The following is a 140,310-nucleotide window of genomic DNA, read 5'->3' as shown; positions in this document are numbered from 1 at the left end:
CTAACCTTTGAGTCTGATTCCAGGGAGATGTGCCAGTCAATTCCAGCTACCTCAGCAGAGATGCCGGAGTCAGTCCCCTCGGAAACCGCCTCTACCCCAAAGTCACCCCAGTCAATCTGGAAAGGGAAAAAGAGTGTCAGCTTGCAGAAGGTGGGTTAAAAAAAAAGGGAGGCCCTGCCTTCCGGCAGGCCTCAGCTGCTCCTGCAGGAAAGCACACGTTCAAATGCAATGGCTTCCACCTCCCCACAAGAGATCCCATCTTCAGAGAGCTCATGTGACTGAGGGTTCCTAGTTCAAAACCAACCAGCTTGCTGAGCTTCTTCAGCACTCATCTATACACTGGTCTCAAGGTCAGAAAAATAAAGGAGTAGGGCCTTCTGGGCCCTTCCACCTATAGTCTTTCTCACACAAAACCCCTTCTTCCTTCTGGGATCTGAATTCAGGTCTTAGGGTTTGGGCTATGGTGGGGAGAGGAGCAGCAGCTCTCATTCAGCCCCCAATGGTTCTGTGGAGGGTGGCCCACACAAGCCACATGAGGCTTGTCTTACCGCGTCTTCTTCCACCTGCTCAGGAGGCTCCTCAAGGTGTGGCCGCTCCACCACTGACGGCTCTGTCCCCGTCCTCCATTCGTACACTGTTGAGTTTCCCCGCTTCTGCACGTATCGCAGCATCGGCAACACCTGCTCGGTGGGGCTTCAACAGGACACAAAACTGACTCCCCTGCTGAGCACTCCTGAAGCCAGCACTGGGCCTCGGCTTCGGCTACATGGTCAAGTGGGCAAGGCTCCCATTGGTTCAAGTGTGTAAAATAAAGCCCAAATGTTACATAGGAAAACACAAGTGGAGAATAGCGAAGGGTCACAGGAGAGGCACACCCTACCCCTGCTGGAGAGAAGCTGACGTCCTTTTTACCTTTCACATACAAACTCCACACAGGCCTGGTACAGGTCGATGGCTTCCCCCAGGCACTGAGCCCCTGTCCCAATCTCAACCAGCTGACTGGGCAGGTCCTTCACTAGGGCCAGCAGTTCTCTTCGGACACTGTCTCCCTAGAGAGGGTAGAAGAGGGGGGCTAAGACAGAAGTGGTGGGAACAGATTAAAGAAAACATCAAAAGACTGAAGACAGGCGAGACACTGGCCCAAGAGAGGTCCAAGCCGGCTGAGAAGGGAGTCTTGGCCAGTAGCACAGGATTGAGCCCAGGAAGGCAGACAGGGGCCCAAGCACCTCCCGCTCACCGTGATGCCGTACTGCTTGCAGGAGTGGTAAAACTGCTCCCGCATCGCAGCAGCCCCTGCCTGGCCCTCCTCCTCCTTGCGGCTGTATTCTTGCTGTAGCTGCTGGCACTTGGTGATCTGCTTCTTCAGTGAGGGGATCTCATAGTTGACGTTCCGAACCAGAAGGCTAGAGAGTTCCACTGGGAAGGGCCCGGGAAATTCACCCCAGGAGACCCACACCCTAAGGCAGGCATGCCCCAGGATTCACACCAATATACCCTTATGAGGTGGCAAAGGGCATGGGGTTCCCCTTCCTAGCTGTGGAATCTAAGACAAGTTATTTAACTTCTCTTACCCAACCCTCATCTATAAAGCAGGGACAATAGTATTTACGTGAGGATGAACAGAGAATCCATACAGAACACCAAGCACAATTCCTTGCATTGAGTAGGTGCTTGGTAAATATTCGCTATTATGATTATACTATTCAAAAATACAACCCCAACTACCATCAGCCCTTTAGTTGCTCTCTCTTTGGCACCTGATATGGCCTCAGGATGACCCCTGCCTCTTCTGCCTGGTAGAATGGGGGTGCTGGGGGGTGTGGGCAGCATACTCCACGTAAACAAGAGGTGACTAGTGGAAGACCCACACCCACCTGCTTGGTCAGGCACAGCAAACGCCCACCACCTGCCTGATCTTTCTCCTCCCTCTAGCACTCTGTGGAATTGATTTCCCACCTACAAACAGGCAGCATCTACACTCCAGCCTCTACCCACACACAGACCGTGTCTGCTATAAGCCTGATGTCTCAGATCTCTGGGCGTGGGCTTCCCTATGGATGCCAGGACTCCCTGAATGGGCCACTTTACCTAAGTAGGTGTTGTCCTTCTCGTACAGTGCTATGATCTCCTGCCAATCCTGAGCAGGAAGAAAAGGAGAAAGTAAGCCAGAAAAGCACTCACAGCCACATCCCAGCCCAGTCCCTGAGTAGGGGAGGCTCTCTCAGTCTTCACATCAAATCGAATACACACTCCATGTCCTTCAACTCCTAATGCTCACTGGACCACCCACTTCATTTCAAGAAGGTGGCGCCAATGAGTGATCCCAAAGCAGTGGGTCTGAAAATTTAAACCTGGGGGGTAGGATCTACTTTTGGCACAAACTACAGAGACAGAAATTTCAGGAAACATTCTATGTAGGCATTTCCACCAGATCCTCAGAGAGTCCAGAGAGGCTCTGACCCACAGACTGGATGTCCCCAGCTGTACCTTACCGGCCCTCAGTCCACACTTGCCTTCATCCGCTGTGAAGAGTACCGGCCAAAAATATTTTTCGTGGATGCCTCAGTGCCTTTGAGAAGGTCCACGATTCTTAGGCAGTGGAAGTAGTGAATGTCTGGAAAGCAAGGAAGAGCAAGGACTCTGAGAATTACAATACAGTTGTCCCTCACTCTCAGTGGGGGATTGGTTCTGGGACCTCCCATGGATACCAAAATCCATGGACACTCAAGTACCTGATATAAAATGGCACAGAATTTGCATATACCAACACACATCCTCCGGTATACTTTAAATCATCTCTAGACTACTTATAATACCTAATACAATGCAAATGCTATGTAAGTAGTGGCTATACTGTATTGTTTAGAGAATAATGACAAGAATAAAAAGCCAGTACATTTCAATAGAGATGCATTTTTTTGTTCAAATATTTTTGCTCTGCGGTTGGTTGAATCCATACGTGCAGAACCCACAGATACGGTATCTTCTTCACCTACTCTGGCCACTGCAGGGGTGTGACTCATGTATACTATACAGCCAGTAATTTTAGCATGGAGCTCTGCCCTTCATCAGTTTGTTTTGGAAGAAACCAGCATCTATACCCCAAATAAAAATCTTTCTTTCTCACTATGGGTCAGCCCTGGTGGCTAAACAAGAGAGCAGTTCAGTTGATACATACTGCTCCAGGAAAGAGGGGATGGAGGGACATAGCCCTAAAGCACTCACAGGATCCAGAGAGCAGCTGGGCAATTTCTTCACTCTCTGGCATGTCCTGGATGGCAGCATTGATCTTCTCTCGGATTGTCAGCACCAGACTCTGCCATTTCAGGTTGCAATGCCTTCTGTCCACTAGCCAGTCTACAAGAGAAACATCCAAATCACAGCATTCCCATTCATACCATCAACACTCCGTTACTCATTCAAGTGAAATACACTGAGATATCAGCTAAAGGTTATATCGGTTAAGGTACAGGGATCATGGGAAGATGGGAATAAAGACAGGCCCAAAGAGATGCTTGGTGCTAAACAGACTCTGATAATCTGACTTCATCTACAGTATGATTTTTATAGAGCAAGTGCCTCAACACAGAAATAAAGAAAAGCTTTAAATTGGTCCTGACTTGAAAGTGCCACTTTTTTTTCAAAGTGCCATTTTGACCATTCTAAATTCTCCATAATATTTTTTCTTCTATGGGTAATTTTATATCTTTCTTGCTGACAGAGGATGCTGTCCAACTTCCACTTCCTCAGGCTGGGATTAACCATGACAATGGAAAATACAAGATGATTATGCCAAGTACTGAATGAATGAACAACTGCAAAGCCCCTAATACCAACAGCGTCCTAAGGACTAGATAACACTGGTCTACTTTTAACAGTAAGGTACCACCCTGCACACATGAATACCAGTGGCTGGCCTCTCAGAGACTGGGCCCACATTTGTGGCTTGAGAGCTATGCACGTTTCCTCAGTAGGAGAGAGCAAAGGACTAGGCTTTGTGGTTAGGTGGTTCTGGGTTCTAATTATCAGGTTTCTGGGGCAAGTCTCTCAACCTCTCTGTGCCTCAGTTTCCCATGGAAAATGGGCATAATATGACACTGAGTACAAAGGGGAATTAGGTAAAGCACTGCGTACTGTGCCTGGCACATGGCAAAGACTCAATAAATCTTAGTGATCTTCATTTTTATAATGTCAGCTGCCTACAACAGCACCTGGTATGGAGCAAACCATTAATGCATGGTTGTTGTTTTATTTGTCCTTTTCGTGACCAAGGACAAGCTCACACACCAAGAGTACACATGCGCTGAAAAGGTGGGACAATCTGAAGGGAAATTAAAGAAGCTCCACGGGTGGCCACTGCATGGGATGGACTAAATGGCCCCATATAGTGGTGAATTCAGAACCTTGGCCCTTGTTAATAAATCTGCCAACTGGTCAAACACTGGGGTCTCACAATAATATCAGTTATACTCCCTCAGCTGTATTCCTCTCAATTTTTCAGAAAGAAAAATTCAGTCAATATCATAGAACCAGAACCAAAAGGCTGAGACAGCAAACAGCGTCTTAAGGACAAGACTGGCATCAAACCCATGAATCCAATGAGCATTTAAAAATGCTGGAAGGGTACGGCTGGCCCGTGGCTCACTTGGGAGAGGGCGGTGCTGATAACACCAAGGCCATGGGTTCAGATCCTATATAGGGATGGCCGGTTGGCTCACTTGGGAGAGCGTGGTGCTGACAACACCAAGTCAAGGGTTAAGATACCCTTACCGGTCATCTTTAAAAAAAATTAAAATGCTGGAAGGGGCTGGTGGGTCAGCTCAGTTAGTTAAGAGTGCAGCCTTATAATCTCAAGGTCATTGGTTCAGATTCTGGTACCCATTAGCCACACACACACAAAAAAAGTAATAATAATAATTGTATCAACTATGTCATAATGAAAAATAATAAAATAAAAAAATAAATTAAATGCCGGGAGCTGTGCATATGCCCTGGCACGGTCAGAATGAAGAGGCCCTTCTTTGGCTCTGAACTGGGGAGGAGGTCTGAAGACCAGATGCAGACAACCTGGAGAGGTCCTGGCCACTAAAAGAGCTTTTTTTCCAACTGGGTCTAATGTCCCTCTTCCTCCTAAAATCAAGGGGGAGATGGAATCTTTTAAAAAGAAAGGAGGGATAGTTTTTATTGGCATAATGCAAAAAGCATGGCCATGGAGCCGAACAGACTTAAAGTTCCACTTTCAGATCTGCCACTTAGTAGTTGACCATCTTTAAAGCAAGGCATCTATCCTTTGTGCCTGGATGATACCATGTTATCAATGTTAAAGAAGAAAACGTAGGTTTTTCAAGTACAGACTCTGTACGAGTACATGGCTCCTTCCCGCTGCTCTCAGAAGCAGGTCTGCCCATAGATGGGTCACAGAACAAGGCGAGTGGTCGGCGCCTCAACCCAGGCCTCCAGGTGTCCGAGCTCCCGGCTGTTGGTGACAGGGGCCGAAGAACAGGCCTCCCCCCGACAGCCGGCTGCGTGAGTGCCTCCCCTCCTACCGAGCAGCTTGCTGGTCTGGATGTCGATGGGCACGTGCTGATGGTCCTGGCAGGAGACACGGTGGGGAGGGGGGCGTGAGCGCGGGGAGGGGACGCGCCACTCGCGCGCTCATTTCACGGTCCCAACCACCACCCTGCGGGGCCAGAACGACGGGTCTGGAGGGCCGCGCCCCGGAGTGAGGCCGGAGACGAGGGTCCGAGCCGACCCTAGTTCCCCCAGCTCCTGTCCCCACACCTGCATCTTCCTCCACTTCCGCTTCCGGCTGGAGACCCGGGCCTGTCCCGCCCCGCCACCAATCCAGAGCCGGCGTGACTGAGCCTCAGTTTAGACACAAACAGGCTTCCCTCCGCCACGTCGCCGCCTTCCGCAGAGCCAACAGGGGCGCAAGCTCCACCCCCTAGCCTCAAGCCCCGCCCACCAGAGACTCCGTGTGGCTGAGGCTGAGCCAGGGGGGCGGGGAAACAGAGGACAGCCAATGGGTGACGCGAGGCGGGCTCAGGGCCGGGAAGGGGCGGGGCACTCGGAAAGGGCTGCAGCGCCGGCGCGATCGCGGTAGGCGGTGCTCGAGAGCCGGTCGGGGCCGCTTCCTCCCCGGGCAGTCGCGGAACTCTCCGCACGGATTAACGCCCCCGCAGGCAGGGTCCTAGCGCCGAGCTGGACGGCGTATTCCAAGGCTGCCGAAAATGCCTTCTAATCACTTTGCCTCACTTTACCTTCTGTGACAGTTTGTAGGTCTCTTGTGGCACTTGTCACACTTTGCCTTCCCATTCAGTTATCTAATGAACATGGGTTGTTGAGCACCTGCTTCGTGTTGGGCGATTAGGTAGGGGCGGGAGGAGGGTCGGGGAGGCATCCCAAAGGTAACACCTACCTTGAGTCTTAAAGGAAGAACTGCAGAAAGAGGGGTGACGTGGGAAAGGGTGTTCTGGGAGGGGACTGCACACAGACAAAGCTTTAGCGACCACAAACAGTAAGACGGGTACAGGGGACAACAGACAGGCAGGACTTGCCAAATTATGTGGCCAGTCCAGTGCAAAATGGAAATGCAGGCTCCCTTGTTAAAAAATTAAGAAGAATTTCCAGATGGCACTGCGTGATCTCACTCCGATGAAGTCGGCCCTGCAGGCAGGCCAACCTCTGTGCAGAAAATGGTTTGAGGCAGGGAGTGACCAGAGAGGAGCTGTAAAGGTGAAAGGGTCATATCAAAGGGAGCCTCATTAATGAATTTGAACTTCACCCTGCAGACAGAGAGGAACCACTGAAGGGTTTTAAGGACTTGAGGCTGGGAGGGACCTGCACAGATTGCTTGCAGGGAGGATGGATTCGAAGGAGATAAGACTAGAGACAGTGAGATTGGAAGGAGGTTATGGCCTGACCTTGGACAGAAGATGTGGGGAGGAGAAAAGGGGCTGGGTTTGAGAGATGTTCAGGAGGAAAATTAACAGGACTTGGCAATTGATTGGCTGTGTGGGTGAGGGAGAGAGACACCAAGGATGACATCTAAGTGGTTGGGTGGGAGTGCCACCACCTGAGACAGGGATATAGGATGCTGAGCAGGTCTTGGGGAGGAGTGGATCTCAGCTTTGAACTTGTGGGGTTGGCAATGCTAGGAGACCCCAGGGTAGAAAGTGTGCAGAAGGCACTTGGGCCTATAATTTTGGGGTTCTGGGGAGTCATCGAGGCTGGAGATACAGTTTGGAGAGTCACAAGCTGGCTGATTTGTGGTCTAGGTGGTGGCTGAAGCCAAGGAAGTCTTGAGATCGGCCAAGAAGTGGGTAGAGTGAGGAAAGAGTGTGGGATAAGGACATTCCCAGGGATCTCACAGAGCTGGTATGCTATTTCTAAAGACTGCCCCCACACACCTATCCCCTACCCCTGTGCAGCACAGCACTTGGGGCTCAGTAAGCTTTTGATTGAACTACATGGTGTATTAGAGCAGCGGGAAGACCTAGATTCCTGCCTAGTGAGATCTTGGACCATTTCCATAACCTCTCTGATAGCCACAGCTTTCTCAGTATGGAGATAACACCTATCCTATCTCAGGGTATTTCTGTTTAGAGCCTTAAATAAATAAACATACTAGATGTACATAACTCTTTTACAGTTTACAATATACTTCAGGTATATTTTCTCATGCTGTGTAAACTATATATACATGAACATTATATATAATAATTATTATTATAGCTGAAAGACTTCCCCAAAAATGGCTCATAGGGCAGAACTAAGAGCCTCTTCAGGGCTCTCTCATGGGAATTTGGCTCCCATCTCAGAGTCCTGACTCAGGCTGTAGGAATTGCTTGGGCTCCCCCATGATTAAACAAACACTTACTGGCTCCAACTGTGTGCTCCAGGCTCTCTGGGACATCCCAAGAAGCATGGCACTGTCATACCCTCAAGGTGTATCTCTTCCTTAAACCAACAGGCTGGGTAGAATAGGGCAGGGCAGGTCTGGAAGATCCAGCCCTAGTGAGTTGGTGGAAGCAGAGACCACCAGCACATCACCACCACCCGCAGCTCCCCAGGTGACTCACCTGGTAGAGCAGAAGAATAACAGTTCTGCCCAGCTGCTCACCCCAGGGAGGCTGCCCCAGAGCTAAAGAGCATGGGTCTTGGGCAGCATTCTGCACTTTCCCAAGGCCACAGGGAACTTCAGGGCAGGTGGGCAGATAAGCACATGAATGGTCTGGCATCCAGGGCATTGACTCTGCCTGCAAAGGGGACAATTTGGTCATCGGGGCTCCCAGCATCTGAAAGGAGGCAGGGAGAGTATCCGGGAGGCTTCTTATCATGAGAGTCTCTTAACTCTCTACTGATTTAGCAGGTGGGATGCTGGGGGAGGGGCAGCACAGGTAAGAAAAGACACAGCCAGGGCTGTGTCAGCGCTGGACCAGGAAGCACAGGGCCCGAGGTGCTCTGTGTGCAGGCTGCCTCGCCATCTTTGTTGTTGTTGATGTTGTAAGCTCGCTTATTAAGTGATAACCTTGTGCCACGTGCCAGTGTAGATCTCAATGTTTTACAAGCCGTATCTAATTTGATCCTTCTAATAGTCTCATAATGTGAGTACTATTATTAGCTAGACTTTAAAGGCAAGGGAGCCAAGATCATACAGTCGGTGGTTGGTGGGGCAGGGATTCAACCCCAGGCTTGTCTGGCTCCCTAGCCTGCATTCCTGTCCTCTGCGTGATGTGCCTTCGTTGTTCCTACACCCCCGCCTGCCCCATCCACTTGGCCACAACAGCCCCAAGTCTCTTCCTCCCTCAGTATTCGGCCTGATTCCCACTTTCTCCTCAGTTGCTGTGCCAGGCAGTTGGACTCCCACCCCCGCAGTCCCTGACCCTTTCAAAAGTTCTTTCTTACCACACCCCAGTCTGGGCGAGAGTGCCCAGTATTTATCCTCCTGCAATATCCATTAAAAAAAAGGCTCACCCTTGACATTCAAATAATCCATTTCTTTTATTCATCATATGTTTATTACTTTATGGTCCGTGTGTCTGCTCACAGCCACACTGATTGGGATGAGAGGGTGTGCACACACATGTGTGGTGTATCTGCCTGCTGGGCTGGAAGCCCTGGAAACTTAGCAACCTTGCCTGGGCCTCTTGCTGTTTGGAGTCTAATCTCTGTGTTGTTTTTTTCAATCTGTTTCCCCAACTAGTCTGTGAGCATCTTGTGGGTAGGGAGTACAGACTTGTTGATCGCTGTAACCCCAGCACCTGGCATTGTGTGTCAGGTGCTTAATGGGTGCTTGGAAAGGAAGGAAAGAAAGATGGTGTGGCCTGTGCAGGAAGGTATTTATGATGGTGGTGGTCAGGATGAGTGGGGACCGTGATCGGGTGGTCTGGGGGAGGGACGTGAGGTTCCAAGCTCCTTTCCTCGGCCCTCCCTTTACAGCTCAGGACTTGGAGTCAACCCCCCTGAGCCTCTTGGGAGTTGGGGGAGGAAATCAGGGAGAAGAGATTAGGACTAGGTCCGCTTCTTGAGTTAAGCACAAGCCAATGAAGACCTATGCAGGATTAGTCGGCTGGGTCACGATAGATTTCTTTAAAAATATAAATGCATTTATATTTTTTTCAGTCTGTAGGCACTAGAAAGTCAACTCTCATATGAGATGGTGAATGGTGAAGATGTTTTTCTACATTGAAAAAGGATCATTTCGGGCCGGCCCTGTGGCTCACTTTGGAGAGTGTGGCACTGGGAGTGCCGAGGCCACGGGTTTGGATCCTATATAGGGATGGCCGGTGCACTCACTGGCTGAGCGTGGTGCGGACCGCCCCGTGCCGAGGGTTGCATCCCCTTACCGGTCAAAAAAAAAAAAAAAGAAAAGAAAAAGGATCATTTCAGAGAATATGAAACCCAAATCGCAAATAAATGTATGAAAAGATGTTCAACCTTACAAGAAAGTGGGTGTATAGTTTCCTAGGACTGCTGTAACAAGTTGCCACAAACTAGGTGGCGTAAAACAACAGAGGTTTATTCTCTCACAGTTCTGGGGGCTAGACGTCTGAAATCAAGGCATCAGCATGGTCGGTTCCTTCCAGAGGCTCTGAAGGAGAATCTGTTCTATGCCTCTCGCCTGGCCTTGGGTGTTGCTGGTGATCTTTGGTGTTCCTTGGCTTACGGCTGCAGCACTCCAGTCTCTGCCCCCATCGTCACATGGCGTGCTCTCTGTGTGTCTCTGTATCTGTCCTCCCATAAGGACACTAGTCCTTGGATTTAGAGCCCACCCTAATCCAGTATGACCACATATCAACTAAATACATCTACAGAGCCCCTATTTCTAAATAAGGTCACATTCTGGGGTCCAGGGTGGATGTGAGTTTTGGGTGGCACAATTCAATCCAGGACATCAGGGTCATGCAGATATAAAACTACTGCTTCATTTCTATCAAACTGGCAAAATTGAAATGTCTGTGTTACAGGTTGTGTTCTCCAGAATTAGGTGGCGTTTTGGGGGGCAAGATTTTTATTAGGGATTATTTCCTGTGAGAAGAACCAGATGGAAGTAGGATTGGTCAGACGGCGAATCCATTGTCCTGACAATATTCTGGAGTGAATATTGTCCCTCAGAGTGTCCTTCAAGGGGCTGGAATGGCTGGACTTTTATATCCCTAGAAGTGAGCTGCTGTCCCAGAAGGGCACACCCTTGGGTGAGGTGAGGCAGACCCTGAAGGAGATGACAGCCAGTGGCCAACTGCTGACCACACTCCCATGGCTGGCCTTGAAGGAGGATCTGGGAAGACACACTCGTCGTCTGCCACTGTCTGACAATACAGTTAGAAAGGAGAGTATGGTAAATGGAAACATGACCTACCAAAAGATGTCCATGTCAAATCACCAGAACCTGGGAGTGTGACCTCGTTTGGAAAAGGGGTCTTCGAAAAAGTGACCAAGTTAAGGATCTTGAGATAAGATAATCCTGGATCATCTGAGTGGGCCCTAAATGCCATCCAAGTGTCCTACAAGAGAGACGCAGAGGAACATTAACCAGACATACAGAAGAGGAAAGGCTGACATGAAGACAGAGGAGACGGAGACTGGAGAAACGGGGTCGCAAGCCCGGGGATGGCTACAGTCACCAGAAGCTGGAGGAGGCGAGGAACAGATTCTCTCTGGAGCCTCCAGAGGGATCCAGGCCCTGCCAACTCCTTGGTCTTGGCCCAGTAAACCTGATTTCAGACTTGTGACCTGCAAAACTAAGAGGGAATAAATTTCTGTTGTTTTAAGCCACCAAGTTTGCGGTAGTTTGCTAATGGAGCCACAGGAAGCTAACATAAAGTAACAGGAAAATTGCTAGTGGGGTTGCAAAGGGGTACACCCAGTTAGAGGACTCACTGCAGGGGCTGGCTGTGAGCATCAAAAGTGCACAGATACAGGGCCGGCCCGTGGCTCACTCGGGAGAGTGTGGTGCTGATAACACCAAGGCCACGGGTTCGGATCCTATATAGGGATGGCCGGTTCGCTCACTGGCTGAGTGTGGTGCTGACAACACCAAGCCAAGAGTTGAGATCCCCTTACCGGTCATCTTTTAAAAAAAAAAAAAAAGAGTGCACAGATACAGAACATTTGGAAGAGTACCTGGAACCCAGTCCCCGTGAATACTGGCTGCTCATACCCCCACTCCCCACCATAAAGCAAGAAGAAAGCCCCCTCCAATGGCAACCCCACCACCACCTCAGGTCAGAGTGCGGCTCCTGCCTGCCCCTGCCCCACCTCCCAGCTGCACCTGGTATTGCCCACCTGCATCTTTGGCCTTGCCCCGCTTGTCATCTCAGCCAGACTGGACATCCCCAGGATCTACAGTCTCTTGGCCCTCCAGAGAAGGGAGCATGCTGGGGAGAATGGCAGCTCCTCTCTTCTCCCTGTTTTGGGAAAGAAATATCCCTGGAGCCTAGATCTACTCCTTGGGCAGAGGTCAGTAAAGTGGAAGGAAAGTATTGGACTAGATTGGATTTTTAACCCAATGGGGCCCGTGGCTGTGTGCTCAGCAGGGCCCCAGCAAGCCACCAAGGGCGTTGACACTCCCTTAGGTGAACTTAACTTGCTCTACTCAACAAGGACAAATTTCTGAAAATGTGCACACTATGTTTTTGCATATGGCGTATCACACTTGCTATAGTCTGAAAGTTTGTCCCCTCCAAAGCTCATGTGGGAGCTTGATCCCCAATGTGGCAGTGCTGAAAGGTGGGAGCTTTAGGAGGTGATTTGATCGTGAGGACTATGCTCTCATGAATGGATTAATCCATTCATAAGTTAATGGGTTATCATGGGTGTAGAGAGGTGTCTTTATAAGGAGAGCAAGTGAGCCCGTTAACTGGGTTCTTCTCAGCCCTCGCCATGTGATACCCTGGTCTCCACGAGACTGTAGAGAGAGCCCACCACGAAAAGGGCCCTCACAAGAGGCACCCCTCAGATCTCGGACTTCCCAGCCTCCAAATCTATAAGAAATAAATTTCATTTTCTTCTAAATTACCTGGTTTCAGGTATTCTGTTATGAGCGACAGAAAACAAACTAATATAACCCTTGAACCTAGTTTTAAGAAGGTGCACTTAAGGGCGAAAATTTTTATGAAGTAATAAAGTGGCCTACGTGTGGGGAGTCATAGTCATAGCTCACAGCCTTATCTCAAACTCCGCTCCCCACCCAGCTCCTCCCAGAAATAAATCCCCTGAAGGCCAGGGCGTGGCCCCTCCCAGGAGGATGAGCCGGGGCCTCTCCCACCTGCACCTGGTCCTGGTGGGACTCAGGAAGGAGTGGCCTGCCATTGCAGTACTCTCTGGGGCTGCTTCTCCAGTGCCCTGGGTCTCAGACTTAGGAGCCTGCGTTCTAGAGTCAGGGACAATGAACACCTCCAACACAAGCCCCTTCCTGTACAGATGGGAATCGGCGACCTAACCCCGCGTTACTGTCCCCCAGGCTAAAGCCCATCCCACCATCCTCCCGTCTCTTTCCAAAACCTGATCTGGGATGAGTTTTTGGCTTCCTCTGGTGTCTTCTGAACCAGACATCCACTCTCTAAGTGGACTGGGCTTTCAGAGAAAGTGACAGGTCCAGGAAGCTATGGGCACCTTCCTGGGACAACTGTGTACTTTGCACTAGAGATAGGGAGATGTTGCAAAATAGTACCCTCCAATTCACATCAACATAGGGAGATGATAACATAACAACACACTTGCTGTAGCCCATAGCTCAAGAAGTCAGATAAATGGGTCTTCTCTCACATTTACCTGCCCCAGGGAGAGTAGGACAAAGCAATTGGCTAAATTAAGAGTTTCTTTGGGTACAGACAATGCTTCTGTTTCTCATTCATGTTTTCAAGCTTGCGTTAAGCACTTACTGTATGTCAGGTCTGTATCAATGATCCATAATTCTAGGCTCAAGGGGCTGAAATTCTATGAGGGAGGCAGATCACGAATGGATCATTATAATGCCATACGTATGTGTGTGTGTATATACGCATGTATAATTAATCATGGTATATATGATGTTAAATAGAACTATATGTGCAAGTTTTACATGAACGCAGAAAGCGGAACAAGAAAATTCCTAGCGGAGTGGGAGGTGTAGTAATTAATTCAGGTTTTGAGGGATGAATAGAAGTTTTTCTTGGGTTGCACAAGGGTTGGGGAGGCCATTCCTCACCAAGAGCACAGCGAGCACTTCTAATCTCCCCTCCTAGGCAGCCTCTGCACCAGAAAGGTAGGCAGAGAAGGGTCTAGTGTTCAGAGAGAGTTGGGAGGGGTGGGAGGGCAGCAAAGGAGACATCAGAGGCCCCATCCTAGGAGGGCAAGGCCAAGTGGGTTCCAGTGTGGGGAGTCTTTGAAGGACGGTCCACCTGAGGACTATTTAGGGGCAGGGAGGAAGCTGGAGAAAGTAGAAGCAGGATTGGAGATGGTGGGACAGGTTTAAGAGTTGGTTAATTAGGATTTAAATGTAACTTGGTAAAAAAAAATAATAATGAATAAAATAAAATGTAACTCGGAGGGGGAGGTGGGGAAAGAGGGAATTTCATGCCTTTTCTCTCCCCAGAGCCTCACTCTGTGCCTGGCACATACGCACTCAGTCCATGGAGGAAGGTAGCTGGCAGGTGGCTTGAGCATCTGGGCTGGGCAGCGCTGGGCACAAGAAGCTGCAGGGACCCCGAATATGCAGCAGGTGTTTCCCACTCTCCAGCAATGCCCAGAGCAGAGAGAATTCAAACACAAATGGCCACCTCAGGGTGGCTTCAAAACAAGGTTCTCCTGAGTGCAGAGCCACCCGCAAGAACAGCCCAGGCTGAGGGCTACACGCCGGCGTGGCTGGTGACAGGTTTGCAGGAGGAGTGGCTGCAAATCAGTGACGACGATACCCCTGTGCACACACGCTGCCCCTGCCCCTGCCCCCCAAGCCGTGTGCCCACCACCTGCCGTCTTGCTCTTCCCTCTCCGCCTGCCCTACCAGGGCCCCATCTGAGAGCTTGCCCCAGATTTTGCCAATTTCGTACTGTAATAGCCAGTAAGGCCCTTCCAATAGACAGCTGGAAATTTGGGGGAAGTTCAATCAAGTGATACTTTGGGGTGGGGAGGCTGTCACAGTTCTTTCTGAGTCAGATAGGAGTATAATTCCAGGGCTGGCCACTTGGCTCAGTTGGTTAGAGCACAGCCTTATAACTCCAAGGTCACGGGTTCAGATCCTTATACCAGCCAGCCGCAAAAAATAAAAATAAAAAAGTAAAATCAATGCGCCTCTGCCCACACAGATGGAATTTCGCATGCAACTTAAGGGCTCTGAAGCCCACCTCTAAATGAGGGAGGAGGGAGATGAGGATGTTTGAGGTTGTGGTGGGTGTGGAGGACCTGGACCAAAGAGGGGCCTATGTCTCCTATTTCCCCCCTGGGGAGGTCCTGAGGAGCAGCCCTTTGGGTCCCGTCCCGAGGGAGCCACAGCCCCCCATCCAGCGCCCACCGGAGGAGCTTTGAGGCTTCAGGGCGGGCGGGGGAGCAGGCAGCCTGGGAACCGGTCTGCCAACCAGTCTAACCAGGGACTAGTTTCGACTCAGGGAGTTCAAAGAGAGCTGGGGTGCACCCCGTCCTGCCCAGCCCGCCAATGGAGCAGTGGCCCTTAACCCTTTCCCGGTTGTGCCCTGGGCAATGTCCAGGAGGTAGTCCAAGCTGGAGAGGGGTTAGAGCCTCTTTGGAGGATGAAATGGGTGGGGGTGACCTTGGCTACAGCTGGGGTGGGGGGTGTGCAACCAGGTACTTGAGAGAGGGGAAACTAAGGAGAGAGGCTCTGTGTTTCCCCCACCTGAGACTTCCCTTGGGATTCCCTCCCCCAGCTTGGCGGTCCGGGAGGACCCTGGCTTCTGGGTGGATTCAGGGGCTCTGGGATTGGATTTCTGGGGTGATGAATATTCATCAGCCTGAGCCGGCCTCTGCTTCTGTTTACTTAGCCGGGAGGGGCTGGGTTTCAGGTTCACCTTGACTCCAGGAACTGCATCGGAACAGGTACCGCTCCTGCACCTGTTTCTCTTGCACCTGACTGTGCAGCTAGCTGCTCCTACCCACCTCGCCTGGCCTGAGCCTTGCCTGGCACGGCACCCTGGAGGCACCCCCTCCTCCCCCAGTCTCACCCTCCCCGGCAGCTCCTACACTCAGCTCCTCTAGGGAAGGTCTCGCTTCCAGCCCGGAGCAGTCAGGATAACAGGTACAGGCAGAGGGCCCGAGGGTGGGGAAATCAAGGCACAGTCCCCTGTCAGGGCACTCTGTTCTGCATCCATGGCTGACAAGCCCAGCGGGAAGGGGAAACCCAGGCATGCAGTCTCCACCGGACTCATCCCACTGGCCTCTTGGAGTCAATCCAAGCCTCCAACAGAGCTCCTGCTGAGAAAGTTTCACTCCAGAGCAGTTCTCTATTAACTCTTGCTGAACTGGAGCCCACTCTGACCCCCAGCCGGAGCATGCTTCTGGCTGTGTGGTAGGAACTTCTCTCTGTTCCTATCCAGGGTAAGCCAGTCTCATCCGGGGAAGACAAGTGCCATTAGGGGCCTTGCAGAGGGATGGGGGGCTGGGGGGATTCTGGGTTTTATCTTAGAACAGGAAGCTGACTTTCTTCCCCAACCTGCACCTCCACCCTTGCTCCAGTCAATGGTTAACTTGTCCCAGCTCAGAAGGGGCCCGGTCCAGTCTGGGCAAAGCCATTCAGAGCAGCTCACAAAACCCAGCTGGGGTGGAGTGGCCTGTCCTGGTGCACCCACGTGCATGCTATGGTGCTGGCCACCAAAGGCAGGGGGTGGCAGGCTGTCCCATGAGGCCCTTCTTGGGCCCCAAAGCTGTGCAAACATTGGAGGTGGAGCAGGCATCCTCGAGGACTGATTTCCTTGTCTCTTGGATTGCAAGGCCCTAGGGCAAGGGCCTAGCTTTCAGCATGGCCAGCTCAGGGCCCTGCACAAGATGACTGCAGGGCCCACTGCGTGTCACCAAATCTGAAATCCTAAGTACCCCACCTCACCCCAAATCTCCTCCAGCCTTCTGTGATTAGGCATGGGCATGCGGCCACAGATATCTTGCTCTTTGCAACTTTGTGTATCTGGAAAGTTTGGATATCACACCATCTTTTTTTTTTTTTTAAGCAAATCAAATTTTATACTATCTTTTAAGCTCACTATGTAAAGGAATCCTATAGCTAGGTTATTTTGTAAAACAAAGAATAGTCTGCTAATTTTTCTGTTTTGCAAGTTCAAATTTCCATATGTCAGACTCACCTGAAGGGACGAACACCTGCTTACTTGTGCTCACATGTACTCCTGGACAAAGGGGACAGGAAGGCCTGGCAAAGAGCATCCTGGAGAGACCAGGGTACATGACCAGGACAAAAGAGCACAGTGACTTGGTGCCTTGGTGCCTTGGTGGAAGCCCCAGGGTAGGGGAGAAGGGCTGTTCCTGCCTCTGTGGTTTTCTGACAAGTAGCTTGTGATCTGTGGCTCCCTTTACTCCAGAGAGAGTTAAGCCCTGGGGATGCTAACTTGAAATATCCTTTAAAATGGGTATATTTTAACTGGCACAGGCAGAGGCCACTTTCTCTCTTGGAGCTAGGAAGTCTGGTTGCTGTAGTAGGTTCAGGAGCAGGATCTTCTGTTCCTCCATTCCCCGAGTTCCTTGGCAGCCCCGGACAGGTGGTGGAAGGCCATGGGCCTTGCTGCAGACAAGGCAGTGACTGGGCACCCTGAGATCAAGCAAGTGACTTGTCCCTCCTTGCCTGCCCTCCCTGCAACTCCTTCCAGAAACCCATTCTGGAACACCACGTTCTGTGCAAGGCTGTGCTAAGCCCAGGTGGGGCAAGCTGCCAAAGCAAACCTCTCAGGCTGTCCCTTGGTGCGCTCACCTCTCCAGGGTGCCCTGAAAGTGTTTATCTGGCCACTCTCACCCTCTCCTTCACCTTCTAAGTGGGAGTTGCACAAGGTCTCCCCTTGGCTTCTCTTGCTGCTTGAGCCCCGCAAAAGAGACAGAGCTGGCAATGTGAGATCTGCTGCGTGGAAAAAGAGGTGGGAAGGCATCTACCGGGCATGTGCTCTGATAAAGGGGGTGGGTGCATGGAGGGGCAGGAGACAGCAGCAGCGAGGGGGCGATGGAGGCAGGCGTTCAACTCACCCAAGCCTAGGCCAACACCCTGCTTTCATTTTTCCTGAATTCGATATGCTCCCCCCTAAAAAAATATCCATACTCATTATGGAAATTCTGGAAATTAGAAAACTAAAGGGGAGAAAGCATCCTCTATTCCTTCTACATAAAGAAAACCACTATTGTTTGGCCTATTTCTTTCTGGTCTTTTTAGAAAAGTTAGCAAAGACCATCAGTATGTAACAGAGGGTGACACAAGTATGTTCCCCCGGGCTTGGGCCGGCTGACCATCCAGCTTCCCGGTGTGCGCTGCCTGCCGCACCCTCCTCTCGGAGCTTCCGCAGCACACACCCAGGAGTCCTGAGAACTAGACCACTCACTCCTCCAGACCAGGCCCAGAGATGCCGATAATTCTCACCACTCTGCTCACTCTTTGATTGATCTTAATTACCCTGGTCGACTGCTGCCTGCCCCTAGCTTACATGCCCCAGTGTTCAGCAACATCCAGCCACCTTCATCTTCCAGAACTTCCCCAAGCTCCTATAGCACCTTTGTGGAAGTTGGTAGAAGGTGAGGTCCCTGACAAAGGCAGCTCCATGTCAGGACACACAAGCTTGTGCATGGAGAGGACAGGATTTCACCTCCTCACCCCACTCTAGTGGGTGTCCTTATGGAAGGTACAACCTGTGGTGACCATATCTCACACATACCTCTGGGTTCCACCTAACTGCCTTCCAGACTCTTAGCTCCCCTTCAAACTCCTGTCCCTGTGGAAGCTTGTGGGGAAATAGAGCCATCCCTTAGTAATTATTACCATTACAAGTTTTACTTTGCAAAGCATGCCTGCCTCTGCGGGCAGGGATTAGCGAAAGAGCTAAGTGGTAGTGCTGCAAGGGACAGATGAGGAAACTGAGGCCCAGAGAAGTAACTTGCCAGAGGTTGCAAGGCCAGGACGGACCCCAGGCCTTCCCACTCCCCACCTGGATGTTCCTGCTTCTCCCCCTTAGGAAAAGCTCAGCTGGTCACCACTGGGAATTTCAATTTGCTTGGAATATCACAAACTCTATGTTATTTTGTGGTGAATCCCAAATAGAATGCACAGCGTGTGTCTGTCCATGTGCTCCAGTCAATAGCCTGCCCATACCAGGCAGCAGGGCCAGTGGTGTAGTGGGAAGAGCCGGGGAATGGTGTCACAGGCCCGAAGCCATGTGACCCAGCACGCTGTTCACTTGCCTGCAGCCCTGAGGGGCCTGGCAGGAATGATCTCGAAGCTCACTACAGCCCTGCAGGGCGTTGTGCGTGGCTGTCCCACTGCCTCCCTGCCTGGCTTGGGTGGCTTCCCTGCTGATGTTGACTTGGTGGCCCTTTCCTCAGACCCTGCCTTCTTCTCATGCTCTCCACAAGCGCTGTGGCACCCGCTCACCTGAATCCTGGGTTTCTCTGGCCCTACCTTCAATTCTTTCTTCAATTCATAAAATAGCCCATGAGCATGAGTCTAGAGAGGGCCGGTCCAAAGGCACCCCGACTCCCACTGACCCTTTGTCCCTCCCACCCTGCAGAAGCCCCACCTCGGCCCAGGCAGCGCCATGACCGAGGTCGGTTGGTGGAAGCTGACCTTCCTCCGGAAGAAGAAGTCCACTCCCAAGGTGCTATATGAGACCCCCGACTCCTATGCCCAGACGGACGGGGGCACGGAGCCCCCGCGGCCCGAGGCTGGGGCCCCCAACAGCGACTTTAGCACCCGCCTGGAGAAGATTGTGGACAAGAACGCCAAGGGCAAGCATGTCAAAGTCTCCAATTCGGGCCGCTTCAAGGAGAACATAAAAGTTCGAGCCACACTGGCGGAGAACCCCAACCTATTTGATGACCGGGAGGGCAAAAAACAGTGACGGGGCTGAGAGGGATGCTGGCACCTGCCGGCTCCCCGCCAGCAGCCGGGTCTGAGGCAGGGGCTTGCCACGCTGGCCTCTTCGGCCACAGCAGAAGCCGTGGGGGGCAGTTGATGCCTGCTGGCAGGAAATGTCTGGTTTTTAGGTTTGTATTTATGTGCCCCAGATTTCTGTGAGGCCTGGGAGATCCCAGGTCCTCCCACCCTCCCCTGACCACATACAAAGGCACTCCAGTTCAAGGATGGAGACCACCCCCCCACTGCTGGGAAGGACAGTCCCCTGTGAAGGAATGGCAGTGCCAGCAGGGAGGGGGGCGTGGCAGGGAATAAAGAGAAGGAGCTGGACAGACTCCACCTCCTTCCTGGGCACAAGGTCAAGGGTGAGTCTGAATTGCTGCTCCCTCTACTTTCTCTGCCTGGGACTGTTCTCCAATCCTGAGGACAGCACATTTTCCAGAAGCCACGTGATGGAGGGTGGTTTCCTTGAGCTGAAAGTGGAGATGCTGAACTTGAGCTTACTTCCCAACACAGTGGTAAACTTCCTGGAACTTCACCCCAGGTGTGGAGGGGGTGAGGTCCCTGGCACTCCATGGGGGTTGCCACAGAGATTAGTAATCCTACGGTTCCTGCTTTGGCCACCACTTGTGCAGGTGCCAAGTCACACACCCTCAAAGGGAAGCTACATTGGCCCAAGGGTCCAAACTGGAGAATGAGTGGAGAAGCTCTGGTAAGAGCCCAAAGCAGCCAGTTTTCTCCTCTCCTTCCCTTACTGGTATTTAAGATGGATCAGCCCCAGAGATGAGTCCTGGAGCCTTGAATTTTGTTTAAAAAAATAATTGTAGGTTTCTCTCTTTGTAATAAACAATGTCGCAAAAGTAGAGAACCTATTTATGCTCTTGTCTGGCATTTATTGAGATGACTGTTTTTCATGCCTTTACCTCTCTTTATGTAAGTAAAGTGGACCTTTGGGCTTAAACTGCTCCTTTCAAGCTTCAGGCAGGCTCCCTAGGGTGACGATGTAGGAACTGGGTCACTAATTTCACCATCAAGCTAGCCCTAGTATTGGGGGGGTAGGAAGCAGAGGAAGGAGCTAGTTATACCTCAGTGGTCGGTTCTTTCTGGTCAACAGAGAGGCCATCAGGGGCTCCGAGAGAGTGTGGCAGACCTTTGGTGACTGACCCCGAAATCTCAGTAGTTTGGTTTGGAATCAGGATTCAAATCCCGCCTCTACAGCTGGGTGACCTTAGGAACATTTTTTAAAAATCTCCTCTGAGCCTCAGTTCCCTCTTCTGTAAAAGGGGGCTGTACTAATACCTATTTCATACATAGTGGCTAGTATTAAGTGGCCCATAAGTAGTCCCATAGTAGATGTTCGGTTAAATATTGGTTTACTCCCCGCTTTCTCTGTTAAGAAATTCCACCATACCTCACGGCTTCAGTTTAAGAAGAAGAGAGCTCTAACCCTATGATGTTATGTCTGGGTCTTTCTCAAGCCACAAGAACTGGGAACTGGAAAAATCTCTGGAGCTTATGGTGGGAGCAGGAAGAAACCAAGTTGGCCACTTAACAATGTGGTCCTGCGGCTTCCAGGTCACCTCCTTGCATGCCGCTGGGCCACCCCACCCCAGGGAGTTATTGCTCAGGAAATTTATTACCAAAACAAACAGATCTGTACAAGGGGCCTTTGTTAGGTGACTTACCCAGGCCGGGAGGAATTGAGAGAATGAGTGAGGGAGACCGGGAGCTGGAGGGACCAAGGTGTGCCTAGGGGTGCTGCCTTCCCCAACGCTTCTTCCCCGACACCTCCCGTCTACGTGGAACTTTCTAGAGTCTTACCAATTACTTGGTCCATAAAACATCTGTTTGAGAAGCTCAGATTTTCCCCATACTGGCAGCCTTGCCCAGCGTTAATAGCTAACACTTACAGGTGCTTACAACAGGCAGCTCTGGAGAAAGTACTCCGCAAGGTTCCTCGTTTAATCCTCTCATCACCCGAGACAGGTGCTTTCATAAGCCCCCTTTTCCAGATGAGTTAACTGAGTCTTAGAGAAGTTAAATCCCTCGCCCTAGGTCAGGCACTCATAGTGGCGGAGCTGGGACTGAAGCCAGAGCTGGCCTGTGCACGTGGTCACTGTCCCACACAGCTCCTTCCACTTCTGATTCTTATCTGCTGGAGGGAATGGGAAACTGAGGCTCAGAACAAGGAGCAGTCACCTGCAGAAGAGGAGGTACGGTGGAGAGAGGGCAATGTCTAGGCCTTAGGATCCTGGGAGGTGAGCATCATTCAATAGGGAGTTACAGACGCTGGAACCAATGGGGTAAGGCCAACAGGCTTAGAGGCGGGGTGTCTCCTGAGACCCCAAACTGCAGGTACCTCCCACATCAGTCCATCCTGTGGTTCCTTGAGGCAGGGGATGGGGATGGGCCATGGGCCCCTGACCCATGGTTCTACCTAATACTGGTACTGCATTGCCACCTGCTCCAATATCACCATTACCTCCCTTAGGTAAGAGGGTCCGAGGCCCCTGTGCCCCTTGCATGCTGACCCTGCTCCACAGCCCCAAAGTGACCTCCACAGGAATTTTCCAGGGAAACCCCACATGTATCCCTGAGCTGGGGGGCTGGATGAATGGAGAGTTGAGGGGATAATAGATGCCAAAGGGAGATCTGACTGTCCAGGGAGTCAGAGCTGAAGCAGCTGCAAGTTTTCACGGGAACAGAGAAGGAGGAACGGAGAGCACAAATATGTGCAGGAGCCGGGAGAGGCTACGGGTTATCAACCACAGTTTCACTGGGACACCATCCAAGCAGAGGAAGGGGAGACAGGGGAAGCCGCCTAGAACTGGCCTCCACTGCCCAGAAGGGGCCAACCCTGAGCAGCAGGCGCCCCCTGCTGGACGCGCAATCTACATGGCAGGAGAAGCCAGGTGGGAGGAAAGTCGCTTAAATTCCCAACTCCCCTCTTTTCCTGAGGAGGGGAGGGGGCAAGACCGGGCCAGGTTGAAAATTAGTATCACACACGGCTGACAGGCTTTTATTACAGACTTGGCACAGTGATTGATGGACAGAACCAAAAAGGAACTGCTGAGACCAGGCTCAAAGCTGGGGGGATACACAGTGCGTACACACGTGTACTCATAAAATTACAGTTCACGGCACAACAATGAAAAGGGCAAGGGAGGTAAGGGTACCCAGTGTCCTGTCCTGCAGGTAGCCACAGGGTGAATGTGCTTTCCTGTGCTCAGGCTTAGGAGGGGATCTAACGTAGGAGAGGGCTGCCCTTGGAGGAGGCTTTTCAGTAATACAGACAAGCACACACCCACACAGTCAAAGGAAGCAGTTTATAGAGTAGCAAGTTCTACCCCAACCAGTGCAAATAATACTCAGTTCTCTGATCCTGTCTTAGTCACAGCAAACATTTACCCAGCCTGGCTCCTCTAAGTTGCCAGTAGGCCACTTGCTTATCCAGGCTGTCCCTGGTCGGCAGGCTTGTGCTCAAGGAAAGCAAATACAGTTCAGCACGGGACTCAACTGAAGGGTTATTAAAGGATCACAGACTGTGAGGTCAGCGCATCTGGTCCCTTGGGGGTCTTGTGAAAATACAGAATCAGATTCAGTGGGTCAGGGGTGGGCCTGAGGGTCTGCATCTCTAAAGTGTTCCACACACAAGTAGCAAGGATCTAGACCAGGAAGTCTTAACCTTGGCTGCACAGGATTCCCTGGGATTTTAAAGGCTCCCCAGGTAATTCCAATGTGGGTGAAAACCAGTGATCTAGAAATCAACATCATCAGTAGAGAGAGGTGGGGAGTAGGGGAAGGGGATGTATGAGCAGTGTGAAAAGCATAATCTCTATAATAATTTAATTTTATATTTGAAAAATGAAATATAGGGCCGAGCCCGTGGCGCACTTGGTAGAGTGCTGCGCTGGGAGCGCGGCGACGCTCCCGCCACGGGTTCGGATCCTACATAGGAATGACCAGTGCACTCACTGGCTGAGTGCCAGTCACGAAAAAATGACAAAAAAAAAAAAAAAAAAAAAAATGAAATATATGTGTGTACATACACTCACACATACTCACACACACACAGTTTCCATAAACAAACATGGACAGTAAAGCTTGATTAAAATCTCCCTGGCCTGTAGGTGCCAGCACATGACGTCTTCTACAAAATTCCTGACTGACAGGGATTGAATACTCCTAGGGACAGAACACTTACTACCTAACAGACAGCCCATTCCCTCTTAGGCAGTTCTGATTGTTTGAAATCTCTCCCCATATCGAGATGAAACCTACTTCTCTGTTACTTCCACCTTTGGACCCATTGGAGCTACAGAGAATAAATTTAATCTCTTTTCCACGTTGCTGTGCTCCAAACAATGGAAGGCAGCAATCAGTACGTAAGTACTATAAGTACTATTGGTGAAAGAGTTCAGGTTCTTTTAATTTCTTTAATTTTTAATTTTTTTAAAAGATGACCGGTAAGGGGATCCTAACCCTTGGCTTGGTGTTGTCAGCACCACGTTCAGCCAGTGAGCGAACCGGCCATCCCTATATAGGATCCGAACCTGTAGCCTTGGTGTTATCAGCACCGCACTCTCCCGAGTGAGCCATGGACCAGCCCAAGTTCAGGTTCTTTTAAGTTTTAAGTAACACAAATTGATTCTAGCAATTTTAAGCAAAAAAAAGTTTTTTTTTACAGATAAAGTGGGATGTTTTGAGGAAGAGGGAGGAACTGTGCCACGTAGACCTGGGAAGGAGGGGCCCAGGGCAGCAACAGAGCAGCCAGACACTGTTGCGCGTTGGTTGCCATTGGTGTCTTGGTTACAATGACTCGCAAGGCTCTGGGTCTCTCCATTTCAAATTTCAAATTATTGACAAGAAAATCTGATTGGCTAGATTGGTTCAGGTGCCTACACTGGGACCAATCAGCTTTGGCTGGTATGACTTATGATAATAGAAAGGGTTGCTGAGGGCCCACCCTGTGTCACCAGAAAGGGAGTCACACCAGTTGCTACCCCTAGAGGGAGCTATTCCAAAAATCATAGGCAAGGTCAATAAAGTAAGTATGGGATTACTTCTTGTTTGTGATTCTCTGTGACACTGTGATACTCCACTACCAGCTAATTGGAGAGCCACCTGAGTACAGAGAACTTGGAGGACAAGCTCTGAAGAGCCCCAGGGATAAGGGGTGGGGGGTTTAGAAAGAAAGGCCTCGCTCCCAGTGCCCCAGTCCAACACCCTCTCTGAGCAACTAGCCCCAGCTCCAGAGTCCCCAGATTCTGGAGTCAAGGTGCAAGTCTCTCATACAGCCAGTCTTCCTCCCCGTGGTGGGTCATGGGCCCCAAAGGGGAATCTCCTGTCTGTAGGTGCCGCCGAAAGATAATCCGGTCATGCAGGCGGTTGGTCTGGCCTTGCCAGAACTCCATCACCTGCGGTAACAAGACATAGCCACCCCTGCAGGGAGAAGCAGAGGTTTCAGTGTTCTGTGGATTTTTCCAGCCAGGTCACTCTCCCACCCACTTCTCATCCCAGGGTCTCTTGAAAGAAGTTGCTGGGATGCATCTAACGAGGGTTGCTGGGAGGAGTAGATCTGTAATTCCACAGACAGGGTGGCTTCACATAAACGTGGGGGTCCTCCTGTCCCTTTCTAGACAACTATCAGGTATCACTTACCAGTATTTTGGCTTAGGCACCTCTTGTTCCCGGTAGAGCTGCTCTAGTTCTTCATTTTTCTTTCTCAGATACTGCTCAGGGGAAGGAAAGAGAGGAAGAGTTAGGCCAGTCAATAACTCACTTACAGTTGGAACCAGCCCAAATGCCCATCATCAGATGAGTGGATACGGAAAATGTGGTACATCTACACAATGGAATACTACTCAGCTATAAAAACGAATGAAATACTGCCATTTGCAACAACATGGATGGACCTCGAGAGAATTATATTAAGTGAAACAAGTCAGGCACAGAAAGAGAAATACCACATGTTCTCACTTATTGGTGGGAGCTAAAAATTAATATATAAATTCACACACACACACACACACACACACACACACACACACACACACAAACTGGGGGGGGGGAGAAGATATAACAACCACAATTACTTGAAGTTGATACGACAAGCAAACAGAAAGGACATTGTTGGGGGGGAGGGGGGAGGGAGAAGGGAGGGAGGTTTTGGTGATGGGGAGCAATAATCAGCTACAATGTATATCGACAAAATAAAATTAAAAAAAAATAAAAAATAAAAAATAAAAAAATAAAAAAATAAAAAATAAATTAAAAAAAATAACTCACTTACTACCAACTTACGAAGTGTGTGCTCTGGGCCTGGCACGGGACACAGGTGAGTAAGGCAGACTGGCCCATGTCCTCCAGGAGCACAGTCAACGGGAGGCTCAGACAGATAAAGGAGGCCTGTTTCCCCACCCCCACCTCCCCCAGACAGATTGTCCTTTTCATTTTGCTAGAAAGGAGGGCCTGGCATCCCCTGGGGACAGCCTCTGGGGATGAGCCAAGGACCCCATCATCTGGGAACGACAGAGGAGGAGCCCCACTCACCTCCCGATCAGGGATCACAGAACTCTGGTGACTGACCACAGCCCCAATCTGGCTGCTCTTGGGGCGGGAGTGGAAGTAGGACTCAGCCTCCTCCTCAGGCAGCTTCTTCACACGGCCCTCCACACGCACCTGCTCAGGAATGGCCCTGGCTGGATGGCGTTCAGTGCCACCTGCTCTCCTTGCCAGCATAGGCCCTGAGCCTCTCTGCCCTCTGACTTCTCTCTACCCACTGCCCCACCACTCCTGGCTCCAACTAGACCACCTGACTGAGAGCTCTTTGAGAGGCAGAGTGCCCAGCCTAGGCAGCATGCTTGCCCCGTGTGAGGATCTTCACTAGGCTTGACTGTAAACTCAGACCTCTGCCAACCCAGCCCACCGCAGGCTGTCCTGGGAACACTCACTCACCTGACGGTGAAGGGGTTCCCAGTAGAAGACAAGGGAAGCAAATGGATTAGAGTCCTGCAAATGAAAGAGAATCCATAGACAGCCATCAGGACAGGGAGAGGATGCCTCTGGCACGCCAGGGAAGGCATGAGAGCTGCATGCAGCATGTAGGTCCACAGCAGATGCATTCACTGTAGTGTCTCATTTAAACCCTCAAAGCTAGGCCTGCTGTCACGGATGTGGAGATAGGCTCAGAGAGGTTAAGTAATGTGCCCAAGTTCACACAGTAAGTGGTGGAACTGGGTTTAAGCCAGTCTGACTCCAAAGTGAGGCTTGGCCTTGTTTCTCACCCTTAGATTTACAAATCCTGAGAAATGCACGTGTGGCTGGCACAGACTCAGGGAGGGCTACTCATTTTGAATTTATTCACTGAATGCATACCAAGTGCCAACTCTGCACCCAACACCGGAAGAATTGTTGGGGATGACAGAGATCAAACCGATGCAGCCTCTGTTCCCACATTGCTTACTGTTTCACAGAGGAGATACATATTCATCACATCATGACATAAATAAATCCATAATTACAAACTGAAAAAGTGGCAGAAAGTTGCAAGTTAACAATGACAGAAAACAGAACCAAGGTCTGCAGAGAGTCAAGGAAGGCTTTCCTGAGGAGGTAACGTTTGGGCCGAGACTGAAGGAACAGGGGCCATCAGGCATCTATTGGATGAGGGAGGAGCGGGTGGAGAGGGCAAGTGCCAGGGCCTGGGGCAGGAGGGAGCCTGAGCACTGGTGACAAGGGCACTGGGAGGTGGGGGGCGTGGGAAGGCCATGGAGGAGGCAAGGGCTGGGCCCTGCAGGCCGGGGAAGGATTTACCATGAACCCTCACCAGCTCTTTTCCTTTTCGACTCTCAAAGTTAGTAAAGAAGCGGAAGCCATCCTTGCCAAAGCCCTTCAGCAGCAACATGCGGGCAGAAGGTTTTCCGTCTCTAGAGGCAACAGCAGAGCATCATGGTCAGAGCCCACTTCAATGTCCTCTCTAGTCCCTCTCTCCACAAGATGTCTGAGCACCCCCTCCAGCTGCGCCCCCCTTATCTGGCTCTCAGGCTACCCACTCCCACGGGCTCCTGGGGATTTGTCCTGGAGGGACAAATGACACCATTGCCTGGGGCCCCGTTATGGATTAAATTGTGTCCCCCCCCCAAATCTGTATGTTGAAGACCTAACCCCCAATGTGATTGTATTTGGAGACAAGGCCTTTAGCAAGATAATTAAGGTTAGATGAGGTCCTAATGATGGGGCCCTAATCCAATAGGACTGGTGCCCTTGTAAGAAGAGACAGCACAGAGTTCTCTGCATCTCTCTCTCGCCCTGCACACACACAGGAAAGATCATGTGAGAACACAGCATTAAGGCAGCTGTCTGCAAGCCACAAAGAGAGGCATCACCAGAAATCAAACTGGATGGTACCTTGATCTTAAAGCCTCTAGAGCTATGAGAAAATAAATTCCTGTTGTTTAAGCCACTCAGTTTATAGTATTTTGTTATGGCGGCCCTCACAAACTAATAAGGCCCTAATGGTAGGGACCAACAATAATGCAATCAGCCACCACCAGGGGAATTGCAGAAGGTGCTGTTATTATCAGGTCCTCTTCTCGGAGCTCTGGGGGATACACAGGGGCCCAGTACAAGAGCCCTAACTTGAAGTCCTTACATTTTGGTGAAGGGACACGAGAAGAGTTAAGTAAGAGGCTAACATGAGAGATGTATATGACTGACTGTCAAATGAATGACATAGCCAAGAATTGCTAGATTTCAAGAGAGGTACAGAGCTTCGTGGAGAGGTCCCACAAGATGTAGCTCTTGAAGAGCAGATGGGGCTTGGGTGAGTGGGGAGAGGAAGGAGGCAAGGGGTCGTGTGTGGGTGCATCAAGAGCAGAGATGAATGAGGCGCTGCATTTTATCACTGAAATGGAATTTAGTGGTCTGATCTTTGGTTTAGAGGTAAGGACACTGAGGACCAGAGAGGAAAAGAAACTTGCCTGAGGCCACACAGCATTTAATAGCAGAGTTGGAACCATAAAGGTGGCATCCATCAAGTTAAGAGCTTCCTAGTTTCCTACTTCATCTGTACCCACCCACAGAGGGCCCCCCAGCTATGCCCACCTGGTGCAGGTAGCCAGACACATGGCATTGGCTTCCCCTATGTCAGGACACTGAACGGCCTCCTCAAACCAGGCAGCAAACTGCTTCATGGGGTCCAGGGAGATCAGATGAGCCTCCTCAAATGCCTGGGAAGGGAGTTTACTTCATTTAATAAACACATATAGTGCTTACTATACTCGGGGCACTGTTCAAAGCACTTGTCATATATTATCTCATTTAGTCCTTATAACAATGATCGTTTAACAAAAATAGTACCCAGGAAACAGGTCCTGTGCCCCACTTTTTGGGGGGTGGTGGCTGGCTGGTATGGAGATCCAAACCCTTGACTTTGGTGTTATCAACACGATACACTCCCAAGTGAGCTAATCAGCCAGCTCTGTGCCCCATTTTATGGGTGAGGAAACAGGCATAAAAAGGTGAAGTAAGGGCTGGCCCCGTGGCTCACTCGGGAGAGTGCGGTGCTGGTAGCAACGAGGCCGCAGGTTCGGATCCTATATAGGGATGGCCGGTGCGCTCACTGGCTGAGCGTGGTGCAGACCACACCGTGCCAAGGGTTGCGATTCCCTTACCGGTCAGGAAAAAAAAAAAAAAAAAAGGTCAAGTAACTTGCTCATTCCCACAGCTAGTGATGGATGAATCAGGGTTTTAATGTCATGGATGTCAAACTTATCTGTGTATCAGAATCATCTGGGGAGCCTTAAAAAAGAAAGGTTCCTGGGTTCCATCCCTATTTCTCATTCAGTAGGTCTGAAGTTCAACAAAAAACTGCATTTTTTTTTTTTTTTTTTTTTTTGCGGCTGGCACAAGGATTGAACCCTGGATCTTGGTGTTATTAGCACCATACTCTAACCAACTGAGCAGACCCGCCAGCCCCAAAACTGTGTTAACAAGTATTCCTGGAAATGCTCCCATGCAACCGGATTTGGTAACCATGGCTCTGGACCCCAATTCCAAAACAGTTCCCTTGGTTCCTACCTTGAGTGAAAGGGAAAAGAACTCCCCCAAGCGGTGAGCAGAAGGCACCGAAGGCAGCGAGCTATTACTCTCCCTCCCCCACATTTCATTTACTTTATTTATCAAACATTTTATAAGCTGTTTATCATTATTCTAAGCACTTTACAAATGTGAAGACCATAACATCCCTGTGAAGTAGGTATGATCACTGTACAGGTGAGGAAACTGAGGCCCAGATTGGTTCAGGAACTAGCACGAGGGGACGCGTCCAGTAGACAGCAGGACACCGGCCCAGCGGGCCCCAGAGTTCGTGCCCTTACCCACCACGACCCACGGCTCCTCCTCCGGTTGTCTTTGAAGCCCCTTCTCCCACGGGTGACCCCACACCCCCTGGCCCCACGGGGCTCCCCCAACTCCCGTCCCCTCCATGACGACTCTGGGACCCCTCTTCCCCCGCCTCCTGCGGGAGGCTCTGCCCGGGCGGCGGTACCTCTCGGTCCCCGCGGTAACTCTTGCGCATCGGTCCCAGGTCCATGACAGCACCGCGACCTATGCACAGGTGGCGGAGGAAGCCCGGCCGCACGGCAGGTCTCCCGAACGTCACGGTGACGCCCCGCAGCCCGCACGTCATGAGGGCCGCCGGCCACGTGACCCGGCGTCGCCGGGCGCTGGGTTCCGCTGGATTCGGAACCGATTTCCCAGCCCGAGCGTCTGCCCCGGGAAGGAAGGATTTGCCAGTCGCCCAGCCAAGCTAACAGGTCCCAAGTCCTTGGAACCAATGGGAGTCCCGGATCGGAGGAGGGAGACAGACGCGGAGAGGTGATTGGTTGGAGTTTTCCGAGAGCGAGGCCAATTAGAGCGAGAAGAAAGGAACCCGGCGGCCAATGGGCAGCGCCTCAGGGGGCGGGAGCAGAGACACAAGGAAATGCTGTCACCGCCGTTAGCACGCACGTGGAGGTTTCTTAAAGGTATAGGGACTGCTGCAGCCCAGGCGGGGGCGGGGGATGAGCCCCTGGGAGCTTGAGAGGAGTGGTCAGTATTAAGTAGCTGGGCCATAGTAGGACCCTGAAGGCGAGCTTAGGGCAGGAAGTATTCCCTGGGAGGGGAGGCAGGTGGACTAGGAAAGGAAAATGGAAAGTGGAATTGGGGGCCAGACTCTAGGCAAGGTGATGGGGACAAACAGAGAAAGAGGAGATGAGGTTGGGGGAGGAAACTGGGGCTTGAGAGTGGGAGAGGTTGAAGTGACTTGTGGACCTCAAGAGATAGGTGCTGTGTAGTAAGGGTAAGAGGTGGTACCCTGGGGACTGGGGAGGTGCGGTGGGGTCAGGAAGAGACTGTGGGATGAGAAGGAAGATGGCTGAATGGGAAGGGGAAGAGGGAAAATTTGGATCAAGACACCCCAAACCAGAGCGATCTTCCTCGTCTAGCTCTGAATCTCCTCACTCCAGCCTGATTTCTTTAATGGGGTTCAGAGCATACTGCTCCCTTTACTCATGGTTTCATCTGTCATGGTGCACCCAAATTCACACTAGTCAGTGTTCTGGTAGATGGAAAGGCTGTCACTGCCCCATCACTCCTAGGCCTCCCCCATCTTTGCCAAGTTTCCCCCTTTTCACATTTTGCCTTTCCTAGGTAGTAGGAGTCTAGGCCCTAGGTCAATGCCAGCAATAGCCGACTGAGAGTACAGGGGAGCAGGTAGCTGTGCAAAGCCACTTCCAGGCTATGGATGCAAGGCTGAGAAATGGGAAACCTGCCAGTGCCCACTCCAGCTTTGACCCGGTTGGAGCAGCCTTGGGTTGAGGCCTCTTCTCAGCCTTGGTTTCCACCAACATCAGGAAGGGGAGCTGCAAGAGCCATCTAGGCAGGCACTCAGGACTGTGCCAGGTAAGGGGAACTTCCTGGCTTGCCCAGGTGTCTGCATTACAGCTGAGCTTCATAAAGCCCTACATTAGATACCAATTATCCTTTTTTATGTGTGCATAGCTTGAGCCAGATAGAATTTGGAAGACAAATTTTGCTGCAAAGAAATAATGCGTGTCTCAAGAATTAATGATATTGATTTGTGGATTCTCCACTGGTTGGAATTTTTTGTGCCACCATCATTTTGATTGAGAGAGAGTTGACTGGACTTACTTTCTTGTTGAGGTTGTCTTTCCACATAAGAACATTGCTGTACTCCACTCATCCCACGTCACTGCAGTTGAATGTGGTAAGCAGTAATTAGTGCCCTTTAAATCAGATGGTTTGTTCATGGGTACACTCTTAGCACTCCTGGGCTACTGCTACCCTGGACCTGGATTCTAGGACACCAAGACTAGGATCATTTGAGTCATTTGGTTAAAAGCTAAGAGCTCACAAAAGTGGGGTAGATATATACTCATGTATTCATTCAGTAGACTTTTGTTAAAGACCTCCTTTGGACCAGGCACTGAGCTAGGTCTGAGAATACTAAGGGGCTGGCTGGTTAGCTCAGTTGGTTAGAGTGCAGTGTTATAACACCAGGGTGTAGGATTTGGATCCCCTTATGGGACAACCACCAAAAAAAAAATACCGAGATGAAGAAGATGACACTGTTCCTGCCCACAAGGGGCTTGTGATCTATACAGGGAGGCAGATTTGTGAACTAAAGAGTTGTAGGTACTTTAATATGTTTCTAAGGTAAACGGGAGGAAAAAGAAGGGGTTAAACAGTCACGAAAGGCTTTGGAAAGGGAATGGACATTTGATTTGTCCTAAAGAGTAAGTGTTTGCCAGATAGCCAATGCAACCAGCATTCCAGGAAGAGGGAACGTCATGACTAAAGGCAGAGTGCATTTGAGTAGCAAAGTGGAGGGAAAACAGGCCGGACAAGCAGGAGGGGCTGGGTGCTCCTTGCTGAAGGGTCATCATGGGGGCTGGGGGGCAGGCTTTTAGACACAATGATTCTGATTTTTTATCCTGTGATGTTGAACCAGAGTTTCTAGATGCTGTTCTTTTAAGACCAGATGGGGAGAAAAAAGTGCTAGATTCTGACAGCCTCTCCCTTCCTTGGCCATAAGCAAGGAAGTTTGCAACAAATCGCCTTTTCATGTTTTCCCTTTGTCTTGAAGATAATAAGTAGGCTTGTGTTGTGCTTTTCTGCTTAGTCGATTTGGTGTCTGGATCACAAAGCAGCCCGGCAGTGCTAACCCGGGGGGAGCAAGTCTGCTGGCTGCTGTGGAGAAACAAATTTTTTACTGCTCCTAATTTTTCTTACACAGTTTGCCACCCTCCCTCCATCTTTGTAAAATTATTCATCTTTTCTTGAGAAATTCATAAATTAATAGAAACTACATTGCACAATTTTACCATAAAAGAGGCATACTGGTTTCTCAATATGAAACAAAAAAGTGTGTGTGTAGGTTTGGGAACTAAGCCTTGCCTGTTTTCTTCTAATGCTTTTGCATTTCTTTTCTTTTCTTTCTTTTTTTTTTAAAGATGACCAGTAAGGGGATCTTAACCCTTGACTTGGTGTGGTCAGCACCACGCTCACCAGTGAGCTAACTGGCCATCCCTATATGGGATCCGAACCCGTGGCCTTGGTGTTATCAGCACTGCACTCTCCCGAGTGAGCCACAGGCTGGCCCCTTATTTTCTTAATCCACTTTCTTATCTAATGATCTGATTGAATTATGTCTTTCCATTTTATTTCAGTGATTGGATTTGTGTTTTGGAAACTGGCTCTGGTGACCAAGTAGATGATGGGCAAGGGTGGTGGCAGGGAGACGCTGGGAGACACTGCAGTGTTGTCCAAATGGAAGCTGGGAGTGGGAGCCTGGTGCATGCATATGGGGTGGGGACTGGAGAGGCGGGATCAACTCACCAGGACTGGCTGAAGGCGACATGGGTGGTATGTTCATTGAAGTGAGGCATGTTGGAGGAGAGGGTTTGGGAGAAAGATGAATTCATTAACAGGCCTGTTGAGGGTCTGTGGGTCACCCATGATTGATCATGTTGGAAAATCAAATCTGGAGCTTAGAGAAGAGGTCTGGGAGAAGGAAATAGGGCCTAGGAGAGTTAGAGGATGGTGGGGAAAGGGAGAGGTCAAGGAAGAGTGGTTATGATGCTGGTGAAATATAGCACTCAGCTTCCCAGGAGGTAAGAGAAGGAGAGCAGCGGGCAGGGCAGAGGGGCACCCTCAGGAATTCTTGGGCTCAGCCTTGCAGTTAACTCATCTTGGAGCCCCTGGTGTAGCAATAGCAGGACCTACAGAAGGGTGGGTGCTTGGTGCTCTGCCAGCAGTCTGAGCCCTGAGTAGTGTATTGAGGAGCCCAGAAGACGGCTGGGTCCTCAGAGGCTGCGGTGGGATAAGAGGAAGCTGAACCCCATCCGGGTCCTGTCTGTGGAGCTCTTGTGGTTAACCCCTTACATGATCCTTGTGTGTGCTCACAGATGGTTTCCCAGATACATTTGTAGTTTTCACACATGTGGCTGGTATTCCCTGTTGGAATGGCTGCTTCTTTATGGGAGGGACTGTTTCTTACTTTCTCTGACCCCTTCTCAAAATCCCAGCCAACAGAGTGTGCTCAGGAAATGCTAATCTGTAATGTTTCTGCAGAAACCACTTTTATTAAGCTTCTCTGTACACTGGGTGCTGGGCATAGTGAGTGGAGCTTGGGGCTTTTTGTACCTGGTAGGAGCAGGATTGAGTGTGATTTTTGTGTGTGTGTGTGTTTTGGTGTCTGGCTGGTACAGGGATTGAATCCTGGGCCTTGGTGTAACCAACTGAGCTGACTGGCAGCCCCTGGAATATGTCTGTGGCCTGGAGGGATGTTAGGCTTTCAAAGGCCAAGTGAATTAAATCAGTCTCAGCCCCCAGACTGGATGCCTTCATAATTAGAGTGTGGGCCACGGGCAGCAGGAGGAGCCTAGTGGCAGGTTCTCAGGCAGGCCCAATGGATGTGACTTGGCGGCTGCATAGTTTCCTTTGGGAAATCCTGGTCAGCCCTTGCATTCAGCCTGCCCTGTAGTCAGTTCTCATTTCCTCTTGCTCAGGATCGCGATGAGCAGGTGTTTGACCCACCTCTCCAAGCCCTGAGTCGCCACCAGAGCCTACCATGGTTTGCTTTCTTTTCACCCACAGCCCTGTCCTTTTTTTTTTTTTAAAGATGGCCGGTAAGGGGATCTTAACCTTTGACTTGGTGTTGTCAGCACCATGCTCCTCCAAGTGAGCAACCGGCCATCCCTATATAGGGATCCAAACCCGTGGCCTTGGTGTTATCAGCACCACACTCTCCCAAGTGAGCCACGGGCTGGCCCTCACAGCCCTGTCCTTTATCCCACCTTCCCAGGCTCGTTTCCTCCTCCTGTGCTCCCTGAGAACCCCTTCACCTAGGAAACCCAGCTGCCACTGGTCCCCAGATTACTGCAATTCCTTTAGTGGCTCACCCCAGCCCCAAAGACCTTGGTCAAGTCACAAGTAGTAGCCAAGTAACCCCTAGTTAGGTTCCCCAGAATCTATATTTCATCAGCCATGAGTCTCTGATGGGCCTGGGAACCTGGGATGCTGCAAGTGGCAAGGGATAGAATGGAGGTGGAACCATGGCTGGCAAGCTGTGCCATAGCAGGTGCCCATACTTCAGGTAATCTCCGGAATCTCAGGATCCTTGTCACCTCCTTGACACTTGCCCACTCTCCATAGATGAATCTACTGCAATTTTGCCAGGCGGGTGATCTCGCTCCATTTACCTTTTGTTTTTCACTCGTTTATTCCATTTCTCAATTTTAAAAGTTTTTTTATTATGCTTAAGCAATTTTAGACTTACAGAAAAGTTACAAATACGGTACAAAGATTTCCTGTACACCCTTCACCCAGCTTCCCCCAATGTTAGAATCTTACTAACAATAGCACAATGATCAAAACCAAGAAATGAACACTGGCACACTGCTATCAACTAAACTACAGGCTTTATTCGAATTTCACCCCCTGCCCCCCAACTAATGTCCTTTTTCTGTACCAGGATCCGATCCAGTATCTCACATTGTATTTAACGGTCATGTCCCCTTAGTCTCCCGTCTGTGATGTTTCTCAGAGATTTGGGGATTTTTTTTTTTTTTTTTTTTTTTTTTTATGGCTGGCTGGTTCAGGCGTCCAAACCTGTGACCTTGTTGCTACCAGCACCATGCTCTCCCAAGTGAGCTAACTAGCCAGTCTCCATTTCTCAGTCTTTTAACTGTTTTGTCTACTCTCCGCCACTTAAGAATGGGTGTGGTGTGGGGAAATAGAAGGATCCACACCACTTTGGGAATGATGCAGCAAACCTGGTATTGGGGACAGGACAGGAGATAGGGTTGGCCTTGGGCAAGTGAGTTTTCCTTAGGGCAGTGTGGACTGCAAAACCTCTGCCATATTTCCTGTTGCCTGGGGTAAAGGAGGCTGCTGCTGGCCTGACGTGTGTGTGTGTGTGCGTGTGCGCGTGCGCACATGCGTGCACACATGCATAGAGATCTGAAATGGGGCTTCTTCCTGAACCCAAATCAGTGCCTACCCTCAGCCCACTTCTCCACCATCACCTAGAGAGCCCAGAGTGTCCCCTGCTGAGGCCTCCCAGTTGTCATTAGTCCCTAAGCTTTGGGCCAGTCTCCTCAAAGTCTACCTGGCATGGGGTGGGCTGCTGTGCTCAATGAGACTATCTGTCTGTGGGAGGACAATGTGTAGGATGCACTGCCTGATAGGACCCGGTGTGGGCACTGCTGGTGGTAAAGAGTGGATCTAGCCCCCTCTGACCCTGAGGCCTCCAGGGCTAGGGTGAGGGGACAAGGTCACCTTGTGCCTGTGCTCAGTTGACATCGTGGCCAAGCTCCTCTAGGAACTGGAAGTAAGGAAGAGACTGAGGCAAGCTCCAGGGGAGGCTGGGGCTAGGGGCAGGTGGGCAGATTAATGACTGGGCCCTCTTTCCATCCCACAGGAGAGCAGTAGGCCTAAGTAGAGCTGACCTCTCACTCAGGGGCCTATACCATGCAACTGCAGACCAATGAACTGTCACAGGTGTCATCTGACAAGCCCAGGCTGATGACACGGTGGATGCTCACAGCTTCTTTTCCAGGGGGTCTGTGGCCTGCTCTTCTGCTATTGGGCAATGCATTTTTGCTGATGCCACCACCACGAGAAGCCTGTTTGCCTGCTCATTGCGGTGGTCATTGCCATCCGAGGTAGCTGGGTGGGCTTTCCCAGAGGTCAGTGTGTCTTGGGCTTGGTGTGGAAGAGGACCTGAGAGCCCTCTTCTCCTCACAGGCAGGGGAAGGAGCAGAAGCATCAGGCACTTGATCCTTGGGACACTGAGCCTGGTGGTGTAACCCCAGGGGCTGTTCCACCTACTTTGGACAGTTGTCTCCTCCCATTTTGATCATCCCTTGGGCAGCAGGTTAAACTCTGTTTTGGCCATTGTGACCCTGTAACTTGGGAAAGAGAGGACTGAGGGGTAGGGCCTGTCAGGGGGTAGAGAGGATGTAACTGGCTAGAGAAGAGGGGATGGTTGATGCCAAGTTCACAAACTGCTAGCCGGAGGGCTGAAACTGTTCCTGCTGCGTTTTTAAACTATTGAGCCAACACTTAAAGATTGGGTGATTTCACACAAAACTCTTCATTTCTGGCTTCTCTTACAAAAACCACAGGAGCTGGCATTCTTGCACAGCACCAACTGTCCAAAGCCAAGTGGGGTACCCTCTTTGGTGGGGGCTGTGTCCCAGTTTTGCAGTCACACACTCCCCAATATTTTTGTTCTAAGGTCAAGGATCATTGACACCTATCATGGTGTTTGCTCTGTTTTCCTTACGGTTGGAAACTCTTTCCCTCCTGATCCCCAAGGCACCTGAGTTGTGGTGGGCTAGTGTTTAATCGAGGTGCATGACAGCATCTACCTCCAAGCTGGAGAGGAGGAGGGGTCTGGAGGGCAGGAGGAAGGGCTGGCTAGGAGGGCTGTGAAAATGGGAGGGAGGAAGGGACTCCTGATGAGCCAAATGAGGAAGGGGAGGGGTCCCAGACCACTGCTCAGGAAGGTTCTGGTGGTGAAGGAGCTGAGAACAGACTAGGGCTGAGGAGGCAGAGAAGAGGCTTCATTTTTATTCAGAATCTAAATAATCTACAGTTTACCTTCTTCAGCCAAATTTCTAGTCATGGCAGGGGCAGCTTCAAAGGGTTTTCAGGTTTGGGGATCAAAAACGCCCCATCCTCTGCCACTCAGATCAGGCCCGCTGCATCTGCTCAGGGGCCCTACCCACCCAGCCTGGGCCCGGAGGTATGTCCAAACCCTTCTCTTGCCCCATTCTGTCTTCCTCCAAATATGTCACCAAGGCATGTGGCTGGCTGTAACCTCAGCAACATCACCAAACAAGTGTGAGGCCTCATGAGAACGCTCAAAAGATGGTTGTAAAGATGAACTGTGTGATTTGAAGGAAGGGTGGAGCCCTGTTTGCTGGTTTGGTTAAAAAACAACAAAAAAAAGTACTTTGCCTGGATTTGCCTTCAGGAGAGGAATCCTCCCCAGCCCCTCTTTCTTTCGGGCATGTAATCCGGGTATCTGGGATAATGAGCTGCAGTGTTAAGTGTCAGTGGAGCAGAGAGGAGGAGGCATGAGCTGTAGCCTTTGGTTCAGACGACCCTGGGGAAGGAAGGGGGCAGAGGAGGAACTCACCCAGGTTGTGAGGCCCCCACTCTGGAGCTGCTGGGTGTGGCCAGCCCCCCAGATTTTCATCAGGGCCGATCAGGTGTCCAGTAGGTGTCTCTTGCCTAGGAGGAGCTTAGGCTGCGTCACACCCTCAACAGTCCTTGCCCCCGCAACTCTGAAATAAAGGCTGGATTAGAGCCAAATGAGGGCTAATTTGCCACCAGGTCTTTCTTTTCCTTCCTGTTGCCATCACGTGGCCAGGGAGAATAACTTTGGAGCCCGTGTGTCTCACTGGAGAAGGGCGATCTGCGTGCCAGCATGCTTGCTCTGCCCAGCTGCAGCTGGCACCTTCATTTCCAAACGGTGCTGAGGGGTCAGGTCAGTTTCTGTATTGGCAGCATAGAGCACATGACTTGGAATCAGCTCTCAGGAGAGGACCATTCTTTGTGCCTGAGAGCAAAGCCAAGGGAAACATGTGGCGGAAAGAGGATTGTTAAGATTCCCCTTCTCCACTAATGCCCTTATTCAGAACACAGCAAGGCAATTTGGCAGGCGTGGAGTCCACGCATGAGAAATCAGTAAATGCACCTCCCGTCTTCCCCCTGCTGCCAGTGCAGCGATGAGGGGCAGGGCTGAGGGGCTGGTGAAGAGACCTCCAAGCTGGTGGATTCACCTGGTGGTCTGGTAGTGCCAAAGGGCTTAAGTGTGGCTAGGAAAGGTCTCCCTGCCTGTTAACAAAGAAATGATCAAGGGCAGAGAAGCTGGAGCCATCTGAGGTCCATGTCCTTTTTATTTTTTCATCCATGTGAGGACCGACTGGCTCTAAGGAAAAGCTGTTTGCTCGCAGATGCAGGTGATTGGTGACAAAGGAAGCGGACTGAGGGAATGGACAGCTCCCAACGAGCCTCACACTCCTGAGCAGAACAGCGACCACGGCTGCGTCCTTCTGAGGGTGAGTAAAAAGCACATACTGTTCTCTACGTGCTTTGGCTGACTGGCTCTCTTCAGCCTGGACGCTCTTCAGGCCCCTGTGAGGCATAAACACATGTACTGAGCTAGCTCCAATCTCAGTCTGCACAACATCACAACCTGCCTTTCTATTAGCTCTGCCAAAAAAACAAACAAACAAAAGTCCCCACCAAAATTTCAGACCTACAGCACTTGCTAAAACTAAAAGGCGCATATCAACTCGCTGCCCTCCCTGGAGTGCTGGGCAAGGGGATGGAAGAAAAATAGGATCCAGAGTCCAATCTTGGGTACAGCTGGGCTCCTGGGCCTCCAGCTGCCTGGCCCTACACCTCAGGAAGTGACCTTGGCTCTTGGGGAATTGTGTTTCCTCCAGACTCTGTAGCCTTCTGGAAGTGACTGAGCGAGGGCCCCTTTGGCTCCTTTCTCCAAGCTACTTACAAATGGGTGTTGAGGCCAAAGCCTTCCTCCAGGGGTAAGGGAGATGAGTGGAGGAGTTAATTTGCTGGTTGAGGAAGTCATTGCTGTGACTTGACTCTGTGGGATCCGCTTTGTGGTATAAGCAAAACTGCCTCATAAAACAGAAAAGCAGAAACACCTGCCTCAGACCCTGGCCCCTGAGGTCCCTGGAGATACTGTGGGAGCATGTGGCCAAGCCCTGTGGTACATGTGGCTGCAGCCCCTTTCAGGCTGTGGCCTGGATTTGCTGAGGGACAAGAGGGCTAGGTCCTACCTTGGTCCCATTGCGGATGGCTCTGAGAAATCATGGTTCCTTTCTCTGGAGTCACCTTTCCAAGCTCTCCAAGGTAAAAGACAAAGGAAGCCAAACTGCTAAGTTGCAGATTTTGCCTCAGGCAACTAAATTTATTAGCAAGAAAAAAATTTTTGTCAGCCCAGCACTGACCAACAAAGTACACTGTTAATAAAGGATAACAAATCTGTCACTTAATTCATAAAACATACCTCAAGCAGTTACAACTAAAAATAAAGTTGGATTTTTGTTTAATTTAAAAGCCTTAAAAATAACAAGCAATATGTTTTTTTAAACGTGTAGTAGACACAATTGTCTATTATACAATATACACTGTACACAAGTAGAGCTTGGGCTGGGTGGGTGAGATGAAGGGGACAGAGAGGGGGTTCAGGATGTGAAGGTGTTTATATCTGAATCCAGATATGAGTTGAAATGCTGTGGCATTTAGAAAAGAGAACTACTAGAGTGACAGAAAAATTCATATGCTCATCATTGCCCCCCAGAACCCTGAACTGAAAGCAGGCATGGGGGAGGTGAGTAAGGAGGAAAGGAAGAAGGGAGCAATTAAATAAAACCTCTTTAAAGCACACACAGTACACAGTGTTCATCATCTGAAGTAGAGAGTATAAGGCAACGTTCTCCATAGAAAAAGAGGGAATCAGGAGGAGTCCGTGGGCATCAATCATTACTTTTTAAATAGAAAGTTGGAATGTGCTGGAGGAGAGTGTGGCAGGGCTGGGGTACATGGAGTGGAGGTGGCCTCCTGCCTTCTCCAGAGGTGGGTGCCAGAGGGAGCCCTGGGTGTAGGGCCCTGGGCGTCCACAGTGGCCGGCGGGGCCAGGGAGGCGCTGGGGGCAGGGGGCATGGCACAATGCAACTCCGGCAGTGTTGGGGATAGGGAGTGTGGGGGCTCACTTTGCTCCTCGACGGAGTGAAATGTATGTTTTCCTTTGGAAATAAGGGTTCCCAGGCGTCCTGGTTTAGAACGTCTCATTGGGCACGGCAAGTGTCCATGGTCAGGGCAGGCCAGGAGCTTGTGGTGGGAAGGGAAGGGCCAGGTGCAGCCACAGGGCTTCAGGAGGAGGAGAGTACAGGAGCAGCGCTCTTTCCTGTGGGGACACAGTCACAGGCCAGGAGGGGGCTGAGGGTGGGCACTGGGCAGCCGTGGGGCTCCTTTCTGCCAGGGGCCCAGGCAGGGCACAGATGGGAATTGCATCTTCGGGGCCTCCCACCGCAGATGGCCTTACAAGTTCTTCGTGACCAGGTGGGTCTTGTAATGCTTGGTGAGGTGGTCACTCCTCATGAAGCGCTTCTGACACTGGGCACACTCGAAGCGTTTGTCCCCTGGGAAGAGGAGATGCCCATCACCTACATAGCCCACATACAGACACTGTCCCAGGCCCAAAGGAGAGGCAAGTGTGAGGGGCACCCGATAGAGCTGACATCGCTTGTCACGCATTCCACCCACCTCCTCTTACACATTTGCTCCCTGTCATACTGATCTAGACCCTTTCATCAGTTCTCATTTCTCTCTGCCCCCTTTTGACCTCTCCAGTCTACTTTGTTCCCATTCCTTCTCCCTTGCCCAAGATGCTTGTACTTGAGCCCCTGCACCTAGGAGTCCTCCCACATAGGGCTGTCTGCCTTCTTTCTTCTGGTCTTCATCCCTCTGACTCTAAGCCTGAATCCACATCTTTCCCCTCGCAGGGAAGCCCCACTCCTCTCCGATCTTGCCAGCCCTGAGCACTTAGTCTGAATCATACTGACTCAGGCTAGTCAGCTGCTGTTCTGTGCAGAGTTTACTCTTCCGCCTTGGAGGCGGTGGGTATGACCTTTCCTACCACACTAGCCAGGAGATGGAGCTTTGGGTCACGGGTCTCCCAGCCACAGTCCCAGGACAGGTGTCTGCTTGCTGGAGGCATTCACTCCAGCAGTGTTTGCCAAAATGTTGTGCCGTGGACCACTGGGGACACCTACGACAATTTCAGGTAGTAGTTGGGTGAACATTTTTCTAATAGTGTTGCATTTATTTGCCAGCACATCAAAACCTGTAACTCTGATAGCAAACCTGTGATATCTTTATCAAAAATAATATTGCTTAGAACATAAATGAGTAAAAAAGATGGAATAATTTAAGGGAAATCATCAGGTACACGACAGTAGGAAGGGCAGCATGGAATGGGGATCAAGAGCGTGGCCTTGGAGTCAGAGGGCCTGGGTTTGAACCCAGCTCCCCCAGTCACTAGCTTTGTGACCTGGCCAACTCTCCACGCCTCAGTAAAATGGACATAATCAAAGTACTCTCCCAGAGTCCTGACCAGCTTTAATTTAGGTAATCGGTAAAGTGCAAAGATGTCAGAAGTCACCAAAGCTATGTAATACAATGACATTACTTTGGGAAATACTGTGATAAAGGAATGGCTTGAAAGAATTTCCCATGTAGTCCCTGGACATTCAGTAGCTCTTGCTCAGTGTGGCAGTTCCTTGGCAAAGTCAGGAGTTTTTGATGTCACTGAGGGCAGTAGAGTGGGGTTGGGGGGAGAGACAGGGTGCTGACCTGTGCAGGTGCAAGGGTGCTGTGGGGGATGGGGAAGCTGATCTGTGTGGGTGTGAGGGTGCTGTGGGGAGGTGGGGGGCTGGCCTATGTGGGTGCGAGTGTGCCAGGGTGTGGGCTGACCAATGTGGGTACGAGTGTGCTGGGGGGGGTTGGGGGGCTGACCTGTGTGGGTGCGAGCATGCCGCTGGAGCTCATCGCTCCGTGTGAACCTCTTCCCGCAGAAGAACCAGTTGCAGACAAAGGGCCGTTCACCGGTGTGCAGGCGCACGTGGGCCCGCAGCAAGGACGTCTTGCGGAAAGTCTTGCCACAGTCGGGGATGTGGCACACGTGCTTCTTCTTGCCCTGCTCTCCAGACCTGAGAATTGCGTTGAGGGTGGGGTGGAGGAAATGGCAAGAGGAGAGGGAGGAGGTAGAAGTGGGGTCAGGAGCAGGATTTAGTGAGGATGTAGGTTCAGGTCAGAGAGAACAGAGAAGGTAGGAGGTGAGGTGGCATGGAGCCAAGCACTTCCTCTCAGTCTGTGCTGGCTCAGAGCCCTGAACAACTGTCCCCAGGAGGGTGTGGGGACATGGCACATGCCAGGCTGGTGGTCAGGCCCCTCTCCTCAAATTACCTCTTCTCCCCATCCTTGCAGTTGGGACACGTGCAGGCCATGCGGCGCCGCTTCTCCCCGGGCTGGGTCTCTCCAGCCAAAGCTTGCTCCATCTGCAGCTGGATCTGGGTGGGGCTTAGCCCGCTGATGGTCAGGTTGTTCCCAGAAACATTCTGCACCGTCAGCTGCTGCTGCCCTGTAGGGACAAGGAGGGCACTGTGCAGAGTTAGGAAGCCTGAAACCTCAGGGCAAGTCTACGTCCCTCTGCACATGATAAGCATGATAATCACAGCAGCTAAGATTTTGTTTGTTTGTTTCGTTGGTAGTTGGCCAGTAGGGGGGTCTGTGATTTTTTGAGAGCCTATTATGTGCCATATACCATCTTAGAGACCTTATATGTATTAACTCATTTAATCTTCACAACCCTGTGAAAGTGCTATTATGCCCATTGTACAGATGAAGAAACTGAGGCTCAATAACATATCAAGGTCACACAGCTATTAAGTGGTGGAACCCAAACCTGCACCCAGGCAGCCAACTTCAGAGCTAGTGTCCTGAACCACTATGTACACAGGATGTTGTCCACATGATTTCAGTCAGGAAGGATCTTGTCTTGGGTTGTCTTGGAGAGTTTCTTCCTGAATCTCCTCCAGCCTTAGGCCCTTATGAGATACCAACTCTGCTTTCAGGAAAGTCTCCAGGGATTTTTGTTAATAAGAGTGAAGGAATAGTTCTATGGGCTCTGGGAAAAATCAAGTCCTCTTAGACAGGAATCAGGGCCCTGAGCCCAGGGCAGCCATGCTGAGTAAGCTTTTATAGCAGCTGCCTTGCCACCACCCATCCCTCCTCAATTCTTAATTTTGAACCACAAAGGGTGCTAGGTCTGGGTGGAAGGAATACTTTTGTGCAGCTAGAAGACAAAGTCCTGAGAAGCCAAGTGCCTGCTCAGCAGTTTTCGAAAGGTGTCCTCATTGTGCATTCAAGAGGGGCGGCTGGGTCTTCAGGAACCCCCAAGTTAAAACATTGGCCATTTTTAGATTGGTTCTGTTTTCATACCTTCCCACTCGCCTAAAGTGAGCCAAGAAATTGCCTGCCCTCTACCTTCCCCCAGTTCTGTAGGTGGAGGCTGGTAGTCTAGTTTCCTTTTTGAGATACTATTTTCACATTTGTAAGACTCTTTGTAATAAAATGGTACATTTCTATTAAAAAAAAAATCAAGTCCTCTAGGATGCCTTTTCCTCCCCTCTTAGGGTCACCTCAAGTGGGAAAACCAAATGCATAAAGTGCCATAAATTCACTTAGGATCATGAGAGGAGATTCAGAGAGCTCCCACTACCTTGAAAACTGCACCCAGGTAAAAAATTCAAGGAACCATTTTTACTAGGTAGCTCCAATTTTTCCTCTGATGATTTGCAAGGCAGCTTTCACAGTGTAAATGTCACCACTGAACTGAGGTGCAGCAGCAGCAGCAGCATAAGCTATTCCTACTGCCAAAGGTAAAAGTCCTTCTTTTTCTTTTGGCCTTAACTCAAGGCTTTCTCCTCCGAGAAGGCTTCTACAACTTCCTTTACCTGAAGTCTACCTTGAACACCTGTCCCTGGTCTCTACCAAACTAATATGCATTTGTATGAAAGTTGGATAGTTTTCCTGAGCATATTTGTTTTCTCCATCATATTCAAGTCTCCAGCTGTCGGGGCGGGGGACAACAGGTATCTAAAACTTTCTTGCAGAAGCTCTCTGCTACTGTAAGGACAAAGTAGGAAGATGTATGTGGATGTGCTCATAAGGGACCAGGCAAATGATAGGCAGTCTCCTCACTGCTGTTACTGGGAACCCTGGGGTTGGCCCGCCATGCCCATGTGCCACGCACACAGGTACTGCTGCCCCCAGCCGGGTCGCAGCACCTTCCCTCACCGCCAGTGTTGGTGATGGTGACGGGCACACCCTGGACCTGGACGCCATTGATGTTGATGGTCTGCATTGCCTGGGCAGCTGCCGCCAGCTGGGCTGCATTCAGACTGATGATGCTCCCAGCAGGGGCAATTTTTGGCAGGGGACGCTCTTTTCGAAGAATTGTGGCAGAGTGCTTTTTGCTGGTCCCACTCAGATGGGGAGCCCGGGATGCAGGGCTGCTACAGGTGGTGGTGGAGGTGGCTACGGCTGTTGCTGGAGGGCCGTCCTGGACAAGGACCGTCTGCACCTCACCAGAAGATGTGCGGATATAGACCTGGGAGGGGCCAGAGAGAAAAAGTCAGTGCCGTCGGAGAGACTGAGCTCCTGGCACCATCAAATCTTGCCCAAGACAGAACTGGGAGCACCTCTCTGTCAGCCCAATTTCTCCTTCAATTAGCCCAAACCTACATTTATACACTGTTGCTGTCAACAAACAGCTGATGGCATCCCTGTAATAAGATGGCAAATGTTCAAATGTTGACTGTTGATGTGAAACCAAACATTTAATTTACTCGGCAAGGAAAAATATAATTGCCAAACCTCAGAACTGGAGAACTAGAAGGCAGTACACTGTGAATGACCATCAAACAAATGTAAACGGGTTCATATTAGTCCTTAAGACCTACGTATTAATGAGAAAGAATTTATCTCCAATTCAGATTGGCAAAGATGGAAAAATAAAATAAAATAATGCTCACTGTTGGTGAGACAGCAGGAAACAGGCACTCACTTGTACGTTAGAGTGAGCGTATGACGTGGGCTAGCCTTGCTGGAAGGAAATGTGGGAATATGTGTCAAAAGCCTTGAAAATATTCATGTTAGAGCCTGAGTGGGGTGAGGAGAGTGTCTGTGGGGGGAGTGGCAGTAGCAACCGGGTACAGCAGGCTGAGGAGGGTGTCCACATGGGAGAGCTGAAATGGCTGTGGAGACAGTTACCTGCACAGGGGATCAACCCAGAAAGGACGTTTATTAAGGATAGTGGGCGTGAGGTCTCTCACTGTCAGAGCAGGGAGTTACAAATATGGAAAAGGAGAAAGCTAGACTGAACCCTGTTGGTGTTGGATGGGAATTAGAGATACTGGTGGAAACTCATGGGTTTCAATATATACAGATAGAGAGATACAGATATAGATGTGTGGATATATGTGCGTGTGCCCAAATACATGTTCATGTATCTGTATATGCAGGTATTGTGTGTGTGGTTGTATGTATATACATGTACATGTAGCTATAGATACTTCTAGCTGGGCCCACTGAGAAGCACTGGGAACAGCAACACCCCAGTAGCAATCAGCCAACCTGGCACCCAGGCCTTCGCTTCCAAATCCCAGGGAACCAGGCTCCTTAGAGAAATAGCTGATTCCAGGGCTGGAGAAGGAAAGTGCAAGAAACACCTGGAACACATGTTGTACCGGAAAATGAGGAAATGCTCACAGAATGGTGGGGACGTGTGAAGGGGCTGGGACAATATAGACATCAAAGTAATAATACTAAGGGATTATAACCCACTGAATAAAAGAGGAACCCTTGAGTCCATACTGACATGAATAAATAAATGGGAAAGACGAGAATGACAGAATGAAGAAAACTGCTATCACACACATCCTCCAATAAGAGGAACCAGAACTTCTAAGAGAAACGGTTGGTCCCAAGGCTGGGGCTGGGAAGACACAACGAGTGAAGTTCTGACACACCCCACAGCATGGAGGGACCCTGACAACATAATGCTAAGTCAAAGAAGCCGCTCACAAGACACCACCTGTGGTATGATTCCTCTCACCTGAAATGTCCAGAACAGGCAATATAAAGGTAGAAAATAGACTAGTGGTTGCCAAGAGCTGAGGGGAGTGGGAAACGGGGAGTGAGTGCTAAAGGGTACAGGGTTTCTTTTGGGGGTGATGAAAATGTTCGAGACTTACAAAGTGGTGATAGCTGCACAACTCTGAATATACTAAAAACGACTAAATTGTACACTAAAAGGGATGAGTTTTATTATGCGAATATCTCGATAAAGCAGATTTTTTTAAAAAAGGATAAGAGCATGTCAAAGGGACACAGGAGCCAACCTTTGTCCCAATGGCCAAAGCTGCAACAACTTGAGCAACAAAATAATGTAGTATTGGCTTATAACCCAAAGTATAAAATAAATATACATGAATCCAAACTGATATAAATAAATGATTGAATATATAAATAAATGGGGGAGAAGAGGTAAATCTTCCTTATAGAACAATTCCAAAGAATATATGTAGATACTCTCCCTTCTGGGATGTAGGGCTTAATTCCCACCACCCCTACCCCCAAAGATGGCTTAGACTTAGCAGTTCACTTCCAAAGAATACAGTAGAGAAAGGAAAAAGTAGTCACCTGCAGTGAAGAAACCTGACAAACACTACCTTAACCAAATGACAAAGGTTAATATCATCAGAGATGTCATGTACCCCTGATATAGATGAGAGGGGCATTTTGCCTCTGGTATTTTTTCTAAAAATCCGTAACTGCAGTCTTATCATGAGAAAAATAGCAGACAAACTCAGATAGGGGGATATTCTACAGGGTACCTGGCCAGTACACCTCAAGACTATCAAGATCATGAAAGACAAGTAAAGACTGAGAAATGGTCACGTCACATACAGAAAGGGTCTGGGGAGTCAAGACCACTAAGTGTAATGTGGCATCTGCATTGGATCCTAGAACAAGAAAAGGACATTGATGGAAAAATTAGTGAAATGCAAATCAAGTCTGGAGTTTAGTTAATAGTAACATACCAATGTCAGTTTCTTAGTTTTGAAAACACCATGGTAATGTAAGATGTCCAATAGTGGGGGAAACTAGGAAACTCTCTGTACTACATTTGCAACATTTCTGTAGGTGTAAATACATTATAAAATAAAAAGTTAAATCAAATATCATAGGGCCGAGCCCGTGGCGCACTCGGGAGAGTGCGGCACTAGGAGCGCAGCAACGCTCCCGCCGCGGGTTCGGATCCTATATAGGACTGGCCGGTGCACTCACTGGCTGAGTGCCGGTTACGAAAAAGACAAAAAAAAAATAAAATAAAAATAAATAAATCAAATATCATATAAGAGATATTAACTGGTTAGAGTGTGATATTCTAACATCAAAGTCAAGGGTTTGCATCCCCATACCAGCCAGCCACCAAAAAAAAAGATATTAAGTGCAAAACAAAAGTCTGATGAAGAAAAGTCTCCCTACATAATACTAATTAATTAAAAAGAGGAAAGAAAGTAAACTTAAGGTGCAGAAATCTGCCAGCCATCTGTTTAACCTTCCCAGTAGTGGGACAAATTGAAATCTTGCAATACCTTTTAGGATGCAGTGAGAACACAGCATCACTTCTGTGAAAGTTCTGCAAAAAATGAATAACCTGCAGCTAATCATGAGGATACATCATACAAACCTAAACTGAGGAACATTCTACAAAATAACTGACCTGAAGCCTTCAAAAGTGTCAAGGTCATGAAAGTCAAGTAAATAATGAGGAAGATCAAAAAAGACTAAAGAGACATGACAACTAAATGTGATGGGTAATCCTTGATCATATCTTTTTGCCACAAAGGAGTTATTGAGGCAAGTGGTGAAACCTGAATGGGGTCTCTGAATTAGATAGTGTGTTTCACTGCTAATATCCTGGGTGTGATGGTTGTACTGTGGTAGGCAGAATGTCCTTGTGTGTAGGAATGAAAGCATTCGGAAGTGACAGGGTGGTCATGGTGGCACTCATGATTCAGGAGGGAAAAAAGTTCTGTTAAAAAAAAAATCCTGCTGTGATTTTGATTGGGGTTATTTTTAATTCCTGGATTATTTAGGACTGTGTTTCTCAGTTAAAAGCCAACAAACAGGGCCGAGCCCGTGGCGCACTCGGGAGAGTGCGCTCCCGCCGCGGGTTCGATCCTATATAGGGATGGCCGGTGTGCTCACTGGCTGAGCGCGGTGCGGCCGGTCACAAAAAAGACAAAATAAATAAATCAATAAAAAAAAAGCTGAGCCGAGCCCGTGGCGCCACGCTCCCGCCGCGGGTTCAGATCCTATATGGGAATGGCCGGTGCACTCACTGGCTGAGTGCCGGTCACGAAAAAGACAAAAGAAAATAAAAATTAAATAAATAAATAAATAAATAAAAAGCCAACAAAAAAACTTCATATGTCATCACTTAATAAACACACAAATCTCATTCCCAGTTTTCTGCTCTATGCCCCTTTTTCAAATCATCAAATCATTGCTATTTTGCATCAGTGTTTTGTTTTTGTTGTTGTATTTGTATGTATCTGAAGGGTCAACAAACTTTTTTTGTAAAGAGCCAGATAGCTCTGTCTTGTGTACTCAACTCTGCTACTGCAGTGCAAATATAGCACAAAGGGGCATGTCTATGTTCCAATTAACCTTTACTTACAAAAACAGGTGGATGGGCCAGATTTGACCTGAAGACCCTAGATTGCCAATCTCTGATACAGAATATAATACATTTTTTTATAATGTGCATATTTTTTACCCACTTTTAGGAATTTATTTGGCTATAGGATTGGAAACAACCTGAATATGCAGTTAACAGGGTATTAATTGTATAATAATCAGCATATCAGGATAATGGAAAACTATGTAGTCATTAAAAAATAATGTGTGGCTAAATATTTCTGCAAATGTATGATTATTTCCTCAGGAAGACGTGGGGTAAGTCCTGCCCTCATTAATCTCAAGACATGGAACCTCACGAAGGCAGGGAGGCACTGCCAAGGATGTGCACCTGAGCAGGTGTCGCCTCAGTTCTTCACCTTTCGGTAAGTCTGAGAATGGGACCTCACAGATACGGTGATAAATAACAATTTATAAAACATCACCTGGCAATATATAATATGCCAGGAGGGAAAGGCATTCTAGGGCAGGCCTCAGATTTCCTCCTGCAAGACTTCCATGTCCACAGCTCGAATTCGAGGGCACTTCTCCACCCAGAAGATTGCACAATTTCCCACTGTCACTCATTCAGCTCTCTCTCTATAGACAACTAGATGACAAATTCCTCAATGGCAGGAGCTGTTTTTTTACTTTAAAAAAACAAAACCTTGTCCCCAATTTCAACTGTAGCACCTGGCGCACATAAGACACAAAGAGTCAAGGTAGAAAATGGAAAAGAGGGGGCCGACCCATGGCGCACTCGGGAGAGTGCGGCGCTGGGAGCGCAGCAGTGCTCCCGCCGCGGGTTCGGATCCTATATAAGGATGGCCGGTGCGCTCAGCCGCGCGGTGCGGCCGGTCACAAAAATGACAGAAAAAAAAAAAAAAAGAAAATGGAAAAGAGTGTGGGGTTTGAAGTTAGAAATTTGAGTTGAATCCTGGCTCTCGTCATTTATGCCCTAAGAAATCTCAGATAACTTTTCTGGGTTCCGGGCTCTCCACCTGCAACATGGGCACAACCTCTGGCATTTAGTTGGCATGCACAAAGAATAAAACCTGCCTTGTAGAACCAAATAGATTCCACAGTATTATAACACCCTAAAAAATGACGAAAATAAGAACATTCATCTTGAATTTAACATCCCACATGAATCTAGCCTAAATGTTCCCGCTATAAAGCTAGGCTGCTTATTCTTACTTTTTATTCTTCTTGTTAACAATGACCAGCATTTTTCTCATTTTCTTACTTTATATCAAATTCTATGGTTCTGAATGAAGTTTTTTCATTCTTGCTACTGTTCTGAGTATGTAATTCTATAAAAAATAATAGATTTATTATTAAAAAGTATAGGGCTGGCCAAGGTTAAGGGTTCAGGTCCCTATGCCACCCAGCCACCAAAAAGAAAAAAAGTATATATCCATCTCCTACTCGTCTCCCAGAAAACACCCATGAAGAATAAGGACCAAAATATGCCTATGTTTTACCTGATATCTAAAGATATGCTGTACTTGGCCCTATAAACTGAAGAGAGCCTGTTTGTCAGGCAGAAATGGCCACTTACTGCTCGCCCCAAAACAATACTTTCTCCCAAGGCTCACAGCAAATTAGAGGATAATCAGCATCGTCTTCAAAAGCAAGTGCAGGGGTAAGCGGAGGAGAGGGAGGAGAAGCAGAGGGTGCGTGGTACCTGAGTAGGCGTCGTCTCAGCCGCCTGGATTTGAAAGTTCTGGGAGGGCTTCTGGGGGACGGTGGGGAGGGTGGCGGATGCTGCTTGCACCACCCGCAGAGCCTGCTGGGGGATCTGCACCACCTGCTGCTGCTCGGCCTTGGGGGGCACCACCTGCACCTGCTGGACCACAGCTGGTTGGCCTGCGCCAGGACTCTGAACAATGAGCAGGTTGTTTCCTGCCTGGATGATGTTGTCTGCAGTGGTCTCAATCAGCACCGTCTCCACCTGCTCAGCCACAGCCACAGAGGGCTGGGAGGCAGGCAGGCTCTTCTTCCTCACTTTCTTGTTAGTCTTCGACAGTGGGGTCAGGGGGCTTTCAGTGAGGAGCTGAGTGGGGGCTCCGGCATCGCTGGCATTCACCAGGTTGTTGACAGGCAGAGTGAGCGTGACGTTGCCGCCCCCACCTGTCAGCTTCACCACATTGGCCCCACTCTGCACAGGGGTAGTGGTTGTGCTTGACTTTTGGACAGGAGCTGGCTTGATGGGGACAGGCTTGTGACTGGACGGTGAGGGGGTGATGATGGCTTGGTTGGTGCCAGGGATGATCTGGATCTGGTTGGTGAGATTGGGCTGCACTTGGATGGTCTGGGAACTGCTCGCCTGAATCTGAGGGACTGCCTGGTACTGGATGTTGGCATTTGATCGGGTCCCTTTGTTGATCATGGTGGGATTCTGGATAGCGAACACTAGCTGCCCTCCAGGATAGGAGGTGCTCAGTTGCGACCCCTGAATCTGAAGGATATTTCCTTTGGAGGACAAGATTCCAAAGCTATTCTTGCTGGGACTGAGAGGGAGAGGGGCAGGTTTGATAGGGACGAGTTTCCGTGGTGTGGGCTGGGGGGGAGCAGGAGGTGTCACAGCAGCTTCAACAGCTGGGGGACCAATTTTACTACATGTTGCAGCAAGCAGGGCTAAGGGAGATGGCTGGGAGTCCTGCAAAAAATCAACAGAGAAAAGGAGTTAGACATGAAGGCCCACTGCCTTTTGTGATCCTCTCCTCCTGGCAACCTTCCAGTGGCTCTTCCCACCCCTGTAGCAGGCGTGTGCCAGCACCTTCCCTCTACAGTGTCTCCTGTCTCCCCTTCCCTGCTGGTTTGTCTGTTAAGTAAGTAAGGGAGAAAAGGTGGGAAATGTCCTTCTCAGGAAGGAATTCCCCAGAAAGAACCAATGGACAGGGAGAACGGATAGCCTGAGCTGACCTCCTACTCCCCTCTGGCCTTGTTTCTAACGGGCAGTGAACCATCCTCTGGTCTTAGAGGAAGTTCCGGTAGCCCACCACAGACTGGTGGCTCCAAAGAGGAAGGACTGAGGAAGAGACAGAGGGAAAAAGAAAGGGAGGGGCAACAGGAGGAATAAACACTTTGGTAAAGTGTTTCCTTGTGCTTGGTACATATGACTTTATAGATTGGGGAGGGCTGCTTTTTCAAGGCCGCAATGAAAGAGCCTCTGTTTTCCTTTTATGGGTGGTGGGGTCTGGTGGAAGGAATGTTAAGTTTAAGCCTGGTTTTCCCCCCTGACCCAGCTGTGGTGGCTTAGGTAAATGGTCATGGTTTCTTAGTTCACAGAATGTGGATAACTGAGCCTTTTCCGGTCTCATATCCTAGGGCATCTAGAGTGAGACGGTGATGAGAGAGAGTTTTCAGTGTGGTTCAACATCAGCTTCAGTGGGTCCACAAGGCTGACACAGCCCCCAGCCCTCAGAGCCCCCTGCCCACTCGCCTGGGTGGTGGAGGCAGCGGGCTGCAGGTAGTCACTGGGACTGACGGCAGCAGTGGCAGCCATGCTGGTCTGTGGATCTGCTGGAAGAGAAGAGACAGAGGAATGCACAAGATGCCCAAAAAGCACCCAAGCCCACTTGCCTCAGATTTTCTTTGTGCCTCTATTTGTTGCTGCTTCCCTGAGAGAGGTTAACCACCTTCCCCACACTTCCCCACTTGAGGTTAGCTTCCCTATAGCTGCCCTACATCTGTTTCGGTAGATGACCTCCTCCTCTCCTCAGACTCAGCTGTCGAGGCTGAGGACAGCTGGTCCTGCCTCCAGCTACCATAAAGTCTGGGATAACACAAAGATACCAAGACTGTACCAAGACTGCCTCAGGATCTAAGCTGTGCCACCTGTGCAGCCCTCTGGGCTGGGCACTGTTCACTCTCCCTGTCTAGACTGGAACCTCTCTACGTTCGGCGGGGCGAGCCCCTCAGTTATTCCTCTAGCTCTAACTGAAGCTACCTTCTCACTCCTGCTGTAGCCAGATGCCAAGCCAGCTTGGGAGAGAAGCGTCGCTTGGCCAGGGTTCCTGGCAAGGAAGATACACCTGCTGCATTCCAGCCTGGGGTGTTTTATGCTCAGCCTTCACCACAAAGACACAATGGCCCCACATGTCGATATGTAGCATATGGATAATTTCTTTATTCTTTTCCTTTTAGCAACTGGCCAGTACAGGGATTGAACCCTGGACCTTGGTGTTATCAGCACCACACTCTAACCAACTGAGCTAACTGGCCAGCCCTATACTGGTAATTTCTTTAGGTGAATTTACACTTTCACATAGGACCATAGGTATGGCCCCAGAGGTATCACCGAGACTGGGGAGAGTTAATGACTGAATATAACAAGAAGAATGAAAATAGAGTAAATTCTATTTTTCATTAAATGTGTATATATTTCTATATATGAATACAGCCAAATAGTAAAAAGTGAAAAAAAAAAAAGCTGAAATGATAAAAGCCAGTATTTCTTGGTGATAGAATTTTGCTTGATTTAAAGAATTCTTCTCCTTGTTTTTCTATATTTTCCTACAACGAATATACTCTATTATGCCTTTTTTAAATAAAAGAAAATAAAGAAGTTTGAGGAAGTAATGAAGGGGATCTCTACTGTGCACTTAAGTCTGATCTAAAAGAGATGATAAGGAAACAGGTCTGTGCCACTTTAGAGTTCATAAATCACTAAGGAAAAGATCATTGGGCAGAGTTAGCCTTGTACCCTAGACTTTTGGAAACTACATTTCAGGAGGGACAGAAATAAAAGAGGAATTACTTTGGAGACTCAAAAAGACAAAAAGGCTCAGGAATTGGAGCCCCTGTTGGGCATCTGGCGAAAAGAAAATAGAGGTTGTGGAGAAAGCAGAACCATTCATGTTTTGGCTGGCCTCTGGCTTCACTCTTTGGGACAATGATTCTTAACAGGGAAAAGGTAAAGAAAAGGTAAAGAGGGAACTGAAGCCCAGGACAGGTGATGGGCTGGCAGGAAGTGCCTTTAATGCTTACCAAGTCCTAGTCCAAACTACACTCCACAGAGCAAGCGAAACTTTGCAGACACACTTGCAAATCGTGTGAGGAGAGCCAGAAGGCAGCTCTAGGTAAAACTGTAGATGCAGATCCTGAAATATTACAGACATTGATTCCTGACAAAATCCTAGGACAAATGATTGAACAGCACTACAGTTACTGAAGGAAGGAAGGAAGGAAAGATCACAGATCCTCCTGAATAAGCACGGAGTCACAAAAACAAGTCATGCCGAACAAGTCTTTCATTTTCATAGTGTTTTGGGTGGACACATCAGGAGAATGGTACAACCATGCATGTTATTTCAACAGGTATCTGACTGAAATTTTCATAATATTCTTGAGAACAAGAAGGGAAAAAATATGGGCAGGATGATCATCTAGTTTGGGGACTAAGCCGAATGTGCCTCCATCTAAGTGCTGAGGAGTTTGCTGCCACTGGGTCCACCAGGGTGTCTCAAACTTGAAGTGGGTCCCAGGACCAGCGTGCACAAGCATCTCCTCAGAGGCCTTTTTATTCCTGTGTTTTCATTGTGATGATCACCTTTGTAGAAATGAACATGTAAGAGCCGGCCGTGGCTCACTCGGGAGAGTGCGGTGCTGATAACACCAAGGCAACAGGTTCGGATCCCTATATAAGGATGGGCGGTTAGCTCACCTGGGGGAGCGTGGTGCTGACAACACCAAGTCAAGGGTTAAGATCCCCTTACCGGTCATCTTTTAAAACAAAAAGAAAGAAAGAAAGAAAGAAATGAACATGTATCACAGATCACTGGCTGACTGTTGCTCTACCATCTCCTGCACATTTCAGGGCTTCTGTGTGTGTTTGCAAGGGCAGCACTGTAACTGTGTGGGCTACTGAGGACAACCTAATTCTAACCTAACCTTTGATTCATGATACGTCTGTGCGAAGTGCAGGATGACATCTCTTCAGAAGCAGTGGGAGGACTGTGTCACTCAGCACTAGCATACTGCAAGGTGGCATGCAGAACTCAAGGGGCCCAGAGTGTCGAGTCTGTGCCATGCTTCTGCTGAAAACAGCAATTTTGGTTTACTCAGACATCGTCCTCCCAGAATAATGTTGTTCGTTTGAATTTTACTGGCTTTTTTGTAGTTGTTGGTTAACTACAAAAGGAGCTAGATCAATGAGTTGGCATGCAGATTTATGTTCACACGAAATTAAGTAAAATCGTAATGTTACATTGAAAAGAATCTAAGTCACCCAAAAACAGTTTTTTTAGAGCAGAAGTGTTCAAGCTATTAGACCATGAACCACAGTCATAAAAACAATTTACATCAACACCTAACACATGCACACCCACACACAACCATACATCTCTGTCCTGTGCTCATGCAATAAATGTTTTCTAAACAAAATTTGTTCTTATTCCATGTGATGGACTTTGATATTTTTCTACTCCATTTCATTTTTTTAAAAGCTGGTTGAGACCCACTAAATTGGTTTTGTGCACGGTCTGAAAAATGCAGCTTTAGAGTAGTCTATCTACCATCCAAGTTCGGTAAACAGTGCAGAGAATTAGAAAGCAAGTTAAACTCGCAGATGTCACAAAACCAACAAGGACTGTAAGTAAACACAATGGGTATCAGTATTAGGATTCAAAGAGATCTTTAAAAACTGACAGTACAATGCTTAAGAAGAGCACAAGCCTCCAGCCCTACATAAGAATTCTGACTGTGCTGTTCATTAGTGGGGTGGCTGGCACATTCCTTCCAGCCTTACCACGCCATGTGTAAAACAGAGGAAATGTCATCCTCATAGGATTTCATGAGGCTTTGCATGATTTACATGAAATTTACATGAAAGCATGGAGCATAGTCCTGGCATATAGTGGGTAACCAATAAATGGTTGCTTAAAGTTTAGTAAATCCTGCATTTAGGTTAAAAAACAAATCACATGCATATAGCACCGGAAGACAGAGCTTAATAGTGCTTCTCATGTAAAAAAGCCCCAGTGATTTTTGACTCAAAGCTAAATGAGAGCCAGCAAAATCTAGATATAGTTGCCAGAAAAGCTACTGCGATCTTGGACTGCATTTCCAAAAGTTCAATCATAGAACAAGAAAAATAATAGTCCTAGTGTATTCTGCACACTTGGGCCACATATTGAGTGTGAAGATCCATTCTGAAGGACACTTGGAAAGGGGGATTTTCAACTGGAGCTTGCTCAGAGGAAAGCAGCAAGGGCTGTGATCAGGGTGCCAGTATGGAGACATTCACCAGGGCATCTGTTCCATATGTAGGCTCAAAGGATAGTGCCAAGACTTGTGCATGGACATTTCAAGAAGGCAGATTTCAGTTTAGTAGAAGAGAGACATTTCAAAATATGGAATCAGTTGCCTTTGGAGGCAATGTTCTCCATTCTCTGGAATCATTTAACCATAGATAGGATGTGTGTGTCTGTTGGAGATGGGACGTTGAGGCAGGGTAGAAGTTTGGATCAAACGATCTGTAAGATTTTTATACTTCTCAGACCATGTTGCTGATAAAAATACAAGATGACTTAGTTGCTGGCTGGGCTGGGAAGGAAGGCAGGGGCTCTCCCAGAAGGCTGTCTGTGTTCAGGTCGCTTGGCTAAAACTGGTGAACAACTCTCCCTCACCCAACCTCTATTATGAAACAGAGGGACACTGGGAACAGGACAGTGCAAATGAAATGAAACAAAATGAAAAGTGGCCTACAGATTCTTAGTCATCTCCCTCTCTCCCTTTGCAGTCATTATTACCCTGGACTCGGACTGTTTGGAGACCGTGCTGGGCTCTGAGTGATTCTTCAGTTAAAGCAGAATCTATTGAAGCAAGCTGCTGACTGCTGGCACTGGATATTGCACCATTTGTTTGGTTTCATTTTCCTCCCCAGCTGGCTCTTGAAATACTCCTGTAGATTTCAAACCAATGTTTGTAAGTATCTCTCCTAGTGTCACTCAGAGCTTTTTGACCCTGGGCTGCACACCTGGGCAACCAAAACAAGAACGGTCTCCCTGCCATTGCAGAATTATATCCTGGGATTAACCATGAAAGGGGAAAGAGAAATGGAAATGAAAAGTGGTTAAGAAGAGGTAGCAGAGATACATAACTGCAAGACTATGATCAAAGGTGCTTTAGAACCTCATTAATTTGGAAACATATTTAAAATGTGTAATTTGGACATAAAGTGTGCTTAACTTTTCCTTCAGAGCCCATTCACATGGCTTCACGTAACTTCCATAGGCTGATGACTCCCATGTCTGTCCAGCACAGGTCTCTCCTGAGTGTTGGACCCGTATACCCAGCCCTCTGTGGGCTTTCTACTTGGGCTGGCCACAGACACTTCCAGTCCCAAGCTGTCACCTTTGCCCATTTTCTCCCCAGCTTTCTCGTCCTCACCCACCACAGGCTTCTTCCAGATGCCTGAAGAGGCTTCATCTCTGCTGCTGCCCTTCCCTTGCTTAGAGCTCTTCTCTCTCCACTAGTTAATGCCTTTGCCCTTCAGGGCTCAGGCTGGCTTTTTTCCAGCAACACGTATTGAGAGCTATTACGTAACTGTCATGTCATTTCCTCAGAGAAGCCTTTCTGGAACCCCTGAGATGAGGTGAACTGCTTTGGGAACACTCACCACCCCTTAAATAATTCTGGGCCTAATGTATGGGAAGGCTCCCCAGGGTGGGCCATGCCTGTTTTCACTGCTGAACTGATGATCCCAAGCCCAGGACACATTACACAGCCACCTTCAGTGCTTGTGGGTTAAATGAATATCCTTGGTTAAATCAGCCTCTTCTGGCACTCCCAATCACAAGGAAACCTCAGCATCATTCCTCATCGCCAGTCATCAAGTCCTAATGATTGTGCCTCCAAAATAGCAATCACTCCCCAGTCTACCGGTTGCTCTCCATCCTCACTGTTATCCAAGCATTAACTCCCTTCTGCTCAGCCTAAAATACTTCCCAAAGCCTCCTAAACGGCTTCCCAGACTCTGGCCTGGCCCCCTCTTTTCTTGCCTCCACAATTCGGTCAGAAGAATCTTTTTAAAATAAAATGCAAATCCCATCCAGCCACCCCACTGATTAAGCCCTCCAAGGTACTGTTTTCAAATGCTCGTTGATAAGCTTAAAAAAGCCACAACAAGCTGCCCTCCCTCCTTCTACCTCTCCTACTTTGTTTCTTGTCCTTCCAACTCTCCCAACACACTGTAGTTTTTTTTTTTTTATTTCTGGAATTAAAACATGCCACACTCTCACATGGAGCCTAAAGCACACTTTCTCCCATTTGTCTGGCCAAATCCTGTCTTCATTCACAGCTCATTTATAACTCACTCAGGGAAAGCCTTTTTTGACTTCCCCTCAACCCCCAAGTCTGGGGGCAGGTGGCCCTAGTATGTGCCACTGCCTACTCCCCATGGTACCCTTCAGAGCACTGTGCTACCACACAGCAGGGGGAGTGTGTCTCTATCCTCCTATGGGTCTTTCTATGGTTGACTCAGGGAGAGCACAGTAACAGGAAGAAGGACCACTGAGCCTGGTCATCAGGCTTTGGTCATTCCATAGAGAACACCACGCTGCAGACACAGGGAATGAGAGAGAAAAGGGGCCCACAGAAATACCACATCGGTGGGCTTTAGGAAGCTTTTCTCCCTCTGGGAGGGAACCTGGCTCAAACTCCACATCCAGGCCTTGGGGGTACTCGCCTTTTTTGCCCAGTGGGTTCCTACCATCCTGGCTATGGCTTTCTTGGCCCTCTGCTCTGGTATTTTCCCTGGAGGAATTTCACTCTGCACAAACAGACCTTCTGTTGGCTATTTTGGTCAGCTCAGCTGGGCCTGAAGCCAACAAAGCAGTTTCTAAGCCCAGGCTTTCCCAGTTGCCTGGCCTGGAAGAATTCAGAGCTGATCAGGAAAAAGTAAGCCATGGCTGGCTTCAGAGAACAAGTTGGACCTCAAAGGAAGCTGATAAATGGGCTACAAGAATCAGCTTGGACAGAGGGAACAGCAGCCCTTGCTGTGAAAGACTACAAATTGCGCTGAACATTTCAAAGGGAGGCAAATCTCCAGCAAAACAAATTTCATTGACTTAAACTAAATGAAAACAACTCTGGGCAGTGGCTCCCCAATGCCACAGGCTGAAAGAGGAAGGTGAGTAAGGAATAGAGATCTTATCTCCACCCAGACATTTTACTGAGCTTCCTATCTTCCTACCCCCAGCTCTAACCACGCCCAGCCTCTACCCACGAGCCTTACGTGTGTCCAGTTTCATGAAGAAGTTAAATTTTCTTTCATCAGCTCAGATCCGTTGTCTCTCCTCCTCTTCACACAAAATTCCTTACAATTGTTACCTATATTTGCTGTCCCTAATTTCTCTCCTGCCAGTCTTTCTTGAACCGGCTCCAACCACACTGCACCCTCTCCATCCATACCACCCAAACTGCTCACACCACCAGAGACCTCCATGTTGCTAAATCTAATGGCTAATTCTTAGACCTCATCTTCTGTGTTATCTCACAGTTGATCGCTCTTCCTCCTTGAAACTTTCGCCACTTGGCTTCTAGGACACACTTGCCAAGTTGGCCTCCTACCTCTGGCTACTTCTAAATCTCCTTTGCTGGTTCTTCCTCTCCTCTCAAATTCTAAACAGTTGGGCTGCTGCTGGACTTAGTCCCAGGACCTATCTTTCTTCTGCCTACACCTGTTTCCTGGGTGATTTCATCTGGTCTTCTGGCTTTAAAAATCAATATGGATTCTATATAATGACGACTCCCAAATTTCTATCTCCAGACTTGTATATCAGACTGCATACTGACATCTCCACTTGGATGTATTAACCTCAAGCCATCTCAAACCTAACCAGCCCCAAATGGTGCTCCTGATAGCTCCCTAATTCTGTGCCTCCTTCAGAATTCCCCACTGCACGGAATGGTATCTCAGCCCTAAAACCTTGGTTATCCTTGACTTCTCTTTTTCCCACACCCCACATTTGACAGTCAGCAAACACTTTTGGCTCTACCTTTAAAATATATTCCAAATCCAAAACAAAACAACAAACAAGCAAACAAAAAAATATATATATTCTCAATCTGACTGCTTCCACCACCACCTGTCATCACCTAGGTCCAGGTCCCCATCATTTTTTGCCTGGATAACTGAAAAAGCCTCCTAGTTGGGCTTCTGTCAACCTATTCTCAACACACAGCCATAGTGAGACCCATCAAACTTAAATAAAATCTTGTTACTCCTCTGCTCAGAGGCCCCGTACTTCCCCATCTCCTACTCAAAGTAAGAGCCAAAGTCCCCACCATGACATATAAGTCCCCTATGTGACCTGCCCTCCTGTCACTCTCACTTACTGCCCTTGCCATGCTGGCCTCCCTGCTGTTCTGAACACACCAGGTACAGCCCCTTCTCAGGGCCTTTGCACTGCTGTTCTCTCTGCTGGAGTTCTCAGCCTCCTCCCCATACCCCAGACTGAGAATGGCTCAATCTCCCCATACCCCCTTCAGGGTTTTATCCAGATGTCACCTTCTCATTGATACCTTCCCTAACTACCTTATGTAAATTGTCCCCCCATTTTTCCTATACTCCCTCTCCTATTTTTTTTCCATATCACTTCCCGCTGTCTAACAAATATCTATTAGTTACTTATTGCCTCTTGCTAAGATGTAAAGGCAAGGACTTTTCTCTGCCTTACTTACTACCCAGCACACAGTAAGTGCTTAATATATATCTGTTGAATAAATGAATGAATGAATGAGTCCCATAGGCTGTGGAAAAGGAGAGCCTAAATGGAGTTTAAGAACCAAACAAGAAAACTTGCAGGTCTGCCTATACTGGCACTAGGAGTAGAGGATCCACTCCACAGGTCAGCTCACCTGACCCAGTCACAGATGAGACTCCCAACCCCACCAGTCACCCAGCACTTGCTGAAAGCTGTGCATGCGCCAGTGTAGTCCAATCCTGCTCCTGGACAAATACTTCAAAGCACACACCTCACAACCACATATCAGGCACTACATTTCAATGCTTCTTTCATTGGACATGTATTGGGGGAAGTTAGTTAAGATAATGAGGGCATCTGAATAAGAATACCTCTTTTCTTTTTTTAAAAAAGATCTCGATTGGCTTGTGATTCTAGAATCGGGCAACAAGTTATTCCATAAAACAGAATAAGTGTTCCAATTAGCCAAGCAGAAGAAGTTGGTTTTATAAAGAGAAAAAGGCTAAAGGAAGCAGAAACAAAGAACAAAAAGCAGATTGGTCATTTCAAAGCTATTTTCCTTGTAAGGTGGGAAGACAGAACAATAGAAAAATAACATCAGGTTACTTCAGGCTATCTCTTTCATGTAGTGTAAACAGAGGGAATTTCATTATCATACCTATTGAAGATTTTTTTTTTTTAAAGATGACCAGTAAGGGGATCTTAACCCTTGACTTGGTATTATCAGCACCACACTCTCCTAAGTGAGCCACTGGCCTTGAATACTTTTCTGTCTCCACCCTCAATTCCTCTTCCCCCTACCATATAGGGAGGGACTCTGGAGAAGTGGGGGGGGGGGGGCGGGGGGGGGGGAGCAGCAGAGGATTTTGAGAAATCTTTACCTAGTCCATGGTCCCTGGAAATTGTGCAAAGTTTTTTTTGTTAAAGAATACATACCTCAGAATTCTATCTTAGAGAACAGGGGAAAAAAGAAAGCAAGATATACTTTTTCCCCTAGAGAATCTCATTATGTACAAACACTGCTTTCTCTGCTCTGGCACATTTATTTGTGAGTCACTCCCCACATTCAGCCCTGGCTACAATCAGCTTCTGAAATGAGTGGTGACTTCATTTCCCCTAAGGAGAGAGGGCTGGCTAACCATTTACTTTTTTGAAGGCTCATTAATGTCTTGGTCTGTTTTTTTTCCAGGTGATCTGAGGAGACTTACAAATAGACATCGACTGAGGGCAGAAATATTCCACTTCCAATCATATGGCCCTGCCTCCTGTCTCTTATTCCCTATTCATGCTCTCTCAGAGGCAACTCTGTGACTCCACCAAATCTCATTGAAGTCGCAACCCCAAAGAGGGGGCTCTAGAAATGTGACATTTGGAAATGTGCAGGCCAGTATCTGCTTGCTCCACCTGAGCCACTTTCACCCTGTGGCTGAGATGTAAGGCCACCTAACAGCCTAAATCACCATGAAGGGACAAACTGGCATCTCAGAGCTCTTAGGATCAAAAACAGTCACCCAAGCTAAACCTTTGCATTGCAGTGTGGTAGGGTTTCTGGCTAGGTACAGCAAGCAGTTCTGATGTTGGAACAAAATGCAGCTAAGGAAACAAGATGCCCAAGTTTTTGAAGGATTCCAAAAGTTGGGTCTGCAAGCATGCTTGCCTGGGACACAAACAGCTTTGACAGCACTGCTCGGAGGTGCTCACTGGGGTACACTGAGAAGGCTCTCAGCCCTTTCAGACCCCCTTGCTCCTAAGGAGAGCTCATCTGCCAAGGGCACACCAGCCTGAAGCCCAATCTGATGAGAAACACAATAATCTCCTATGCCAGTGGCAGCGTCAGAACATCCTGAAAGAGCACTAGCTAGACATGTAGTGGAAGCCAGGGCTTCCCCCAAGCTGCTAGTGCTGACTTTGAGCTTGCTCCTGGGCTCTTTTCTCAGTGTTCCATGAGGCAGTAGGAAAATCAGCTTTCCATTTCAAAATCTGTAAACTAGAACAAATCCACCAGTGCCACCTGGGAGCACCTCCTCAAGGGCGATCTCTAATCCCTTTCCTACTTAGCCTGACAGTGCCTTTGAGTCAGCAGTGTCCCGTGTTTTTACCCTATTCACTCATCTTGCCACCCTGCTCCAATAGATTACTGACAGAAAAGTGAGACATCCTCCACTCTGAGGTCTCCTAAGAGAATGCTGCTGGCCAAAAAAAGATCTGATAAGGAAGAGCAACTTAAGAGAGACTTTCAGCTACACTTCAGAAACATAAAGATCTAAGTGCTCGCTCAATGAAGGAAGTAATAAAGAGAAAGAGCTTTCTTTCCACCTACAACAGGGTCTAGAAGTCACACAAGGAGTTGCATGTGTAACCAAAAAAAAAAAAAAAAAAAGCAAAGCAAAAACGAACAAGCAAAAACACCAACAAATGTATTCTATAATGATGTCTGCTTCTCAGCCTACAAATGTACTGGTTTGATCCAGCCTGCAGGCAAAGTGTTCCTGGTTTAGAACATGCTGGGAAGAAGTTCACAAATCCAGTTAAGCTGCCCTAAGGGAGACTCCAGACATATCACCCAATAAACTCATAAACAAAGTATATGAGTTTCTCCAAATAGATTTTACTCCAAGTTTGTAGACTACAAGGTTTAAGATTGGACCATTCAATCCTGCAAACTCATAAGTGTTCACACCACTACATCCCTAACATTTGTAATACTCTACATATGTAGTTTTTCTGCATCTTTCTTTCTGTAGCCACTGCCTACCTGTTCCAAAGTAAGTCCTACATTTTTCAATATTTTAAAGCAGCGCTTCCAGGGCCAGCCCGTGGCTCACTCGGGAGAGTGCGGTGCTGATAACACCAAGGCCCCGGGTTCGGATCCCATATACGGATGGCCGGTTCGCTCACTGGCTGAGTGTGGTGCTGACAACACCAAGTCAAGGGTTAAGATCCCCTTAACGGTCATCTTTTAAATAAATAAATAAATAAATAAATAAATAAAAAATAAAGCAGCGCTTCGTTTGTGTGTACACATAAAACAGAGGGGGTAAAAATAAGTCTTAGAAAAAGAACATGCTTGGGCCGGCCCGTGGCTCACTCGGGAGAGTGCGGTGCTGATAACACCAAGGCCCCGGGTTCGGATCCCATATACAGATGGCCGGTTCGCTCACTGGCTGAATGTAGTGCTGACAACACCAAGTCAAGGGTTAAGATCCCCTTACCGGTCATCTTTAAAAAAAAAAAAAAAAAAAGAAAGAAAAAGAACATGCTACATTTCTATCACAGAGATGGAAGTGGGCAAAGTCCAGAAGAATGCTGAACCCAAGCCAATACTAAGGTCTACTGGTTGGCTGTAACAAGCTTAAAATGTCTTCATAAGGGCCTTGGTTGGGCAATACTTGCTTAAAGTAAGCTTGGGAATTGCCACATATGTATGGCAAAGGACTGACTGTTGTTCATTGCTTGCTACAAGGGACTCTACAACTTCTCCAAAAGGCTGCTATTAACCACCAAAAGAAATAAGAAGTTCAAGGTCAAGATATCAAAATGAACTACCCTACTTGCTGAAATGTCATGAGGCTCCTTTACCCAGACATTTGCCAAAATGTTCTTAGAGCATATTCTCTTCTATTCTTTTTGACAGGCCTCCAGAGGCCCAAACTTTAATAGAATCTGAGAGGAAAACGTGGCTACAGTCTACGTGCTGTCCACAGTGATGCCAAACTCTTCCTCCTAGAGCCAGCTGTCCCTGCTGGGAAGTCAGGTGAGGATCTAATTATGGACAAACTCTACTTATGTCTCCTTGACAAAGAGTCTGTGTCTTTAGCAGCCTAGCTCAGGGGGTTCAAAATTATGTCAGACCACCTTACATTTGTTGTTGTTGTTGTTTTTAACCAAAGAGGTTAAGCCTCTGTACAACCAAGTGGAAGAACTAGAATTAGAAAACTTACCAATTGCCCCAGCCAATGAGAATCCCTTTCCACAGGTATTAATGCCTGTTAGAAGCCACTGACATCATCAGCTCAATTGATAGGCTGTCTGACAGTTTTGCTCCCTTCATTGCACACAAGAATTTAAAACAAGACACTGCAGTTATATTCATTATTGCAGACAACAAGTTTCTTTGTGTTAGTAATAGAAATTACTACTGTGGTCTGGCTCCACCATCATTCCCTTCACAGCCTCTCTGTGCGGTGGCCAACACTCTAAACTTTCCAGCCCTAAAAATCTTATCATCCAAAACACCAACTCAACATTTAGCCATCCACAGTGATACTTAAATGCCTTCTGGAGTACAGTTTGAAAGTTTTTTACACTTTTATGCCAGTGCACCTTTAAACAGTCAGTGCCCTTCTGTCTGCAATGAAATCTAAGTAAGGGGGACCTTGGGCCAATTCATGGTTTAAAGCAAATCTACCGGCCCATCCCTTTTTCCAAGAAACAACATGTGAACAAGAAGTAAACTCAGGAGGAGAAAGAACCTCCGGAGAAAGTGCATTGAGAAAAGCCAGACTGAGTCCCTTTGGATCAAGTCAATTAAGAAACAAACATGACAGGATACTGGAATCAAAACCAAGGAATGCAGTGAGGGTTTCTCAATTGCCCAGCGGACAAGACACAGTTCCTTTTGAACTAAAATTAGAAAGCCGATGGGAAGGAAACACAAGCCGAGAAGCACGGATAGGAGCCTGAGATCCCTAAGTCAGCAATGGGGATGGAGGTGGGGTAAAAGAAGAAAGCAAGTATCTATTTTGTTTTATTTCTTCAGTTATTCCTTAAGATCATTTGCACCTGGGCTTTGGGATTTCCGTAGTCTCCTCTAAGTGATATCAGTTAACAGGCTGGGAGCTTTGTCAACAAGTTCTCATACTTCTCACAATTCTGCTAAAAGCTTGCAGATACCTAGCCGGAGGCTCAAGGACCCAAGGGCAAACATTAGGTTTTTGCCCTCTCCGCAGTCTTAGGAGAGAGGTCATCTGCCCACGTGTCCTGACACCATATCCTGAATGGGACACATAGGTAACCGGGTTAGCGTCTATACTCAGCAGAGCCCATATGGTTGGCACCGTCCGAATTTTAAGCAGTCCCTCGCCCCTCTGCTCTGGGAGGCCCGAATTGCAGGTGGGCGCCCCGAGTTAGAGTGAAAGACGGGTGTCGGCCGCCTCCTCGAGGTTAGACCCAGGCGTTGTCTACCGGGCGGGGAGCACTGAGGCGGGTAAGCGACCCGCCGGAGGGGGTGCCAGGCCAGCCCCGGGTGCCCGCTCCTCTCGCCAGCCCCCGGAAGCGCCACCCTCCGGCCCAGCGGGCTCCGAGGGGGCGGGGAGTCGAACGCCCCCTTCCGGGTGCCTCCGCCCGGCTGGCCAGCCCCGCTCCTCCTTCGGGCGGGAATCCTCCCTCCCCCGCCCCTCCTGAAGCCGGGCCCCGGCGTCAGGCCTGGCCCCAGGGGGGAACCTCCATCCCAGCTCCCCCTCCCCGCGGCCTCTGCCCGTCTTTCCGACCCTTGGGGGCCGGTAAGACCCCGCCGGCAGCGGACAGGACCCACCGCTCATTACGACATCTTCCTCCCTGGCCTCCGCCGCCTCCGCCGCCACCGAGAGCCTGACACCGCCCGCCTAGCACCCGCCAATCCCGGAGCCCGCCGCCGCCCGAGCGACGGCAGCGTCCACCAATAAGCGGCCGGTACATTGAGGACCGACAGCAATATTAACCAATCAACGAGTGGTATCTAGAGCGACGTTGGTTTGGCCAATAACTCTGTGAAATGTCACTGATGGACGGTAGAGGCTACCAACCGGAAATCTATTGAAGAATGATCGACATGCTCGCCAGCCAACTGGAGGGAGACAAAGTCCCGCCCACCAAGTGGTTGATGGACAGCAACAGGAAGCTGGATGGGGAGGGGTTTAGCTGAATAGTGTGTTTTTATTGGTCGTGGTTGACCTTCCACCCACCTCTAACCCAGTAGGTGAGTGATAGATCTGCCCTAAAGCCAATCAGAAGTCCTTAGGGTGAGGCCGAGAAGTGCCCTATAAATAGCATATACATTGAGCCTGAAGTCCAGTCTTGCCCAGGTGTGGCGGGTTCAGCTTTCAGCTCTTCGGTAATAACCGGCTACTGGAAAAGCAGCAACCTTTTAGCACCTCGCCCGTCTGCGCTTTGGGAGAGGCGACTTTGTACAGTGAGGCACTGGATCCTGACCCCGTAACAGGAGTTCGGGTCACTAGGTGACATTTCTGAGAGCAGATTTTCACTGTATCGGTTCAAGTCCCTGTTAATCCTCACGTGGTTATTGCAGCGACCCTCCCTAATCCATGGTTCCCAAACGTGTGCATCGGAATCATCTGAAGTTCTTTCAAAGAGCAGATTCCCGGGCCTGCCTCTCCTAATCCGATTCGGTATGGTACTTCTGGGCGTGCCTAAATCGGCATTTTAACAAGCGCTTCGAGTAGACAGAATTGCACACCTGAGCTGGAGTACCGCTGCTTGGTCTCTGCCCCACTCACTTTGTTTTTTTTTTTTTTTTCAAAGATGACTGGAAAGGGGCTCTTAACCCTTGACTTGGTGTTGTGAGCACCACGCTCAGCCAGTGAGCGAACCGGCCATCCCTATGTAGGATGCGAACCCGCGGCCTTGGTGTCATCAGCACCGCACTCTCCCAAGTGAGCCACGGGCCGGCCCTTGCCCCACTCACTTTGAATGAGGTAAAGCACTATGTAGGCACAACCCCGGTGGGTTTATCTTTCTCTCCCAAGTCTCTTTTCTGTGAACGCATAGCTTGGGAAGGCTGCCTGGCATTAGTGAGAGGGAGTGCCCTCTGGCTTCAGCCTAGCTTGGGTTCGAAACCTACACATCATACTTACCGTGTCATCTTAGGCAGGGTACCGAAACTCCCCGAGCCTGGTGTCTTCATTTGTAAAACGAGGCTGATCACACCTACACCTTAGAGCAAGGAAGCTTTGTTTCCTTAGAACAAAACAAGGGCCGCCCGTGGCTCACTCGGTAGAGTGCGGTGCTGATAACACCAAGGCTGCAGGTTCGGATCCTATATAGGGATGGCCGGTTTGCTCACTGGCTGAGCGTGGTGCTGACAACACCAAGCCAAGGGTTGAGATCCCCTTACCGGTCATCTTTTTAAAAAAACAAAACATAACCCACAGTGAGAAATTTTGCATCCTGACCCAGTTCACTTATACATGCATGACAGTGTATAACAAAGTTTCCAAAAACAGTATTTACCCTTAATACTTGTGACGCACTTATATTTTCTATTCTATCGTTTCTCTGTTTCTTTCTTGTTGATCATGACTGGCAGTTTGGAAAACTGCCAGAAAGGTCTGGTGTGATAAAATAGTATAAAATACAGAGGAGAATGCCTAGTATGCAGTAGTAATTGCTGAATAAATGTTAATGATCTCTTCCAGTCTACCCCTCTGTGTTAGCCTTTAAAAAACAGGACTTCAGACTATCACTCCTCTAGTTAAGATCCTTCATTGGATCCTTATCCCGTCTGGATAAAGCCCAAACTCCTTTCTAGGCATACAAGAACTTGTGTATCTTTCATGCTTTATCTCCCTCCCTTTAGTCCTATTCCTTTCCTGCAAATCCTACCCTTTTCCCCAGGGAAAGATTTCACAGTTCCTAAACATGTATTTCTTTCTACCAGTTCCCTTCCTACCTTACCCTTTCTATCTCCTGGTAAATTCCTATGTATCCTTCAAGACCCTGCTCAGAGTCCACACAATGCACTTCTATCCAGCCATAGCTTTTTCCTCTTCTGTGCTCCCCTGGGACTGTTCTTGGCATAGGCAAGGGGCTTCTCTTTCACACACTATTTTACACACTTTTATTTTCACTTCTGATTCCCCTGCTAGACTGTGAGCTGCAATGGGAGGACTGAAGCCAGTACATGGAGGATGGGCAGCAAATGTATGCTGAGTTAAAGAATCAATATTTGCATACAATTACATCTACATGTGACTTGTTTATATAGTCCATACAATCTGTTCCCAAGTCTTTTTTTTTTTATTTTTTAAAGATGACTCGTGAAAGGATCTTAACCCTTGACTTGGTGTTGTCGGCATCACCCTCTCCCAAGTGAGCGAACCGGCCATCCCTATATAGGGATCCGAACCCGTGGCCTTGGTGTTATCAGCACCACGCTCACCCAAGTGAGCCACAGGCCAGCCCTCCAAGTCATTTTTTCAAATTCAGATTGATTCACTGTCAAGCCAAGGACTCCACCAGGGTTTAGTGACTCAGTTATATTAGGGTGCAGGGGGTTGGGGGTGGTGCGGGTTGAATATCATGCCGGGCCACTGCCAGACCTCTTCTGGGACAAAAGCTAGGGGTAAGTGTGCTTTTACCCCAGAGGCCCCATGAAGAAGACAGCAGAGGTGAAAAAAAAGTGTACATGTGTGGGTGGGGGGACAGGGTGCCACAACTTAGAAGAATTAAGTAGTAGTTTTGAATTACAGATGCTCCTCAATTTGTGATAGATCATGTCCCAATAAACCCGTTGTAAGTCAAAAATATTGTTAGGTCAAAAATGCATTTATTTATTTTTATTTATTTATTTATTTTTAAAGATGACTGGTAAGGGGATCTTAACCATTGACTTGGTGTTGTCAGCACCACGCTCTCCCAAGTGAGCCACGGGCTGGCCCTGCAATCTTCAGCTTTTCTGCACCTCAGAATGGGTATTCCTGCTGCCCCAAGCTTCCTGGGCTGTGACTGAGCCCCCCCAGACCCCCCAGAATGAACAGGCACTCCAGCAAATCTTAGGATCAGAGGAGGGAGAGTTTGGGACACTCCTTTCCTCAGGGGAGGGGGCAGTAGATTTGGGCCTCATCTGTAAATCCTGTAACCCCCCAGGGACCTCAGTGCACAGGGGCTGGATGCCTGCATTGCTCGGCTGAATTCAGGGAGGTTTCCTTGCCCTCGTGGGAAATGGGGGTAGAAGGTCTCCAGGCAGGTGTTGGGAGCCACAGTGGGCCACGCTCCGCACAGCTGCCTGAAAGGCCTGGTAGCCTGCACTTGCCCTCTATAGACTGCAGAGGGGACATATGAAGGATTCCTCAAGGCCCTGATCAAATTTGCTTCGCAGCGCATCTACCACTGTGACCTATGCACCCAGCGTGGCTTCATTTGCCAGATCTGCCACCACCATGACATCATCTTCCTCTTTGAATTTGACACCACAGTCAGGTACACAGGCCACTCAGCCAGCTGCCTCCAGCCCCACCCTCCCCAATACCCTCAGCATGGCCTGAGTGTTCCAGGATGGCAGATCTAGCTCTATTGCACAGGAACATATTGAACATCCACTGTGCCAGCGCCAAGGGGTGCCAAGGCCTGTCCAGATCAGCTGTGCCCTGGACAGTCACAGCCAGCTCGGGTTCAGCTCGGGGGCAAGACCAGCCCACACAGGACTCCCCTGCCTCTACTGAGTCACCTGTCTTCCTAGAGAAGAGATGGCTGCTGGCTATCGGAGTGGGGGCCTCCCTGGGCCTCAGTCTTGTCATCTGTGAATGGGTTGAAGAGGGATTGGATGAGTTACTGCCCTAGAATATAGGCACAGGCCCGGCACAAAGTGGGCCTGATGGTTGGTACCTGCCACTACCTCTGCTACTGTAGTGATCGCTCTTGTCCCCAGTTATTGCTCATTATCCGACACCTCCAAATGGAAAAATTCATCCAAACTTCCTTCAACCCATGTGGGAGTAGAAAGCTGAATGGTGGAAGCATTCGTTCACCTTCAGTAGGTGTCTGCTGGCCGGGATTCAGCCCTAAATGGTCTGAGGGCTGAGTTTTTATCTATTTATTTATTGCTGGTTGGCTGGTACGGGGACCCAAACCCTTGACCTTGGTGTTCTAACTCTGCACTCTAACCAACTGAGCTAACCGGCCAGCCCAAGGGCTGACAATTTAAACTATACAGTATTTTAAACAAACACAAGAAATCATTTAGTGAATTCAAGCAGGATTTATAAAAAAGGAAATAGGACAGAGACTATCTGCGTGCTCTGCGTGCCTTATGGGCAAGCATTGTTTCGAAGCTCTTTGTTCTGGGATGGAGAGGCGCTGCATGTGTGCACGGGTGGCAGAGTAGAGCACAGACTTACGTGGGTTCTAGTCAAAAGCTCTGGCTAGTTCTGCCACAGGGAGGTCTCCAGCCCAACTGGCTCAAGCAGGGTTTGCTGCTCTCTCCCCAGGTGTGCTGAGGGCAAGACTGTCTTCCACCAGAGCTGCCAGGCCATGGTGAAGAAGGGCTGCCCCCGCTGTGCCCGCCGGCACAAGTACCAGGAACAGAAGATGCTCACCTCACCCTGATCTCCTGGCCCCACCGTGGAGGCCGGGGGGTGCTTCAGCTCAGCCATCCCAGCTGGGTCTGCCATCAGCTCAGCTACCCTGTCTCTGTCACAGCTGTCTCCTCTTGTGAGGAAGACCCTCAGATGTGACCAGAGCATGGGCCTCCCAGAGAACGTCCAGGAAGCCCATAATAATGCCCCTTGGCCACCCCATCACCCCTCTGCTCTAGGAGGCAGGGACACCACCAGATGCCCTCTGTCTGGGGGCATAAGGGGGCATTTCACTAATCAGGCCCTGGCTCACCTCGCTGTCATGGTACCTCCACTAGGGCTGTTCAGACACTGTGGGAACGAGACTTGGGGAACATTTTCAATTCTACGTTCCTGATTAAAAGGTCTAGTTTTTAAGGTGGGATTTTCCCCTTCATATTTCAACAGAAAATATTTTTTTCTTGACCTGACACCTGAGAAATCCAAGCATTCTCACCCTGAGCAGGTGTGCAGGAGCCACTCAGGCCTGGTCTGAAGTGGGCAGTGGCTGGGTGGGCAGGTGCCTGCTGGGACAGGGCCTATTGGCTGGCCTGGGTGCCTTTCCTTCTCCGGCACTGGGGCTGGCAGCTGAGTGCCACGTGCCAAACCACCCGTCAGGCCGGGCAGGGTCAGCCTGCTGACCGCCTTCCTCCTCTCTCGGTCTCCTCTTCACTCTCCGCCTGCATCCATGCTCCTCTCCTGGAAAGTCCATCCCTTTCCTGGTGTCAGAGCCCCCTGACTCTCCTCCAGTTTGGGGTCTTGGTCCCAGCAGGAGAAGGGAAGTGAGTTGAAACCAACGCTGACAGCACTTTGCGCCTTCCTTGGTGCAGGGAAAGGTCGCTATCTTGCCCAGCCCTCGTCCCCATGCCCTCCTCATTCCTCCACAGATGGGCAGGCCCACCCCAGGTGAGCTGTCGGGGTCACACCCCCGCCCAGCTGACCCTGACAGAGCAGAGACAGACTGTACCCCAGAGAGGGCAGCGAGCCCAGGCCAAGGGCCAGCCTCGGGCTCCATGACTGCAGCTGCACTGTAGAGAAGTGACCGGGTCCTTCTGCCACTGAGTTGCACGGGGCCAGGCAGAGACGCTACACTGCCAAAGCATCCTCAGCCTCGGTCCTACAAAGCCGTTCATTCCCAAAGCTTCACTGGACTGGCCCATCAGGGGCGCTGCCAGAGACTGGGAAATTTCCTTGGAGCTGGATTGCATTTCAAAGGAGGTCTTGGGGAGGGGTGGGCACCTCGAATTGTTTTCAAAGTGACGTTTTAGACCCTTGAGGTTTGGGGGAAATGTGGGTGTGGTCTCTCTGCTTCATCCCCCACTTCTGGGCTCAGCAGGCCCCCTCAGCCCTGGGGGACTTGTGGCACTGGATGAATTGTGCAATAGGACAGAGGAGGTAGTGGCAGGTGGTGGAGGCTGCCACACAGCTTCTCTAGCCCCATGATGGATGGTGGTGCCCACCTGTGCCTGGTACACTAAAGCCACCTCAGCTGAGACGTGGGCCCTTCTCCCCAGCCCACCACCCATAACCAGCATTAATCACTGCAAACATGGCCCAATCAGAGCCATAATTGCCCTAGATCCCCGAGTGGGCAGGAACCTATCTGGGGTGGGCCTTAGTCCTGTGAGAACATTCCATAAGGTGCCCTAGGAGGCAGCAGGAGTAAGGCCCTGGTTGGTGGGGCCTCTGCCCACCCCTGGGGTTGTCAGCAACAGAGCTGGCCCCCTGCCTATTACCAAAAAGCTGCTAATGCTTTCAGATGATTTGACTCATACCCGCCTCACCTCCAGTGGAAAGCTGATGTGAACCTCAGTAGTGCCCACACTATTTTAAAAATGCTATTTTATGCAATAAACTGTTTCAAGCGAGTGGGGCTCTGGCCCTGAGAAGTGCTGTGCAATGTGCTGAAGGGATTGCTGCTGTGTGATTTTTGAATGATTTTACAGTAAAGACCTAATCTTTATAATCACTGGTCTGAATTCTGAATCCTAACACTGCCACTGATTGGGGGAAGATTACCGGCCATTCGTTGCCTTCTGATAGGGCCCCTGTTTTCCTGTTGGTCAATCCCTGGGCACAGGGGAGGGCTGGAGAGGGGGAGTAGGTGGCAAACACTTGCAGGCAGGGGGCTTGTGGGCCAGGAGTGGGCAGGGAGAAGATGGTGAGTAAGCCACAGTGTTCAGTCTGTACCCTACCCTTGCCACACCCAGGAGTCAGGGTCCACTGTGGGGTAGGGTTCAGGGGCTTTGGGGAGGTTTCCTTGTACACACTCATAATAACCAAAGCTGATTGCATCACAGATTCTTTTCCTGTGCCTCAAATGTCAAAGCATAGACCCTGACGCTGAATCCTGTGAAACCTCAAGAACACAGGAGAAATTTCTCACAGGAGAAATAAGGGAGAGAGAGGGGGCTCAGGGAGGACAGGGTATTTGAGCAGGACCCTTGATTTAGGGCTCATCATTTTAGGCCCCAAAGTGGCCTTCACTTGGCTGTGGCCTTCCTCAGAAGTTCCAGGAGAAGCTCAGGGAGAAGCTCACCACTGTCCATTGTAAGAACAGAAGAAGGAAACAGACTAACTCCAAGGAAAATCAGGTTGCAGGAAAACAGGATGGGAAAAGACAACATTCACGTTTGCAGTTTCCTGTCTTGGAAGACCCTTTCAGCCTACAATGGGCAACCTCTGCCCATTCGTGAGCCTTAGCTTCCCCCAAGGGCCTCACCTCCCTTCAGGGGCAGGAGGTGGTAGGCCCAGATAAGAGAAAGGAACTGTGTTTGAGGGGGGTGACCCAGTGCTGCCTTGCCTTTGGGCTTGGCCCCTCCATCCTCAGCAAAGAGCTTCTGAGGGGACTTGCTTCCCCCTTCTCTCCTACTGCCTAAGGGAGGATGAGAGGTTTGGTGATCCCAGTCCAACCCCACAGAACTCATCTCATAATAAAAGTAGTAATAATAATTAGTATATCGTGTGTACTTACCAGGTGTCAGGCATTGTGCCTAGTACCTCATTTAATCTTCCCCACAATCCTATAAAGTAGGGGTTACTATGCCCAGTTTATAGAAAAGAAAATGGAGATGCACAGATAAGGCACAACTCCCAAGGTCTGAAACTCAGCAAGTCAGAGTTGGGTATCAGTCCTGCCTGACCCCAAGAAAGGATCATGACCACTACCAGTCACTGCCACCCTGCCCAGCTTGCTGGGTAACTCTGGGGCAGGTGGGGGTTGAGAGAGGGTTTGACCTTCTAACTCCAATGCTGAGTTCTGCCATGCACCTGTCCTGGAGGATCCCAAGATGCTACCAGGCCTCAGACACACTGAGATTCCCAGCACAATGTGGACTCACTGGTGGGCAATGCCTGGCAAGGGCAAAGATGCAGAGGTAAGGGAGTTCAAGAAAATGTGGCTAGATTCAGGTTGCAACCAAACCCAGAGTCCTCATGGTGTCTGGAGGGGCCACACCTGGGGAGGGGGGCCCCTCCTGTTCTCAGAACACTAGCCTGCAGCAGCCAGCTCTCAGCACATGCACCCAGGTGGACACACACTGTTCCTTGAGGGCCTGAAAGCAGAGCGCCCAGCAGGCTGGGGCCGTGCATGTTAGGAGTGAGTACAGGGCAAGTCACAGGAGGTGAGGCTGTTTTCCCCAAAGAGGCAGACGATTTTGAAGATAAGACCCCCAAGGTGGAGGGCCCTGGGGCTGGACTCAAGATCCTGGCCTCCAGAAGGCTGCTCTGAGTTTACCCTGTGGACAGACTGGGGACAGTGGCCCTCCTCCTCACAAGTGTCAAAGAGGGGGTGGGGTAGGACATTGAGAGGGGAGTCTGGCCAGGAGAATCTGGTGGGGGGAGTCTCCTGCCCCCCGTATCCCGCCATCCTGGCCCTGCTGCCTCCTCCACCCTGGAGACAGCCAGGTGTGCTCCAGGATCCCGGAGATGCAGGGGAGAGGAGGTGGCGTCTCTGCTCCTGTCCACAGGGGACAGGGAGCCAGGACACCGGGGACTGTCTCTCGCAACCGCAGCCCAGCCCCAGCCCGGGAGGAAGTTTGGCCGGGCGCTCTCCGCCGGTGCCTCCCTCGTTATATTGTTGAACAGGAAACAGGGCAGCGCTGGAGCTGGGCGGTCGAGGCGGGAGCGCCGGACACCGAGCCCACGCGCGTCTGCCGGGGCAAGTGGAGGCAAGGCCAGCGAGCGGACGCCCGGAGGTGCCAGGGCTGGCAGGGCCGGGCTGGGGACGCTGAGCCGGGGGTGGCGGGAGCCGCGCGGGCCGGGGAGGAGGGCCGCGTGCGCCCGGTCCCCCTGGGGAAGTGTAGGTAGGCGAAGGGCTGCCCTCCGTCCGGGGTCAGGAGGGAACAAAGTCCAGGCCCCCCGCCACTCGTTCGTGTCGCCCGGGCGGTGGACGGAGGGCACCTCCTGGCGACGTGTGCATTCTTGCGCTCCAGGGACCCTCCCCGCTCCCCCAACCCTCCCCGCTCCCCCAACCCTCCCCGCTCCCCCAACCCTCCCCTTCTCTTTACTCCTCCAGGGTGGGGTAAGGAGCCGAGGCCCGGGTCCCCTCCCTACCCAGCCCGAGAAGACTGCGCTCCGGTGGGCTCCCCTGCCGTGGGAATCCCGCTCCGACCTGGAGAGGGCGCAGGTGGGCCCGGAGCGGGTAGTGCCGGCAATCCGGCTGGAAAGCACTTGTAGTCGGTGATTCAGGGTGCAAATGGCCTCGTTCGGAACGGGAACGCCCGGACGAAACAAGCAGCCCCAGCCCGACGTTCCCCGAGCAGCGCGCCCAGGGGCAGGGGCTCGCGGACAGCAAATCCCGCAGGGGCGGGGCCGTCCCCTCTCAGAGCTCCGCTCGCGACCCGCCTGCGCCCCTGCACACGCAGCCCGCCGGGCTCCGGCCCCTGCCCATGCCTACTCTCGCTCTGAGCCCCGTCCCCAGTGCCACTCAAGGGTCCCGGCACAGGCAGTCAGGCTCCTCCTCGCCCCTGCGAGACACAGCTGCTTTGGGGGGTTGGAGACAGCCCTTCTGAGCGTCCCTCCCCTTCTTTGCTCCCCTTCCAGCTCCTGCTCCCCGCGGTCTCTCCAGCTTTGCCCTTGGAAGCCTTGCCCAGAAAGATGGTAGGGACCCACCCTGCAGCCATCCGCCGGCTCCGCCCAGCCAGCCCCCGGCTCCCCGGAGCCCGCCCAGACAGCGTGAGTGCGCGGCGGGGTCCAGAAGGAATGTGGCGGGACGGGAGTGTCCTCCACCCTGAAGTTTGTTGGCCCAGCTCTGGGCAGCGCACTGACCCCGCCTCCAGGGCCCACTGTGCTCAGTGACTCAGTTTACATCCCTTTCCCCTTTGAGGAACGCTTGAGAAAGTAGAGAAGTAGCGCTCTGGGCCCCCGACGGACCCTGTTCCTGGGATCCTTCAGCCTCTGCAAGCGGCCAGGCTCCCGGCTGCTGGTCCCGTGTTGCTTTGTGTTGCTTCGCCCCCCACGGATTTGTCACCCCACTTCCCCTGGGTGACGGAGACGCAAAGGATTACTCAAAGCCCATCTCTTTTGAGCAGTGAGAAGCACCGAAGTGGTAAACTTCCCTGGGACCCTCCAGCGAGAGGCAACCCTTCCTCGGGAAATTGACACCAAATTGGGGTTCTCTTCCTGCATTTATTTTCCAGACCAGGAAGTTACAGGAAGAAAATATAGGTGGGATTATAGTTTAACAATATAGGCTGGTAACTTTCAGTGAAACAAGCCAGATGACATTCCAGTGAGGCAATTAACAAAAGCTCGATCTTAGCAAACATTCCTTTACAGCAATTTCTCAGTATCTTTACATAACAATCAGTAACTGTCTGTCCTTGAGCCAGCAACCTTGCTGTGCCACAAATCTTTATCTTAAACCAGAGACGTATATATAGCCTGAGGAATATATCCAGTCTCCGCAAGGTCAATATTTGAAACTGCAAGACTTTGGAAAACCAGGCCCTGTGAAGTACATTTGCTTTATAGTATATTCCACAGTCCCCGGCCACCTTTCTGGGGCAAGGAGGTGTAGTCAGTTTAAGGGTTTGGCGGGATCAGCTGCTTCCGGAGGAGGCCACAGACCCATAGCTTTGATGGAGACACACAGAGGCTGATTTACAGGTAGCCTCTGCCTCCCTCCTTCCCAGCCCCCATGCCAGCTCAGCCTGGCTCCTGCTGTGTCGGGGAGGAAGGACTTATGGTGATCACTCTAGAGAGCTTCGTGGGCCCATGGGGACACGGCATGGGTAGTCACTATTACAAAGTGCATTCTTTAAGGGCCACTCTCACGGGGCAGTGTAGGGATCACAGGACAGGTGGGCAGGCGTCGATGGCCAAGCCTCTCGGGATGAGGCGTGGGAGCTGGAGAGCTGGGGGCGGAGCATGCCAGGCTGGGCTGGCCGGGCTCTGGGTTCACGTCTGCGGCAAAGCCGCAGCGGAAGGAAAGAGAAACAGAAGAACTCGTTCCCCAGCCTTGGCAGTCGAGGTCCCTGTGCCAAGGCTCTTTGATTAAGCCTCGCAGGGACAACGCCAGAGTCGACCGGCGCGGGGGCCGCCTCCAGAGCCTGCAGGCCGGTGGCGCAGACGCCTGGAGGGAGGGGGCACTGAGGCACCTCCGTGGATTCCCTGCCGCTAGAGGCTTCTGGGCAGGACAAGGCGGGGCATGGGCGGGGCATGGGCGGGGCAACGGAGGGAGATAAGCTGTTCTTCCCACTTCCCTGACGGACAAACTGAGACTCGGTCAACATTTAGGCAAATGTGTCGACCTTATCGCGGGCAAACTCCCCATGGCTTTGAGCCAAGGCTTCCCTGGTAGTAAACCTGGACCAGTGTCACCCCTAATCTTCCCACCACGGGACTGCGCGGTGAGTGCAGGCTCGGGACTCCGATTTTGGTCTTCTGTCCCCTAGTGCGGTGCTCTTCCCGGCTCTGCGGCCCTGACCACCGTGCCCCTGTCGTTGTCCGCAGGGAAACGCCGCGGCCGCGGTGGCGGCGGACATCGAGAGTCACGTGTACGTGCTGGTGGAGCACCCCTTCGAGTACACCAGCAGGGACGGGCGCCGCGTTGCCATTCAGCCCAAGGAGCGCTCCCGGCTGCAGCGCCTCAGCACGGAGCACTGGTGGCACGTGCGGCGCGAGCCCGGCGGCCGCCCCTTCCACCTGCCTGCGCAGTACGTGCGCGAGCTGCCCGCGCTCGGCGACCCCGCCACCCCGTCGCCGCCGCCCGCGTCCCACCCGGGCCCCGCAGCCCCCGAGTCGCTCGCCTGACTCCCGGTTCGTGAGCGCGTCAGCGCCCCCGCCGAGCCCCGGGGCCGCACCGGCTCCCTGTGCGGCCCTGCGCTGAGCAGCGCCGCCACCCAGCGCGGCAGCCCGGCGCCGGGCCTGCCCGCCTGCCTGGACGTGCGGCCCGCGCAGTCCCCGGACGACCTGGCGCGCGCCGCCGCCGCGCCCCCTGCCCGCCTCCTGGGCAGCGCGGGCAGCTTCAAGGCCTGTAGCGTGGCCGGCTCCCGGGTGTGCCCGCGGCCCCTGGCGCAGAGCGACTCCAGGATGTGCGTGGTCCGCCGCGGGAGGAGAGCCCGGAGCAGGTAAGACACCGGCAGCGGGAGCCGGGAGACGGGCGCGCGCGCGAGGACTCGCTCAGCCTAGTGTCCGGCTCGACGCCGATCGCCGTGTCCGCCGAGACTGGACCAGCTCACCTTCCTCAACCACTAAAGGACAGCGGCAGAGAGTGGCACCGGCTCTCAGTCCCTTATCTGCAATTCCCAAGTGCCAGAGCTCCCCGGAAGCCCAAAGGTTTTCGTGATTCAATTGGTGGCAAAATTGGACTTAGGCCGCTGTGAGGCCGTCGACGGTCTTTATTTGTCCCACTCAGTGGGACTATTCATGTGCTGCTGCAGAAATGCAAATGAGCGTGATGACAGGGTGCTGCCCCAGGCCCTGCTGGGCGGTGATGTGACCTCCGCGGTACCTTTCTAAAGCCCCAGCCGCGCTGCATCCCGAGGCGCACCCGGGCTCCCCTGCCTGCCTCCCGGGAGCCGGGGGTCGGAGGAGACGGTGGATGTGAACGTCAGGCGTCTGCTTCCCTTTCTTTAAACTCTTGGGTTTGTTTCAGAAAGAAGCCCGGTTACGACAGGGTGTTATTTCCCTTCAGAATCCAGTTGTGTTAATTTGGGAAATGGAAAATAGAGCACGTTTTAAAAACACTCTTACATCCTCAGAATCCTCCGGGCAGCCCCGACATCTTGAACTTTAGGAACGTCTCGGGGAGGGGCAGCCTGAGGGGGAAGCGATGCCCAGACCTGTGCCGACACGTGTCACCGGCTGTGTGATTGCCGGAAACCCGCTTCCTCTCTCAGGGTCTCAGTTTGTTCTTTAGCCCGAAGTGGGGTGGCGTGGGAGGCCTCTGAAGCGTGCGAGCCTCGGATTTCTTTCTTTGTACTCGATATAATTACAATACACGTCGATGCCTTCCTGCCATGTGCCAGGACTGAGTCCGGGATGCCCAGACGGAGGAGACACAGTCCCCGCCGGCCGGCTGTCGGGTCTTCCCAACGCCCCGTCCGGTTACAGCGCAGAGTTCCGGTTTGGAGGCTACTCTGGTGGGTCCCCTGTCGGCTGCTGACGAGCCACCTAACTCCCCCAGGTTGTGTCCTCGTGTGTAAGCACACTACCTAAGGACTAGGGTTGTTGTGAGCATTACACGAGGAGAGGCGTGGGAGCGCCAGGCACGCAGGAGGCGGTCCACCCGCCCTGGGGTCGGGCTCTGTCCTCTCCGCATCTGCGCCGCCTTCGCTCAGGCTTCTGTCGGGCAGCCCGCCCCCTTGTGGCCAGGGTGGAGAACAGCACCCGGCCGGCGGGAAGGGGACTGGGGCACCCTGCGTCCCGCGCTCCTCTCAGCCCGCCGGCGGCCTCTCGGATAGGTGGTTGGCTCCGGAGGCGCACTCCCGGGCCTCTCCACACTCTCCGTCCTGGTGATGGAGTGTTTTTGCCCTTCGGAGGTGCGCTTCTGGAGGTAGGGGAATGGCCTTGCCCTCTGGACCTCTGCGTCTGGCCCAGAGAGTGTGCACGGGGGCGAGGAGCGGCAACCCCCTTACCCATGAGCCACAGTTCTACAGATGTGCCCAAGGGCCACCACCCCAGAGCCCAGGATCAAGGAAGTAGGAGACTCCCAGGTCCCAGAATCTCCTGAGAAGAGAAACCTCCTGGGGCAGCCAGGGTCACTGCTGGGTGGTACTTTTACCCCTCCTTCCTCCAGCTCCCAGCAGGTTCCCAGTTGCAGTGGTATGGGGGGATGCTACTCACACAGGGAGGAACTGGGACATCCACCAGAGACCTAGGTATTGAGCAGAGAGGCGCTGCCAGCCCCTCCTGTGGCCTAAGTTTACTGTGTGACTTCAACACGTCACTTAGCATCTCTGGTCTCATTTCACCCCAACCCCCATGTGATGGGTGTAGTAATACCACATTCTCTGTGACCATGTTTTATTCAAGTGTCTGCTGTGGGTCTCCCTGACACCCTGTCCCCAACAAATTCCAGGGGTGGGGAGTTGGTTCTCCCCTAGGAAGGAACCCCACCCCTGCTCTTAGTTGTTTTAGGCAGCATTTCAGGGAGGAATTTCCTGAGAGGTGAGCCCCCAGTTTTCTCCTCAGAGGATGCAGGAGAAGCAGGCCCGCCCCCAATTAATTCTATAGGTCCATTTACTCATTCATTAGGCGTGAATTGATTGAATACTTGCCAAGCCCCAGGTGAGCCTTCTGATCTAGAGATGACTGAGGCACAGCCACAGTGTCAGGGGTGGAGAGACCTGGCTGGAGGGGACAGATGCCTCAGTTCATCATGGCCCCATCCATCCGTGATGGAGCTACACTCAGGTGTCGTGGGGCATGGGCAGAGGCAAGGTGTGGAAAGATGTGCCCCCCTGCAGCCAGGGCCCGGGGGTGGAGTGTGGGGTTGGGAGTGGGTGGGGCCCGGCAAGGCAGGGCCTCCTGTTTCCTCGCCAAGAATTTGGACTTTATCCTGCAGCCACTGGAAGGCTCTTAGCAGAGCAGGGAGTGGGACTGAAAAAGGACCCCTGTGGCTGGGGTTGCAAGAACGGCTGAGGACCCTCATGTGTGGTCTCCCAGGCAGATGACGACGATGGGGGCCTGGGAAGGGGTCTCTGATGGGCTGAGCGGGTGGGTTTTTAGATGTCTTTTAAAAAAGGAAATCAGGCTGAGTGCTTGCTTCCCACATTGCTCTCATGGTGGAGGAGAGATGGGGCCCACCTGAATTTAGGTAACAGATGGGGAGGAAAAGAGTAGCAGAGGACACACGAGTCAGGGACAGGAGAAAAGGCGGGAGAGTGTGGCCCAGAAGCCAAGGGGAAGTATGCAGAGAAAGGGGGTGATAGGAAGGTCAAATTAGAGAAAGGCCAGAGAACATTTACCTGATGTGGCCACCAGGCCAGCTGGTCGGGGGGGTGCTGGAGGCAGAGGGCGGTGGGTCAGAGCGGTGGGGTAAGGATGTGGATCAAGAATGTAGACAAGTCCTGGAAGCTGGAGACCTGCCCAAGTCGAAGTGGAGGAGCAGGAGCCGGGAGGGGGGAGGCTGAGGATGGGGAAGAGGCAGGTGATGAGACGGGGTTCCAGAAGAAAGGAGGGAGGGGCCCAGAACAGAGGGGGCAGAGATGTGAGGATGGAGGTGACGCAGGCTCACTGGGGAGTGTGAGGGGTGCCTGTCTGCAGGGCATCGGCTCAGGGCCAGGGACCCCCAAAAGAGAGGAGCCTCTATCATGTACAGCATTTTATATCCTTGCCATTCACCATGCACTCAAAGAGCATGTATTGAGCACCTGCTGTGTGCTGGTCACCGTCTGGACACTGGGGACACAGTGTGGTAAGGCACAGTCCCAAAGCAGCCAACAGTCCTGCAGGCTCTCACTCAAAGGCTTTCACACAGGGTTAAGCTCCCAGCAACTCGGAAGGCAGGCACAGGTACCCCCATTTGCTCTAAATAGAGAGGTTCAGAGAGGTTTAGTGACTGGCCGAAGGTCACGCAGCCAGAAGTGGCTGTGTCTAGGTCAGTTCCAGGCTTCCTGACCCCAAACCCCAACCTGGCCACCAGGTTCAGTCTCAGCCAGGTGGCCCTCAGGGTTGGCCACCCTGTTCCGCTCTGCAAGAGTCAGTACAAGCCAAAGTGCTCAGCCCTGAGGTGGCCATGGGTTGCAGGGAGGGAGGGGAGAGGTGGAGAAGAGGGTGAGGTAAGCCAGGAGGACTCCCCCACCCCCCAAGGAGGCCTCTTGGGGAGCCCAGGGAAGCCAGACAAAAGCCAGTACAACGAAGAGGCCTCTGAGACTCCTCCCCCATGGCTGTGGTCATCATCCCTGCCCCAGGGCCTCGGAGGCAGGAAAGCCCAGGTCTTCGCATCTTCTGAACTGGAGGCCGCCCCTGCTGCCAGGACATAGGCTGCTGGGAGGAAAGAGTTACTCGTAGCTTGGTGGTGCTACAACTTCTCATGCAAACAGCCCAGGAGGCGCAGCACCTGAGCAGGTGGCCTGGCCTGGAAAGAGCCCCAGGCCCATGTTCCTCCCTCCTCCTCTGCAGGAACTGTGAGTGACCCCTTGCTCCAGGATTGGGACCCCTGGGGACAAAGGGGGCTGCCACAGCAGTTTTCCCACTCTCTTCCCTCCCACCCAGTCTCCCCACTTGTCCTTTTCTGTATCCATCCTAAAACCCAGCCAGTGACCGTTCTTCTCCAGATCCCAGGCCTGGCACCTACTTTCTGGGACAAACTCCAAGGACAGCCTGAGGCAGCTGTGATTGAGATAAAGGAACCAGCTTCAGGACAGACCCACCTATCCCCCTCCAGGGCCAGCCAGGGGGCCTTCTAGAAAGGGGGTTCGGTCAGAGCAAGGAGCTGAGGCCAAGTAGAGGGTCCAGTGAGTCCCCTTGCCTGTACTCCCTCCTCCCAACAACTCCCCTGCCCCTAGCCAGGGCAGCTGCCCTGGAGTGGCTCAGCAGGTTTCTTCATACCTGGCCCCACCTTTCCCTTTCTCCCTGTGACTCACCTGCAGCCCCAGGCTGACCCCAGAGCCAGGAGCCCCACTGGCTATGACCTGCCTTGTGAGACAGTTATCCCCCTCCTACCTTCGCATTCCTGGCCACTGAGAGCTCTCCCCCGCCTGGAGCTTGGGGCTCATTACTCACCTCTTAGTCTCTGCAGCCCCAGGCCTCTTGAGATTGGCCCCATGACAAGCCATCTGCCTCTCCCATTCCTCCTGAGCCCCAGCAGCTGGCCTCCCTCTAGACCTATTTCCTCTGCCTTTCCAAGAGCTGTCTCTGTCCAGTAGTGGGAGGGGAAGGGCATCATGCTGTATGCCAGCCCCGATGGGTGGTCAGTGCCAGGCCCTGGGGTGTGGGAAAGTTCACAATCACAACTAGGGGGTAGCTTATGGGCAGGAATGTGGACAAGGCTCCATGCCACAGTGCTAGGGAGATTTGGAGCTCGGTCTGGGCTGGGGAGCCTGGGGACAGTGGCTGTTGGTTGATGTCAGGGGGAAATGGGACTACCAGGGCTGGGACCAGCAAGCGGGAAAGTAGGTGGATGTGGGGGTGTAAGTGCCCTCTACTGCCCACTCCCCGTTCCAGGGGATATCTTGCTGGTGAGGGCACACCTGGCCCCAGAAGAACCATCCCTGACTCTGAGGATGGGGTGTGGAGGGTTTGACCTGGTCCCTGAGATGCATGGAACCAGCCACCTGCACCCCAGGGCTAGTGGCTCTGAGGATCAAAGTATGTTCCCAGGCCTCGGGGGCTGCAGGCCGGGGCTGGACTCTAGCTCTACCATGGCCCTGCTTACCCAGTGCTTGGCACAGTACCTGGCTCACAGTAGGTTCCCAATAAACACTGGTTGAATGCATGAACTTGGACATTAAATTGAATCTTAGTTTCCTCTCCTCTAAACAGGAAACTAGGGGAACATCTGCTCCTCTTACTCACCAAGGTGTGGGGAGCAAAGGAGATCATGTAGAGTGAAGACCCGAGTCATGCTGGAAGGACCAGCTCTGCCCCTTCCTAGCTGTATGTCCAGGCAACCTCTTTTGAGCCTCAGTTTCATCATCTGCAAAATGGGAGTAGCAATGAACCCTTCCTCATGAGAGTGGGAGCTCAGTGCTTGGTACATTAGGCACTCAGTACATTATTTTCATCCTACTTATGAAAGAGCTTTGAAAACTACAAAACGTAGGGCCAGATCGTGGCTCACTTGGGAGAGTGTGGTGCTGACAACACCAAGTCAAGGGTTAAGATCCTCTCACTGGTCATCTTTTAAAAAACAAACAAACAGAAAACTACAAAATGCTTTGCAAATGGGAATTACTATTTTTCTGTCCAGAGATCCCATGTCAGAGAACCAGATGTTTTGGTTCTGGGAAAGAGTTCATACAACAAACAAAACTAACAATAATCATAATAATTAATAAGTGCCTTTACTGTCTATTAAATACCAGGCACTAAAATTTAAAAAATAAATAAAAGACAAAAAATAAAAATTAAATTAAAAAATAGAAAAACAAACAAACAAACCCCAAAACAGCAACAAAAATGCCAGGCACGGTGCTGGCTATACTTCACACACATCATGTCATAGGAGCTATGGGTCCCATTGCTCCCATTTTATAGAAAAGGAAACAGGCACAGAGAGATCGAGCTACTTCCCCAAAGTCACAGAGCTAGGAAGCAGGGCAGGCAGGATCTCAGGCTTTGCTCTTCTGAATCCAGAAACCTCTGAGATTTGGCCCTTGCATCCTGGGAAGGCCTCATAGGAAGAGCTCTTGCTGCCCAAGGGGTGGGGTTGGGGGAGGGCTTTCAAGAACCAAGCCCCTTTTCCATCCTCAACCTGGATGCTCAAGGCTCGGGATTCTGATCCAGTCTCATCCTTCCTCTGGAGCACTGTGGCTCATTTGCTCTTACGTAACTCAGAATCCCCACCCACACTCAAGGTTTATATAAAGCAGCTCAGTAAACATACTGCCTTAGGCTGCGGGGACACCCAAGATGGGCCACAAATGTGATCTCTCGCTCTGCACCCCTTCCCAGGACCCCAATCATGCTTGCTGTTGTCCTCCTTGAGGCTGGATCCTGCCTTTGCGTGTGCCTGCTTGCCTGAACATACACTCATGCACGTGTGCCCGGGTGTGCATACACACACAAGGGTTTATAAGTCAGGGGCTGGGGGGCTGCGACACGCATGTTAGTACACAGACATGTCTTCACTGTCCTTTTTTTTTGACAGTGAAAAAATCCTACAAAGTTTCCCCACTAAGGCTTTCCTTTTTCAGCAAATTCAGGAAATTTAACTCTTGAATCACCCTCCTCTTTCCCCAGTCACAGTTAGGAGCAGACCCATTTTATTAGAGGAAAGTCCTCATAGTGTTCACTCTAAGTTGGCCAGGCAGAAAAGTGTCGAAGACCGTGTTCCTCCTGAAACCCCCATTTTCCGGTCATTTGAGGTTGATATGAATGCCCGCAGCTGTCTGAGCAGAATTCTCTAGGCCTCTGGTTCAGTCTAGGCTCCAGACACCTGTGCTATTTGAAGCCAGATATCCAGGCTACTATCCCCAGATCAGACTGGGCTACCTGTAAGTCACACTGAACTATCAACAGAACATTCTCCATGTTGGGTGTCTGCCCCATGGACACTTTATAAGGAGTTTCTGGCCCCTGGCCTTACTGGTCTGTCCTGTCCAACTCAACAAATCCTCCCAGGTCAGAAACTGGGGCCCCAGAGGGTGGGTGGGGAACACATCCTGATAGTGATGATTCTGACTACACAGGGGAGCTCAGGAGCCAGGAAGGTTCAGGATCCTGCACAGTCGGTGACCATCTGTGCTTTTGTTGAGATACTCCGCCTACTACCCCCTTCCTTATGGAACTAATACAAGAGACATGACATGGGTGTTCCCTGCGCTTCTCTTGCCAAAGCCAGTTAAGGCTTCAGCCGTCTTCCTTATTCTCCTTCACTTCCACCCATGGCAAAAGAGAGGAGAGGGAGAAATCAATAAGGGTCTTCCTCCCCACATCTAGCAACTACTGGGGTGTCTGAGTGGGGTCGATGCTAGAGTAAGGGGGATATGCATAAGCCACAGAGCCCAGCCATCTCTCTCAGGGCCCCCAGTTTTAGTTCTCCCCCAGACCAGACACTGGCAGACAGCAGAACCACCCGCTCCCCCTTGGCCAGTGAGTGCCAAGGCACTTACTGCTAAACACTGCTGTAGGGGAAGGTAGTACCTGCTGGAGGTGCCAGGTTCTGGACAGCTGGGGCGTCTCACAATGGAAGGCCCCCAAGACAACTGCATGTGGAGTCCATTTTCTCCATTTTCAACATCCTGGGTTGTTTAAACCTCTCTTCACCAAAAAGCCCCTCCCTCTCCGGGATGCAACAAAGGGGCTTCTTCGCGGTCTACCTCCTACCCTCTGTAAGGGCGGGGTCAAAACAAGCCCTTAGATGGGGCTTTTGGCCTTATAATTAAATTTTACCTAGATCTAGTCTCACCCCCCCCCCCCAGCTGAATTTTATTTGTTCGCTACCCTGAGCTATTAATTGTACTGTTTCCCCCCTTTTGGACTCAACTCGCTGTTTTTGTTTTTGTTTTTGTTTCCATCTCATGGAAGAGACTCAAATTTCCACTGCTTCAGTTAATCTCACCAGCTGTCTGGCCGCCCGGCAGGACCTGCTTCCTCCGCTGTCAGCGTAGAAAACGGTTCCTTTTCCCTTTCCCGGCTCCGGCCTCAGTGTGGAGCCCCAGGAGCCCGGTGCTGCCTGACAGCTCCCCAGCCAGGCGACCCACGCAGGTCCCAAAGTGCCCGCCACTAGAGTACATACTGTGGGAAGCCGCAGGAACCCCGACGGCTGCAGTTTTATTACAAGACTCCTTCTCAAATGCAAGCTCAGGCCAACGAGCTCGGCGACTCCGATTCTTCCACCACTGTCCCCACCCTGCTCGTGGCCCGCCCCCACCAGCACACACGCGGGCGACCCTAGCCCAAACTGCTTCCCACACCCGCTTCCAGCCTGCCCCGAGCTTCTTTTTTAAAAAAAAACTGTTAAGAACTCTCGTCCGCACTCCGAGCCCCCAACGCTGAAGCGCCCACAGCACCGAGCGGGCGTGCAAGTCCCTTCCCGCGCCGGCTCGGGGAGTCCCGCGGTACCCCCGGAACCGAGCGCCCCGAGGCACGTCGCTGGCCCTCTCGCTGCCCGCCCGGAGGCAGTGGCAGAGCCCTCAGAGGGTGGCGAGGGTCCCGGTCCCCCTCCTCCTCCTTCTTGCAGCCGCGCCGGCGAGGGCGGCCGGGCGGCGCTCAGTGCAGCCTCAGCAGGGCGGCGCCCACGTCCCCGGAAGGCGGCGCGCCTGCGGCACAAAGTCGATCCCGCTCCGGCTGATGAACCGGTTGCAGCCCAGGAAGGAAACGCCGAAGACCACCGTGAGCACTGCGATCTGCGCCGCACGCGACACCCACACGCTGCGTCCATCCTTTGAAGAAGATAAAGTGGCTGCATTCTGAAAATGTATTTGAAATTTTTTCCATGTAAAATAATTATTTTAATTCAATTTAAATAAAAGCAGTCAAGGAAACTTCAGACTTTAAGGAGTGTAGCTCCCTGTGAAATGTGAAAGGAAGGAAATAATCACCGATTTCAGAAATCTGATTATAACAACCGATCCACCCCTAAATGAGGAGAATCTTGGAACCAGTTCCCTTTTAAAACTAGCACGTGCCAGGTCTAGGAATAAGATGAAGCCCATTCTTGGAGCTTATGTGCTGGGGGTTGTGCCAGACAATAAACAGTAAAATAGATCATAAGAAGGGCTGTGAAGGAAGTCAACAGGGTTCTAGTTACAGTAGAATTTCAAGGAAATTATTTAACATGCTGACTTTAACTTCCTGAGTGCCTTCTCCAAATGTACATATAGGAGACCTCTGAAAAGCGGTGTTGTTGCTTCTAGATTAATGGCTGTGTTGAGCCCAGGTGGGGTGGGGGATGTTTTCCTGTGCCAGTGTAAAGGGCTATTCACTCTCATTCAAACTCTTGCCCAGACTGAATTGTCCATCCCCCAAAACCCCTCCTACAGAAATTTTGGGGTCATCGCTGGTTCCGTGGTAGCCCCTACCTAGTAGAGTGGTGACCTAATTATCAAACGCGGGACAAAGGACACAGAGAGTTTACAGGAATGGCAATATTTTGGAATAAGTACCCATAATGTGTGTCCTGCCTGCAGCCCTGACTGGCGCTCATTTTGCAGGTCAGGTGCTTTCCTTGGAAGCAGTCCGGCCGAGGGGAAGAGCTCTCAGGGTTCAGCGTGCAAGAGGAGTCCGGGCTGTCAGAAGCACAGCAGCACTTCGGAATATCCCGAGAGGAGAGGCCCTGTGACTCTCGTGGACGCCCTGCAGCCCCCCACCCAACGGGCTGCTGGAGGCCCGGGGCCACCCGGGTCTGCGACCCAAGTCCTGCCTTGCTAAGGAAGGGAGGGGCTGTTCCAGAGGGAGGTGACTGTCACCTCTGCAGGGGGCAGGGAGGCTTGAGCCCCGTGATTGTGGGACAAGGCTAGCCCTTGTGGCGCCCACGTGGGCCCGAGCGGAGTAAAGGTTGCCTGAGTGCCTGAAGACGTCATAAACAAGGGGCGGCAGGGGGCGGGGCCACGGCTGCTCAGGGCGCGCGCCTCGCGGGGCTGCGGTGACCGTTGGGCGGTTGGGCTCCGCTGAGCGTGCGGCGCCGATGCCGTTGGCCTGGGTCGCTACGCCCTAGAGCTTCTGCATGTTACGACCCGGCTGCGCCTCTGGGCTCCCCGGCTTCTCCTCAGATGGCAACCGTTGTGGCTGCTGGTCCAGGTGGCTCATCCTCCAGAGTGGATCCAGGACCCTGTCCTGCTGACCTCCGTCCTCCCAGGGCTGACTGAGCCCGGGGTCATCGCGCTTCTCTGATCTGCCACCTGGGTCACCCCATGCACTCACACCCCCCGGCAGCCCCGGGGGGCTTTGATTACCTGGGATCCTCTGCTGCCTCCCAGATGTTGGTCCGGTCTCAGGAACTGGCCAAGAAGTTGATTCCATCGCTGGGCACGGACTCAGCTCAAGAGCTGCCCCCAGAGCCGGATGGATCGGTTTGCGATTCTGCATCAGGATCTGCGTGACAAGCTAGCTCGGCCACAAAGGCTCCCAGACGTGTTTCCAGTGCAAGACTGGGATCAGAATCAGGCCCTGGCTCTGCCTCTTGGACTCAGAAGTAAGACTCGAACTGTAGAGTTCAAAAGCAGCAAACTTTGTTGTTTCACCCCTGAATGAGAAGAAAGATCTAGCTCAGCATCCACGGCTTGCTAAGGTTGTTGGAACTCCACACCCATTTGCATCAAAACCTAAATGTCAAAAACAAATCTTGCAGGGTGGTAATGGATTTTCCAGTATGGATATAGTTTATCCTGAATTTCCTCTAGAATCCCAGAAGGACCCAGATGAGCATCTAGAGGCCCCTGAGCCTCGAGAAACTGATCAATTACGGCAAGAGGCCCTATCTCAAAACCTGGAGACCCTTGAAGACATCCAATCCTCCCAACCCCAGCAAGACCCAGCTCAGCCTCCACAGCCCCCTGAGGAGGTAGAACTTTCTCCAACCGAGGAGGCCTCAGCTCAGCCTCCAGGCCTTTCTGTGGAGGCTGAACCTTCTCCCAGTGAGCAGGAGCAGCCACCTCAGACTTCTGAGTTTCCTGGAGATAAGGAACCTTTTCCAGTTCAGCAAAAGCCCCAGCTCAAGCTCCAGAGTCCCCTTTCGAGAGTAGAGTGAAAACTCCACCAAATCATGAGGTGACAGATGGTTCAACCTTCAGGTCAGGACCAAGCTCATTATTATAACTTGCCCAGTGTTACAAATTAAACCTGCAGATGTGGTCATTACCATAACTGCACAGCTTACCGTGGAGGTTGAAACTTCTCCAGCCCAAGAGGAGACCCCAGCCCAGCCTCCAGGCCCTGCTTTGGAGGCCAAACCTTCTCCCAGTGAGCAGTAGCAGCCAGGTCAGACTTCTGAGTGTCCTGAGGAGAGGGAACCTTTTCAAACCCAGCAGGAGGAACCAGCTCAGTCTCCAGAGCATCATGAAGTGACACTTTTACCTCCAGCCACCAACAAACTCAGCATTTAGACTTGCCCGATATCCCTATTAAACCTCCAGGTCTGCAGCTTACCATAACAGCAGAACCTGCTGCAGAGGTGGGAAGCTTTCCAATCTGCCATGAGTCTACAGCTCAGCCCTCATTGCCAACTAATGATGGGGAAGCTTCTACAACCCAGCAGGAGGCCCCAGCTCAGCCTCCAGGGCCACCTGAAGAGGATGAACCTTTACCAGTTCAACAAGAGTCTCCAGTTCAATCTCCAGTTCAAAAAAAAAAGAAAAGAAAAGAAAAGAAAAAAAACTAGTGCTGGGTTGGCAGCTAAGCCCTCATCCTCTGCCTCCCCCACCCCTGAAATGGGATCTGCCATGTTGGGGACATATCTCATTTCCTCTCACATAGCACCAAAACCAGACACTTGAATGTCTGTTCCTCGTCTAGACCAGGGGCTACAGCAAGGCAGAGACCATGCCTTGTGCATTTGTGTCTCCAGCACTGTCCCTGGTTTGTAATGGTGGCAGTAAGTACAACAGCCAACACCTGCAGGCACTCACTGGGGTGGATGAGGGCCCAGGCTCTGCAGTGCGCCAGACTCCTGTATTCAGACTCCAGCTGCTACTTACTAGCTGTATGACTTCAGGCAAGTTATTTAACCTCTCTGTGTTTCATCTTCTTCTCAAATGGGGATTTTTTTCGGCGGTGGGGAGGCAGCTGGTCAGTACAGGGATTGGAACCCTTGACCCTGGTGTTATAACAGTGAGCTCTAACCAACTGAGCTAACTAGCCAGCCCAAAGTAGGGATTTTAATAGTACCAGCCTCGCAGGGTTATTGTGAGGATTAAATGAATGAATATGTAGAAAGCTCTTTGCCCAGTTCCTGGTACCAGGTGTTAGCATTCATTATCATCCTCATCGTTATTATTAATTATGTTTACTATATGCTAGGCACTATGCCAAATGCTTTAAATAAATTATTTAATCCTCAAAACAACTCCATTTCTCAGGGGAGGAAACCTGATGTTCAAAGAGGTTAAGTAACTTGCCCAAGGTCCCACCAGCTGGTTAGTTCCCTGGAAGACCAGATCCAAGGCCAGGCAGGCTGACTGATACTTAGCCACTGCCCCACCCAGGTGGAGTGTTTATACCTGGTTAGCAGTGCTAAGGGAATGAAAAACAGCACAGGTTGACCTGGCTCTTGGAAACCTTCTAGGGATCTCTTGTATTTTCTTTGAAGGTCGACCACAGGAATTATCTCTTGGAGTCTCCCCACAAGTTTAGTGTTGCTGACCTCCACCAGGTAAGAATACCATGCCTGCACCCCCCAGACCTCTCTAGAGGGACTCATTCCTGGAGAAATCAGAAAGGGAGATGGGACAGGAGGTGCCTACAATTTACCAAGCAAGGTTTTTTTTTTTTTTCTTTTTTAAAGATGACCAGTAAGGGGATCTTAACCCTTGACTTGGTGTTGTCAGCACCACGCTCTCCCAAGTGAGTCACAGCCGGCCCTGCAATCTTCAGCTTTTCTGCACCTCAGAATGGGTATTCCTGCTGCCCCAAGCTTCCTGGGCTGTGACTGAGCCCCCCAGACCCCCCAGAATGAACAGGCACTCCAGCAAATCTTAGGATCAGAGGAGGGAGAGTTTGGGACACTCCTTTCCTCAGGGGAGGGGGCAGTAGATTTGGGCCTCATCTGTAAATCCTGTAACCCCCCAGGGACCTCAGTGCACAGGGGCTGGATGCCTGCATTGCTCGGCTGAATTCAGGGAGGTTTCCTTGCCCTCGTGGGAAATGGGGGTAGAAGGTCTCCAGGCAGGTGTTGGGAGCCACAGTGGGCCACGCTCCGCACAGCTGCCTGAAAGGCCTGGTAGCCTGCACTTGCCCTCCACAGACTGCAGAGGGGACATATGAAGGATTCCTCAAGGCCCTGATCAAATTTGCTTCGCAGCGCATCTACCACTGTGACCTATGCACCCAGCGTGGCTTCATTTGCCAGATCTGCCACCACCATGACATCATCTTCCTCTTTGAATTTGACACCACAGTCAGGTACACAGGCCACTCAACCAGCTGCCTCCAGCCCCACCCTCCCCAATACCCTCAGCATGGCCTGAGCGTTCCAGGATGGCAGATCTAGCTCTATTGCACAGGAACATATTGAACATCCACTGTGCCAGTGCCAAGGGGTGCCAAGGCCTGTCCAGATCAGCTGTGCCCTGGACAGTCACAGCCAGCTCGGGTTCAGCTCGGGGGCAAGACCAGCCCACACAGGACTCCCCTGCCTCTACTGAGTCACCTGTCTTCCTAGAGAAGAGATGGCTGCTGGCTATCGGAGTGGGGGCCTCCCTGGGCCTCAGTCTTGTCATCTGTGAATGGGTTGAAGAGGGATTGGATGAGTTACTGCCCTAGAATATAGGCACAGGCCCGACACAAAGTGGGCCTGATGGTTGGTACCTGCCACTACCTCTGCTACTGTAGTGATCGCTCTTGTCCCCAGTTATTGCTCATTATCCGACACCTCCAAATGGAAAAATTCATCCAAACTTCCTTCAACCCATGTGGGAGTAGAAAGCTGAATGGTGGAAGCATTCGTTCACCTTCAGTAGGTGTCTGCTGGCCGGGATTCAGCCCTAAATGGTCTGAGGGCTGAGTTTTTATCTACTTATTTATTGCTGGTTGGCTGGTACGGGGATCCAAACCCTTGACCTTGGTGTTCTAACTCTGCACTCTAACCAACTGAGCTAACCGGCCAGCCCAAGGGCTGACAATTTAAACTGTACAGTATTTTAAACAAACACAAGAAATCATTTAGTGAATTCAAGCAGGATTTATAAAAAAGGAAATAGGACAGAGACTATCAGCGTTCTCTACGTGCCGTATGGGCAAGCATTGTTTCGAAGCTCTTTGTTCTGGGATGGAGAGGTGCTGCATGTGTGCATGGGTGGCAGAGTAGAGCACAGACTTATGTGGGTTCTAGTCAAAAGCTCTGGCTAGCTCTGCCACAGGGAGGTCTCCAGCAGATATGTGAGGGAGAGTTGTTCACCAGTTTTAGCCAAGCGACCTGAACACAGACAGCCTTCTGGGAGAGCCCCTGCCTTCCTTCCCAGCCCAGCCAGCAACTAAGTCATCTTGTATTTTTATCAGCAACATGGCCTGAGAAGTATAAAAATCTTATAGATCATTTGATCCAAACTTCCACCCCGCCTCGACGTCCCATCTCCAACAGACACACACATCCTATCTATGGTTAAATGATTCCAGAGAATGGAGAACATTGCCTCCAAAGGCAACTGATTCCATATTTTGAAATGTCTCTCTTCTACTAAACTGAAATCTGCCTTCTTGAAATGTCCATGCACAAGTCTTGGCACTATCCTTTGAGCCTACATATGGAACAGATGCCCTGGTGAATGTCCCCATACTGGCACCCTGATCACAGCCCTTGCTGCTTTCCTCTGAGCAAGCTCCAGTTGAAATTCCCCCTTTCCAAGTATCCCTCAGAATGGATCTTCACACCCCATATGTGGCCCAAGTGTGCAGAATACACTAGGACTATTATTTTTCTTGTTCTATGATTGAACTTTTGGAAATGCAGTCCAAGATCACAGTAGCTTTTCTGGCAACTATATCTAGATTTTGCTGGCTCCCATTTAGCTTTGAGTCAAAATCACTGGGGCTTTTTTACATGAGAAGCACTATTAAGCTCTGTGTTCCGGTGCTATATGCATGTGATTTGTTTTTTAACCTAAATGCAGGATTTACTAAACTTTAAGCAACCATTTATTGGTTACCCACTATATGCCAGGACTATGCTCCATGCTTTCATGTAAATTTCATGTAAATCATGCAAAGCCTCATGAAATCCTATGAGGATGACATTTCCTCTGTTTTACAGATGGCTTGGTAAGGCTGGAAGGAATGTGCCAGCCACCCCACTAATGAACAGCACAGTCAGAATTCTTATGTAGGGCTGGAGGCTTGTGCTCTTCTTAAGCATTGTACTGTCAGTTTTAAAAGATCTCTTTGAATCCTAATACTGATACCCATTGTGTTTACTTACAGTCCTTGTTGGTTTTGTGACATCTGCGAGTTTAACTTGCTTTCTAATTCTCTGCACTGTTTACCGAACTTGGATGGTAGATAGACTACTCTAAAGCTGCATTTTTTAGACCGTACACAAAACCAATTTAGTGGGTCTCAACCAGCTTTTAAAAAAATGAAATGGAGTAGAAAAATATCAAAGTCCATCACATGGAATAAGAACAAATTTTGTTTAGAAAACATTTATTGCATGAGCACAGGACAGAGATGTATGGTTGTGTGTGGGTGTGCATGTGTTAGGTGTTGATGTAAATTGTTTTTATGACTGTGGTTCATGGTCTAATAGCTTGAACACTTCTGCTCTAAAAAAACTGTTTTTGGGTGACTTAGATTCTTTTCAATGTAACATTACGATTTTACTTAATTTCGTGTGAACAGAAATCTGCATGCCAACTCATTGATCTAGCTCCTTTTGTAGTTAACCAACAACTACAAAAAAGCCAGTAAAATTCAAACCAACAACATTATTCTGGGAGGACGATGTCTGAGTAAACCAAAATTGCTGCTTTCAGCAGAAGCATGGCACAGACTCGACACTCTGGGCCCCTTGAGTTCTGCATGCCACCTTGCAGTATGCTAGTGCTGAGTGACACAGTCCTCCCACTGCTTCTGAAGAGATGTCATCCTGCACTTCGCACAGATGTATCATGAATCAAAGGTTAGCTTAGAATTAGGTTGTCCTCAGTAGCCCACACAGTTACAGTGCTGCCCTTGCAAACACACACAGAAGCCCTGAAATGTGCAGGAGATGGTAGAGCAACAGTCAGCCAGTGATCTGTGATACATGTTCATTTCTTTCTTTCTTTCTTTCTTTTTGTTTTAAAAGATGACCGGTAAGGGGATCTTAACCCTTGACTTGGTGTTGTCAGCACCACGCTCCCCCAGGTGAGCGAACCGCCCATCCTTATATAGGGATCCGAACCTGTTGCCTTGGTGTTATCAGCACCGCACTCTCCCGAGTGAGCCATGGCCGGCTCTTACATGTTCATTTCTACAAAGGTGATCATCACAATGAAAACACAGGAATAAAAAGGCCTCTGAGGAGATGCCTGTGCGCTATCGTCCTGGGACCCACTTCAAGTCCGAGACACCCTGGAGGACCCAGTGGCAGCAAACTCTCAGCACTTAGATGGAGGCACATTCAGCTTAGTCCCCAAACTAGACGATCATCCTGCCCATATTTTTTCCCTTCTTGTTCTCAAGAATATTATGAAAATTTCAGTCAGATACCTGTTGAAATAACATGCATGGTTGTACCATTCTCCTGATGTGTCCACCCAAAACACTATGAAAATGAAAGACTTGTTCGGCATGACTTGTTTTTGTGACTCCGTGCTTATTCAGGAGGATCTGTGATCTCTCCTTCCTTCCTTCAGTAACTGGAGTGCTGTTCAATCATTTGTCCTAGGATTTTGTCAGGAATCAATGTCTGTAATATTTCAGGATCTGCATCTACAGTTTTACCCAGAGCTGCCTTCTGGCTCTCCTCACACGATTTGCAAGTGTGTCTGCAAAGTTTCGCTTGCTCTGTGGAGTGTAGTTTGGACTAGGACCTGGTAAGCATTAAAGGCACTTCCTGCCAGCCCATCACCTGTCCTGGGCTTCAGTTCCCTCTTTACCTTTTCTTTACCTTTTCCCTGTTAAGAATCATTGTCCCAAAGAGTGAAGCCAGAGGCCAGCCAAAACATGAATGGTTCTGCTTTCTCCACAACCTCTATTTTCTTTTCGCCAGATGCCCAACAGGGGCTCCAGTTCCTGAGCCTTTTTGTCTTTTTGAGTCTCCAAAGTAATTCCTCTTTTATTTCTGTCCCTCCTGAAATGTAGTTTCCAAAAGTCTAGGGTACAAGGCTAACTCTGCCCAATGATCTTTTCCTTAGTGATTTATGAACTCTAAAGTGGCACAGACCTGTTTCCTTATCATCTCTTTTAGATCAGACTTAAGTGCACAGTAGAGATCCCCTTCATTACTTCCTCAAACTTCTTTATTTTCCTTTATTTAAAAAAGGCATAATAGAGTATATTCATTGTGGGAAAAAATAGAAAAACAAGGAGAAAAATTGTTTAAATCAAGCAAAATTCTATCACCAAGAAATACTGGCTTTTATCATTTCAGCTTTTTTTTTTTCTCACTTTTTACTATTTGGCTGTATTCATATATAGAAATATATACACACTTAATGAAAAATAGAATTTACTCTATTTTTATTCTTCTTGTTATATTCAGTCATTAACTCTCCCCAGTCTTGGTGTTACCTCTGGGGCCGTCCCTATGGTCCTGTGTGCAAGTGTAAATTCACTTAAAGAAATTACCAGTATAGGGCTGGCCAGTTAGCTCAGTTGGTTAGAGTGTGGTGCTGATAACACCAAGGTCCAGGGTTTAATCCCTGTACTGGCCAGTTGCTAAAAGGGAAAGAATAAAGAAATTATCCATATGCTATATAGTGACCTGTGGGGCCATTGCGTCTTTGTGGTGAAGGCTGAGCATAAAACACCCCAGGCTGGAATGCAGCAGGTGTATCTTCCTTGCCAGGAACCCTGGCCAAGCGACGCTTCTCTCCCAAGCTGGTTTGGCATCTGGCTACAGCAGGAGTGAGAAGGTAGCTTCAGTTAGAGCTAGAGGAATAACTGAGGGGCTCCCCCCGCCCAACGTAGAGAGGTTCCAGTCTAGACAGGGAGAGTCAGCAGTGCCCAGCCCAGAAGGCTGCACAGGTGGCACAGCTTAGATCCTGAGGCAGTCTTGGTACAGTCTTGGTATCTCCGTGTTATCCCAGACTTTATGGTAGCTGGAGGCAGGACCAGCTGTCCTCAGCCTCGACAGCTGAGTCTGAGGAGAGGAGGAGGTCATGTACAGAAACAGATGTAGGGCAGCTATAGGGAAGCTAACCTCAAGTGGGGAAGTGTGGGGAAGGTGGTTAACCTCTCTCAGGGAAGCAGCAACAAATAGAGGCACAAAGAAAATCTGAGGCAAGTGGGCTTGGGTGCTTTTTGGGCATCTTGTGCATTCCTCTGTCTCTTCTCTTCCAGCAGATCCACAGACCAGCATGGCTGCCACTGCTGCCGTCAGTCCCAGTGACTACCTGCAGCCCGCTGCCTCCACCACCCAGGCGAGTGGGCAGGGGGCTCTGAGGGCTGGGGGCTGTGTCAGCCTTGTGGACCCACTGAAGCTGATGTTGAACCACACTGAAAACTCTCTCTCATCACCGTCTCACTCTAGATGCCCTAGGATATGAGACCGGAAAAGGCTCAGTTATCCACATTCTGTGAACTAAGAAACCATGACCATTTACCTAAGCCACCACAGCTGGGTCAGGGGAGAAAACCAGGCTTAAACTTAACATTCCTTCCACCAGACCCCACCACCCATAAAAGGAAAACAGAGGCTCTTTCATTGCGGCCTTGAAAAAGCAGCCCTCCCCAATCTATAAAGTCATATGTACCAAGCACAAGGAAACACTTTACCAAAGTGTTTATTCCTCCTGTTGCCCCTCCCTTTCTTTTTCCCTCTGTCTCTTCCTCAGTCCTTCCTCTTTGGAGCCACCAGTCTGTGGTGGGCTATCAGCACTTCCTCTAAGACCAGAGGATTGTTCACTGCCTGTTAGAAACAAGGCCAGAGGGGAGTAGGAGGTCAGCTCAGGCTATCCGTTCTCCCTGTCCATTGGTTCTTTCTGGGGAATTCCTTCCTGAGAAGGACATTTCCCACCTTTTCTCCCTTACTTACTTAACAGACAAACCAGCAGGGAAGGGGAGACAGGAGCCACTGTAGAGGGAAGGTGCTGGCACACGCCTGCCACAGGGGTGGGAAGAGCCACTGGAAGGTTGCCAGGAGGAGAGGATCACAAAAGGCAGTGGGCCTTCATGTCTAACTCCTTTTCTCTGTTGATTTTTTGCAGGACTCCCAGCCATCTCCCTTAGCCCTGCTTGCTGCAACATGTAGTAAAATTGGTCCCCCAGCTGTTGAAGCTGCTGTGACACCTCCTGCTCCCCCCCAGCCCACACCACGGAAACTCGTCCCTATCAAACCTGCCCCTCTCCCTCTCAGTCCCAGCAAGAATAGCTTTGGAATCTTGTCCTCCAAAGGAAATATCCTTCAGATTCAGGGGTCGCAACTGAGCACCTCCTATCCTGGAGGGCAGCTAGTGTTCGCTATCCAGAATCCCACCATGATCAACAAAGGGACCCGATCAAATGCCAACATCCAGTACCAGGCAGTCCCTCAGATTCAGGCGAGCAGTTCCCAGACCATCCAAGTGCAGCCCAATCTCACCAACCAGATCCAGATCATCCCTGGCACCAACCAAGCCATCATCACCCCCTCACCGTCCAGTCACAAGCCTGTCCCCATCAAGCCAGCTCCCGTCCAAAAGTCAAGCACAACCACTACCCCTGTGCAGAGTGGGGCCAATGTGGTGAAGCTGACAGGTGGGGGCGGCAACGTCACGCTCACTCTGCCTGTCAACAACCTGGTGAATGCCAGCGACGCCGGAGCCCCCACTCAGCTCCTCACTGAAAGCCCCCTGACCCCACTGTCTAAGACTAACAAGAAAGTGAGGAAGAAGAGCCTGCCTGCCTCCCAGCCCTCTGTGGCTGTGGCTGAGCAGGTGGAGACGGTGCTGATTGAGACCACTGCAGACAACATCATCCAGGCAGGAAACAACCTGCTCATTGTTCAGAGTCCTGGCGCAGGCCAACCAGCTGTGGTCCAGCAGGTGCAGGTGGTGCCCCCCAAGGCCGAGCAGCAGCAGGTGGTGCAGATCCCCCAGCAGGCTCTGCGGGTGGTGCAAGCAGCATCCGCCACCCTCCCCACCGTCCCCCAGAAGCCCTCCCAGAACTTTCAAATCCAGGCGGCTGAGACGACGCCAATCAGGTACCACGCACCCTCTGCTTCTCCTCCCTCTCCTCCGCTTACCCCTGCACTTGCTTTTGAAGACGATGCTGATTATCCTCCAATTTGCTGTGAGCCTTGGGAGAAAGTATTGTTTTGGGAGGAGCAGTAAGTGGCCATTTCTGCCTGACAAACAGGCTCTCTTCAGTTTATAGGGCCAAGTCCAGCATATCTTTAGATATCAGATAAAACATAGGCATATTTTGGTCCTTTTTCTTCATGGCTGTTTTCTGGGAGACGAGTAGGAGATGGATATATACTTTTTTTCTTTTTGGTGGCTGGCTGGCATAGGGACCTGAACCCTTAACCTTGGCCAGCCCTATACTTTTTAATAATAAATTTATTATTTTTTATAGAATTACATACTCAGAACAGTAGCAAGAATGAAAAAACTTCATTCAGAACCATAGAATTTGATATAAAGTAAGAAAATGAGAAAAATGCTGGTCATTGTTAACAAGAAGAATAAAAAGTAAGAATAAGCAGCCTAGCTTTATAGCGGGAACATTTAGGCTAGATTCATGTGGGATGTTAAATTCAAGATGAATGTTCTTATTTTTGTCATTTTTTAAGGTGCTGTAATACTGTGGAATCTATTTGGCTCTACGAGGCAGGTTTTATTCTTTGTGCATGCCAACTAAATGCCAGAGGTTGTGCCCATGTTGCAGGTGGAGAGCCCGGAACTCAGAAAAGTTATCTGAGATTTCTTAGGGCATAAATGACGAGAGCCAGGATTCAACTCAAATTTCTAACTTCAAACCCCACACTCTTTTCCATTTTCTACCTTGACTCTTTGTGTCTTATGTGCGGCAGGTGCTACAGTTGAAATTGGGGACAAGGTTTTGTTTTTTGAAAATAAAAAAATTGCTCCTGCCATTGAGGAATTTATCATCTAGTTGTCAATAGCGAGAGAGCTGAATGAGTGACAGTGGGAAATTGTGCAATCTTCTGGGTGGAGAAGTGCCCTCAAATTCGAGCTGTGGACATGGAAGTCTCGCCGGAGGAAATCTGAGGCCTGCCCTAGAATGCCTTTCACTCCTGGCATATTATATATTGCCAGGTGATGTTTTATAAATTGTTATTTATCACCGTTATCTGTGAGGTCCCATTCTCATACTTACCGAAAGGTGAAGAACTGAGGTGACACCTGCTCAGGTGCACATCCTCGGCAGTGCCTCCCTGCCTTCGTGAGGTTCCATGTCTTGAGATTAATGAGGGCAGGACTTACCCCACGTCTTCCTGAGGAAATAATCATACATTTGCAGAAATATTTAGCCACACATTATTTTTTAATGACTACATAGTTTTCCATTATCCTGATATGCTGATTATTATACAATTAATACCCTGTTAACTGCATGTTTAGGTTGTTTCCAATCCTATAGCCAAATAAATTCCTAAAAGTAGGTAAAAAACATGCACATTATAAAAAAATGTATTATATTCTGTATCAGAGATTGGCAATCTAGGGTCTTCAGGTCAAATCTGGCCGATCCACCTGTTTTTGTAAGTAAAGGTTAATTGGAACATAGACATGCCCCTTTGTGCTATATTTGCACTGCAATAGCAGAGTTGAGTACCCAAGACAGAGTTAACTGGCTCTTTACAAAAAAAGTTTGTTGACCCTTCAGATACATACAATAACAACAACAACAACAACAAAACACTGATGCAAAATAACAATGATTTGATGATTTGAAAAAGGGGCATATAGCAGAAAACTGGGAATGAGATTTGTGCGTTTATTAAGAGATGACGTATGAGGTTTGTTTGTTGGCTTTTAACTGAGAAACACAGTCCTAAATAATCCAGGAATTAAAAATAACTGCAATCAAAATCACAGCAGGATTTTTTTTAACAGAACTTTCCCCCCCCCGAATTATGAGTGCCACCATGACCACCCTGTCACTTCCAAATGCTTTCATTCCTACACACAAGGACGTTCTGCCTACCATAGTACAACCATCACACCCAGGATATTAGCAGTGAAACACACTATCTAATTCAGAGACCCCATTCAGGTTTCACCACTTGCCTCAATAACTCCTTTGTGGCAAAAAGATATGATCGAGGATTACCCATCACATTTAGTTGTCATGTCTCTTTAGTCTTTTTTGATCTTCCTCATTCTTTACTTGTCTTTCATGACCTTGACACTTTTGAAGGCTTCAGGTCAGTTATTTTGTAGAATGTTCCTCAATTTAGGTTTGTATGATGTATCCTCACGATTAGCTGCAGGTTATTCATTTTTTGCAGAACTTTCACAGAACTGATGCTGTGTTCTCACTGCATCCTAAAAGGTATTGCAAGATTTCAATTTGTCCCACTACTGGGAAGGTTAAACAGATGGCTGGCAGATTTCTGCACCTTAAGTTTACTTTCTTTCCTCTTTGTAATTAATTAGTATTATGTAGGGAGATACTTTGAGACTATGTAAATATCCCATTCCTCGTCAGACTTTTGTTTTGCACTTAATATCTTTTTCTTTCTTTTTTTTTTTTTTGGTGGCTGGTATGGGGATCCAAACCCTTGACTTTGATGTTAGAACATCACACTCTAACCAGTTAATATCTCTTATATGATATTTTATTTAACTTTTTATTTTATAATGTATTTACACCTACAGAAATGTTGCAAATGTAGTACAGAGAGTTTCCTAGTTTCCCCCACTACTGGACATCTTACATTACCATGGTGTTTTCAAAACTAAGAAACTGACATTGGTATGTTACTATTAACTAAACTCCAGACTTGATTTGCATTTCACTAATTTTTCCATCAATGTCCTTTTCTTGTTCTAGGATCCAATGCAGATGCCACATTACACTTAGTGGTCTTGACTCCCCAGACCCTTTCTGTATGTGACGTGACCATTTCTCAGTCTTTACTTGTCTTTCATGATCTTGATAGTCTTGAGGTGTACTGGCCAGGTACCCTGTAGAATATCCCCCTATCTGAGTTTGTCTGCTATTTTTCTCATGATAAGACTGCAGTTACGGATTTTTAGAAAAAATACCAGAGGCAAAATGCCCCTCTCATCTATATCAGGGGTACATGACATCTCTGATGATATTAACCTTTGTCATTTGGTTAAGGTAGTGTTTGTCAGGTTTCTTCACTGCAGGTGACTACTTTTTCCTTTCTCTACTGTATTCTTTGGAAGTGAACTGCTAAGTCTAAGCCATCTTTGGGGGTAGGGGTGGTGGGAATTAAGCCCTACATCCCAGAAGGGAGAGTATCTACATATATTCTTTGGAATTGTTCTATAAGGAAGATTTACCTCTTCTCCCCCATTTATTTATATATTCAATCATTTATTTATATCAGTTTGGATTCATGTATATTTATTTTATACTTTGGGTTATAAGCCAATACTACATTATTTTGTTGCTCAAGTTGTTGCAGCTTTGGCCATTGGGACAAAGGTTGGCTCCTGTGTCCCTTTGACATGCTCTTATCCTTTTGTTGAAAAATCTGCTTTATCGAGATAGTCACATAATAAAACTCATCCCTTTTAGTGTACAATTTAGTCGTTTTTAGTGTATTCACAGAGTTGTGCAGCTATCACCACTTTGTAAGTCTCGAACATTTTCATCACCCCCAAAAGAAACCCTGTACCCTTTAGCACTCACTCCCCGTTTCCCACTCCCCTCAGCTCTTGGCAACCACTAGTCTATTTTCTACCTTTATATTGCCTGTTCTGGACATTTCAGATGAGAGGAATCATACCACAGGTGGTGTCTTGTGAGCGGCTTCTTTGACTTAGCATCATGTTGTCAGGGTCCCTCCATGCTGTGGGGTGTGTCAGAACTTCACTCCTTGTGTCTTCCCAGCCCCAGCCTTGGGACCAACCGTTTCTCTTAGAAGTTCTGGTTCCTCTTATTGGAGGATGTGTGTGATAGCAGTTTTCTTCATTCTGTCATTCTCTTCTTTCCCATTTATTTATTCATGTCAGTATGGACTCCAGGGTTCCTCTTTTATTCAGTGGGTTATAATCCCTTAGTATTATTACTTTGATGTCTATATTGTCCCAGCCCCTTCACACGTCCCCACCATTCTGTGAGCATTTCCTCATTTTCCGGTACAACATGTGTTCCAGGTGTTTCTTGCACTTTCCTTTTCCAACCCTGGAATCAGCTATTTCTCTAAGGAGCCTGGTTCCATGGGATTTGGAAGCGAAGGCCTGGGTGCCAGGTGGGCTGATTGCTACTGGGGTGTTGCTGTTCCCAGTGCTTCTCAGTGGGCCCAGCTAGAAGTATCTATACCTGCATGTACATGTATATACATACAACCACACACACAATACCTGCATATACAGATACATGAACATGCATTTGGGCACACGCACATATATCCACACATCTATATCTGTATTTCTCTATCTGTATATATTGAAACCCATGAGTTTCCACCAGTATCTCTAATTCCCATCCAACACCAACAGGGTTCAGTCTAGCTTTCTCCTTTTCCATATTTGTAACTCCCTGCTCTGACAGTGAGAGACCTCACGCCCACTATCCTTAATAAACGTCCTTTCTGGGTTGATCCCCTGTGCAGGTAACTGTCTCCACAGCCGTTTCAGCTCTCCCATGTGGACACCCTCCTCAGCCTGCTCTGCCCGGTTGCTACTGCCACTCCCCCCACAGACACCCTCCTCACCCCACTCAGGCTCTAACATGAATATTTTCAAGGCTTTTGACACATATTCCCACATTTCCTTCCAGCAAGGCTAGCCCACGTCATATGCTCACTCTAACGTACAAGCGAGTGCCTGTTTCCTGCTGTCTCACCAGCAGTGAGCATTATTTTATTTTATTTTTCCATCTTTGCCAATCTGAATTGGAGATAAATTCTTTCTCATTAATACGTAGGTCTTAAGGACTAATATGAACCCGTTTACATTTGTTTGATGGGCATTCACAGTGTACTGCCTTCTAGTTCTCCAGTTCTGAGGTTTGGCAATTATATTTTTCCATGCCGAGTAAATTAAATGTTTGGTTTCACATCAACAGTCAACATTTGAACATTTGCCATCTTATTACAGGGATGCCATCAGCTGTTTCTTGACACCAACAGTGTATAAATGTAGGTTTGGACTAATTGAAGGAGAAATTGGGCTGACAGTGGTGCCCCCAGTTCTGTCTTGGGCAAGATTTGATGGTGCCAGGAGCTCAGTCTCTCTGACGGCACTGACTTTTTCTCTCTGGCCCCTCCCAGGTCTATATCCGCACATCTTCTGGTGAGGCGCAGACAGTGAGACAGTGGCTGTTGGTTGATGTCAGGGGGAAATGGGACTGCCAGGGCTGGGGTCCATGGGCCCAGGGGCATGGGAGCTCTTGCTAAAATTTGGGAGGTTCTGTTTCCAAATTGAGGAAGGATTCTGGTGTTGACGGGATTTCCAGAGCTGCTGCCAGGGTAAGATGAGGCATGCGGGACCCTTCTATCCATGTCCACCCTGTATCCTTTCCTCCAGGCTGGAGGTCCCCTGTGAGGCATGAAGATGAGTGGGGCAGGGGTCCCTTCTGGGCCTCCATGTCTGTCCTGGGGGCTGGGCCAACTCAGCCCGAGAGAGGAAGCAGAGGTAGCAGAAGGGGCCCTGCCTCCAGATCGCCCAGCCTTCTTCCTTCCCTGCTGCACAACTAGAGGCCCCCTGGCCCGTTTGAATGTGTAAATGACTGTTTCACTCTATAAACATACTTTAACCTTATTACAAATATTTGGGTAATGGGGAACATTTCAATCTAATCACTATTAGCATTTTGGTTTCTTTCCATTTATTCCGCTTTCCTAGGCTTCCGTGCAGGGGAGCTCGCCATAGGGGCGTCACGGTGTACTGACGACTGCACATCCTTTTCTGTCACTTGCCATGTTCACTTTAGTAAATGTCAGGTGCTGTACTGAGCACTGAGAAGTGATAAAAAGCAAGGCAGGGTCCCTGTCTCTCAGGTAGCTCTGTTCAGGAGGAGAAATTGGCCAACAAATCCATCATGATGTGGGGATGCATCTGCAAATTGGTGTGGCGGGCATGTTGAAGAAGTTCCCCTCCTGGGATCTTGTTGGTGAGAGGCAGATCTAGGAACCTTTCCTGGAGGAGGAAGGTGATATCAAAGGTGACTCCTAAAGGTTTCTACAGTTCCCTCCCATGAAACCCTCTGGACCTGGCACTTTTTCAGTAGCAGATTTTTTTTTCTTATTAACTAACTAGTGTACTCACATTTACTGCTAGTTCTCTAGTTAATTTTGGCCATTTTATATTTTATTAGGAAAGCTTACATTTTTTCTAGATTTGTAAAATCTCCACTTTTAAAATTTATTATGGATTTTTTTGTGGCCAAGTAAATGATTATTCTAACTTTTTCATAGACGTATAGAAAAATTGTTTATTTTCTGTTTAAGGGATATAAGGTTCCAGATGTATCAAATTAAATGTATTGATTGTATTACTCAAACTTCCATTTCCTTTCTATCCTTTTTTTTTTTTTTTTTGGTCTTTTACTCTGATTCTGACAGAGGTTTGTTAAACCTCCCACTCAAGTTTTCTCTATGAAGTTCTTTTTGTGCTTTACGTAGGTTTTGCTTTTCATATTTAACTACAGTGCTGTTGGGAGCATGCAGATTTTAACTGCTTTATCATCTCAAATGGTGCATCTCATTACACGGTGTCCCTCTTTATCCTGTCTTAGTGCTTAACCTTAAATTTCACCTTCCTATATTATTCATATGGCCACTCTTTATTTTCTTTTACTTTATTTTTGCACTTGCCCAATACCTCTTGGTATCATTTTATTTTCAACCATCATCACTTTATTAAAAAGTTTATTTCTTGTATATATCATACCACTGTATTTTTAAACCCAACCTGACTCTTTGTCTTTTAATTGGAGGACTCAGTCTCTTCACATTTCACTTACGTGATATCATGTACTCGATTTTATTACTCTGGCTTATTTTACATGTATTAGTTTACCTTGTGGTTTTTCTCCCTTTGATCAGGTCGCTGTTGATTCTCTTTTTCCTCCGTTATGCTTCCCATTTCATTAATGGCTTCTGCCCCTTTCCCTGAGATTCCTAATCAAACACATATTCTATAGGACGTGCCTACATGGGGATTCTTTTCTCAGCACTCCCATCTGGAATTCACGGGACCTGCCGGTTTTCAGTCTGTGGACTCAGGTCTTTTTCAGCTTATGAAAATCAATTTGTTGCTTGATTATTGTTTCTTTTACCTTTCTTTCATTTGCATGTTAGCTCTTCTGACTGGATCCTCCCAGTTTCTTACCTTTTTCCTCTTTGTTTCTATCTCTATGTACTTTTCTCTGAGGTTTGAGATATTTTTCTGCCTGATTTTCCAGGCCACAAATTTGAATCTTAAGAGTGAATGTCTTCTCCTTCAATTGGTACAGTGATAAACTTTAAGTTCTAAAAAACAGTGATTGATTGATGGATTGATTGATTGGTGGCTGGGACCTTGGTGTTATCAGCACTACCCTTTTTTTTTTTTTTTTTTACTTTTTGCTTGACTTGAATATCTCCTTAAGATTTCTTATTTTTTGTTCCAGTGGTAATTGTATTTTCCAGCCCCTCTGTCTTGCTAATAGCCTTGAATTTTTTAAACTAGGTAATATATTTACAGGTTTTCAAAAAATCAAAGCATTATTACAAAGTGTATAAGAGACTCTCACACATACTCCTGCTTTCTTGCTCTGTTCTCCATCAGCTCAAGTCACCATTTCATTTATTCTTTCTCTGTTTTCTTCCAGTGTTTCTTTACACAAACACACACTAGTATGAATAAATATCTGATTACTTGATTTTCTGTCTCTTTTACACAAAGATAGTACACTATACACACAGTCCTACACCTGGTTTACTTTTTGCCTTTTTGATTTCACAATATATCTTGGAGATTGTGCATAGAAAGGCTTCATCTCCTTCTCCACAGCTACATGGTTTTCCATTGTAGGGTTCGTCAACCAGTCTCCTGTTGATGAACCCTTGGGTTGTATCTCACCTTTTGCTATTATGAACAATGCTATAATGAATAATCTTTTGTACATGTAGAGGTAAATGTTGGAAAGATTCCGGAAGTAGGATTTTTGGGTCAAAGGGTAAATTATGGGTATTTGATAGGTATTGACAAATTGCCACCCATGAAGCTTATACTAATTTTCTTTTCCACCAACACGGATGAGAGTGTTCGTTTCCCCTCAGCCTTGTAAAACTCTTGTTTTCTGCTAGGCTGATAGCAAAATATACTATCTTAAGAGAGCTTGAATTTATATTTCTCTTTCCAGTGAGGATGAGTATCTTTGGGTTGTCACATAAATCTCTTTTGAACAACACTCTTGCCTTCTGCCTTGACACTGACTTGTTCAAGAAACCAAACCAGTTGCTCTGTAGAATGTCTGTCTGAGATGTGCCTGTTTGCTTCCTTGTGCGCCATCATTGTGTTCCTCTAACCCCTGTGTTACCTGTGAACCAGTGGGTCTGAAAGGTTTAGTCAGCTGGATCGTCAGGGCTCAGAGACAGATGAGGGTAAGCAAGCCCATCAAGGGTGACTCCAGGTCTCTATTTCAGCAACAGAGGTGATGCTGAGATGGGGAAGGGAAGAGGGAGAAGACAAATTTAATTTCAGACATGCAGCTTTTGAGGCACACAAAGGACACGCAGGTGGCAATTGGGTATCCAAGCCTAGAGATGGAGTTGCAACAGCTGGTTGAGCTCTCCCAGGGTGGTAGCATGAGAAGCAAGGTGAGACCCCAGGCATCGTCAGGTGAGGGGCAGAGGGGAAATTGGTGGCACCAGACTCTGGGCCTCTGGGGACAGGGGTGCTCTGCTGTCCACTCCACACTTTGCCTGACAGCATCTCTCCTCACCAGCTTCCTCAGCGTCTTCATCCGCTCCCTCGAGTCCTCGATGCGATTGGCCTCGATGAAGTCATTGTATTTGTCTAGAACACAGTGAAGACTCTTTACAGGGGTGGGAGGCAGCCCCTTCTCCCACTCCTGGGGAAGCCCTGCTGGGAGGTCAGTGTTTTGTGCTCATGCTGTTCTGGTTTTAGTAAAGGGGGAGGGGGGTCTGTGGCCTTGTATTTATGCGACCAAACCCACCACCTGCACTCAGGTGTGTACCCAACCTGAGATAGCCCAGGTGTGTTCATTTGGGAAGAAATTGGATTTAAGCTGCACGTTGATCCTAGAAAAGAGGTCCCTGCCCCAGTCTCCGGGACAAGGACACCAAGGTTCAGTAGGTCAGAAGAGAAGGAACCTACAAAGGGGGGGGGGCTGAGACTACTTCCCCCTTGTTAGGGTTCCCCCAGCTTCCTTCAGAAGAAGTCCACTGGGAACTTTAAAAAATGGAATGTGATAAGCCTGTTCTAAAATTCATCTGGAGGAGTAAATGCACAAGGATAGCCAAGAATATTTTTTAGAGGAGGAACGACAAGGGAGGATTCATCCTACCAGATACCGAAATATACTAAAAAGATAGCACAGCTAAAGCAGTCTGTTGTTGGCAGAGGAAGCAGAGCAATGACAACGACAGAGAGGAGGGGAAGGGGCCGTGTAGATGTTTCCACTATGATAAAGGCAGCACTTCCGATAGGTGGGGAAAGATGGATGTGTCAATAAATATCCCTCGGACAAATGGCTATCATGGGGGGAGGATCCATTTCTATCTCACATGATACACAAACAAATTTAATTGCATGAGAGCCAAGTATAGAAATTATAAAGCATTGGGGAAAAAAATAAAAAAATATTTTTACAGTCGGAAGGCCTTCCTAAATATGGGATGCAGAATCCACTAAGAAAGATGAACAGTTTTGACTACATTTTAAAAAATTGTTTTCAGTTTCTATACTGAAAAATTAAAGGGCAAATGGCAAAGCAGAGCAAATATTTGCAAAATCTAACAAAGAATTAATATCTGTGATGTACAAAGAGCTTGTCTCCTACAAATCAATACGAAAAGATAAGCAACCCAACAGAAAAATGTGCACATAGTTTGAACAAGCAATGACAGAGGAAATAGAAAAATGCAATAAATGAATGAAAAGAGATTTAATCTACCTAGTAATGAGGAAAATGAGAATGAAAATAATGAGATACTATTTCCCCTATCTGATTAACAAAAGTTTAAAACGTTAATAACATCCAGTGCTGATGGGGATGTAGGGAGACAGATTCTCTCTTATGCTGTTAGTGGGAGTGTGAACTAGCATCTCCTTATCAGAGTGCAGTTTTTTTGTGGTTTTTTTGGTGGATTGCTGGTACAGGGCATCTGAACCTTTGACCTTGGTGTCATAACATGGTGCTCTAACTCACTGAACACCAGCCAGCCTCAGACTACAATTTGACATTAGCTTTCAAAAATGTTTCCCGGGACTCTGACCTAGCAATTCTACATCTAAGAATCTAATCTATGCAGACAGCACAGATCCAGACCTGCAAGGACATATTGAAGGAAAGTCATTGCAACAGGTTTTGTAATAGCAAATATTTGAAGACGACCTGAATATCCATCAATCGAGGAGTTAGTAAAGAAATTATAGTCTATTGAGACTATGAAATATGATGTGGTTGGTTTAAAAGAATAAGGTAGAGGTCTCTGTACTGACGCAAATGAATCTCAGAATTACAATCCTGCTTTTGTGAAGAACAACTCAGCCAGCAGTAGGCTGGGGCCCATCATGCTGGCTCCTGAGGGCAGATTGTGTGCATCTCTTCCCAATACCAGGTTGGTGACATCATGTCAGTGATGAAATAAACCATGGTGGGAGTATTTACACCATGGAAATTGGAAAACTATAGATCAGGGCTTTTAGCCCCTTGAGAGCATGATGTTAAACATTTACCAGCATACGACTAAACTCACCCACCTCCAAACCCTATGCATGCATATGTGTGTCTTTGTCATATGTATAAGAGGGTGGAGAAGGAAACATAATCAATTGTTAATAAGCAGCTCAACCGATGGCCAAGAGCTGAGCTCTGCAGCCAGGTGCCTGGGGCAGAACCCTGGCTCTGCAACTTACAACCTGCATGATCTTGGGCAAGTCACTGAAACTCTCTGAGCTTCAGTTTCTCATCTGTAAAAGGGAGATAATAGGACCTAACTCATGGAGGTGTTGTGGGAAGTAGTGCTTGGCGACAGTAAATGCTCCGAAAGTGTCAACTGTAACCTCTGGGGAAAGGGATGGGAGGATGACAGGGCCCCTGCTGTTTGCTTTTTTTTTTTTTTAAAGATGATCGGTAAGGGGATCTTAACCCTTGACCTGTCAGCACCACTCTCAGCCAGTGAGCTAACCGGCCATCCCTATATAGGATTCGAATCCATGACCTTGGTGTTATCAGCACCGCACTCTCCCAAGTGAGCCACAGGCTGGCCCCTGCTGTTTGCTTTATTCACACCTGTACCATCCTAGTGTTTTACCAGCACGTTTCTTTTGTGTTTAAAAGAAAACCCAAAAAGTAAAACCAATAAGCCAAATAAAAAAGTGGTTAAGGTGCAGCCTAGACTGCTGTCCCTCCCTGCCCAACCCGTACTCCCAGTTCCTACTCACCATCAGTGAAAAGAGGCTCAGGCAGCTTTTGAAAGAAGTACTTGAGGGCCGAGCCCGTGGCGCACTTGGTAGAGTGCTGCGCTGGGAGCGCAGCGACGCTCCCGCCGCGGGTTCGGATCCTATATAGGAATGACCGGTGCACTCACTGGCTGAGTGCCGGTCACGAATACGACAAAAAAAAAAAAAAAAAAGAAGTACTTGAGCAGGCTGCTGATAACATTGAGGTCTTGCCAGCGCTAGAGAGGAGGCAAAGACATTAGGACACAGGCAGGCCCAGCCCAGGTGTCCAGACCCCATGCCCCCAGGTCCAGAACTGGACAGCCCAGGCCTGGGTGCCCATGCCTCCACACTAGTCCATCCCAGAGTCTAATCCAGCCCAGCAGGGCCTCCCTGGGATTCACTCACAACAAGCTCTGCCCAGACCAGGGATCCCAGACCAGGGATCTCTAGGCTAAGAAGACCCCACTCATCAGGGCTGTGGCAGCAGAACAGAGTCTCCAGCTAGGTCCTGCCCGGCCCCCAACCCCTCACACACACCTGGCTCCAGCCCCTCCCCACTCCAGCCCAGTGGACTCCAACAGTTGCCCATCCACAGAAAGTACCAGGCGCTTTCTTTGAGCCAGGCACCATGGGGGACAGAAGTGAGAGCCGCCCCCACATGAACGTGCTCACTGCACCTCCAGTGGCCCTACAAGTGCCAGGCTCAGCTCCTGCCTCCTATGCCCCCATTCAGTGGAGAATCATCTTCAGACACCCTCTCCTTACTGCCCAAAGTGTCATTATGTTATGCTTTAGTTTCATGCCTATCTCCCCATCGGACTGTAAGCTCCATGAGGAGCAAGGATCCTGTCTGTCTTATTCCCCACTGTATTCTTATCACCTAGCTGGGATAGTCAGCCTGGCACTTAAATGGTCTAAATCAGTATTTCTCAGCAGGGGGTGATTTTGCCCCCCAGAGGACATTTGGCAAAATCTAGAGCCATTTTGGTTGTCACAACTCGGGGGTGCCACACGCATCTACTGGATAAGGGCTAGAGATGCTGCCAATTTTCCTCCAATGCACAGGACAATCCCCCATAACAAATAATTACCCTGCCCAAAATGTCAATTGTGCCAGAGTTCAGAAACTCTGGTCTAAATAAATGGTCATCAAATAAAAGAATTGGAATGAACAGCCAGGTCGTTGTCCCTTCTGTCCACCAGGGGTACCATCCCTCTGCACTGCAGCAAAGTCAGGCACGACCACCTTGCTGGGAACCTTTCAGAATAACTCATGCCCAGAAAGCAACATAATACCCTCAACAACGAGATACAACTTGGCAATATACTTACTCATTCCAATGAATGTACAGCTTAAGGCAGACAATTCCACAAACAATACACTCCACAGGCTCAACACACAACACTTACTTCCAGCTCTCCCCACAACAAATGACACTATTGATGCCTAAGACAAAACGATGCACCCAATACACTTGGCAAGCCCCCATCCTGCCCTAGCTGAGCCTGCTGCCCCTCCAGCTCGGGTTCCTCTGCTCCCCCAGCTGAGGCTGAGCTGATGGGCTTCATTGCATACCAGCCCCCTACCCAGTGCAGTCCCAGTCCACCTCACTCCACACGTCCTGGCCCTGCTGGGGGGCTCTTCTCATCTCCCAGCAGCCAAACCCAGGACTTCGACCAATCCCTCTGGATTCCTCCCTCAGCTGCACCTGAGTGTCCCTCCTCCTGTCCCACTCTGAGCTTGTCCTTGCTTTCCTGTGCCCCCCCTTTCTGCAGACAACAGCTCCCTCCCTCATCCCCCCTAAGCCCCAGCTTGACCCAGGCCACTGTCTAGTCCACTCAGTCCAGTGCCTGATTATGCTGTCACTCCATGCAGTGACCTACCATCACCCCAAACCCAAGGGAGCCACCACCTGACTCGTCCCCTCTCTTCAGACTCTCCAGTGGTACTGCTCCCCAGTTTCTCCCAAGGACAGCTGTCACCCACCCCCAGCTCAAACTTTTGGCTCTTCCCTGCCTCCCCTTCCTCCCTCTGATGCAGCTCACTCCTGGAGACGCTCCCACCCGCCTCATTCCCCTGGGACCACCGAGTCCTCCTGACCCTCAGTGCTTCCGATGTATCAGTAACTTCCCCAGACCCCCTGCTCCAGGCCTCCCTGCTGCGTACGCATTAGGCATAAGCTGCAGCCTTCATCTTTCTCGAACCCTACTCTTATTTATGCCTCTCCAGCTTTAGAACCATCAGAAGCTCCCTATTGTCCATTAGATCAGGTCAAAGACTGCAGTAAAGCCATCAGAAAAGCCCACTGTCCCCTGAGCTTCCTCCTCCCCACTGCCAAGCCCAGGAGGTGGGTCCACTCTCTGTCCCAGCCCTCAAAACCTTCTCTAGGATTTTAGAAAATGCCATCACCCCCCACCCGGACTGCCTTCCTGACCACCTGCCCCCTTCTGTTCCTCCTTCAAAGACAAACACTCAAGCCCACCACCGGCTCCAGCCCCCAGCACCCTTTCCTCCCTCATTGCACAACGTGGTCCTTGATGAGAGACCATCCTTCTCTCTCACCCACAGTCTCACACGTACTTGTCCTGTCTTCCCACTTCCCACGGACAGGGAGACTCTTATGTATCACATGAGGCTTCACGGCGTGTGACTCACGGGACTTCACAGCCCACATTCGTGGTTTTCCAATAATCTTTATCATCAGAGCCCCTTTTGTCAAATACAATTGTACATGAAAACCCAATATGACAGACAGAACAAAGCAGGGTTGCTGTAGTTCAAGCAAGGGCGGGGGTCCTGACCTGCCCCTGGCCTCCCACGCCCCTCTAGGGAACTCTGGGACTCTGGGGAATACAGTTTGAGAACCACCGGCCCTGCTGCAAACTCTTAAGTGTGGTTGCAGATCCCTTCACAAGCTGGTCTCATCTCATCTGATCAGCCTCTTCTCTTTCCAGGTTGCAGCCACCCAAACTGCTGGCTCTTCTAGAACACATCATATATTCCCCTTCTTCTAAACCAGGGGTCCACAAACCACAATCTGAAGGTGAAATCCAGCCAGCAGCCTGTTTCTGTACAGCCCGTGAGCTAAGTATGGCTTTTACATTGTTAAAGGATTGTGAAGAAGAGGAGGAGGAGGAGGAGGAACAGGAAGAGGAGGAGTAGGAACAGGAGGAGGAGGAGGAGCAAGAGGAGGAGGAACAGGAGGAGGAGGAGGAGGAACAGGAGGAAGAGGAGGAGGTGGGGTGAGTAAGAATGAGGGGCCTAGAAAATTAGGTTCTGAGGCCTGGAGGGTGGGAAGGGTCTGGTTGTGAAGAAATGGGGAGAAGGGGAGAGGGGGGTGATGGGAGGCAGTGGGGAAAGGTCTGACCCCACAGGTGGGAGTGACTTGACCTTGAGCCATCCTTTTTGCCATTTGAGGGTTTTCCGGGAAGAGGTGAGATGTGCTTTTTCATTGGGGATCTGGTGACCCTGGTGGGATGTTTGAAGGTCCCCAAGGCCTGACCTGCCAGCCAGTGTCCTCATCCTGTGGACATCCTGCCTTGCAGAGGCTGTTGGCAGTGGGCACTGGCTTTTGGCCGGATCCTGGAGAGGGTGAGGGAGAGACCATTTTGGGTTCTCAGTCCTGGCCCCCCAGAGGGCACAGTGGGGGCCAGGAGGGAGAGGAGGAGGGGGATGGAGTGGGGGATCCTGGGGAGCAGGATTCTGATTTGGAGCACAGAGTAGAGTAAGCACAGGGGAGGGGGAGCTGGGATTAGTCCCCCCTAGTAAGCACAGAAAGAAGGAGCTATCGAAGGAGGCAAAACCCCCAAGACCCTGGGGCCTGGCCAAGGAGAGCCGGAGGGAGCTGTTGAGGGTTTGGGGAGGGAGGGGAAACTGGGTTGTGTTTATTTCTTTTCTGTTTTGTTTTTGTTGGTTCATCCTTGTTTTTTAGCTTTGGATCATTTTTGTACCAAGGCAAGCAAGCCTTTTTGAAAAATAACAAAAGAAGAGGAAAAAAAATCCCTCCTGAAAAAGAAGAAACCCTGGAAAATAGGGGAAAAAAAAAAAAAAAGGACCTCATAAATGATGCAATTATTTTTAATTGCGGGCAACTCTTTAAATTTAAGTGAAGTGTCTTAACATTTTATATTGTTTTAAAAACATATTTACGTATTATATATATATGTAATAAAAATATATATAAATATTTTTAAAAGAAAAAAAAAAAGAAAGCCACGGCACTCTCTCCCTGGCCACTGTCTTGGCAGGGGAGGGGGGCTAGGGACAGGCATATGGCCTGGCTTCTGTGGTCCAGTGAAATGGATTGGTTTGATTTGGCTGTACAGAGACCCCCTGACTTGGGAGGGGAGAGGGGAGTGGTGCCCCCTCCTCCCTCCACTCCATTACTCTTCACTTGCTACTCTTCACTTGCCCCCACCTCCCACCCTCAGCCCTGTGACCTGAATGTGTGCCCCACCATCATTGTCCTGAGTTGAATGTCCACTGGGGGGAGGAGAGAGCTGGGGGAAGGAGTTCAACCATGAAGTGGTAGATGGAGGGAGCCATGTGCCCCTCTCCACCTGCTCACATAGAATCCAGTGGGATTTGCATCTTTTACTTTGGTTCCTGCACATTTATAGGCTGGGAGGCATGGAATTGTGTACACCCTGTGTGTATGTGTGTGTGTGTGTTTGCACGCTGGCACAAGCCCAGTTACTCGTGGGCAGATGCATGGGACATGTGTCGCAGAGGCATGGCTTATCACATGTGTGGGAGGAGGCATGTGCATGTAGGTGCATGTAACTTGCTTGGGCATCAGCACATGCCTACCTGAATGTTAGGAGCTTTGCATGTGAGAACACCTGTAATGTGTGTGAAGACATGCCTAGCTGCGAGAGACTGGTCTGTGTGGGGGCCATGTATGTGTGGACAGAGGCATGTACATGCAGGTGCATATGAGCTGTGTCTTTGGATGTGTGTGCACATGTGTGTGCTGCTGGAGACCCAGTGGTGTGGGGATGCATGTGTGTGTGTTTACTCCTAAGTTCCTTTTTTGTAGCCAGCAAGCTGTTTCTACCTAATTTTTTTAAGTGAACATTAACCATTTATTCAAAGTTATACAAGAATTTGTAGGATTGAAGTCTTCTGTGACATAAAGCCATTTCAAACAGTTTCATGTCTCAGCTGAGCAGGAGGAGAAGGGGGAAACAATAAATGAGTAGCCCCGTGTGGGCACTAGACAGTAAAAACAGACTCAGCAGCAGCCACCCCCGGGCCTCCCTGATTGCCTGCGTGTGTAGCATTGGCAGCAGCATGCTGAGGGCCAATTTTAATGCCATTTGCCTCATTATTAATGTCAAAGACTCCTTCCTGGATTTTTTCATAAATTTCTTTTGCTGTATTAATAAATGCCTCTTCTACACTGGAAGCAGTCTTAGCAGAAGTTTCCATGAAGATAATAAGTCCGTGTTCTCGTGCAAAAGCTTCACAGCTTCACCTTTTTTACTTCTAGATTCTAAATCGCTTTTATTTCCAATAAGCAGAATGACCATGTTGGAATTAGAACGTTGGCGGGCATCTTCTAACCAGGTTGTCAAGGGTTGAATGTGTCTCTCCTTGCAATATCATACACTAGTAAAGCTCCTGCTGCACCTCTGTCATGGGACCTCGGGAGGGAACGAAAGGACTCTTGCCCTGCCGTAGCCCATACCTGAAGTTTTACCTGTTTCCCATCAATAGTTATCATGCGAGCACCGAACTCTCCACCAATAGTAAGGCCACTGGCTGAAACCTCTTGTCTGCACTGCAGCAATAAGCATGATTTACCAACGCCTGTGTCGCCGATGGCGATGCACCTGAAGAGACAGGCGAACGCCATGGCCGCGGCCGCTCGGTGCCAGGGCGCACGGCTCCTGCGGCTGCTGCTGCTCCGCGCCCCTCACCGCGGCGCCGCTCAGCCTCCAAACGCCACGCCCTGCCCGCCGCCGCCGTCAGCCACCGGGAGTGAGGGCAGAGAGGAAGCCGGACAAACCGACACTCGCGCGGCTGAGGGAGACGGCGCCCCGCCCAGCCCAACCGAACAGTAACCGAACAATAACGGCCGCGCCGCGCCGCGCCCCGCCCCGCCCCGCCCCGGAAGTAAGTGCCGCAGCCCCGGGGCCGCCGGAGGAAAGGGCCGTTTCTACCTATTGTTTGAACGACCTTAGCCCCAGTCGCTGTATAATCTTTGTGGGCAGGTTTCACACAAAGGACTTAGCAAGTGGTAAGGGCTTCAAGATGGAGGAAGCTTTGCTCACAGTCACAAGGGTTCCTAATGGACAGGAGAAAAGAGGCTGCTTGGCAAACAGTAACCTGGGGAAGCCCTCACCGTTTCTCCCTTGCTGTCTGCACTTCTGCTCTGGGTCCCCCTGGGCATTTTCTTCCTCTTTTATCTTTGAGAGGCTAAGCCACAGGGTTGGAGCCTTGGGCCAGTGGCCTCTACGTCCCTTAACTGCTGCCAGGCTCTTTTGAAGCTCGCTGATGCTGACCGATACCGCTCATGGTGATGCTCCTGGTAGGAGGCTCCATCCCCTACGGTCACTGTCCCAGAAATCTTCACTCAAAATCCTCAGGCTCTCTGCTTTAGCTTAGGTTGACAACCATGGCTCCTCTCCATGCCTGTGCCAGCGTGGTAGGAAAAAATCCCTATTTCTTTTGCCTTAACCCTAATAGGTTTAGAGTTTTCCAAAAGAAATATTTCCTATGAAACAGCAGACGGGCAGAGCGAATTTTAGAGTACGGAGTTTGTTTCTGTTTTTATGGCTTTCTTGAGATATATTTCACATACCATAAAATTCACCCATTTAGAACCACAGTTCAGTGAACGTTAGCATATTCACAGATAGGTGCAACCGTCACCACAATCTAATTTTAGAACATTTTCAACATCACACAAACTGTGACCTACTAAAAGTCATTTCCCACTCCTGCTCCCTCCTCACTGCCACCTCCTCACCCCTACCTCCAGCCCTAGGTAATTACTAATATACTTTCTGTGTGTACGGATGTGCCCATTCTGGACATTTCATATGAAGGGAATTATACAACATGTGGTCTTTTGTGAAACTGGCTTCTTTGTAGCATAATGTTTTCAACGTTCGACTATATTGTACCAGCACTTCCTTCCTTTTTGTGGCTGAATAAATTTCCACTGTATGGATTATACTTATCCATTCATCGGTTGATGGACATTTAGGTTGTTGGTACTTGAACAAGTTTTTTGTGTGTGAACATAAGTTTTAATTCTCCTGGGTATACACCTAGGAGTAGAATTGCTAGATTTTATGGTAGCTCTATGTTTACCATTTTGAGGAACTGCCAAACTGCTTTCTAAAGCTGCCCCATTTTACATTCCCACTGGCCATGTATGAAGGTTCTAATTTCTCCCCATCCTTGCCAACACTTGTTATTGTCTGTCTTTTTTACCTTAGCTATCTTCATGTGTGTGTTTGCTTATAGTGTTACTTCTTCCTTTCTAATATGGATGGCTTTTATTTCTTTTTCTTGCCTGATTACCTGGGCTAGAGCCTGCAGTGCAATGTTGAATAGAAGTGATGAGAGTGGACATTTTATCTTGTTTCCAATCTTAGAAGGAAAGCTCTTAGTCCACTAATTCATACCTTCACATATGATGCCAGCAATGGGGCTTTGTAGAGGGTTATCAGGTTGTGGAAGTTCCCTCTATTTCTAGTTTGTTTGCCTTTTAATCTTGAAAGTGTGTTGGATTGTGTCAGCTTCTCTTTCAGCATCTATTGATATGACCATGTAATTTTTATCCTTTACTCTCTTAATATGATGTGTTACATCGATTTTCAAATGTTAAACCAACCTTACATTCCTGGGATAAATTCCACTTGGTCATGGCATATAATCCTTTTTATATGTTTCTGGATTTGGGTTGCTAGTATCTTGTTAAGGGTGTCTGCATCTATATTTATAAGGGATGTTGGTCTACAGATTTCTTTTTTTGTGATGTCTTTGTCTAGTTTTGGTATCAGGGTAATATTGGCCTGATAGAATGAGTTGGGAAGTGTTCCCTCCTCTTCTATTTTTTTTGAAAGATTTTGTGAATGCTTGGTATTAATTTTTCTTTAATGTTTGGTAGAAATCACTAGTGAAGCCATCTGGACCCAGGCCTTTCTTTGTTGAAAGTTTTAAATTGCAAGTTAAATCTCTGCTTATTGTAGGTCTGTTCAGATTATCTATCAGTTCTCCTTGAGTCAGTTTTGGTAATTTGTGTCTTTCTAGGAATTTGTCCATTTCATCTAATTAGCTAACTCTCTGGCAAGAAGTTGTTCATAGTATTCTCTATCACCCCCGTTATTTTTATAAGATCAATAGTAATGTCTCCTGTTCCATACCTGATTTAGTAATTTGAATCTTTTCTCTTTTTTTCTTGGTCAATCTAGCTAAATATTTGTCAATTCATTGATCTTTTCCAGGAACCAACTTTTCGTTTTAGTAATTTTCTCTATTTTTTCCTATTTTCTATTTCATTTATTTTCACTGTTATCCTTATTATTTCCTTCCTTGGGCTTGCTTTGGGTTTAGTTTGCTCTTCTTTTTCTAGTTTCTTAAGGTGGAAGTTTAGTCTATTGATTTTAAATCTTTCTTCTTTTCCAATACAAACATTTATGTCTATAAATTTCTCTCCAAGCACTGCTTTAGTTGTGACCCATAAGTTTTGGTATGTTGTGTTTCAGTTTTCATCCCAAGGTATTTTCTAATTTCCCCCTGTGATTCCTTCTTTGACCCATTGGTTATTTAGAAGTGTGTGTTTTGGGCCGGCCCGTGGCTCACTCGGGAGAGTGTGGTGCTGATAACACCAAGGCCCTGGGTTCGGATCCCATATAGGGATGGCCGGTTCACTCACTAGCTGAGCGTGGTGCTGACAACACCAAGTCAAGGGTTAAGATCCCCTTACCAGTCATCTTTTTTTTTAAAAAAAAAAGTGTGTGTTTTTAAATTTCTGCATATTTGTGAATTTCCCAAAATGTCTTCTTTTGTTAATTTCTAATTTAATTCCATTGTTGGAGAACAAATTTTGTATTATTTGAATCTTTTGAAATGTATTGAGGCTTGTTTTATGACCTAGCATATGGTCTACCCTGGAGAATATTCCATGTGCACATTACAAGAATGTGCATTCTGCTGTTGTTGGGTGGAGTGTTCTTTAGATATATGTTAGGTCTAGTTGGCTTATAGTGTTGTTGAAGTTTTCTGCTTCCTTGTTGATCTTTTGCACACTTGTTCCATCTGTTATTGAAAGCAGGGTATTGGAATCTCCTGCTATTATACTGAACTGTCTAGTGTCCCTTCAATTGTTAGTTTTGGGCTCTGTTGTTAGGAGTATACATGTTTGTAATCATCTTAATCTTCCTGATATATTGACTCTTTTATCATAATAAAACGTTCTTCTGGTCTCTAGTACCAAATTTTGTCTTCAAGTCTATTTTGTCTCATATGTGTATAGCCACCCTAGCTCTCTTTTAGTAACTGCTCACATGGTTTCTTTTTTCATCCTTCTACTTTCAACTCTTTTGCGTTTTTGAATCTAAAGTAAATCTCTTGTAAACAGCTTAGAGTCAGATCGTGTCTTTTAAATCCACTCTGCCAATTTCTGTCTTTTCATTGGGGTATTGAATCCATTTATATTCAATGTAATTATTGATAAGGTAGGATTTATGTCTGCCATTTTGCATTCTTTCATGTGTCTTATGTTTTTTTTTGTTCCTCTATTCCTTGATTCCTGCCTCCTTTTGTGTAAAATAAATATTTTCTAATGTATATTTTCAGTATCCTTTTTGTATCATTTACAATATTTTTTTAGTTATTTTCTTAGTGGTTGCCCTGGGGAATACAATTAGCATCTTAACTGAAAAAACAATTTAATTCAGATTAATATTAACTTAATTTTAGTAGTGTATAAAAAACCTTGTTCCAACATAGCTTCACTCCTCCTCCACTCCTTCATGCTATTACATCATACAAATTACACCTTTATACATCAACACAGTTTTGTGTTTATTGCTTTATGCAGTTGTATTTTAAAGACAGAGTTAAAAACAAAAAAGAAAAGAATTACAACAAAAATGTTTATACTGTCTTTCTTTATGCCCACATAGTTACCTTTACGGGTGTTCTTTATTTCTTCATGTGAATTCAATTTACCATCTATCATACTTTCATTTCAGCTTGAAGGCTCCCTTTGGTATTTATTATATGGCAGATCTGCTACAGATGAATTCTCAGCTTTTCTTTATTCAGGATGTCTTCCTTTCTCTTTTATTTTTGAAAGTGAGCACAGGGTTTTGATCCATTCTCATCGAAAGCCTACTATAGTCAAAAGAAGGTAGCCCAGTCGACAGGTAACCTCATCCCTGTGTCCTTTCTCGGAACTTAGACTTGTCCTGGCTCCACCACTTAGTAGCTATGCGACCTTGAGCAAGTTATGTCACTGCTCTGTACCTCAGTTTCCTCATACATAAAGTGGAGACAACAATGGTACTGTGCCCAAAGGAGTGTTGGAGGATGGATTTAAGTCATGTAAAGCCCTTGGGGCTGGTGCTGAGCCCACACTAATACTAGCTCTTAGCTCATTTACCGAACCAAAACCACCTGGGGTGAAGACAGTGGGGATTCAGTGAGCAGTGGAGCTCTTCTCAGCTCCAGGGCTCCTCCCTAGATTCTTTGATGAATGTCACCTGCCTTTCCTACAAATGCATACTAGGCTCGTCAGAGGCAGCCTGGAAGATGGCAGGGGCATCTGTAGAGCCACAACATAGAAGGAAGCCCACCCCATGTTGTAAGCTTCCACATGCTAATAAGACAATGGGCAAAATGCTTACTGTTTGTTTGCCAATTTATCTGGGCCTGGAGTGCCTATGATGACAGCTGGCCCAAGCCTCTTGCCTGCTGGACAGCACCTCTGGGACCATTCTGAAGATCCTGGTGGGACTGAGAAGGAAGGTGCCTGGGCTCTGCAAGAACACAGACAGCAGGTGCCTAGAAACCCCCTGTAGCAATGAGGGTAACCCACCCTTCCAACCTGCATGTCATGCCCATGCCAGTCTTCAGGATACTTACAAAAAGGGAATAAGTTTGCCTCCACCCTACCACCACCTGGTCCATCCCCTGTGGCCCTCCTTCCCTGGGCAAAGTACCTCATCTGTCTCCCATCCCAGACCCACTCTGGCCCCCTCCTCCCTCCAAATCAAGCGAGACAGCTGATTCATGCCTCGAGGAAGGCCATTTATTTCCAAGATATAGACTGTACTTTTAAGACAGGACTTTTCAGAAGCAGGAAATCTTAGTTGTTGCCAGAGAGGTGTGTCAAGGACACAGTGAAGGGAGCCATGCGGATGTGGAGCAGGGAGGTTTTATCCAACACTGTGACAACACGTTTTTAAATGAGCAAAACAGCTTTAAAAATCCTTATAAATTCTTTATAATATGTTACACATTTAGAGACAATATTTACAATAAGAGGATGGGGGAGGGAGAAGAGAGAAATCTACTTTACAGCAAACCTTTGCATAAAACCAGAGGACTGACAGATGTGGCAGTGGGCTTCACATCTCCACCTGGGCTTCCCTGGAATGAGTGAGAATGTCAGGGGTCCTGGTGATCTGAGGTCTATTTACAAGGTGTGGGGAGAAGGGGCTGGGTCCTGCCCATCCTGCAGGAACAGCCCAGCTCAGACCCCAGAAATCAGTGTGTGTGTGCGCGAGAGAGACAGACACACCAGGGGTGTTTTTCACTATCCCTCTTCTAAGGGGAAGAGGTAGGGGTCTGTGTGCCTGAGTTGTGGAAGGGGCAGGCACGGCTGAAAGAACAAAAAGAGGGGTGAGGGAGGTACCAGCAGAAGGAACTCTGGACCCCCACAAAACTGGGCAACAGGCAGCTTCCCATGGTCAGAGCTTGGGGAGGGGAGTGGTTCAGAGGTTGGCAAAAGGATGGGGAGACATAACCCTGGTGAGGGTTTCAGTCCTGCCTCGGTGGAGTGGCCCAACCCCATTCTCTGGCTCTTCTCTGACAAGGGGGGTGGGCAGGATCCCTGTGTGCACCAAAGGCAGGGAGCCCTGGGAGTTGGGGAGTGGGTGAAGAAAGGGGCAGGGGTGGCAGATGCTACTGGAAACACCTTTGGACAGCGACTACACATACTCGCACACATAAGCCCCCCTCCTCCATGGACACAACCACCTTACACCTCCTCTCCCTAGACATACGTACACCTTCCCCCACATAGCTAGTTGCGAGGAGCTAATGGGGGGCGGGCAGAGGAAAGAAGCAAAAACCCAGCCTTGCCCAGTATCTTTCCTTTCGTTCGAAACTTGGGGGTTCCCTATCCACACCCCATGGTCAGTAAGGGTCCCTAAGTTCAGCCACAGGAAGGTCCTGAAGGGCACACTCGGACACATATCCAGGGGCCACAGGCCCCAGAAGCTCATCCCCTCTCCTCCCCATTACCTCCAGAACCCCCCTTTCCATTCGCACCCTCTTTGTCCAGCTCCAGTCTTCTCCTCTGCCCACCCCTACCAATTCCAGCAGGCAAACTAGAGAACGACGGGCACCCTCTTGCCCCCGCCTGATGTGCCCAGGGGCAACAGAAGATGTGGTGCAGCCAGAGGAGACTCCTGTTTCCCAAGGGGCGGGGGGGGGGCAGGTCACAGACACTGATGGAGGCGGGAGGTGGCCGAGCGGCGTGGGGGCTGGCTCTGCAGGGACCCCGGGTCCCCTGGCGCAGGTGGCAGCGAGGCCGCGGTCGACGGGGCCCGCGCTTTGGTGGACTCCAGGCTGCTGAGGCCGGAGTCCTTGTTGTCACTGTGTGCCTGCGAGTGGGCGGGCTCCATGGGGCCCCCTCCGCCCAGCTCCTTCCACTCGTTGAAGTTGAGGTCGGTCAGCGGACTCTGCACCACCACCGTGTGGCGACGCCAGCTGCTCCGGCGCCACCGCGTCGCACGGCCAGCATGTCGTCGGCGGTGCCGCGAAGGCGCAACCGCAGCGCCTCGATGCGCGAGGGCCGCGAGCCCAGCGCCGCCGCCGCCGCCGCGGGGGCTCGCAGAGACTCCTGGCTGCTGGACGAGGCCGAGCCTGGCAGCTCTGGGGTGCGCGGGCTCCCCCGGGCCGCGCCCGCGCCCTCGCCGTCCGGGCGGCCTCGGGACAGGCGGCGCCGCGCCAGGGTGTCGCAGGGTATGAGGTGGTGCGAGCTGAAGGAGGGCCGGCGCGCCAGGCGTCCCCCCGGCCCTCCACATTCCCACACGAACACCCCCACACCGCGGCCCCCAATCGCAACAGGTCCGACCCGAGCCCAGCACCCACGTCAGCATCGTAACATCCTCCTCCACCCTGTGCCAGCCGGAGTGTCCCCATGTGCCTAGAGACTACCCCAGCCCCCCTCCCAGCACCCACGCTGAAGCTTGCTCAGCACCCCTCTGCCCTAATCCAGGCTCAGCTCTTTCCTGTGAGCTGGGGCTGGTCTCCTCCCCAACCCCTCCCCTTGCATTCCATTATCAATATCCAGCACTAGATAAATCCTCTTAGACACAGCTCTGGTATCATTAGTCTCTCAACGGTGAATAGCACTTGACAGTTTGAACCCATTTCACATATACCACCTGGGGTTGTGATCTCTAGAGCCCTGGCAGGGACCTTTCTCTGGCCACAAGCTCCTACCCTCCTCCCTTTCCACCCTGCACTCCCTGCCACCTGGGAAACCTGCCTTTCCACCTACTCAGTATGTACAGGCCTCTCCAGGGCAACCAGCCCAGGTTCACTTCCTCCCCTTTCCCACCGCACCCCACCAGCACCCCACCCCACCAATCCCCAACCTCAAATCAATCTAACCACTTGCTCTGCTGCCAAAAGTGGCTGAAGAATCCCATCCTATCTGATGGTTTGGTTTGGAGTCACTCCCGAGTTGTGATTTCCAACTCCAAGCTGGGCAACTTCCTGCCAATGTTCTCATCTGAACCAGCTCTAACTGCGACACCCCGTGGGTGTTTTTTGGTCTTGGCCTTTTATGATCTCCCAGCAGAAGCTACGCTGCCCTTCCTGGCCTCCACCCTCCCTTTCTGGCCTCTCCCTGCCTCTTGAGGAGCTCTTCTTTTCCCTCGTACCCCTTAAGAATCAGTGTTTCCAGGACTGTCTTCTTGGCCCCTTTCTCTTCTCTGTTCACGTTCCCTGGAAAATACCATCCCCAACAACACTGCTACCCAGGCCTCCCTGTCCAACACCAGACTCTCTTTTAAGCTCCAGAACTCTTCTTCCAACTGCAAATCCAACTCTACCTGGGTGTCTGAAGGCAACTAAGACTCACCTATCTAGAACCATATTATCCTATGTACCCCTGTCCCAAACTACCCCCATTCATGTCCCTACCTTAAGGTGATCCTGTGACTCATCCCTCTCCCTTTCACCCACAGCCAAGTCCTCTCCATTCCTCTGAAATGGCTCCCCAAACCAGCTCGTCCTCATCATCTTCTGGCAGGCTCTCACTCTGCCTTTTCTGGGCCTTTCTGCCCCCTCCTAATAGGGCTCCCTGGCTCCACCTTGCTGTGCCCTGGTACCTCCTCTTCCAGAGCAGTCATTCTAAAGCAGGCACCTGATCATTTCCTAATACTGCTCCAAAACTCACATGACCCCTCGCCAACCAGGATAAAGCACATGTCCCCAGCACAGCACACAGGGCCCTTCACAACCTGGCCCCAATGTTCCCAGCCAAGTGCCCTGCCCTGACCAACCCCAACACAGCCTTCATTCTGGAGATACTGCCCTACCAACCCTTCCTTTGACTTATACTTTTACATTTCTGGCACCCTATTTGGTGGACAAGCTCCCACTCACCTTACAAAGTCCAATTCAAACATGGCCTCCCTTGTAAACTGCTTTGGCTGAGCTGGGAGATCCCTTCTCTATGGTCCTATAGTCCTTTGAAAATACAGCTACACCAGCTCTTCTCGCATCATCTACATCACTCTGAGTTCCTTGAGAGCAAGGTCTGTGGCTTATTCGTTTCTGCCTCCATGACATAACAGGTGCTCAGTAAATGTTAAACGAAGAAACAAACGGGTGAATGGGATCCCCTCAACACAGGGAGCCTTGCAGAAGCAGATACTGGGATAGGTTCCCCTTCTAGGCTGGAATGGCCTGTCAGAGGCCATGCTGCCCTTTGACCCCTCCTCACAAGCCACCTTGTGTCTCAGCCACAGTGCAATAAAAATGGAGATGCCTCCATGGCCACTACAGCCACCACACTCCTTCTCACAGTAGTTAGTTCTGAGAAAGCCAGAGCATGTCACGGATTCGGAATTCATAGGCATGTGGCTCTTGGCCATGGCTGCCCACACCACAATTCCAGAAGGTGCCCTCTGGAGTTGTGCAATGTGGCAGCACTGCTAGGGTCAGCCCAGCATAACTGGCATATGGTGGCCAGTACTGCTTTCTTTCCCAGCTAGGGCTCTCTGAGAGACTTGAGAGGCCATTAGGATCATCTGTCTGATCAAACTATCCTCTCATCCTAGCTGGTTCTAGAAGCAATGAGGTCAGATTGATTTCTTCCAGGGAATGCAGAGGTCAGCAGATTCACATAAAACTCAAGGAGTCAATCCACAAGAGGCTACAGGAAACCAGAGACCAGCAGGAGCAACTAGATTCAAAGCACTATAAAGAAGTTTCTCCCAGCTACAGCGATCTTCTGATGGAGTGAGCTCCCTGTCACCAGAGGCGTGCAGACAGAGAGGCTACATAGAGAGGTTATAGGGGACCCTTGTGCCTTTTTTCTAGAGCAGCCTTTTTTCTTTGGTCCACTGCAATCATCTGACACACACTGAGTGCCTGCTAGGAGTCAGGCACAAGTGTTTGGAGGAGGTTACTGGATCCTGGCCAGTGCTTCTAAGCCAGACAGAAGTGAACCTGGTTCCACCAGCCAGCGATTATCGGGTTCCACCCACTTCTGTGGACTGAATTGTGTCCCCTGAAAACATGTACATTGAAGCCCTAACCCCCAATGTGATGGTATTCAGAGATGGAGTCTTTCTTTGGCAGACAATTAGGTTTAGATGAGGTCATGAGGGAGGGGCCCTCATGATGGGATTAGTACCCTTATAAGAAGAGACACCAGATATCTCTCTCTCTTGCTCGCTCGCTTGCTCTCTCTCCCTCTTTCCCTCTGCCTAGAAGGTGGCCATCAACAAGGCAGGAAGGGAGCCCTCACCAGAAACTGACCATGCTGGCACCTTGATCTTGGACTTCAAGCCCTTAGAACTGTGAGAAATAAATATCTGTTGTTTAAGCCACCATCTATGGTATTTTGTTATAGCAGCCTGAGCTTACTAATACGCCCATCCTGGCCATCAAGTTCTAATCTAACAGTTGGGCAGGGTCACCCAAGGCAGGGGTCACCTCATAACAGACTGTCTCAGAGGGCAGGCTCTGGTGCAGGCAACTAGCTGCCTGGGAGACCCAGGGGCAGTTACAGAAGCTCTTCCAGCCTGTGTTTCCTCAACTGCAAAATAAGGACAATGCTATCTCTAGTTCATAGGCATTTGTGAAGATTAACAATTCTGAGTACAGTAACATTGCAAATGATCAATACATGGTAGCAATTAATATTGTTGGCTATTTTAAACTCAGAAATCAGTGATGACCAAAGCATTGATGATGACTGAAATGACACCTCCCACTAAACAAGCTAATTTTCAGCCTCAATCCCTCTGGAGAAGGGGCTCTTAACTGGAGTCCTTGGGGGGGGTTTGTGGGTCCACAAACTCCTTGAATTTGCTACAGGATTTTTGTATGTAGGTGTCCTTCTGGAGTGAGGGTGCATAGCTACCCTTTAATTCTCGAAGGGACCTAAGACCCAAAGTAGATGGGGAATCTCCGCTTCCAGTGTCTGTGGTCAATGAAAATATTTTCATGTGGCCAGCTAGTTCTCCTTCAGGGTCAGGGTCATGGAGAGGTTACTTTTGGGGCTAGGGATGGGGTGAGAGAATGTGAGGAACTTGTAAAATGGAATAAGGCAGGGCTGGGGAAATCAGAGCCCAGCCAGGAGCTGGGCCTCTCCCTGGGCCGGCGGGGCTTTGGACTGGTTCTTGCAGGCAGTACAGAAGACTGAGCGGGGGTGAGGGACCACCGGAGAAGAGCAAAGGGGACCCTTCCCCAATAACTCGGGATTAATATAATAAAGAAGCCTTCTGAGCATTAAGCTGGTGCACTCCACCCACATCGGGGCTAGGAGACATCTGTGATGTGCGCCTGCCCACGCTCCCATCAGGAACAGCCAAAACCATCCTCACAAGGAGGCAGGATTGGAATATGACTGTGATTTAGGGTGCTGACATCATCTAGGTGTCCTGCAGAAAGACTGCAGACAGGAGGTTGTTATGTCTAGAACGATGGTGTTTGATCAGCCTGCGAACACTTTGTTCAAATAGAATCCTCTGGAGAAACCCAGTGGTGTGAGACAGAACAAAGAGTGCTCTGACTGACAGGTGAGGGCCTGGAGCCTGCCCCTTTTGTCTCCTCATGCCCCTGTTGGTGGTCATGACCCCAAGGAAGCTCCAAGGAACAAAGTTTGACGATCACTAGCCTGGATTTTAGAATCAGGCAACAGCCAGGGGCTGGCAGCGACGAATTTCCAGCACTGGGCAAGATTCGTCCCCACCCTCGAAAGCTCACAGCCTGGGGAGGGGCCAGGCCCTGGTGGTCAAGGCAGCCCCTTCCCTACAGCCAAAGTGGGATGCCACAGGCTCTCAGACGCCTCAAGCCCCCTCCCCTGGCTCTGACTCCCGGCATCCCCAGTGGATCAGACCACCAAGGCCACCTGCTGCACACACGACTCACTGTCCCAGTCCCTATGACAGTTATTTATTCCTCTCTATGGCTTAATGAGCTGGCAGCCTGGTCTATACCTCAATTTCTCAGAGGCTTGGCTGGCTGGTTTAGGTTCATGCTGAGGACAGATCCAGTCCCTGTGCCAGTAAATCAAAAAACACTCCGAGCCTGAAAGTGGAGGTTCAGAACTGAGACCCCAGAGCATTCACCAAGGAAGGAGGCCGCCTAACCAGCTCCCCACCCCTTGGTGCCAGAGAACACACCTAGTCAAAGTCAAACTTCTACTTACTTAAATCTTTGAGCCTTGATCTGTAAAATGGGAATGGTACAAAACTCAAGGGTCTTTTGTAAGGATGAAATGAAATAGATGTTTGTGCGAAGTTCTCTGCATAGTTGCTGGCATCTAGCAGGTGCTCAATAAGTGTTAATTCATTTCTCTTTTGTCTCTCGCTAGTGATTCTGAGTAACTCACTGGGGTCACGGTAAAGTCTCTGAGTCTGTCTGCAGTACAGACGGACTTAATGAAAAAGCCTATTCCAGGTTCAAGGTCCTTTGCCTAAGAAGAGAGTCGGGCTAATGCGGGAGTCAGGCAGGCCCAGACTGGGAAGCAGAGCCCGCAGTGCCCCGGGAGGAAGGAATTAATTCCACCACCAGCAGGCTTCGGGGAGGCGGCCTGGGGGCTGTGCGAGGTCGGGGCCGAGTCCACGCAGACAGGGCGAAGTCACAGGAGGCAACTGCGGAGGACTCCTGGCCAGTGGGGTCTCTCCTGGGAGTGTGGCGGTGCCAGACCCAACGGGGCAGCGCGGCCTGGCAAACAGCCGGCTCCCAAGCCGGGCACCCAGGCTTCAGAGGCCTCCACCCTGCCAACAACGCTCCCCGGCTCTTCTTCCTGCGCCCCGTTTCAGACGTCCCTGCTCAAACTCTCCTGCCTCCTTCTCTGGCAGCTGAGGCCTCTCCTGCTTCACTGAGGGAAGAGCCCTCAGCTCTGTGTCCTGCCCCCAGGAAGGGTCTCCTGCCTCGTGGGCTCGGGTCCCGGCTCCTCCCCCCACTTTCTCTCTCCTGGTCATTCCTGTCGGCAAGTAAATAGGTGCCAGAGGAGCCCTCCTTGAACGGAAGCTCCCCGGCCGCACACTCCTCCTCCTCACAGTCAGGCTGCTTCTGCGCATGCTCGCCCCTCCCCCCAGGCGCCGCGCGGCTCCTTCCGGCGTCCGCCTCCAGCGCGCCCCAGACCCGCCCACGGGTGCTCCGGCTCGTCACCAGCTTCCCGCCAGTCTCCCGTTAGAAGCTAAGCTTCCAGAGGGCAGGGCCCTACTGATCGGCTCATTACGATGCCTTCAGTGCCCAGCACAGCACTGATAGACAGTGGGTGTCCGGTAAGTACCTGTGGCACGAGCGAACGAATGAACCCTAACTCTTCCGGAGACACTGCCAGGTTCATTTTATGAGGCCAGGTAACGCTGGCCTCATAGAATGAGTTGGAAAGTGTTCCTTCCTCTTCTGTTTTCTGGGAGAGACTGTGGAAAATTGGTATCACTTCTTAATAATTATTTAAAAGATATTTAAATAATTTAAGATAAATATATTAACATGTAAAAAATGAATTAAAATGTAAATTACATTAACATGTACAAATTAAATAAAAATGAATTAAAATGTATTTTTACATTTTTAAAATGTAAGTTATTTAAAATAAAAGATATCCCTTAAATATTTGATAGAATTCATCAGTGAAACCATCTGGACTTAGAAATTTCTTCGTTGGAAGGTTTCGAGTTACAAATTCAATTTCTTTAGTAGGTATAGGACTATTAAGGAAACCTATTTCTTAAGTGAGTTTTGGTAGTTTGAATTTTTCAAAGAATTGATCTCTTTCATCTAAGGTATTGAATTTATGGGCATAGGGTTGCTCATAGTATTGTCTGATTATCCTTTTAATGCCTGTGGAGTCCGTAGTGATGTTCCTATTTCATCCCCGACACTGGTAATTTGCGCCATCTCTCTTTTCATTCTGTCAGTCTGGCTAGAGGTTTATCGACTTTATTGATTTTTTTTCAAAGAATCAGATTTTGGTTTCACTGACCATCTCAATTGTTTTTAGTTTCATTGATTTCTGCTCTTCTCTTTATTATTTCCTTTCTTTTGCTTCCTTTGGGCTCTCCAAAAGCCTAAAAAAATATTTACTATATCAGTTATATTTCTTGTTATCTCATTTTAACAGATAAGGAAGCTACGGATCAGAAAGAGGTTAAATAATTTGCCCAGTGTCCCAAAACTACTAAGTGGTGGAGCCAAACCTACGCCTGTCTGACTCCAGAGCCTGTGCTTCTAACCACTGAGAAACACCTGATTCCCAGGCCATATCCTTCTAGCACATCAGACGCCTCGCCAAGCACTGCCAAGGTGAGCAAACTTCTCAGCTTACTTTGGACACTCAGTATGTCCCACCTTCCTTCCCAGGGACCATCAACTTTCCTCATGGTCCAGTTGTCATTCTCCCATTTCCTTTGACCAAAAAACAAAGTGGGCTGGCTTGTATAGGGATAAAACCTTCAGAATTGCTTTGTTACTTACCTTGGACTTGGCTGAACTACAAGTGGTGGAATCTGTTAGTGAGAGACAGAAAGAAAAATGTAAGTTAAATCGGGGCAAGGGAAGGCTGAGTCTTGTGAACACAATTCCCTCTCCTGAAAGGCTTCAGAAACCAGGGAGTTCAGAAACTTGAGATGTCCCCATGCCCTCGGAGTGTGATGGACTTCTGATGTCATTTTCTATGGGATAAGGATGCAGCAGAAAATGATGTCAATCACCACTCCCTCTAGAGGCAGGAAGTGACATCAGGCTGCCAGTGACACTGGACCCCCATTTGCCCAGTATTAAGGTCAAGGGGGGGCTTTTCTTTGAGCCTGGTTCTCAACCCTCCCGTCCCTGTTACTCTGAAGCACTGGAGAGAAAATGTCAAATATCAGATGCAGTCCACAGAAACCACAACAGTGAAACACAGCAAATCACAGATGCTCTGGAGAAACGGAGAGAACGCAGTGCATAGAGAGGTTGGTGCCCTGCATCCACCCTTACTCACACCCCCTCCCAGTGCCCTAGAACATGAGAAGGAAGAGGGACAATGTGAATGGCCTAGTAAAGGGGCAGAAATGAAGTGGGGGGACACAGGAGGGAGAGTAGGCTGGTGATTAGAGCCTTGATAGGGTCCACCTCCAGACCTAGGTCAACCGCCCTTATGGGGCAAGCTCCCCATTTATAACCAGAGTTATGAAGAAGTATAAAATCATTACATCCATGGGACTTGCGTCCCACTCCCTTAATATCACTGGGGTGCAGAAATAAACAAGTCCTGGCAGTGTCCTCTCCAGCTGGGGAGGGAGCAGGTTGATCCAAGGACCTCCCAGGACCCGATGGGGTAGTGGGCAGGTGCGGTTAATCCACACTCTCTGGCAGGCAAGTTAGATGCCCCCCCAGCCCCACCCCCCGCACATGGTGAGAAGAGCAAGATGGGCTGACCACGCACGACACACACGGGGCAAGGGGGCAGCAGGTGATTAGAAGAGACAAGGGGCTCCTCTCTGCCATCCCATCCCCTGTGTCCTCTGGCCCCCTCCCCCAGCCTGCCTCTTGCAACTAGAGGTGTTGTGATGTGCCTCACCAGAGACAGGAAGGTGGAAACACTAAAGGGCAGGACTGAGCGGCTGGAGCCAAGAAGAAAGTAGCCATTCATCTGTCTCTGCGCACGTAAATCATCTTTTCTCCACCATGAGAGGGCCAAAGGCCCCGGAAACAGCACTTAGGGGCTGAGTGACTAGGGACCCTAGTTTCTAAAGCAGGAAGAGCTAGCCCCTTGGGGCTTCTGAGGCAGAAGCCACAGATATAGAGAGGCTTCTGGGAGTGGCATCATGGGTGTCCAAGTCCCCCACCCCCAGCCTAGATAACCAGAAATTATTGGCACAGAGAGAAGGCCACAGAGCTTGGGGCACAGTGGGAGGGCAGCCGCCCAATGCCCAGACTTCCAGGCAAAGGAGAAAAGCTCAGGCTCCAGCGAGTGTCTCCTTCCTCCTGAGAAGGGGCTCTAGGATGGGAGGGGGCTGGGGGTGGAGGGGTAAGTTGCTAACAAGCATGGGTAACTAGTGCACCAGGGTGGGGTCCTCACAGCCCAGGACATCTCTGCCTGCCCCTCATGCCTGCCCAGCCTTCTTATAATCACCCGCCACTGTTAGTGACCGAGGCCGCGACACCACACTGTACCCTTTAAATCTCCAACAGGTCCGCTGGAGGAGCGAGGTGGGGAGGAGAAGAGAGGGGGCAGGACGGAGGGGACGGAAGGAGAGCACAGGGACACGAGGAGGGAAGGGTGGGGGTGCGAGGAGAAAAGGAAGAAAAATTAAAAAGAGAACGTGACCCGAAGCACACAGCCAGCCCACAAGAAATTAAAGGCTCAAGAGAGAAACCGGTGGAGGAGGGTGAGCAAAAGCTCCCACCCAGCCCGGGGCGGGGCAGCCGCACAGAGAGGAGGCTGGCACCCAGGGCAAGCTGAACTGCCCGGGGAGGGAGAAGGCCCCGCCACAGCCCGGTCTCGGCGGGCGGCAGGAGCAGGGAAACTGGGCATCAGCCAGGCATCTGGGACCCTCAGGAATGCAGAGTCCACCCCCACCCTCCCAGGCCCTGCACTTACCTGAACCTGGGTCGCCAGGGGGCACTGTCCTGCCGATGTTGGGCAGGAGGTACTCAATGTTGGGCACTGACTGAGGCTCCTTGTCATCCACAGGGGTCTGCAAACAGGAGGAGGGGTCAGCCAGCACGCCCTCAGATGGCTGGGCTGCAGACCCCTCAGAATGGGGGGCCCTGATGACAGAGCCCATGTCTCCTCCATCATACCGTGGCTCACCAGGGCAGGGACTGTCTCCTTCATCAGCCAGGCACTCTCAAGGGCAGGTCCTACATGTCCCCCATTAAACTGTCTTGTGTCTTCCCCAACACCCTGACGGAACGCTGGAGGCAGAGCTGCTCCCTGAGCCAAGGGCGTCAGCTGTGTCTCCCCGATCAGACCAGAGCTTCCTGAGACTGGAGGGCAGGGACCGCCTTTGCTACTGGACTGGGTCTCCTCAGAGCAAGGCCTGTATCTCCCCCATCAGACTGGAGGCTCCTGAGGAGAGGGTTTGTGTTTCCTCCATCAGACAGAGGTTGCCCAAGGGCAGGGACTTTGCCCTGCTTGAGTCTTGCTGTTCACCCCCAGACTAGAGCCCACCTCAGAGCAGACCCCAGCCCACCCAGGCCTCTGCGTCACTTACTCTCTCTCATCGTCACTGAAGAACCAGTCAGTCTGACTGCAGAGGAGACAAAAGGAAGGCTGAAATCAGCTGAGAAGAGGCCAAGGGAAGACAGGAGCCTTGGCTCCTCTACCTGCTCTCTCCAGAGCACCCGCCCAGGTGCATGGGGGTCCCCTCCTGTCAACAAATGCCAGCTGGCCAGGTTCCTTGAGAGGGCCCAGAATGGGGGCGATGGATCCTGGAGCCCAATGCCACAAAGGCAAGAAATCCTTGGGGACAGAAAAGTTCCCAGTGTGAGAGGGAAACGCAGCCTGGAGTGGGAGCGGCCTGCCACAAGGGGTGACAGGCTCAGGGAGACTGTCTCTTACTGCCTGTTTTCATTGACACGCCCTGCACACATCACTGGGACACACTCCCTACAGCCGGGGGCAGCAGCGCCCTCTGGTGCTGGGAGAGTGCCAGACATGGCTGGAGCAGGGTGTACCCAACTCCACGCGCCACCACAGGCTCCATGCTGACAACTTGGGTGGCACACCCCCAGCCCAGAAAAGGAAAATTTAGAGGGAGTTGTTAGGAGGCTCCCTGAGGGGCAGGCAGGCAAAAGCTTTCTCATAAATGCGAAACACGATAGAAAATAAAGTAAAAAGCCCTTACTTCAATATATTTTGTGAAATTTGAGAATCTTGAAAATAAAATTCTGAAAGTTTTCTGAAAGAAAAACCCAGATTGCTTGCAAATGAACACGTATGACATGTAATTAGAACTTTCAGCAGGAAGAGACACAAGAAGCCAAGGAAGTAATATTTTCAAGGTGCTGAAGGAATACCATTTCGAACCTCGGGTTTTACACCTTGCTAAACTCTCATTTAAATTTGAGTGTGAAATAAAGCTATTCTAAGACATCAGAAAGTTTACGACACAAAGATTCTCTTAACTGAATACTTGAGCAAGTAAAGAAATGAATCCAGGATGCAGCAACAAGTTCTGAGAAGTAAGGGTAAATAAATAGTGTAGAAAAGGCCATTGTTATCAAAATAAGCAATGATACACACATATATAAACACACAGAATATAACCATGACAATCTGGAATTCATATTCAGAGGGGAAACCAGTGGTAGGTGAAAGTAACTAAGGTACTTGGCTTTTAGACGTGGTGGAAGAAAGACATATAGACTGATGAGACTTAAAAATTGACAGTGACAAATGTGAGCATGGGTTTTTATAAGTGGACGGTAACTTCCAGGAAAATAAAAATAGAATGTATAATTTTCATATCAGGAAAATAAAATTTAATCTATCCAAAGCAAGGTATGGCAGACAATAAAAGGAAATAAAATGAAAATATGATAAACAGAAAAAATTTAAAATGGCAGAAATAAGTCCTAACAGTACAGCAATTACAGTAAAATAAATGAGCTAAACTCACTGCTGTGGACTGGATGTCCCCCCAAGCTCATTGAGACTTAACCCCCACTATGATGATGCTAAGAGGGTGGGAAATCCTATTATGGTAATTGAAAGGTGGGGCCTTGAAAAGGTGATTAGATTGTGAGGACCATGCCCCAGTAAATGGATTAATCCATTGACGATTTAATAGAGATCATGGGCATGGTTCTGATGGCTTTAAAAGGAGAGCATGGGAGGAGCACCTCTCTTTCTGTCTCTCTCTGCTTCTGCCATTTGGCTACGTGGCACCCTTCACTGCTGTCACCACCCACCAACAAGGTCCTCTTCAGATGTGTTCCCTGGACTTTGGACTTCCTGGCCTCTAAAGCTGCAAGCAATAAATATTGTTCCTTTATAAATTGCCCAGTTTCGGGTATTTCTGTTATAAGCAACAGGAATGGATTGATACACCCACTGATCAAAAGTTAGAGACTCAGATTACATTTTTTACGTTAAAAAATATGTGGTCCACAAGAGGCATTTAAACAAAACAACATAGAAAGTATGAAAAGTCATAAGTCGAAGAGGGATATTATATACTATAAAAGGACACAGATCAAGAAGTATAATAAATCATAGCATGCGTGCATCAAACACATCGTAAAATATATTAAGCAACAATTGACACAACTACAGAGAGACTAGAAAAATTAAATATTTTAGCTAATCAAGCAGAAAAATAAGCAAAGATACAGACACTCTGAGTGACACAACTGACAAGTTTGTTTTAATGCATATACCTAGAACCATGCACTCAATCATTAGAGAAAATATGTTCTTTTAGAACATGCATAAATCATTCAGAAACCAACCATAACCTAGACCGTAGAGAAACTCTCAATAGATCTGCAGGAGTTAGCATCATACGGACTATGTTCTCTGCTGATAATGGAATAAAATTAGAAATAACAACAAAAGAGCTTAAACACCCCCAAATCTTCACATGTCTGGAAACATATCAATGATACTGCTAAATAACCTTTGTATTAAAGAGGAAATCATAAAGTACTTACTAAATACCTAGAGCTAAATTACAATAAAAGCACTACATGTAAAAATCTGTGAAGGAGAAAACCTAGGTGACCTTGGGTGTGAAATGACTGTTTAGATACAACACCAAAGGCACAATCCATGAAAGAAATAATTGATAAGCTGGACTTCATTAAAATTAAAAATTTCTGCTCTGTGAAAGACAATGTCAAGAGAATGAGAAGACAAGTCACAGATTAGGAGAAAATATTTGCAAAAGACATATTTGATAAAGGACTGTTATCCCAAATATGCAAAGAACTCTTAAAACTCCACAATAAGAAAATAAGTAACCCAATTAAAAAATAGGCCAAAGACACCTCACCAAACAAGATATACAGATGGCAAATAAACATATGAAAGGATGTTCCACATCATATGTCATCAGGGAAATGCTAATTAAAACAACAATGACATACCACAGCACACCAATTAGAATGGCCAAAATTCAGAACACTGACACCACGTGATGCTGACGAGGACGTGGAGCAAAGGGAACTTTCATTCATTGCTGGTGAGAATGCAAAATGGTGCGGCCCCCCCAAGAAGGCAGTCTGGCAGTTTCTTACAAAACTAAGCATACCCTGACCATACAGTTCAGCAATCATGCCCCCTGGTATTTACCCAAAGGAGTTGAAAACTTAAGTCCACACAACCTGTATGTGGATATTTACAGCAGCTTTATTCATAATTGCCACAACTTAGAAGTCGCCAAGATGTCCTTCAGTAGGTGAATGGACAAATAAACTGTGGTATATCAAGACAATGGAATATTATTTCATTCCAAAAATAAATGACCTATCAAGCCATGAAAAGACATCGAGGAAACTTAGATGTATATTACTAATTGAAAGAAGCCAATCTGAAAAGGTTACGTACTGTACGATTCCAACAATGTGACATTCTGGAAAAGACAAAATTATGGAGACAGGAAATGGATCAGTGGTTGTCAAGGGTTGTATGTTGGGGGAGGGATGAATAGGCAGATCACAGAGGATTTTCAGGCAGAGGAAATACTCTGTATGATACTACAATGATGGATACATGTCATTATACATTTGTCCAAACCCACAGAGCGTACACAACCAAGAGCGAACCCTAATGTAAACTGTGGACTTTGGATGATGATGTGTCAGTGCAGGTTCATCAGTTGTACAAAGGTACTGCTCTGGTGGGGAATGTTGGTAATGGGGCAGGCTGTTGGTATGTGTCGGGACAGAAGATATAAGGGAAATCTCTGTTCCTTCTGCTCAATTTTGCTGTGAACCTAAAACTCCTCTAAGAAAATTATCTTTAAAAAATTGTAGGATAAAGGTAAAGTGAACTTAAAGAAAAATTTGTAGCTTTGGATGAATTTATTAGAAAACAAGAGCAACTGAAAACAAATAATTAAGCATTCTACTTATAAAGCTAAGGGACAAAAGCAACAGAAAAAAACCCAAAGAAACAAAAAGACAGAAAAATCTTAAAGGGGGCAAAAACCAATAAGGGAGAAAGTAAAAAGACATTTCAAATGATCAAAAATTAAAAATACTTGTGCTTTGAAAAAAATAAGATAGACAAATCTCTGACAAATCTGATTAAGAAAAATAAAGAGAAGACAGAAATAAAACACAGAAGGAAAAAAGGAGAAATAACTATAGAAAAAAGACATTTAAGATATAATAAAAATATTAAAATATCAATAAATGTGAACATTCATATGAAGTATATATATTTCTAGAAAGATGCCAAAATCGACATAAGGAAAAACAAAAAAATAGGCTAATAGCCATTAAATTAATTGAAATAACCCTTGAAACTCTTACCCCAAAGCATCTCTGTCCTTACAAGTTGCTTTAAAATGTGGAGAAAGAAAGTTGCCAAACTCAATTTTTGAGTCTTGCAATCAAAACCAGGTAAAGACAAATAAGTATAAGAAAATAAAATTAGAGGTCAGTTTTCTTTTTTTTTTTTTTTTTTTTTTTTTTTTGAGACTCCAGGTTTTTTATTTTTCCCCCTTTTCACAAATCAAAGTAGAAGAAATAATAAACTGCAAAAGTAGTTAATCAGTAGAACATGTATACACAAAAAAACCCAGGTAGAAAGACAGGCTTATTTACAATGAGGAAACACATGTTAAATTAAGGTAGTTTTCATATGAAACATTAAAAAAAAAAAAAAATCAAACATATGCTACAACGGGCACCACTGTTTACAGCAATATTGAAGGGAAGAAAATGACACTTATTTAGGGACAGATATACAAGGTACAGGTTCTACAGCATCAGTGCAATAAATTCACAAAACTATCTTACAGCTAATCAGTTTAAGAACTGTTCCCAAATATGTCACATTTTTGGCCCTCAAAGGTTCATTTCTACAGATTTCAACTACTCTAAATTTCTAACTACTGAAAGGGAAAGAATGATTGTAAGTTTTCCAAAGGAGTTACAAAATCTGTGTAGACCAGAGGCCAACTAGCTATCATCACAAGTCTGCTCTCACCAATAGCCCTTGCATTTTTCAGAGAAATATTCAAGGAAAAGGTCAAACACCAGTGTAGTCACTATCTCCTATGCCAAACCTATGAGGACCAAACAGCCAGTATTACCATAAAATGAGAAGTTTGAGGCTTAGTTTTATTTATTTATTTATTTATTTATTTTATTATTTTTTTTAAAGATGACCGGTAAGGGGATCTTAACCCTTGACTTGGTGTTGTCAGCACCACGCTCACCCAATGAACCAACCGGTTATCCCTATACGGGATCCGAAGCCCTGGCCTTGGTGTTATCAGCATCACACTCTCCCGAGTGAGCCACAGGCCGGCCCCGAGGCTTAGTTTTAAAGGCTTATTCTGGTCTCTCAAAAATTAATGACTAAAAAAAATAAAAATAATTAGTAGAATAAGATTATTTTCTAATGAAATAAATCTTGGGTAAACATAGGAAGACTTCTGTCCTGTACTGGCTGGTGTTGGAGTAAAGGTCATAGACATGAGTCTTAATCTACTGTGTACTTTAAATCAGTTGAAAATCTGAAATTAAAAGTATGCTAAAAATACTAAATAAAACCCTTTGGAAATCTGGTATTAAAAAGCCTTTAAGGATTTACTAACTTGAAGTCTGAGTGCAATGGGACAAGAGCTCTAAGCATGTCAGATTCCTCTTTTGGAAGGAAAGGAACAGTGTTTCCTACATATTGCTATTTTACACAAGGGAGAAATCCATGGATTTAGTTTCATTAATTCCATGGGGATTCTTCCCCCCAGTAAAGAAACAGAATGAGGAATGAATCTTAATTGGTCTCTTCATCAGAAGTGGTCAACTTGGTCTCTCATATATTCATAAAGCCAGACAGTTTTTGAAGCAGACTGTGGAAGCAGACAGTAGAACCAGCTTCCTGTAGCCACAGACCACTACCTTGTATCTAGCTAAAGCAAAGACCAACTTGAACAATTATCCAGAGTCACTCTTAACTGTACTAAAGGATAAAGTTCACCACTATATTATTTTAAAGGAAGTTGTCCAAAAGTAAGAATTTCATTAACCCTGG

At 49.2% G+C, this 140,310-nt stretch overlaps 6 protein-coding genes, 1 long non-coding RNA gene, 1 other non-coding gene and 1 pseudogene across 14 annotated transcripts in view; 3 read left to right on the top strand and 6 right to left on the bottom strand.

Annotated features, from left to right (window-relative positions):
- CDK5RAP3 (CDK5 regulatory subunit associated protein 3) overlaps positions 1-5,856 on the bottom strand; it is a 9,544-nt gene extending 3,688 nt beyond the window's left edge. Inside the window, exons 1-9 of the mRNA XM_063110756.1 lie at positions 5,782-5,856; positions 5,547-5,592; positions 3,226-3,357; positions 2,514-2,614; positions 2,089-2,137; positions 1,238-1,416; positions 913-1,049; positions 549-693; positions 6-116 (exon numbers count right to left, since the gene is read on the bottom strand). Coding sequence (XP_062966826.1) covers positions 6-116; positions 549-693; positions 913-1,049; positions 1,238-1,416; positions 2,089-2,137; positions 2,514-2,614; positions 3,226-3,357; positions 5,547-5,592; positions 5,782-5,787 — 906 coding nt within the window. The 5' untranslated portion in view covers positions 5,788-5,856. The remainder of the gene's footprint in view (positions 1-5; positions 117-548; positions 694-912; positions 1,050-1,237; positions 1,417-2,088; positions 2,138-2,513; positions 2,615-3,225; positions 3,358-5,546; positions 5,593-5,781) is intronic.
- Positions 5,857-19,229: 13,373 nt separating this feature from the next.
- Positions 19,230-19,532, top strand: PRR15L (proline rich 15 like). Its single transcript, XM_063109384.1, has one exon. The coding sequence runs from the start codon at positions 19,230-19,232 to the stop codon at positions 19,530-19,532; it is 303 nt and encodes a 100-aa protein (XP_062965454.1).
- A 3,017-nt stretch (positions 19,533-22,549) lies between these two features.
- Positions 22,550-30,311, bottom strand: PNPO (pyridoxamine 5'-phosphate oxidase). Its single transcript, XM_063111005.1, has 7 exons — positions 30,096-30,311; positions 28,652-28,776; positions 27,375-27,474; positions 26,504-26,557; positions 26,099-26,227; positions 25,208-25,278; positions 22,550-24,988 (listed from the first exon to the last, which is right to left on the bottom strand). Exons 1-7 carry the CDS (start codon positions 30,234-30,236, stop codon positions 24,820-24,822), a joined length of 789 nt encoding a protein of 262 aa, XP_062967075.1. The 5' UTR covers positions 30,237-30,311; the 3' UTR covers positions 22,550-24,819.
- Positions 30,312-30,490: 179 nt separating this feature from the next.
- Positions 30,491-64,104, top strand: LOC134387771 (uncharacterized). 4 transcript variants are annotated; one of them, XR_010024589.1, is made up of 5 exons: positions 30,491-30,573; positions 39,076-39,180; positions 49,731-49,848; positions 57,210-57,394; positions 62,366-64,104. It is a non-coding gene; the product is annotated as an uncharacterized LOC134387771 (long non-coding RNA). The 4 variants fall into 4 exon arrangements; XR_010024590.1 differs by lacking the exon at positions 30,491-30,573 and adding an exon at positions 57,487-59,600 and having other exon boundaries at positions 38,720-39,180; XR_010024587.1 differs by lacking the exon at positions 30,491-30,573 and having other exon boundaries at positions 38,720-39,180.
- On the bottom strand, positions 40,031-66,754 carry LOC134387770 (transcription factor Sp2). Of its 4 annotated transcripts, none has more exons than XM_063110202.1 (8): positions 66,710-66,754; positions 55,134-55,192; positions 52,911-52,990; positions 51,150-52,124; positions 45,011-45,323; positions 43,118-43,292; positions 42,668-42,861; positions 40,031-41,292 (listed from the first exon to the last, which is right to left on the bottom strand). In XM_063110202.1, exons 3-8 carry the CDS (start codon positions 52,971-52,973, stop codon positions 41,192-41,194), a joined length of 1,821 nt encoding a protein of 606 aa, XP_062966272.1. In that variant the 5' UTR covers positions 52,974-52,990; positions 55,134-55,192; positions 66,710-66,754; the 3' UTR covers positions 40,031-41,191. The 4 variants fall into 4 exon arrangements, with proteins under 4 accessions (XP_062966272.1, XP_062966270.1, XP_062966269.1 ...); XM_063110200.1 differs by having other exon boundaries at positions 52,911-52,987; XM_063110199.1 differs by lacking the exon at positions 55,134-55,192 and having other exon boundaries at positions 52,911-52,987; positions 66,710-66,753.
- TRNAI-GAU (transfer RNA isoleucine (anticodon GAU)) lies at positions 53,619-53,692 on the bottom strand. Its single transcript has one exon. It is a non-coding gene; the product is annotated as a tRNA-Ile (tRNA).
- A 28,795-nt stretch (positions 66,755-95,549) lies between the features above and the next one.
- On the top strand, positions 95,550-113,343 carry LOC134386832 (transcription factor Sp2-like). The gene is made up of 4 exons (XM_063108955.1): positions 95,550-95,609; positions 97,749-97,828; positions 98,615-99,588; positions 113,211-113,343. The coding sequence occupies exons 2-4, from the start codon at positions 97,766-97,768 to the stop codon at positions 113,341-113,343; spliced, it is 1,170 nt and encodes a 389-aa protein (XP_062965025.1). The 5' UTR covers positions 95,550-95,609; positions 97,749-97,765.
- Positions 113,344-116,384: 3,041 nt separating this feature from the next.
- LOC134386830 (ras-related protein Rab-2A-like) lies at positions 116,385-117,027 on the bottom strand (annotated as a pseudogene).
- A 23,226-nt stretch (positions 117,028-140,253) lies between these two features.
- LOC134388576 (ADP-ribosylation factor-like protein 6-interacting protein 1) overlaps positions 140,254-140,310 on the bottom strand; it is a 1,002-nt gene continuing 945 nt past the window's right edge. Inside the window, exon 1 of the mRNA XM_063111726.1 lies at positions 140,254-140,310. This exon is cut by the window's right edge and continues 945 nt beyond it. The gene's annotated coding sequence lies outside the window, so the exon portion shown is untranslated.

The sequence above is a fragment of the Cynocephalus volans genome, chromosome 10 (assembly GCF_027409185.1).
Source record: "Cynocephalus volans isolate mCynVol1 chromosome 10, mCynVol1.pri, whole genome shotgun sequence".
NCBI lineage: Eukaryota > Metazoa > Chordata > Mammalia > Dermoptera > Cynocephalidae > Cynocephalus > Cynocephalus volans.
This window is presented reverse-complemented; position numbering and strand designations above follow the sequence as displayed.

What these genes read in the sequence shown, in the direction of transcription:
- LOC134386832 (XM_063108955.1), top strand. Translation starts at nt 97,766, where the DNA reads ATGGCTGCCACTGCTGCCGTCAGTCCCAGTGACTACCTGCAGCCCGCT. An exon ending in CCGCTGCCTCCACCACCCAG is followed by an intron (nt 97,829 to 98,614) that starts GCGAGTGGGCAG and finishes GATTTTTTGCAG; the next exon opens with GACTCCCAGCCATCTCCCTT. An exon ending in GCTGAGACGACGCCAATCAG is followed by an intron (nt 99,589 to 113,210) that starts GTACCACGCACC and finishes CCTCTGATGCAG; the next exon opens with CTCACTCCTGGAGACGCTCC.
- PNPO (XM_063111005.1), bottom strand. Translation starts at nt 30,236, where the DNA reads ATGACGTGCGGGCTGCGGGGCGTCACCGTGACGTTCGGGAGACCTGCC. An exon ending in TGTCTGGCTACCTGCACCAG is followed by an intron (nt 27,475 to 28,651) that starts GTGGGCATAGCT and finishes TGTTGCCTCTAG; the next exon opens with AGACGGAAAACCTTCTGCCC. An exon ending in GTCGAAAAGGAAAAGAGCTG is followed by an intron (nt 26,558 to 27,374) that starts GTGAGGGTTCAT and finishes TTTCATTTGCAG; the next exon opens with GACTCTAATCCATTTGCTTC.
- LOC134387770 (XM_063110198.1), bottom strand. An exon ending in CACCATCACCAACACTGGCG is followed by an intron (nt 43,293 to 45,010) that starts GTGAGGGAAGGT and finishes TTGTCCCTACAG; the next exon opens with GGCAGCAGCAGCTGACGGTG. An exon ending in GCATGCTCGCACCCACACAG is followed by an intron (nt 41,293 to 42,667) that starts GTCAGCCCCCCA and finishes TCCTCTTCCCAG; the next exon opens with GGGACAAACGCTTCGAGTGT.
- PRR15L (XM_063109384.1), top strand. Translation starts at nt 19,230, where the DNA reads ATGACCGAGGTCGGTTGGTGGAAGCTGACCTTCCTCCGGAAGAAGAAG.